This window comes from Mixophyes fleayi, chromosome 3 (assembly GCF_038048845.1).
Source record: "Mixophyes fleayi isolate aMixFle1 chromosome 3, aMixFle1.hap1, whole genome shotgun sequence".
Lineage (NCBI taxonomy): Eukaryota > Metazoa > Chordata > Amphibia > Anura > Limnodynastidae > Mixophyes > Mixophyes fleayi.
The window spans coordinates 102,541,961-102,686,139 of NC_134404.1; the positions used below are offsets into that span (position 1 = coordinate 102,541,961).

Consider the following 144,179-nt stretch of genomic DNA (forward strand, 5'->3'; position numbering starts at 1 on the left):
TTTGTGGTTAGTACTTCTGTCTCACAGCATTGGGGTCATGAGTTCAAAGCCAAATTATGGCCTTATATTTGTCGAAATTATATGTTCTCCCCATGTTTGTGTGTTTGTGTGGGTTTCCTATGCATGCTCCGTTTTCCTCCCACACTCCAAAAATAAAAGCATGCTAGTAGGTTAACTGGCTGCTATTAAATTGACCTTAGTCTCATGCGGTCCGTTTCTGTGTGTGTGTGTGTGTGTGTGTGTATGTTAGGGAATTTTGACTGTAAGCTCCTATGGGGCAGGGGCTGATGTGAGTGAATTCTCTGTACAGCGCTGCAGATTAAGTGGCACTTTATAAATAACTCATAATGATGATGATATGATGCGCTTTAAATTTATCTTCATTCAGTAGAATATCTGAAAAAAGCAACTCATGGTATTTTAAAATCTCTAGGGATTTGATCAAAGGACTTACTTTGATTCACGTTTAAAATTTCCCCCCACCAATTTAGGAGAATTCCACAAGTTTTTCATTATGCCACAATAGAGTTTTGAGGCCTACACCCATTCCTTGAAATAGGCAGGTGTGTTGTATTCCAAATTTGGAGAGTTTGTGTAAATAAGAGGTACAGTGCTTTTCTTTATTGTACCCCCACCACCCCCACCCCTGGTAAAGACTCTAATGGTCCTCTCTGGTCTGGACCATTCAAGCAGAATATGTAAGACATTATCCTAGAGTCCACCCATCCTTTCCTAAAAGTGTACCATCTGTGAAGCATATTATAATATAAAATAGTTATTTAATTTAATTAAGGTTGGGGAGAGCCAGACCTCCATATACTCTGGATCTCCTCAAAGTAATGCTGAAACAACAATGCGGTTTGAGCTCTCTTGTCTGCCATAACCATGTCTTTTTTTTACCATTTCATGGTGGATTGTCATGAAGTTTAGCAAACCACAGCTTGAATAAATGGAACCTTTTGCTTCATGTGTTTTGATGTGTGGTTTTGTCTTTTTTAGTTGCAAGGTTTACACACCGCACGTCAACTCACAGTTTAGTAAATCTCTTCCTCTGTGTCATTCTAATTTCATGAAGTTTCACAAGTAGCTCACCCTGCAGGTAGACTGAAAAATAAATATTTAAAAAATGATTGTGTCCCCTCTTTTAAGGGGTTGCGTAATAAATTTCGAGTAGCCAAACACTGACACCAATTAGGCCTACATGACAACACAATGGAGGGCTTACCAATACTCGGCCTCTGCACTGACGTCATTTCGGGCGTACGGCCTCTTGATGCGCCACATTTCCCTCAAGTTTCTTTTCCAAGCTGTCGGGGGAACAGAGTATCGGTAAGCCCTCCATCGTTGTTTAACAATATCGGTAAGCCCTCCATCGGTGTTGTCATGTAGGCCTAATTGGTGTTGGCGTTTATGTAATCGTTTAAGTGACTACCACTGCTTTTAAGATAGGTAGTCAGCCAAGTTTTTTCAACATTTGACTCTGTCCTGTAGGGGGCTGCCTGTAAAAATAATTGGGCTTTATCACCTTGAGATTACTGGCCAAATGCTATCTAGCCCCTCCTTGTATCCCTGTTCCTTGGGTACCTGGGTCCAAATGTCAAAATATAGTGGGAACACTGGGAACCAACAACGATGAGTGATATTTACACAGCATATTATCTATGGAAAATGTTTGATGAACCTTTCTACTAGTGACTTTCTCTAAATCATCGAATGAACTTTTGAATTTTGCTATAACAAACTGTTTATGGCACTTTGGATGTGCCTAATGAATTATTACAACACATTTGCTCAGTTCTATTTTGAACTTTTTTGGGCATTTAGCCATCTCTGTTGCTAGAAAACTTGTATTGTTGTATGTCTATACACATACCAAGTTACTGTGCTCCGGACCATAAATATATTTTTCATGCAATTCTTTAACAAAAGTTGTTGTATTTTGACATTTACACTACACACTATTACTGCACCAGGGAAGCCATACTTTTCTATGCTGACAGACCTTACTTTGAGTTTTTTTATCTTTCTCTATCCAATCCTCTGGGCATGGGATTATCACATATTTTCCCTCACTAGCAGCATCTTCACTTTAAACTTCCATGAGTGGTAATCAGATTGGCAATGTGAACTTCAGTGATTTACTACTAGCAGCCATTTTTGTTTTACTTCTGACTTTTACTGCTTTTCTTGGTCCATATCCTGTTAGGAGTTTACAATTCATTATATTCTTCAGTTGTGTTAGAGTTAAAGAAGCTTGTGCTATTTATTGTTATTATTCCTATTATTATTTGTATTATTATTATTATTCATATTATTAACTAAACACTATATTAATAACATAAAAAATGCATATAGTATAGTAGATACATTTTGCAATAAGAATATAAATAAACATTATTTTAGAGCACAGTGCACACATGATCATCAATACTTGTCTTTGAAGCTTCATGTATGTGGCTTAAAGTCTTTGTCCAGCCACTTTAAAAAGGTGGGGATAGTCATTCAGGACTTGCATCATTAAAGGAAAGTGACAAAATGTGGTTCACACAGATCCATTAGCGCAAATGTGTACATTTTTTTCCAATATGCAAAGCTTTTGCAAATGAACATGACAGTTTCTGGCAGCAGGTACACATTTTTGCTTGTCCTGATGCTACGAGCTGGGCAGGTTGAGATATTCCTTGTTCAGTGATTATTATTTTTAACCTTTATTTATAGGGCATTACATGCGATCATCTGCACCATACAGAGGGAAAACAACAAGACAATACATGGTATAACAGTACAATACAGTAAACAAATAACACTACAACTCTCAACACAGCTACTGATAGCCAGGTTGGGCAATGGGGTGCAAGGAGTATATTCAACATAAGCTGGAACCTGTGTCCATTAGTGTGGGCACAACTAACAGGTTTAAAGTCACTGAAAAAGGTGCAAAGACAATGGAGGAGTGGAATCAAAGAGCAAATAGCCAAAGGAGGAGGTGTGCAGTGTAGCTGCTGAGCAAAAGTTATAGGCAATGAAAACTGAAGGGAAGAGTGCCCTGCCCACACTATCTTACAATCTAATGGGAATGTGGCAGACAAATGGTTGACAAATGGGGGAGGGCCAGTGTAAGGGGACCTGAGAGCAAGAAGCAAGAGTGGAATAGATGTAGGATGAAAATGGGTGAGGTATTCTACATGGTGAAATGATTAAGTGGAACACTGGTAAGCTTTTAAGAACAGGTGGGTTTTCAATGACCGTTTGAAGCTATACAGGCTAGGGGATAATCTGATAGAACAAGGAAGATCTTTGCAGTGGTGCAGCACGAGAGATGTGACTGTGAGATGTGGTGGCCAGAGGGGTGGAAAGGCGATGGCCATTGGATATCCGGAGAGGGCGGGAGGGAGTATGTATGCATATGAGGTTGGAGGTGTAGGGAGCAGTGGAGTTGGAGAGGGCCTTGTATGTGAGTGTGAGGAGTTTAAAGAATATTCTGATGGGGAAGAGGAGCTAGTATAACACTTGTCAGAGAAGGCAGATGTTGAGTGGTGAGAAGAAGATAAGTCTGGCTGCAGCTTTAAGTAATCGAAGAGGGGCAAGATGGAAGCAGGGTAGGCCAGTAGGAAGGATGCTGCAATAGTTGAGATGAGAAATGATCAGTGAGTGGATAAGAGTTTTGGGGACATCCTGAGAGATGAACGGTCTGATATGAGCAATGTTTTGCGAAGCTGGATGCTCCAGGATTGGGCAAGAGATTTGAGGGGAAAAGGGAGGAGTCAAGAATGACACTCAGTTGGGAAACAGATGAGATAGTGGTGTTGTCAACAGTGATAGAGAGTTTGGGAGGAAGGAGACTCTTGATGGAGGGAAGACAATGAGTTCAGTTTTGGCCATTAATTTAGAGAGAGTGTGAAGACATCCAGGAGGAGATAGTGAAGAGGCAACTGGCACCCAAGAGGAGGGAAAGTTAGCGATCAAGAGATGAGAGGTAGTGTTGAGTATTGTTTGTATAGAGAGAGATGATACTGGAGGCCGAAGGAACTGATGAGTTCACCAAGGGAGGATGTGTACAGAGAGAGGAAAAGAGGGGCAAGGACAGAACCCTCTGGGACTCCTAGTGTAGGGATGGATTTAGAGAGGACGAATCAGAGGTAGAAACAGAGAAGGAGCATTTGGCAAGGTATGAGGTGAACCACGAAAGAACTGTGTCAGAAAGGCCAATGGTATGCAGGGTGTGCAGAAGGAAAGGGTAATCAGCGGTGTCAAAGACCATAGAGTAAGCAGGGGAGTAAGCAGGGAGAAAGGGGCCCTGAAGTTGACCCAGAAAAGATCATTTGATGACCTTGGTCAAGACAATTTCTTTAGAATGAAAGGGACGGTAGCCAGATTGGAGAGGATTAAGGAGGGAGAGGTGAGACAGTTGTAGACAAGCTGCTCAAGTATTTTGGAGGCAAAGGGGAGAAGAAAAATGGGGCCATAGTTAGAGAGTAAGGCGGGGTCAAGATTGGCTTTTTTAAGAATGAGAAGAAGAGACAAGAGCATTTCTAAAGGATGACGGGCAGATGCCAGTGGAGAGGGATAAAATTAAGAGGTGAGCAAGGTGGGAGCAGGCAGTGGAGGAGAGTGGCAAAGGAGATGAGAGGGAATGGGATCCAGGAGACAGGTAGAGGGGGCAGAGGATGATATAAGAGAATGGACATCGTCACCTGTAGTGGGGCGGAAAGAGCACAAGAGGTGGTGGCTGGAGGGAGAGAAAGATGGAGTGGTAGGGTTGGCAGAAGAGTGATGGGAAAGGAGGTTTCATGTCTGATAGCCTCAATTTTGAAAGTGAAAACAGAGGCAAAATCTGTGGCAGTAAGAGATAAAGGGAGTGGATGAGGGGGGGGCAAAGGAGTGTGTTGCAATTTGCAAAAGGGACAGGGACTGGATGACTGTGAAGAAATGAGAGACTTGAAGAAGGATTGTTTATTGAGGGAGAGGGAGGAATTGTAGGATGAGAGGCTAAACAGGAAATGAAAGAAGTCTGCCAAGGAAGGAGATTTCCTCCAGTGGTGTTTGGCATTTCATGTGCACTTTTGAAGGAACCTGGTAAATTTGAAGTGCCAAGGTTGGGGTTTAGAATGTAGAATAGGACAGAAGAGATGGGAGCAACAGAGTCAAAAACGGTGGTGAGGGTGTGGTTGCAGAGCAAGGCCTGGTTGGATGATGACAAGGTGCGTGAACCCAAATACTAAAAACAAGATTTTATTTTGAAGAACAAGTATATAAACAAGAATAAAGTGTAAAAGAAGGTGCTTTTATGGATTGACAAGCCATGATTGTTTCCTGTTTAGCATGGGGCTGCAGAGCATTTTCTATGAGCAAAAGCATTTATTTGTCCACATTCTGCGTGAAAGTGGGAAGGACGAGTCAACTTATACTTTCAACTTTTTAATTTACAACACAATTTACGCTTACAATGTAAGCATAAATTGCATCCCATAGTTTACTCAGTAATCCAAGCCTCACCTACCTTAACATATGTGCAACTAGGAATAGAACACAAAAATGTACATTTTCATTAGATGGCGGGAAGTTGAGCATGAGAGAATATCTGGTGCGCAGGGGAGCATGTTAGCGTGGATCAGGTGTATGACATTGGTATGTGATCTGCAGAGTGTCTGCTGACAATTTGTTTATGTCTATTCTTTGCTTTGATGTTGCAGCTTTTTTTTTGTGTGCATGATCAGAGCAAAAATATGCAATTTACAATACACAAATGGGAGTACATGCAACTCTGCATCGGGCCCTGTCTCTCTGTCTCTCATAAGACATGATAGTTATGTATTGATATGTTCTACTTCTTATATAACTTGGTTAATTGCTTATTTTATTTATTATTGCCAAAAAGCAAACAAGACTGATCTCAAATAATCTTGGAATTATTGATGCCTTCCCAAGCAATGGATAATGATAGCAGAATGCAGTCATAGAGATAGGAGGGTTGAAGGTCACATTGTGCGGCTTCATTTTGTTTGGCTTGATAAACATGAATACAAAGTACATGTGGAAATGTTATTTTCTTACATTTTATAAAGTTTTAAAGGAAAAAATAGGTATAATTATGAAACAAATATAACTCAACTGTTAGATCTGCTTTCTTATGTCAAATAATGACATTGGAGCCATTAAGGAAATAATTGCGCAGGGCGAACATCACAAAAAAAGATATTTTCAATGTTATGTATCTACTTTTGCACCTGTTTTATGGTGATGCAGGTGAATTTGTGTAGCAATATGATGTCTTTTGCAGAAGTGTCTCTTTTGCCATGGGTGATGGGGAGATGTGGGCAGGGAGGAGTATTCAAAATAATTGCAATTATGTACTTGATTAACCCCTTTTTTGCTGGGGCTTTTTCAGAAAATAGTTAGCTTGCTTAAACATCCTGATACGGCAAATAAAATATACCCAAAATGGCTAAAAACACTACCAAGAAATACTTTGTGGCTTTTGCTTTGGCATCAATTTACCTTTCCGAAACAGAATTCTATAAACAGGTTTTTATAATAAAATCTGCTTTATAACATGATAATGCATTTATTTTGTTTGTTTGCAGTTGGGTCTTGAGTAAAATGCAAAAAATGTGCAGGAATTATATGAGTAGCCCAGCAAGACAAAACATTTTGAAAACCTAGAAAACCTACCATACCAAATGAGGGTACTTCAGAGTTTAATGAAGCCAGGATGGGGGGAACTAGGCATATTAGCCCCCCCATGATCTCTGGATTTCTTAACGTTTTCTAAATTGTAGGTGATATTGTCTCGTGTTCTCAGGGGCGGATTGGGAACTTAAAGTGGCCCTGGAAAAAAGTCTGAAAGTAGCCTCATGTAGGCGGGGCCAAATAAATGGTAGGCGGGGCCCAGTATGTGTGTGCACCCAGTGTGTCTTTTCCTGTGTGTGTGCCCAGTGTGTGTACCTGAATACATTTGTTCTGTTCTTGTCACTTTCAGCTCCTGTGGCTGCTGGTGTATTTGGCTGAGTTGCTGCTTGTCTGGATCCTGGAATGTTGGAGGCCCTATTTGGAAAAAAATGGGTACATGAAATTTCGAAAACTCCAACCATTCCCGGCATTAAATCAATAGCATATACATTTACTAAATAGCCATCCTCTCCCCAAACTCAGCACCAAATTAAATTATTAGACCCCAAGCTACCCCATCTTAATTAATAGGCCCCACCAATAAATTAAATTGCCCCACCATCACCCCACAAATAAAATATTACCCATTAGATAGATAGCCCCCACCTAAACACCAACATTAATTTAATAGCCTACCTCAAACAATCATTATATTAAGAACCCCCCCCTCACAGCAGGGACAGGCTGGGCTGAAGGGCAGGGGTGTATCTGCCCCCCAGGCCAGTCCCTTAGTGGGCTATCTGGAGCTGGGTCACTGGGCCACCTGTATTTTTTTTCTTTTAAAATAGGCTGCTAAGTCGAGTCTTGCCCCCGGGCTAAACTTTGCCAGCCCTCCCCTGACTCACAATCTTTTTTAAGAACCTCCTCCCTTCCATCCCTCGCACTTAATATTAACAACCCCCCTCCCTTCCATCCCCCGCACTTAGTATTAAGAACACTCCCTCCCTACCATCCCTCGCACTTAATAGTAAGAAACCCCCCCTTCCATCCCTTGCACTTAATATTAGGTCCCCCACACAATATATATATATATATATATATATATATTTTAAAAGCCCCCCATCACACTCACACACTATATTAACATACCCCTCCTTCCCTCATACAGTATCTACATATTAAAAGCCCCCCAATCACACATTGTATTAACATACCGCCACCCTCTCCACACTTACACTTACCTTGTAACATCCGCTGTCAGAGATGCAGACAGCCTCTCCTCCCCTCCTCCCGCTCTGCATGTGTGGTTGCTTCCTCCTATCGGTGCTTTAGATAGGAGTCACATGGGATGCACATCACGTGACAGGTACCATCCCATGTGACTCCTGTCAATAGCTCTGATAGGAGGAAGCAGTCAGATTCAGGTATCCGCACCAGGGCCACATTAATGAAGGTGGATGGTCCTGAAGGAGGGGCCAGCCACCCACTACCACACTGACCCCCTCCGCTAGCACCCGTTCCGGGGGCGAGGACTCACAATTTATTTTTTTTAAAACAATAAATATATTCGTCGGTCTCCTGAGACCAGCTGCCTACCGGAAAAAATCCTGGTATGTTGTATGGTCAATCCAACCCTGGTTTTTCTTATATGATCACCAAACAATAACTACTAAGCTGTCATATTATTTGAAAGAAGTGACTCCCCTCTTTCAAATGAGAGTGACCCTGAGTTTATTGAAGGGAAAAGGGTATCCCTGTTTATTTATTGGGGTAAAGCTGGCCTTCCTAGCAGTGCTCTCCTATCCCCATGTCTGGCCTACTTAATTTTCTGTAGTGCAAAGTGTTATTGCCTGGTGGTCACACATGATCACCAGACAATAATCTCTAAGTGGCCACAATGTTTAAAAGTGGGTACTTCCCTTTTTCAAACGAGAATGCCCTTGAGCCTGTAGGTGCCAAGGTGTGGGAGTTAAGACATTTGCAGTGTCGTCAAGGCATTGTTTTGTCTTTAAAGCCATTGCCGCTTTAAATTTTCACTGCAAACTCGCCGATTTTGCAGAAATTGGCACGTAATACATTTACCCCCATGAGTAGTACTCATTCTTAGTGCTCTAAAGGTACATGTGGAGGAAGAGTCATACTCAACCTTAGCACTGATGGGGTTCAGGACCAGAGTATTAAAGCCAGGTTCAAATTTGTGGATACGTCATAAGCTACTTATTCACATACAATAACTAGGTTATACTATATATCCATGATCGTGCACTACTAGTAGAACGTATTTACATTTTTTTAAAGAAATTACACTTGAAATAAAAGTTGACTCTTTCTCTTTTTACATTTTAGCTGTATGATAGCTAAATTATAGTCAATAAAATAGTACAGTAAGAGACAAAAGGAAATATGAAAGTTAATGAGATGGGATGTCCAAATTTGCTAGCAGGTGTCATTTTATGTTGGCTTTTTCCTTTATGAAAACCATGCACACTTGACAGAAAGGAAAAGATGATGAATCATCATGAATATACATATACTCTGGGGGTGAATATAAGCACAGCAGAGCATTAAAATAGTCATCTTCACTGTGCAGGTTTTTTTTGCATAAATGACTCCCATTACTGGAAAGTTCTACATCTCTATCCTGACTAAAGGCAGCTTCCAGATTAGATTGACAGTGATACCTATGATGTGACGTCACTATGCTCATTTCTTATATTTTTCACAAAACTACTTAATGTGGGACTTTTGCCAGGTGCAGAGCAGTCTAAAGCCAGTGAATATTTACCCTTAAACTGGTCTAATATCAGCAATATTATGACAGTCTCATTCTGCTTTTAAGCCACTGTCTCTTCTGCCACTAAACTTCTTTTACTTACTTCCTCCTTTGGTCTCTCCCAATGGACCCCATCTCCATGGACACTTCCTTGACCTTGTCTTCACCCGCTACTGCTTCATCTCTAGTTTCTCCAATTTAGCCTTCCCACTCCCACCGCAACCTCATTTCCTTAAGCCTCACGTTACCTCATGCCCTCCCTCCCTGAACCCAAATCCACAGGTACACAATAAAACCCTGGTACACTTAACCCAATCCACTTCTCATTACACTACAAACCATTGGTCCCAAACTTTTTCAGTTCACGGCACCCTTAGAGTCTCATAATATTTTCAAGGCACCCCTCCAAAATAATTACCGAGCAGACCCTTTTTATAAGTAGTTGGGTCAAAATAACGTAATAAGTATTTAGGTCATGACAGAAATACTTAGTACATTGTTTGCTAAAATAATACACACAAATCCCAGGGAAAATAATATATATATATATATATATATATATATATATATATATATATATATATTTTCCATTATATTTCTGTCAAAGAATAATTTACAGCTAATATTCTAATATGGGCAGCACGGTGGCTAAGTGGTTAGCACTTCTGCCTTACAGCGCTGGGTTCATGAGTTCAATTCCCGATCGTGGCCTTATCTGTGTGGAGTTTGTATATTCTCCCTGTGTTTGCGTGGGTTTCCTCCGGGTGCTCCGGTTTCCTCCCACACTCCAAAAACATACTAGTAGGTTAATTGGCTGCTATCAAAATTGACCCTAATCTCTCTGTCTGTCTGTGTGTATATGTTAGGGAATTTAGACTGTAAGCTCCAATGGGGGCAGGGACTAATGTGAATGAGTTCTCTGTACAGCGCTGCGGAATCAATGGCGCTATAAAAATAAATGGTGATGATGATGATGATGATGAAATAAGATCAAACAAAATAAAACAACAACATGTACAGAAATCATCACACTGTGCTCCTTCATCCTCACACTGTGTGCCCCTTCATCCACACACTATATGCCCCCTTCACCCACACACTCTGTGTCCCCTTCATTCACACTCTCTGTGCCCCTTCATCCACACACTCTTGCCCTCCTTCATCCACACTCTGTGCCCTCATTCATCCACACACTCTGCGCCCTCTTTTATCCACACTCTGTGCCCTCCTTCATCCACACTCTGTGCCCTCCTTCATCCACACACTCTGTGTCCTCTTGCATCCATACTCTGTGCCTTCCTTCATCCAAACACTCTGTGCCCTCTTTCATCCAAACACTCTGTGCCCTCTTTCATCCAAACACTCTGTGCCCTCTTTCATGCACACCATGTGCCCTCCTGCATCCACACTCTGTGCCCTCCTTCATCCACACTCTGTGCCCTCCTTCATCCACACACTCTGTGCCCTCCTTCATCCACATTGTGCCCTCCTTCATCCACACACTGTGCCCTCCTTCATCCACACACTCTGTGCCCCTTCACCCACACAATCTGCACTTTCTTTCATCCACACTCTGTGCCCTCCTGCATCCACACTCTGTGCCCTCTTTCATCCACACACTCTGTGCTCTCCTGCATCCACACACTCTGTGCCCTCCTGCATCCACACTCTGTGCCTTCCTTCATCCAAACACTCTGTGACCTCTTTCATCCACACTCTGTGCCCTCCGGCATCCACACTCTCTGTGCCCCTTCATCCACACACTTTGCGCCCTCCTTCACCACACTCTGTGCCCTCCTTCATCCACACTCTGTGCCCCTTCATCCACACACTCTGCGCCTTCTTTCATCCACACTCTATGCCCTCCAGGCAAATTCAGAAGTGTTAAATAGGTAACAGACACAGATCAGTGCTCCATTGCTAACAGTCATTGCTGAAATCCAAATATACAAGTCCTTGCAGACTTTTTTCTGAATTTGCAGGCAATTTCAGAAGTGTTATATAGGTAACAGACAAAGAGCAGTGCTCCATTGCTAAGAGTAATTTTTGAAATACAAATAGGAGAGCTAGCAGGCTTGTCTTCTGAATTTGCAGGCAAATTCTACTGCGTTATATAGGTAACAGACAAAGAGAAGTGCTCCATTGCTAAGAGTCATTGCTGGAATAGAAATAAGAGGGCTGACAGTCTTGGTCTAAATCTGCAGTTACATTTTACTGTACAATAGCTCACTCAGAAACAGGAGAGGTGGCAGGGTTCAGTGCTGAAACAGAAATTGTAATAATAGGACTGTCAGTGTTCTTCAAAGTCTCCAGTGACATTGTATTGTGCCATAGCTCATACAGAAACAAGAGGGGTGACATTGTTGTTGTCACTCTCCAGTCTCAGTCATGATGATACTTTATCCATCTACTTCATGTGCTGAAGCTTATGTTCGAGTGCATAGTGGTTTTAAGTCAGGGAAACAAAAATGTAAATAAAAAGCTTGTACCTTTTTAAAGAAAAAAAAACCTCTCTAAAAATGGCAGAAAGTTTAGTGTACAAAAACATAAAATTGCCAAGATACCATTCTACCCAAAATATTATCAAGCATACCAGCATCAGGTAGCTCCCTTCTCTTAGCTAGATTTCAGCACCTGCAATCTACACTGTCATCATATTTACCCTCATCATTGTGTACATCTTCCTCAAACAATACAAATTCATCCCCGCTGGAATCCACCATCACAGAAGTCTGTGTACTTTGATGTAAATGCCGATAATGGCCTTCCTCATGGAATTTGTAGTTCATTTTATGGCAGAGCTGTCACGATTTTTGGGCAATTCTTTTACAGCAGAGCAAAGGTCAAAATGTTGTGCTGACTCATTTGCATTTCCACTGAGAAAGCTAAGTTTTTTCTAAGAAGCAGTTGCCAGAGAAACTGAAGGAGAAGACGTCATTACAAGATGTTGATAGCTCTTGGATCCTGGCGAAGCAAATTAAGTCCTAGATCTACAATTGCAATATAGTTAGCAGATTTGCTTAGTTTTATTTCATCCTTCAATTTATCTAGCTGCTTCTCAAAAAGTATAATCAAGGCAATCACTTGACTCAAGCTAATCGTGTCTGCACTCTCTTCACAGGTGACTACTTTGCTGGACTAAAGTACATTCCCCTCAAATTCTAGTCATCTTGCAGCTGCTGCATTCTCCTACATGCTGTTGCAGAATCCCAAAAATGACCCTAAATTTTTCGGGACACAAACAGCATCTCCTCCATGTCATTGTCATTTTTTAAAAGTTCTGTAACACCAAGATGATTGTGTTTGTAAAACAAGAAATGTGATGGAATTCCCCCCCCCCCTGCTGTAATGCTCTAACAATATTGGTGTGGTTATCAGAAATCACATATCCTCAGGAGAGTCCCAGCAGAATTAGCCATGTTGCAATGACATCCCTTACTTTTTGTAACAGATTGTCAGCTGTATGAAGCCGCTGATACACAGAGTAGCCTACTTCTGAAAAATATGACGTACTTGGGAATATGCTGCTGCTGTTCCTGCTGGTGAAGGCGAATCACCAATCCAGTGGGCTGTCACAGTCATATAATCTTTAGTTTGCCCAGTTCAGCTTGTCCACATATCTGTGGTTAAGTGCACAGTGGGTAGAATGGCATTTTGTAGCCCAATAATTAAATTTTTATGAACTTTCTTATAAAGGTGAGGAATAGCTTTTATAGTGAAATGGTGTCGTGATGGAATTTGGTAATAGGGACAGAAGAAATACAAAAATATGCAAAGCCATTGTGCTATTTTGAATAGGGACAGAAGACCTCAAGTAACTGTCTAAAACCAGCTGCATTAATAGTGGACATTGGACGCATATCTAATACTAGCATAGTCCCCATGGCGTCTGTGATCCACTTTGTGACTGAGTGACAGCTTTCTTACTTTCTTACTCTAGCAAAGGATTGTTTAACAGTCAATTTTTGTAAACTACTAGTAGTATTTTTCTGGGTTGAAGATCCACCCCCAGCAGCAGCAGCAACGGGACTAACGCTCAATAATTCTTCAGAGGAATCATGGATAGTGGATGAGCCATCTAGCCTTAGCATCTTGGATGCAGGACTAACTCCCATCACTTGTGAGAATATTGATAATGAATGTGTTGGGGGTGTAGATTGCAGGTGCTGAGATCTAGATGAGAGAAGGGAGGTAGATGATGCTGGACTGCTTGTTGCTATTTTTTTAACCTAAATTTCTGATTTTCCCAACAGCTTTCCATGAACTCGCTTCAAATGCCGTAACATGGATGAGGATCCTAGATGGTTAAGGTCCCTACCTCTACTGAGTGTGGCTTTAAAAATGCTACAATTGGCTAGAAAACTGTTGTCAGGATTTGTGTCAAAATAATTCCACACATAAGAGGTGGATTTTTGGTCTTATGCCCAGGCATGACAATGGCCTTTTTCTTATCACTGGCAAAACTGCTGCAATCTTTGTTTGAAAGTGTATGAAAATAATATTGTGACCTGTGAGGTGGTCAAAATTGACTGCAAATGTCTTGAAATTAGTGTTAGTGAGGTTAATAATAATGTAGGATCAAAAAAAGAGCAAAATTAGCATAGTTTAACAATTTTTCTAATAAAATCCAAATCCAAAACCAAAATCAAAACACGCAAGGGCGGTTTTGGCAAAACCAAAACCCGAAGGTAATCCAGATCCAAAACCAAAACCAAAACACGGGGGTCAGTGAGCATCTCTAAATACAAATCACTTGTTTTGTTTTGTGTGTTGGATGCAATTGAAATGTCCCATTCTAAAATGTAAAATATAGTTAGCCAGAAAACAAAGTTAATATCATGTGGATAGTACTTAGAGATGACTGCAGTGTAAATCAACTCTGAACCCTATAACCCACATAATCATCATCTCACAAATATAGAACAGTTTAATATTTCGGAGGCAGTGGGAAATGACAAGGTGAAGTGTCATCACACCAAGGACAAGGTTGTTTTGAATATATACTGAATTACCATATTAGTTCAGCTGCTGGACCCAGAGAGTACAAATACCATTGATGTTCCCAACTCTGCTCTTCCTTTGATGATCTTTTTGGCCTTCTTATTTGCAGCAGCTACGGCCACAAATTCTGCGTCCATTGGAAACAAGTGTAATGGCTCTGTGTCTAGCAGTGAGCATGATGCCAAAGAAAAATACTAGACACACGGCTACTCCTATCCATCCAATGACCATTGTAGTGCCCTTCCAGTACAAAAGCAATGGTCTTTTCCAAAACCAAAGAAAGGAAGATAGTTCAGTTGAGATAAATAGTAAAGGACAGTCATGTTTGCCAGCAGCTGACTCTCTTGACATTTCTATAGTGACTGGTTCATTTTTCATGTCTCCACTTTTTACTGTCTCTCCTCATTTCAACCATATCACATCACTGTTTGCTGCACAGAAATACAATTCGCTGCTTTAATATTGGTGGCTGATAATACTCCTCCCTTACTGTAGCCCAGGGCCGGATTAAGGGAATGGAAGCCCCGAGCTAAGGGTTTTGTGAGCCCCGCCATATATATAATACAGCATAATATAAGAGCTCTGCTCCGTTCCTCCTGTACCCCCCCCCCCCCCCTTCCTGATTCATCCTTTTTTCACTGCAGGCTGCAACAGACGTTCTTTGGTCACTCCCTGTAGTGCTTTTGTGGTTCGCAGTAATCTCCTTACTGAGATCTCGTGAAAGTGAGACTATGAGTCATAGTCTCACTCTCACGAGATCTCCTCAGTAAGGAGCCAACTGCACACAGTGGAAGCACTACAGTTGCAGCAAGCAGCTAACAGCATAACATTTGCTGTTAGTTGCCTGCCATTCGCCATAACCTGACAGTCAGAGCCGGCGGGCCCCCCAGATGCCCCATGGCCCCTGGGCTCTAGTCCAGAAAGCCCCCGAGTTAATCTGGCCCTGCTGTAACCACAAACACTTTCCCCTATACTAGCTACAATTGTATTCCACTACCTTATGCATCCATTGTTCCCCATGCCTCTTTTATTGTAAGCTAATTTGGGCAGGGCAATCTTTACCTTCTATTTCAAGTCATTGTTTGTTATTTATTTGTATCAAAAGCACCTTAATGTACAGTGCTCCATAATATACTGGTGCAGCATAAATAAAGAATAATAACAATGTATGTTATATGCATATTTAATATTTTAACACAGAAATGTGCAATGAAATGATTTGACTGGAGGCAAATATTGATGTACAAGGTCTTTGAATGGCAATGCTAAAATGCTTTACACGTCAAAGTGAAAATGTCAAATACCGGCAGTTTTTAGACCTAATTTAGAAAAAAATGCTTATATTGCTCATTAAGTTGCAAAGAAAGATTTAAAACTGGAACTTGAAGATCAATGAAAGCTTTCAAACTGGGAACTAGAAGCTTTAATTGCAACGGAAAAAAATCCCCTGCAGAAAACAAATCATTTGAGCAACCACTGCAATATTTTGTAGTCATGTGTTATGTCGTTAAGAGAGTCATCCTGATGTATAATTCTCATCCATGTAAAGGGTCTGGAGTGCTTGTGATAATAGATTTCATATCTCTTTGCAACTTAGTACATGAGAAAGTGTAACAATGTGTTCACTTTTGTTGTAGTAAATAGACTATTGTGTGGGTAACCATAAAATCACCTACTATGCCAAAATCTCTAGTGTGTACATTTGACAGATTAAGCTCAGTATTGCCGTACCTAATTTATGAAAATATTGCAGTAATGTGATAAATTCTATGTCTTTTATTTATTTATCTATTTTATTGGATGTTTAATAAATGCACTCATTCTAGCATGACCTTGTTAACATTGAATTGCCGTTCAAGTTTTATGTCTTGATCTCTTTATATGTCTAACATCTTAGAATATATGTTGGTTCAATGTATATCCCAAACAGGAATTTAAGTGGTGTAAGGATGACATGTATTTGGATGCTTTGGAATACAGGGAGATATCAATAGATCATTTAAACTGTTTAAAATAGAACTACACGTTCTATAAAAAGGATTCCAACGCGTTTTAGAAATGTATGCACAAGACATCATCTGACAAATGTGAGACATTGCACCAGATGAAATGATATTATATTTTCATATGCTTTTCAATGTTAAATATTCCAGCAATAGCAATGCAACTCTTTTAATCAACAAAACATGTAACTAATATATGCAGTAAATATATCAAATGTATAATATACTTATATAATAAACTGATGCTTTTTCTCAAAGCATCCACCTAAAGGCATTTCAAAAGAAAACAGTGTAAATCTATTATAACGTTTCTTACCATATAGTGCACATGTTATGGAAATAAACATGAAGAAACCCAAAAGGAAAAATGAAGTGTGTTGAATTTTCTTCTGTTCAGATTGCAGAAAGAATTGTGATATTGGGCCAATAGTTTACTTAATTAATACAGGAATATTTCAAGCAACAAAAATAGTAATCTCAAAAGATATTTCCAGACCATAAAGTTATTTGGACAGTGGGAGTGACAGTGTTACTATAGGTGTTTGTGGCAATTGACTGGATGGTTCTCAGTAATAATTTTATTTATGTTTTTTAATTATATTTCATAGATTTTTATTTGTTTTTTTATGTAATGGTCAAAGCACATTGCACTGTAATGAATAGTGCTTTTAGTTTCCAAGGAAACAAAGCTATACACTCTCAACTACATAAAAGAATAATATGTACATGTTATATTGAGCCTATGAAATAACAAAGTTTTAAAATGTTAAGATACACCCCCTACTGTTATTACAGTGATACTACAAGTCATTAAGGAGATTTATGATCATATAAAATCTTAAAGCTGCCGACATGATGTAATGAGTGAATTGTCGAATGCTTATTGCCTACTATAGGGGAATATTTTTTTCTATAGGGCGGAAGACACAAAAGTGTTACTAAGGAATACTTAAGTTATAATGTAATAACTGCCTCGTTTTGTATGATGAGATCACTAATCTCAAATTAGACTATAATAATGAGATACTAGATTCATGACAATATAAGTGATTTAGTTACAATTAAAAACAAATCCAGTTAAAGAGTGCAAATTTGCACCTTTTTTTTTTTAGAAAAAATGCAGATCAAAGAAAGCTTTCAAATTGGGAACAAGAAGCTTTAAGTCTGCTTTTGCATGTAACCCACAAATACTGAGCAGCTTTATTTTTCCACTAAAATTTAGAGTTGAACTAGGACACGTCCCCTCACAGCTCTAAATCTGTCCACACAGCTGGATTTGCTCCTAACTCAAAATAAGGCCCTACATGTGTTACATGTATCATAAAACTACGAAAGCATTAATTGTCCTTCTACTCACATGCTAAACTTATTTTGCAAAGAATTCTTTTCTTGTTAAAATAATATCATAATATTGCCCTCCTTTGAGATAAAGGGAACAATTAACAGCTTAAATACTGTAATCCAAATAATTAATCAGAAAAAACAGAGACACTTTCTTTAATCAAGTTAATATTTTATGAAGTGCTTGTGAGCATTATACTGTTGTGAGGAGTGGGGTCTGCTTGGCCATTTTTCGGACATAATGTAGAATTTAAAATTAAACTTTAAAAACATGAAACAATAGAACGTGGCACTTGCAACTCATTTTTTAAGAATCACTCATGTATCGCTATATTGATTACTCCTATAGCTGATAATTAGGTAGATGCTTCTTTTCTCAAATCATTCACAATACAGATTCTGAGATAACATTAAAGGTCATTTATGAACTGTGGATTCACAATACTTGTTTACGCGCTCATGTGCATCTATTTATCCACCAAGTACATTTCAAGGTAAGTCTCCATTTTCCTGTTTTTGAAAACACTGCATCAAAGCTTAATTTTCTGGGTTAGAAGATAAACCTAAAAAGCTGCTGGATGGGAACAGTAAATCAAAGTCCAGAGTACTTTCACTTTTAGTCCAGCATTCTTTCATTTCATCATTCAATTATTCAGGGGCGGACGCAGGGGGAGTTTCTGGTTCTCATGAAACCCCTCCGCAGACGAACTGGAGCTAAACACTGCAGCAGTGTACTGTACAGAAGCCGCGGCACTTTCTAAGAAGCGTCCGCGGCGATGCTGTATTGTACTACGATCGCCCCCCCCCCTACCTGGATCCGCCACTGGTAAAATTACTTGAACATGCAAATGTGCAATCCTCACCCTTTTATCTCATTTAAATAATCTTTTGAGACAAAAATTAAATCTAATTTCTGCAGTATCTCTTGATCACCCATCGGCTGGAACAAACTTCTGTGCTCCAACAAACACAACGATCTTGGCCCACAGAACCATGCACTTTTCTGCAAAACTAGGCAGAATTGTGCAAAAGCAAAAAACGGGATATGATAAAAGAGCATTTGTACTTTGGTTTTCCACATTTGCGGTTTGTAAATTAAATTACTTGTGTCAGAAATGTAACAGAGAAATTATTTAGTAATACATGAGTTTTTCTGCTTTCAAGGCACTATGGGGTATATTTACTAAACTGCGGATTTGAAAAAGTGGAGATGTTGCCTATAGCAACCAATTAGATTCTAGTTATCATTTATTTAGTACATTCTACAAAATGACAGCTAGAATCTGATTGGTTGCTATCGGCAACATCTCCACTTTTTTCAAACCCACAGTTTAGTAAATATACCCCTATAAGTCTTAAAAATATGATCTTTAAAAAAACAGCCTAGTTGATATTTACATGCTAATCACAGAAAGGGGCTCAGGAAGCCTTTATACTGCATAATATTAGAACACAATTTCAAATAAGTGTAAATTACAATATGCCCTATAGTACCACTACATTTGTACAGATTAAGATCAAGAACATTCAGACAGTTGCCAATTACCATCATTTCAGACGATGTGTAAAAATCAAGTAGTTCAGAGATGTTAGGAAGAGTCTGTAATTTCCAACTAAACTAGCAACGCTACTTTCATTTGTAAATGCCTCTACCATTATGTTCATAAGAATATAAGCCCCTCTACCCTGCCCCCGCCACTTACCCCCCCCCCCCCCCCCCTCCCCTCTATACAAAACATTTTTTTTTTTGCACCCGCGGGGAGATTCATATACATTAAAATGAAAAGGTGTACAATCCTATAAAGGTAGATGCATAATGTTACAAAAGTGTAACACAATATTTGCATTGCAGGGCTTCATCAGTGCATAACGTATATTGTGCTGTCACAGTCTGCAATCTGAAAGTCAGAAGTTTCTGACATCTGAAATAAGAAAGTGTTTGGCTTAGTATTGAATGGCAATATCAAAATAGCTGTTCTGCACTGAAATGGTTAATACCATTTTTAATTTTTTTTATGTCAATAGACTTTTATAACGCTAAGCTAATTTCCTACATTTCCAGCTTCTGTCTTCTACTCCATTACTATTGAGATAATTAACAACTGTCCCTGTTCAGGTACAGTCTAATAAGACTGTTCAGGTACAGTCTTATGTTTTAAGGAACTTTTGTCCTTAGCACTGTCTTTTATTTTTCATAACTCGCCAACTGTATTATATAAATTTTATTATTATGTGTAAAAAAAAAGTTGATATTTTAATATTTTTTTTTTGTTTCATATGTTAATATGTCGTATAGATCAGCATGTAACCATGCAAGAAATGTCATTCTAATCTTTTTTAGTGAACATATTGTATTATGATGGAGGCAGGAGTACACCAAGTTCTGCCTAGACTGCGCCATGTGTGATGTGCTTATTGTCCCTGGAAATGATTTTAAAATGTTGGCAACTATTCTGTACTCATCACTAAATAAAGATGTACGCATCTAGAAAAATGTTCCATTCAGATTTTATGTTCATCCTGTGGGAAATGTACCGGAGCTGAAAGGCCTTCATACAGTGTAAAAATGTCTGTGTGAACAGATGTTTACTTTAATGCAGAATTTGGCAACCTATGACATACCCTGGCAGCCTTTGAGATTTAAATTTGACAGTTGAATTTCAAAGCCCATAGTTGCTCCCTTCACGTTATAGAAATGCTATGTTCTTATCTGCTCATAAAATCTCAACATTAAACAGTAGAATAAAAATGTTTCCAGGTAGTTTAGGCATAATGGAAAATCGTAGTTTTGCATAGAGCAACCAATCAGAAGTTTGCTTTCATTTTGTACAAATTTTAGACCCCATTTGTTTTCCACTGGCAACACATACATGTACCTCATTGTGCCGTTCAAATTTGTTCACATCTCTTGGTTAATGTATTTTATTTATTTTTTAACCTGTAATCTACAGCATACTTGCCAACCTTTGGCAAGCTAACTCTGGGAGATCCCAGGCAGGGGGGCATGGTTGGAGGGCGGGAGGGGCAGGGCGCGGTAATTTGCGTCATTTTTTGGGGCCAAAATGATGCGATTCCCCACGAATCGCATCTTTTTGAGGAGCCTGTTGCCATATGCGGGATATTTGCCTGCTCTCCCGAGAGTCCGGGAGACCTACGCGAATTTCAGGAGTCTCCTTGACATTCATGGGAGAGTTGGCAAGTATGATCTACAGTTGTTGTTAGAATTGTAGTTTTGGCCATCATTTTTCTCTGCTAAAAGAAAATACAGGGTCTGAGTCATTAAGGCACATATCTGGCTGTTTAGAACATATCTACGCAAAATCTGCCTTCACACGCGCAGAACTGTAGCAAATGCCTGTCAACGAAGCCAAGTCCGCAGCACGTGTGGATGCAAAGGACGCCTATAACAGTCTATGATTTCAGGGAGCGAACGGGGGGCGTGCCATGCTCCAGCACATGCAGCCACGTCCAAATCAAGTGCTGGCCATATCACGGTTAGTTGTTTTTTTGCCGTAACTTTTACACCAGCTATAGAGCTAGTTTAAATCCTGTGTTCTAGTGATGTCAATATCGTATGCATGCTATAACATGAGTCTGCAATCAGAAGCAAGTGTAAAAATGTCTATTATGTACAGTAAGCATAGGACAGCCCAATAAATGTTTTTCCAAGGCAAAAAAATACAATGAAAAAATTTTTCTTTCCATTTATAATCATAAATTACTATATTATTGACAGGTAACATTAATTACTTAATATATATTTTTGCTGTGAGTTCTTTTGAGAGTTTATATTCCACAAAGGTATTGTATGTGTACTGCAGTGTCTGGTCTAGTAAAACTACACCCGTAGCCAACACCACAAGTATCTTTAGATTTGTTCCTTGTTGACTTCGGGAATACGTTGATCGCATTTACGTGTGGTTTATAACAAATGCACAATGCGCTCAGTTTGCATGTCTTAGTGACTCAATCCCACAAAGTTTAACTTTTTGACCCAAGGCGGATCCAATGTTGCAAATTTAGTCACCTGAGATGCTCCCTTTTACTTGGCAGGCTTGCTCAATGTTGTCATCTGTGGCACCAAGAGGGGGATTTGGAGCAGTTTCAAAGTACCAGGAGATAGCCTGTTATGGGAGGAGCCACCAAACTGCGGTGGCTATGGAAGGGGCCCTAAAAAATTGCTGTACAAGGGCACAACATTTCTCTTGGTGGCCCTGGTTGTTATAGCCCTTCCCCTTTAGTAAGGCTTTGATAAACCAATCAAGGCATGTCACAGCAGGACAGAGAATCTCTTGCTCAACCATTAAATCCATCAGGAGAGTCAGTCATGTATGCATCATTTCTTAAGAGTAAAATTAGACAACCACTTGCAAGCGCTCATCAATTTGCAAGAGTTTAACATACATTAGTTTAGGCCTCATTCCTATAAACACATTTCAATCTACAACCTATCTAAATTGTTTTCCAAGACAAGTCCACTGTGTAAATTAAACCGTGTAAATCAAATTGTTAAAATAAACAATCTGGACTATCCAAAGTATATTGATGTCCTACTCTTAAAATAAATATTGCCAACACAACTTCCATACACAATAATGCAAAATATTCTCTAAAAAAATTGCCATGAGAAAACACTAAATTTACAATTCAAGACAGCACTATTGCACCATAAAAACCTACATTTTCTGAAACTAAAGACTAAAGATATAGTGAAAATATGGCATCTATCTTTAGTAGTCATATTTTGACTATAAAACTTTTTGTAATTTAGTCTTTGCCAAAAGTAAGAGCCAACTTTATGCCTGGGTGTTTATTATGTTTGTTCCCAATTGTAAAGCGCTATGGAATATGTTGGCGCTATATATATAGATGATGATGATGATGATGAAGATGATGATGGGTGATGCACTGATTATTCATTTCTAGCCAAGAAACAGACATCGCCCATTTCTGTGACATGAATAGTTTTGAAAATGTTGGAAGGATGTATGAACTTTATTTCATATATTAGTGCATTTGACACAACAATATTTCCACATCAGGAATCTTAAATCATTTCTCTGTGCTGTAGAGCAACCTTCACCTTCTACTATCTAACTACTATCTAACTCTTAGGGGTAAATGTATCAATAACTACTGTTTTTCAGCATTTTGCTGGTATTATTTAAAACAGCAATTTTATTAAAGGCAAATATAATTGCTATGTAAAATACGGTGGCAAATCTGTGAAAATCTCTGGTTTTAGACAAACGCCGATTGATACATTTATCCCTGTCTCTGGGTTCCTGTGTGCTTTCATTAACTTGTCCATATCATGTCACTGTCCCAGTTACATACAACCATGTCCACACTAAGACAATCACAATAGCAAACAGGTAAACACCTCCCACAAGTGGACCACACTCATTAAAATAATTTGGGTCACAGTGATCCTTGTTATGATTGTGTTGACTAAATGTTGTTTTATCAGTGTTCACTTCAACACTGGAGATATACCAGATGAGGAAGAGATGAAGACTGAATACAATAAGTTATCAGACCCTAGACAAATACACATTAAAAAAGATAAAAATCAGACTGTGATACAAACAACATACCAAGTTTTAGAATTCTGACATAAGCTAGGTACACACTACAGAAATTTCCAACAACTTTTTATGCCGAGCGATTTTACATGCGACCGATGGTCCGATCGCTCGGTCCATGGACTGCATACACACTAGCCTTGTTAATGACAATAAAGGGAAGAGCGGACGTCCCTTTAGCGACTTTTTACAGTCATGTTGTCGTGGGCAATGACTGTAATTTCGTACTCACTGTTGTGGATCAGTCAGAAACTTATACACACTACACAATGGAAACGAGATTGGAACGAAAATATTTAACAGTACGACCAACCAAATGAAACGACAATCGTCCATTTGGGCAGACTTTTGACCATCGTGTCACAACACACACTGACCCGACTTTTGAATGAGCAGTCGTATGTCGGCTGATTGAGCAGATTATTGGATGAAAACCGTGTAGTGTGTACCCAGCTTAAGCAGTTGCTGGTCTCTTTTATAAGATCAATTAGTATACCAGTTTACAAACCTCCTTTATACATTTATTTCCAGCTAAGTAATAATAAATAAATTATTATTTTACTCTATAAACTCTATCATTTGTTTAGTTGTTCAGTTTTGTCATAGTTTTCTTTTTAAACTGCTATCTGACTCTCCAAGTAAACCAGCATAACTGTATTTATTAGTGTCATTTGCTGCTCTTATCATATACATGAGCATAGGAGAAAATATCTATATATTGGGCTGATACTTGGGGCTTAAAAAACCCTATGCCCCTGAACTGGAGATATCAAGGCATAGTTGATACAGAATCTGCAACACTCTATCCAGATGCAGTAATAGAGAACTGTTAAAAGTATTAGCAAAACTTTAAATAGTTATTTACAACAATAGACATATTTCGGTCATTAACAGTGTGCAATATTGCAAAGGTATTGAATAAATCGATAATCATTTCCTTTAATACTTGTGCACAATGAGCATATGAGCATTTATTATGCATAGGAATTCCTGTTTTTCTGTGTAAAGAGTGAACGCAGCATTTACAAGAATTTACAAGAATTTCTGTATTCTTTATTTTGTTCAATATATATATATACATACATATATATATATATATATATATATATATATATATATATATATATTCATAAGGTTCACTGCTTATAATTTTCTAAAAATGCAAAGTAATCAGAAAACCAGTCACATAACTTCTTACATATTCTTACATATATTACACACCCCAAGATATAAGTTAACTAATGTATAGCAGCATCCTATTATCCAAAAACATAACCACAGTCATATAGCACTCAACCCTTTATTGTTATTGTGCTATACATATAAGTTTAATAAATAGAATGTAGATCTTTCATTTGTAGTTTGCAAAAAACCTACATGAAAATAATGTTAAAAAAGACAAAACATACATATAAATCTACCCTGTTTTTACATTACACAGCATTTTGATATGGCTTCTCTAAACACTAAGGGCTAAATTTACTAAACTGTGGTTTTGAAAAGTGGAGATGTTGCCTATAGCAACCTAACAGATTCTAACTATCATTTATTTAGTTCATTCTACACAATGACAGCTAGAATCTGATTGGTTGCTATAGGCAACATCTCCACTTTTTCAAACCCGCTAAGGGCCTGATTTTAGGTTTGGAGCAGAGCAAAGAAAGGGAGCAACTTTGTACCTAGACAAACCATACTGCAATGCAAGGGGTACAGATTGACTTATTTTTTTGCATGCAAGGAAAATACTGGCTGTTTTTTCAAGTAGCACACAAATACTTAATAGCTTTATTTTTACACTGAAATTAAAGTTGATCTATGACATGCTGTATCCCAACTATAAATCTGTCCCTACACTTTAAATTTAAGTCCCTCTGTAATGCAACATGGTTTTGCCAAGGTACAAATTAGCTCCTTTTCTTTGCTTTGCCCCTAACTCAAAATCAGGCGCTAATAATGCTCTATATATTCCCATTGCCATATACTGTAGCTCACTCTAAGAACCAAACAACTGTTTAGACATAGTTTATTTCTGCATAGCATAAACTATACTACAGTAAAACGAATCAGTCTCTGGAGAGTCCAAACACGTGATGTAGAGCACAGTTTCGCAACAAAAATCAGCCAAAGGCTAGACCAGTTATCCATGTTATCCGTGTACATTATAAAATCAAGCAGGCAAGCCAGAACATAATAAGCAAATCAGCAAAATACTATGATAAAATAAAATCAAAACATTAAACATAAAATATGTTGTAAAAGATTGGCATATCATGGGTATATGGGTTTATATAATAAGTATATCATCAATCAGTTAATTAAATCAAAACAAAAAGCAAATTCATTTTCAATATTATTGTCCATTTAAAGGTACCGTAGAAGCACAACATTAAATGTAATTGAACTATACTATTTATTTTGCTACAAAAATATAGCTTTATTTTTATCTGTACATTTTAATCTGACTTTTTGAAGGAACGTATTACAGTTTCCAGATGACATTTCTGCATCATTTGACAATGTAGAACATGCCAATTCTGAAGGACTGTCAAATTTATTAGTAAAAGAGCGACACCTGCAGACTTTAAGAAGGTACTACACTATGTACAAAAATATAAAAATATATATATTTAAATCTGCACATTTATTTTTAACTTTTCACTAATGGACATACTCTTAAAAACAAAATGTAATTTGCTATGAATGATGACTGTCTTAATTTATTTTTTTATTATGAACTTTTCTTAATTACAAATATACAACTACTACAGTACAAAGTGGCATTTGAATCATCAACACAAAAAAGCCCATTAAGTTTGCCTTTTGAATTATTGTGTTCCATTCATGTTTCCTGTTGCTAAAAACATTTTATAAAAAAAAAGGTAAACAATAAACAAATTAAAATATCCACTGACCTCCTTCTGCAAAAATCCAAAATAGAATATTAGCAAAGTCTCACTTTGCTATAATGTACGCAAGAGCATAATTTATTCGTAAAAAAGCTAGAAAATAATATTAATGCTCCTATGCCCCCTGTATTATTATATGAAAAATATAGACTAGCTTGATGCAGTCCAATGTAAACCTATAGAAACCTTGTCTGTTTAAATAGTCCAAACTTCTATTCATTCAAAATAAAGTGGTTTGGTTTGTGTTACATTTTGCAGACTACTTAAGAACGTGTGCAAATAACCCAGACAGCAACTAGAATCCTTAACCAATCAGATTCATAAGCAGTTACCATAGATCCGCATAGTGAGGGCTACTCCATGTACTCCATTCAATTCAATAATACAATGCTAGTGGATTTCATTAAAGCATATGTACTTATCAAGACAAAACCATTGAGATAATTTCTTATATCATCTTACTACATCCAAGACACATTGTAAATCATATATTTTCTTTCTATCATGAATTTGTTATGATTAGAAATATTTAATAAAAAACACAGCATTATATCTGCTAAAAGATTGATAAGCAGTCTATACTTCATAGAAAAACCTGAAATAAGTGTACATATTACTAATAGTATATAATTAATATATATGTACTGTGGAAGCCTCTGGATTTTGCTTCATGCTATCTTACAAATTCGCCATGTGCACGGCAGCTAAGTTATTTCATGTAGTTGTTGGCTGCTCTAACGCTGTTTCAAATGATTCAATAGAACACTGAGGAAAGTGTAAGAACCTTGAGACTTTTGCTTCCTGGTAGTCCCCAGGATTGGTCTCATCACAGGACAGTCTTTCAGGTTGTATTGAGATTTTAAATTGAACAAAATGTAAAAAATATACAATAAACAAAAATAAACATATTGATCACTTGTCCTACAATAAACAGTATCTAGCTAAATTGTAAAGCTCATAATATTTGATGATCATGCAGTAGTAACATAAAAATGAGGGATACTTTGCTGTTAATTATATATGTATATGTATTATTATAAATATTGAGTCAATCATATTACTCAGCACTGTATGGAGGATATGCAAGCATTCATAACAAGCCTTGCCCCACTGGAGCTTACATCCTAAATCCCTAACACACACTCATTTTGCCTCATGCAAATTTATCAGATTGATATTGCACTGTGGGAGGAAACCAGAGCACCCAGAGTAAACCCATGGAAACATGGGAACAACACACAAGCTCCACACAGATAGGGCCCTGGTCAGAATTGATGCAGCAGTTCTAACGACTGTGCTGTTGAATTTCAGACATTTTCACTCCAGTTTAATTTACAGTCCCAAACCCAATTCCTTTTCCAAATTCCCAGGGAGTGCACATGAGTCCTTTGTTATGAGACAATCAGTCATATGCCAGAAATTAGCACAGAGGCCAGGTGAAGACACGTGGCCATTAGGTAAGTGTTTATTTTCAGAAAATGTCTTACAGCATATCAGTATTACTAACCATAAAACACTATAGTTGCCACAATCCTCCATAGCTTATTTGCTGTGTCTAGTGTTTGTTTCTTACATATTTGGGAGACAGAGCATAACCTTTCAGACCTCGGCTCCTCACTCCTATATTACATCCAGCCACAGACAAAGAGGTTGCATATAATTTCGCACATGCCTCGACCAAGTTGGTCATAGGACATACTTTTGGGCTCCATTGCCTTGACTGGTTTCAGCCCAAACATTGGCACCTATGACACTCCATATATCCAACATGATGACATCACTCGCTTTGTTCATAATAAATTCAAGATAAGAACAAATACCGATCAAACAAAACACATTAAGCAGTGCTAGACAATTGATCAATATTCAAGAAACATTGTCCTGTCCTGGACAAAATAATCCCTGCTATAATCTTTCCATGTACTCACAACCAGAACTAGGAATCTAATATTGTGTACAGATAAACACATATACACATGTGTACTACTTGTCTCACAGAATAGCAGATATAATAGCTACAGACAGAAGGTATTAAAACACGGTACACATGCACAGACATTTCTGAAAATTAGTGAAAAGTAAAGTAAAATAAATTGATGTAGATGTCTTCTGTAGTTCATTGCTCTTGTGTGCAAAATTTATATCTCCTGTCCCTGGTTTTGGTTTTACAGAATATGAACATCTATCCTCCACATGCTCTGTTCTTTTGTCTTTAAATGAGCCTTACTTTATATTATAGGCTTGTGTGTTAACATCCTACAAGACACTTTACTATTGTATAAATGGTAATATATTTAAATATCTTTAAGAAAACAATACAATCAATGCAAAAAATAAGAAATTGAATTGCTTTCACGATGAATTGCATAATGACCAATAGCATAGCTTAGATAAAATAAACCTTTACATAAAATAAACACAATAATACTGAAAATATACACCAAATATACACAAATAGATCCATGCTGCCTCTTGGGCTGAGTGAACAGTGGCAGGATCAGTGTCCAATTCGACCATATACATAGGTGGCTAAACTGGACAAGATTCATTCGTTTGGTGCAGGGCCAAGTAGCTGAACTCTTCTGGCATCACTGGGGCCCAATTGTGTGTTTGAAAGACGATTGTGCGCACAAGCCGTCTGCTGTCATCCATTGACAGCATTTAGAGACCATACATGATAGATAATGAAACATCCACTTTGTTAATTCATTGTGCAAGATAAAGCAAGTGTTAAAATATGGCCTGTTAGCAGAAACCAAAATAACCCAAAATTCAAGTTTTCTCAAGAGTAGTAAGTGACGGTGTCTTGTGATTTCATTGTTCATACACATGGTGAGAAAAAGGTGGTGGAGCTGCTTACACGTTTTTAAATGAAAAATTAGAAATGTTTGTATTTACTTTGAGTATTCTGTATTTGCGTTAGTATTTAATTACATTTTATATTGAAAATTTTTGTTTTGCATTTTTTTAATAACAATGTCCAGACACTATTCTCTCTCATGTATAGAACATTACATTATTTTATTGTATGCCAATAATATAATGTGGCTTAAACATTTACAACTAACAATGTCTAACTCTATCTCGGCTCTATCTCAATGCTTTACGCTATCGTGGGGTGTTAATATACACACTTGTTATGCCTGGAGCAAATGCTACTGTTTTTGAGCTGAACGCAACCTGAGATGCAACAGACTCACCATATCCATGTGAATGTACTTTTTCGCGTCTTTCCCTATGTACACACGCATCATATCTAAACGAGCCCCAGTGCTCACTATACCATGTATAAATATAATGGCAACCACCTGGCGACAAGTACTCTTTAAGATCAGGATATATTCAAGCATAATTAGCTTTATGAAAAGGAACCAATCCAAAATGTTTTTGTCTGAACTCACATTTGATACTGAATTTTTTTAGGGATGAACCAATATTTATGAGAATGGAGTTAAGTATAATGATTCCAGCAGAGTTTTTTTAGAAACTAAATTTACCATAGCTGGTACACACTGCTTTTCTACTATAGCTACAAGTGGGCCATCAGGTTTTATCCACTTATTATATTCATGCTGACTAGATCATTTCCCTATTGTTTACAATTGCGACCTCTCATGGCAATTATTTGTCAGTTTTCTTGTCTATAATCCTTATGGTAATTAGTAATTAACCATTATATTCTACAGTGTTGTAACTATTTACTATGTAAAATATTTTGTAATCATTTTTTTCAAATGTGAAACACAATTAATACCAAACAACTTAAACTACACATCTATTCTAAAATACATTTGAAATAAAAAGCTTAACATTCTATAAAGACCACCAACCATAATAATGTGCTCCAAAACTCATACTGGTAGGTTAATTGGCTGATAACAAATTGACCCTAATGAGTGAGTGTGTGTGTGTGTGTGTGTGTGTGTGTGTGTTAGGGAATGTAGACTGTAAGCCCCAATGGTGCAGGAACTGATGTGAATGAGTCATTTGTACAGCACTGCGGAATTAGTGGCGCTATATAAATAAATGGTGATGATGATGATGATGATTTTCAGCTATGTAAACAGATATTTTTACAAAATAATACATGTAATATTTATGTTAAAATATTCAGTGATCCAAGTGGAAATATAGAATTGGCAGTATGGAAAATGTAAGTGAATGGATTTTTATAGGCTTGCAATGATGGCAGTAGGAGAAGTGGCAGTGTGGCATACCCAAATATCCCAGCCCACTCCGACCACGGAAAATATCTATATTATATATTTAATAAGCAATGTGATGGTTTGTGACTAGGTAGAAGATAGTTTGATAGATAGATAGATAGATAGAAGATAGATGTACAGCTCTTCAATGGGAAAATATCAACTAATTATTAAGGTGACTTCAATAAATAACAATGTTCTGTTATTTGGTGAACCCATCTGTTAGTGTCTGCAAGCCTTTCAAAAAAACAATATTTACTACAGATTTTCTACATCGTATGATGCTCTTTATATTCAATAATATTTCAATGGGGTACCTGAGCAATATAGGAAAAAATAGAATATGATTTCTCAAATTCACTCCCACTTAATGAATCAAAATAGATGCTGACTTGCTGAATTGTTCAACCATATAAACTGTTTCTAGTCTAAAAAACGTTTGTAGGTTGAAAAGGTTGCCAATAAATCGATTGCTGTATTAAAGGAAAGAAATGTCTTTTAACCAGGAAAAACTGAACTTTGCATTACTGTAGTTTCCTCATTCTTTGAAGATGGATGGAAAGAATTCTAGACACATACAAATGCTTATTGTGTTATGATAAGCCAAACGTAGCAACAGAAGTAAGTACAACAGTTTACAAATATATAATTGACTAACATGAACCCGTCAAATGTTTAAAATGTTTATTTGTTTTTGTTTTGTTTATTTATTGTTTTTATTTCCTGGATTTTCCATTAACCTTTTGTTGTGTAAATATTATTTACACTCTATGCCAGTAACAAAGACTCATTGCAGATAAGGATTCATTAAAACATGTATGACAAGTTCATTAAGAGGCATTTGACCAAATATTTATGATACGCAGTAAAGTTGCTCAGTTCAGTGTTGAACACAGTGGGGACTAATTAAAACAATATTTATAATTGTCAAAAATACCAAAGTTCTTTCTCTGAAATGCAATTTACAAATGCAGTGTTAACTCTTGCTCAGAGAAAAATCTGGAATATATAAATAATATAATACAAGTACCAGCCAACTTTTACCATTGACTTTGATAGACAAGCGATGAAACAAAACATGTAAGGCAAGAGGATAAGAATGAAAGAAGCATGCAGTTAAATCTGTTTCTTAACACAAATCAAGGTATAGCAACTGCATAGTGCATTGAAATCCCACTAATATAAATGGGATAAATGTAAACATTTACCACCATATATGCAAATGCAAGGAAAAAGCATATGGAAAAAAGTTCCTGAATATATACTATAATAAAAGCTCAAATTTACTATTATAATTTTCTGTTTAAGGTAGCAATGATTTTTTTTGTGTACATAAAGGACATACAGTAGTGATTTATGCACATTTTTAGCAGTTACAATTGCAACAGTAGCGATACATAAATTGTAAGCAGCAAGTTATTGAACTATTGAAAGACTATTCGCCTTTGTGTTTATTATTAGGTAGGACTTGTTGGTAGAAGAAAGGTCATCTGTGAGTTGTTCATGGTGATGGGTACCAAACATCTGAACACATAAGGTTAAATGAGTCCTGGGAAATGTAATAACATTCAAATCAATGCTAGTTCCTTTTTAGCTAGTGTATTGGGAAATAACTGCTTTGACATATCAATATACATGTCAGCATTTGTGCAATAAGATGCCAGAATTCAGTACTAATATTGTCATTTACCATGATCGGTACTAGTAATATTAGTTAATAATATAAGGCTTGTGCATTCATTATTTGTCAGTAGAAAATGTGATCTCTTCATAGTTGAGATAAACTAGACAGTGTTTCCTTTGTCTGCTACTGCAACACTGTCAGAGCAATCCCAAAATGTTACACATTAACTCAGCAACAGAAAAGAACGGACCACCCCCCTCCCAGCACACACACCAAAGCCACAAATGTAGCTTTAAATCTGTTGCACAAAGAAACAGCTTCCTACATAAGAAAATAAAACAAAATTTTAAGCCAAAAAGTATCTCCTTTAATATAAAATTTCCATTCTCAAAGAATAAATTTATTTCCACTGAATAAATAGAATTCCGCACCATCCAGGGGTGGAAAATGTCCCTTTATAAGAGTAAAGACTTTCTTGCTTTCTTGCTTTTTTTTTGTGATATTTTTTTGTTTCAGTTTTTCTTGTTTTTGTTGCATTTGTTTTTTGTTTTTTTTTATAAAATATATAAACATAACATTTGCATTATACTTTGATATGGATTATGAGCACTCTGTTTAAAATGTTTACAGCACCAGCAACACTAGGGATTGCACGCAAAAGTGTTATTGTAAAAGAAATACGATGATGTGATGCATGCATGGAGTTAATGGATTCCTATCATTATAAGGAGTGTTTGGCCTTGCATTTTGATTTTATTTTCAAAATACGTGCATGCTGCCTATTCATAGTAGTGTTGAATGCAGTCATAACCACTATACAGTAAATACTGGATTTTTTTTATAACATAAGAAATGAATATGATGCCAAGTAAATAAATCCAGCTGTTGGACGGATTGTAGATCAAATTGAATCGTTCTAAGTAAATGAAATGAGCATTTTTAATTAAGGGGGAGGTGTTCTAAATAAAATATACTACAGCACAGATATGCAATCTTCTGCACTTCAGCTGTCAATAAACTAATCATCCCGTGGTGCTCAGTAGTGGAGTCGAGGGAAAATGTTGTTCAAAGCAGTTTAGAGTAAAAGGTTGACCAGCCTTAAATTCCAGCGTTCTAACAGTTACACCACACTGCCATATAATGATCTGCTACGATACACTTGTCTTTTGTTTATCAAATAAAATCAATCGTCAGCTAGAGGCTTTCATTTTGCCCTGTGCAAGCTAGTGATGAATCTACCGTACCATAACCCTCGTCAGCGATATATTTGACAAAAAATGGGATGCTACTTTGCAAACTATCAGGACCAGGGATTGTGATCAAAGCATAAAAAAAACCTCAAAACAATGATGAACGCAATGTCGAATACACATAAATAGGTACAATACATATAAATACAAATCTATATGGATATCTGTAAATATCTGTATGTATATATGCAGCAAATTCAACATTACAACAATATATATATAGCAGAGTGTATAGTAAATCATTAGGGCAGATGAGTGGGTAGCAATGCCAAAGCATGACAAACTATTTTTCTCCACATTCTCATTTTCCCCATATTTATGTAAGGCATTAGTGACATCTGACGGTTTTACATTCAATGTACAGTAATGATTTGATTAGGGATTTAAATTAGACAGGAAATGAAACAAAGGAAAACAAATCCAGGAATGGCTGCAGTACACGAAAAATACACAGCTCTAAAGCCAAGAACCAGGTGCCTGTGCCTAATATACAATATTTAGACTTAAGCTCCCCCTGCTGTTCAGTAACATGAATACATCCTCATTTAAACCATCAGCTATGAGCTTGAACAACAAACCAGTTTAAAATTAGATTTTCTTTGGGTTCTCTCAGGGTTTGATGACCCCTTTTTATATACTTTTTGAATATATTTATATAGATTACTCTATTTTAGGAAATATAATTTGCAATAAAAATATCTGCCGTAAAGAACACAACCAATGCATGTTTTATTTAGTTATGCTGTGCAATTTATTCATCTAGAATAGGACGGAATGCACTGTAGTGATCCCTAGATATTTGACTAAAGGGAATATAGTGAGACTCTCATTTTTCAAGCTAGACAAATAAATTAAATGGCTCTACCTTGGTAAATAATAATTTACTTCCAATTCTTGTAGAATTAAATCTGTTATCTAGAGGATTATTACATGATATATTCTTTTGCTATTGAGGAATCTGCACAAGAAGTGTTACTGATTCCTAGAATTGTAAAACTATATCAAAGCCTGTGTCTTCACCTTGTGTCTTTTACCTTTATATGTTCCGCTAATTTCAATGAAATAGCGATCAATGTTAGTCAGCATGGTAACTCGTTTTTAGCAGATGGACATAGATTAGGCTGTGCATAGCTAAATTTGACCATCGAGTCTTTTTTTTAATCTGTATATATTTGTATATGTATGTATTGTTTAAAATTATTTTATTAGGAAAGCTATACCAGACGCATAATCACTATACACTGATTAAACATTACCTTTACAATTAATATTCACTGAAATTACAGAATAAATATATGCACATTTTGCAAAATCTTTGTGTATGGGGTAGGCTGAGGAGTAAGAGGGGGGAGAAGACATTAAAAGTGCTTCCTACAAAGCTGTTAGTGATACGTACCCAGTAGCATTACTAAATAACTTGCAGTGAGATGCAGAAACATATCCTGGTATCATCATGAATTCACAAAGATGTTGATCCCTAGCTGTCTTGTGTACATTGCTTTTCTGCATTGCAAAATGAAATAAATCAAATATACATTAAACCATGATGCTTTGCAGTGAATCCAGGTTTTTGGATGTTGAATTGTTGGTTAAAAAAAAAGAATGAGCATTAGTGTTTTGGGTGAGAACATTCGAGCATTAACCCCCCTGCAGTTTTTTTTAGGCATGCAGCAAACTGCATCAATATACAGGAACTGTGCCATGGGCGTTTCTTTGTATTAGGAAGCCACAATGCCATCCTATCCCCCTCCCCCCAAAACCCTCAAGTGAAAAGGTTTAAGTTACTGCCAAAAAGGACACGTGGAATTATTTATCAGGATCAGTACAAATATCCTCATACCTTACATGGCACAGTCAAGTTTCTTAGATTCCTATATAAAAAATAATGATTGATAACATTGCTGGCAAAAGTCTGCGAAGGCACTTCAATTAATTATGATTAGAGTATGGCCCTTCCTCCAAAACAATTTGGGGAGCACAACGGTATCATCTTGAATCATGCGTTTTTTGGGCGCTATGAAATTATGCTATATTAGAATCTATAAGTATTTTTTTCCAGGACTTCGAGGTAATCCGGCTTGGTTTGGAGTTTGGCCCTCAATTCGAGGTATTCACTTTGGGTTTGGTCTGAAAACCCCTTCCCAGCTGAGAAAAGTAGGGTTTCTTTTAATCTGGCATCCTGTTGTAAATCAGGGTATTGCATGCCAGGTGGGTGTACATGTAGTTCCTTTAATTTGGGCACTGTGCCGTAAATGCAGTCCACAAACCCCACTGTGGGAGCTGACCGTTCTCGGTCAATTATACCAGGAAAGATTACTCCATTTTCATGAAAATTTGGTACTTCCCCACTCTGATTAACTGTAACTATAGTATTAAGCTGGGAGTTTGACACTGCCATGGTCCACTCTTTCTCTTTTTCTATTAAGGTCCTATAATTAGTGTTATTTTCCTTTGTTTCTGAAAATTCCTCCCCCATTTCTTCCTCTCTAGGTTTATAGATGGGATTGTTGCACATCTGTGTTACTGGATGTGGGATATAATCGTACACATGGCCAGGAGCCTTCTCTGGGGAGTTGTTGGGTCTGTCCTCAAAGATTCTACACTGCATCTGAATGCCAGTCAAATCTACCTCTTGTCTTTTTCTGAAAGGCAGTTTCTTGCGCCTTCTCAGCACGAAAGCAAACAGGCCCGCAGCCACAAAAACAGCCGAGAAGAACAGGATAAGGAGGCTGAGGATGAGGACAGACAGTGGAATGGCACCCCCTGGTGTGGTAAACTCAAACGCTGAAGAGATTGTGGGCACCATGTTTCCAGGCAGAGTAGATGACGCAGTAGCATGTAGCAGCTCTGGACACAAAATTTCCATTTCAATTGACTTTAGATCTTTGTTTGTCAGATTTTCAGGGCTCCTGCACAACACCTCCCCAACCACAATGACAGAGCTGATGGTGTCTATCCACTGTTTCAGAGGGACAATGTCACAGGAACAATCCCATGGGTTCTGTTTGAGATCAATCTGCACAATGGCATTAAGGTGCTCAAGAACTCCTGCTACAGGAAGGTAAAGAAAATGATTGTTTCTAAGATTGAGCCTGGCCAGTGAAGTGCCTGCAAAAGCATCAGTTGGGACAGTTCTTAGCAGATTGTCATTGAGAAATAGCAACTTCAGATTTGGCATTAGACTGAAAGCAGCAGGTTGGATTTCCCTTATCATGTTATACTCAAAATATAAATAATTTAAACTCTGTAAACCTCTGAACATGCCAGGTGTCAGCCTTTCAATGTCATTCCCGTTCAAATACAAGCTTTTTAAATTTGGAAGATTGATGAAAGCTCCTTCTTGCACGTAAGATATCCGATTGTTTCCAAGGTGCAATAAATCCAAAGAAGAGAAATTCCAAAAATCAGACCTGTAGATTTTCTGTATTAAGTTACCACTCAAATAAAGTTTCTTAGCATTGAGAGGTCTAGGCAGGAGTTCTGATATATTATGGATTCCTTTCTCTTTACAGTTTACAGTTAATCCCAAATCATTGATGTGCAAACTGCATGAACATCCAGTGGGGCAGATAATTGGAATGGGTGGTCTTGTCTGGTACCCAGCTATTGGAGGTTGGTTTGGGCCTGGATAAAGTCCTCTGGGTGTTGGTGGGGGTTTAGGAGCTCTAGGTTGCTTGGTGGTAGTTGGTTGCTTATTTGATGTCTTGTACTCCACAGAAGAAGCAGTGACATGAAAAGAGGACAACATAGAGGATGGCTTAGTAGGCCATGTATTTTCTCTGCTCGAATGCAACTGGGGTATACCCAGACTTGCTTCAACCTCACTTTCAGAAAGCAAGGGACAAAGTTTACCACGTTTTATATCCCTTAGATCCTTGCCATGAAAGTGAAAAGGACTTTCACATGTAATATCCCCAACCAGAACAGTATAAGGTATACGTTCTAGCCAACTTTTCAACTGCACAATCTCACAAGTACAGTTCCAAGGATTCTCTGCTAGCTGAATCTCCATAATACTTCTCCCTATATGATCCAACATACCTCTGTAAGAAAGAATCTTTAATCGGTTTCCACGTAAATCCAAGTGTGTTAAAGACACAGACTTGAATAAATTTGTTGGAAGCAAGGGGATATGGTTATCATTGAGAATTAATACTCTCAGTTTATTTAAATTTCTAAAGGACCCGCTCTCAATCCTCTTAATTACATTATAGTCTGCTTGCAAATATTCCAAGCTTTCCAGCCCCATAAAAGTGTCATTTCTAAAAATGTCAAGTTTGTTTTCGTGCAAATAAAGCCTCTTCAGAACTTTCATACCATTAAAGGCTCCTGCCTGGATGTCCTGCAATGCATTATTCCCGAGATTAATAGACACAGCATTGTTCAAGTGAAGAAAACTGTTGGTGTACAATTTTCTCATTGAATTTCTCTGAAGATACAGTTTAAAGGGTCGAGACCAGGATTCTGAAATCTGGCTAATATTTGTAAATCCTTTATTGTCACAATAAATGTGGAAAAGGCTTTCCTTCACTTCACAGTAACAAGGATCAAAGCAAGGCTCGTCTATTTCCTCTGAATCCTCAATCAAGGGAATTGGTGTAGTCCATGCTAGAGCAATTGTGCTTAAAAGAATTATCCACAACATCCGTACATTTAGACGAGTTTCTGCTGGAGACGGTTCCATTTTTGATTAATAAAAAAAGCTGCAAGACAAAGAAATAAAATATAGATTTGATATTAGTGAGCAATAAGAAACATGTATACAGGCTGTATGCAAAGTAGTGTCAGATTCTCTATTTTTGGCTGGTCATTAGCAATAGAGAGTAGTTTTCATAATGTTCATAATGTTCTCTATTAATATGTAAATTATGCAATGCTATTTGGTTATGTTAGGTATGTTTTGCGAGCTTTTACTGATGAACATATAAGTCACTGACAGCAATTATAATAACAACACAAATCAGCATACTCTATTATATCTATATCTCTCTCTCTCTCACTCTCTCTCTCTCTTTCCCTCTCTATATATAGATATATAGATATGCATACATACTTGCTACTAATGGAGTATATAAGAAAGAGACCAAAACATATATTTCATCCCAAAGAGTTTATCTTGGAAAATGACAAAATCTTCATTGATATTTACAGTAAAATGTCAGTGCGGACACTGCAAGTGACTGATTTGCAAATTCCAGGGACAGCGTGCAATTAATACTGTGGCTATAGTATACCTTAAAAACCCATAAATAGATAAAAGAATGTAGAGATAATTAATCTGCCCACACCACATGCCCATATGATCTTCCTATCTAAGAGGAAGCTGACAGTAAAATGCAGCTTAGTCTGGGATGATCCACGATTTAAATGTTCTGTCTGCCTTGCACTGGCACCTAGGCTTCAGTACCACAGACCAACTGGCGAACGTATCTCATAGGTGTCCACAGTCAAAAATACCTATACATTTACGGAGTATACAAATGAGAAAAGACTCTGCTGAAACTACATGATACCAAGCCAGATATAGACATCTCAGTTCCTCCAGTCTTTATATTCCTCCTGTGTGTGATAAAATATACACACACACACACACACACACATATATACACATAAAGACATTGCTGCATATAACTCCTGTAAAATCTCTGGATATCACTAAGGCGTCTACACCTTACTGCATTTCCTGTGTGCTTATAGCATAGAGATTGCAATGATTATAATGAAACTTAAAATGAAATTATCTACTGTAGCTAATACAATAACTAAATATACAGTTTCCTGGAAGATTAGATGCAAGCAGGATAGCTTCTGGATAAGGGATTGCATGCCAGTAAATAGATTGCTTGGAATAAAGATAGGAGGGAGAACGGATGAGGTTATATTGCAGCAGCAGCATCAGCAGCAGTAGTCTCATTTGCAGCAAATATATATATATATATATATATATATATATATATATATATATATATATATATATATATATATATATATATATACATATATTAAACTTGCATCTAACCTAAGGTCACTGACAAATCTGTTTCCTTAAAAGTACATAGAGATTGGATGACATTATTTACTTACCAGTTTGCTGGAGAATTTTTAGCACATCCGGGGAAAAAAGGCTGAGTTTAAGGATTGCTGGCTCTCCCTCTCTGTCTTTCTCTTCCTATCTGCTCCTACTGAGTCTGAGGCAAAAAGAAAAAAAAATGAGCTAGAGACGTGCTGGGAATGTGCAATGTGCAGTGTGCTGTGAGCTGCTCTGTGTTTTCAATGGGTTGCTTCAACATGCAGATCTGCCTCTCAGTATGCTCAATGGAGCCAGCGAGGAATCTGCAGCCTCTCTGTCCAGCGTTGCCTGCTGAGGTCTTTCTCACTCGCCCTCTCTTTTCGTCTCCCCCCTCTCTATCTTTTTCTTTTCCTCACCCCTCTATCCTCCTCCTCCTCCCCCAGTCGTAGGCAACAGATCATTGGAAATTTGACACAAATCCAACAATCTTCACACCACTGCTTCAATTGTCTACCTCCTATTTATTCTCTTTCAACCTCTTCTATGGCTTTACCCATTTGTTGCCTTCTCTTTTTCTCTCCAATTGCCCCCCTCCCTTGCTGACAGCAGATAATTGGGAGAGTCGATCATAGTCAAGCATCTTCACACCGTTTCTCCCTCTCTGTCTCCCTGTCTTCACCTGTCTCTCTTCGATGCCTCACTTTCTCCCTGTGACTGTCCCTTCTATTGTGAGTAGAAAGCTTCACATCACATCTAACATTCTAATTTCCCAGATTACCACAACTCATTGTTTTTCCCTTAACTGTATTATTTTCATGTGAACCTATCCTTCTGTTTGTGTCTAGATCTATCTTTTTTTGTATCCCCTAGCATCATGGAAACAAGCTGGAAGAAGGAAAACAGATCAAAGCAGAGGGGGAGCGTTTGGGTTTATGACGTGAGCATGCATTGGGAAGCCCAGGCATTTTTTTGTGGGTGTGTGGGGTATCCCGGGTAATCATCCCTCTTTCATAATGCATATATTCAGTTTTCAGCAAAACTGAACTAGAGTCATACATCAAGATGCTTTTGAAACCTAAAAGAATTGCTCCTGCTGTCAGGTCAAACTACAGCAAACTGCATCGCTAAACACAAACTGAAATCTAAACTTCAACGCTAATATTCCCTACTCCCACGCAATGACAAAAATACACTCATTTTGGATAGCTAGTGTTTTGTAACCAGTTGCCTTCTGTTATTCTTACGGAGATGGCAATAAGTATATAAATATTTCTGCTTCTGAGAGCAGCGATAGATGTACCGTATGAGAATGCAGACCATGCGATCATCTTAACTGTTACTCCTGCCTCTAGCATTTATTGACTTAAAATATCCAGTTTTTGCATGGAGTCAGGCTTAAGTTTCAATGTATTCATTGTCTGTGATAGAAAAGGAAGATTCCTTTTTGTGAATAGACTTAAAACCCATCGGAGAAAAAAACAATGTTACTTTTCTTTCCAAACCCTGGCATCGATTGTGCTATGAGTGTGTCAGAAGATACGATGTGATTGAACCGAGAGAAGAAAGATGGTGTCAGCTGCGTCCAAAACAGAGAAGCAGGTAATTCTTTTGGGGACAGAGGGACCCTAGAATGTTTCTGCGTGAATATTACCTGTACAAGTAACGTGTGATTGCATTTGTTGTAAAAAAAAAAAAAAAAAAAAAAGTAATCTGCCTGTTTTTAATTGACTGTCTATATTTGTAAACGTGAAAATTTATATTTATATATATTTATATAGAAAATTATGGGATGCAATATGATAAACACTTCTTCTAGTCTTGGATATAATTTTTAAGACTTGTATATTGTTATACACTTGAATTTACATCTACAGTGTATGCTGGACCTACTAATAATAGGATCATAGGTCATTTAAAATATTAATAAAGCAGATGTCGTATGGAATACTTTTATCATGATATTATAAATAAAAGTAGACAATCTACATTTATAAAGATGATACACTGTGTGCTTTGTATATATGTGTGTGAGTATTATGAGTGCTTGTATGTATATGCGTAAGGGTGCGTAGGAGTGATTTGAATAGGCTCATAGTTGTCTCTAGACAATATTTATAATGTAATATAGCTGGGAACAAACCATACTGGGTGCAGTTTTGTTTCTAAAACATGCAGAAGTACATACAATTATTCCTTCTGTTACAAGAAATGCACAAGAATGTGACAAAATACTGTGAATGTGAATCCACTACACTGTGAAATCATTCATTGTCATTCTACAGTTTCAGTGAACTCATGCACATATATATATATATATATATATATATATAGTTTTGTTAAAATTCTGCAAATAATGCATATTGTGTAAAGTTAGAAACCAGTAATATGTGAAAACAACTAAATGTTTAGAATACTCAAAATGTATTTATTTCTACTAAACATTTATCTTAGAATACAATAAAGGTTACATTCCAATTATTATCTGTTTCCTTCGCTTAAATAGCTACGCAATGCTTTAAGTGCTGTCATGCTGTGCAGCCTCTGGGTTCTAACTATTTGCATTGAATTTGATGATTGGATGCATTATTGTCAAACATAGTGATAGTAACCTCACAATTACAGTACATGCCCAAGGACACTTAGATTGAGCATTCCTTCCTCTCCAAGGCTGCAGCTTTGCTGTACCAAGTTCCCAGTAGTGACTTCCTCTGGGCTTCTACTTTAACAGTAGGTGCTGATTTGTGCTTCTTTTTGATAGGATGCCAAAGTTGAAAAGCTCTATGCAGAGGCTAGCAGTAAAATGTGATTTGTTCATGATCCAATGTTCTGCAGGCTCTTTGCATCCTTTAAAGCCATATGGCAGGGACCCTATGCAAGGGCAGCTACTTGTCTGTTCTGTTCCAGCACCATGCAGTCTGTAAAATTACAGAAGGCAAATGACCTCTATGTGATTATATGCTAAAGCCTGCCATGTCCATTCGGGTTGTGCAGTTAAATCACAAAGCTAAAAATTACTATCATCAAGCATGGAGAAGGATTTGTCAGGTAACAATTGTACGCTGCTTGCTGCAGGAATGTGAGGGAGGGTGAAGCGGGGTTCAGTGGAGGTATGTTTGAAAGAGAAAGGGATTACCATTGAAAGTGGCAGTACAAGGCAAAGCAATTGTTTGTGTCTCACACTTTTTAAAGAGTCCTCTCTGGGAAACCATGAGAAAAAAATGTTTGGATTATCACTCTGTGACATCAGTCCAAATGGGTTTACTTCAGGCACCTGTATATCATTAGTCCCTCCTGTCAAATGGAGGTGATATAACATGATTCAAGGACACCCTGGTAACATTGCTTGAAAGAGATGGGAATTCTTATATGCCTATACAAATATACATGCAAAAGAAAAGATTATTAGCTAAGGCATTTGAGTGCCATTCTTACTCCGAAACTTACAGAATGTTACATCTCAAACGTATTCATGTTTGATACAATTTTTGAAGCACTCAAAACCATCTGTAAAAGAAACCCAATTTATTCTTGTAATGAACACAGGTACTGCAGGAGCTCACAATGAAAGGCTTTCTTAACTAATGAATTTGTACCAAGAACACTGTAACCTGCTGCAATATCTACTGTGCTACTTCTCATAATAGATCCTAAGAAATACATTCCATCCTTTTTTCTATAAATTGGCAATCAAGAAATGCAAACATCCTGGTTTGATTTTCATGCTTTCCAACGTCACAATTCAAAGCTGCTTTGTTTCTGCAGTCTGCAAAAATGCCCTGTGCAGTATAGGTGATTGTGGTAGAAAATGTAGTGAAATCTATTTTTTATGATATTACATTACTTAAGGCTTTATGTACAGTGTGTATTGTGATTGAACATATTGGACATGTAAATATAAGACCATGTCCATAGAAACTGCTCATAATGAAGGCATATTTGCAGCAAGACACCCTTTCATTTATTAAAGTGGGATTTATATTGTCGGAAAACACATCATAAACCAATGGCTTTGTAAATAAGCATCATTGAGATCTTGTTCAGAAACAGCTGGTATAACAAAGATTACCCATTTCTATATTATGTAGTGCTTCAATTGCTGCAATGCTGAAAGTTGTCTGTTGTCTGTTCTTAGTATAGTTTAAGCATAGCCATAAATACATAGACTTCATGAGCAAATATGCCATAAATATGTGTTGTGCAACCCAAGTGCTTATGCTTGTATATTCAGCACTGTATCCTACATTTTTTTACCGGGAGATGTGGGAGGCTAACAAATGCAAAGCAGAAAAAAGTAATTAATGAATGCATGGATAAATAGTCATAGTAAATAAATAAACATAAATCAATTTATGCACTGTCCCTAAACAAATCTGCCCTAGGTTTACCTGAATTTACCTAATTTACCTGAAATGTAAATACTATACAGACCTGAGTATAAACATTTTATTTGGCAATGCAATAAACATCTATATGCGATAAGTTCATATTACAATACAGTGATTTAACATTTTGTTCACTAACCACTTCACAACAAACAAAAAGTGGATCTCATCTACACCATATACTTTAAAAGTGCTGAGGATAAGTCTCACTTGTCCTTTGCACTGCAGGGGATAAATGTATCAAGCTGACATTTTTCCTGCGGTTTTGAAAAACCAATCAGATTCTAGCTATCATTTAGTTAGTACATTATACAAAATGATAGCTAGAATCTGATTGGTTGCTATAGGCAACATCTCCACTTTTCAAACTCGCTGGAAAACTCTCAGCTTGATACATTTACCTGCAGGAGTTGAAATAATATAAATAGTTACCTAAAAAGTAGTTGCAGGCATTAAATGCATTAAATGCTAGTTGGGGGCTGGGGGAAGAGGTGAGGCTTGATGAAAGAGAGAAGTCTCCTCTTTCAAAAGATGTTCCCCTTTGGTAGTCACATGTGATTACCAGACAATAATATCCTACAAAGCAGAAAACATTAAGGATGTGATAGTGGTGGTGGTATGGTGGTATGCCAACCCTGGCTCCAAGAAACTATGGGCACCACTCATTTGAAAAAGGATAGTCCCATCTTTCAAATAACGTGTCCTATTAGTAATTATTGCCTGGTGATCACTAGTTAATAACACCCTTCACTACAGAAAATGTTAATAAGTCCATGGTTGGGAGGGGTTCTAATTCTCAGAGCTCTCCTATCCTGGCTTTAATAAACACAGGGGTACTCTCATTGGATGTGTAGGCTGTCTAATTTTTAATATGACTTGCTTGATCATGCAAAATACAAAAAAAAAAAAAAAAATACATTATCATATATAAGTGCAGATTTTATTATTAAAACCTATGTGTGGAGTTCTGCTTTTTGGAAAACTAGTTTGATGCTAAAACAAGAATTACAAAGAATTTATTGGTCTTGTTTAGAAAAAAATAACCACATTTTTTTTAAGTTAAAGTTAAAAAAAAACCACCTTTTTTTTGCCCATTTTGAGATTGTACCATTTGCACTGTCAGTATGTATAAGCAAAAAAATGTTATTTTCTGAAAATTCAAAGTCTTTTAAAAGACAAACAAAGGTTGTGTACATTGCAGGGCTACAGCGTAACCAAATTGCTCATATTGATGTTAGAATGCAATGAGCCCAAAGAGTACAAAATAGCCTAACAAAAGGGTGAGAAAAGCCTCAGTGGTGAAGTGGTTAATTGAAGTTCTAGTGTAGGAGCGGATTGTAAAATATAGCCTGGGGAACTTTGCCTGTGCTACTCATACAGCCTTGGGATGTGAAATGCCAAGGACCCATAGGACGCAGCGAGCTTCACACCAATGGTGCACTTAAATGGCAGAGATATTCAGCTGGTTAACACTATTAACCAGCCAAATACACTGGTGGCTGCAGCTTTGGAATGCTGCAGCCATGGGAAAAGCTACTTCAATATGCACCGATTTTGTTATCCCAGATTTCACTGAAAAAAATTGTAGACTTTATTTTATTGTTTTTTCATGAAGATCTGGCACATATATTTATAACATTCATTCACCCCTTTCTGCACAGCACTGACATAAAGCATAACTTATGCTGAAACTGAGTAGATTTGTTTAAACCAAACTTCCTAATTTGATAAATCAGGGAGGTGAATTAGATGTTTGTAGTAATCTTAGCTCTAAAAAACAAAAACTTCAAATTTCATGTCCTGTTGATTTTGCAGATAGAATTCCATATATTACATGCTAAACCTCAAGAAAACCGCCTTCTCAAATCTCTGTCAATAATCCCTGCGGTGTCAGCTATCTAATGTTGCATTTGTGTAAAAATAGGCACGTGACATTAAAAAACAGCATTTCCACTGCATCTTTGTGCTTTCATAAATAACCTTTAATATCTTTAATATTTGAATGGATAGTTCCATGCAAAACATCAAATTCAGTTTTGGTTGGAATATGCCACTTGTCGGATTTAATGTGGCCATGGTAATGAGTACCACCGGTCCTGGGACCATGCACGGATGGACCAACAGATATCATGGCCGCCAGAACCTAGGTTTTGGGAATCGAGGTTTACTTAAGAATGTTCCACCCTAAACTTTATTATTTAAGCTTTGTGTGGAATTATCCTTTACTGAAAATTGTGTGCAAACTGCAGATTAAGGGTTTTAGCGTTATAATAGGACATATTTGGAAATAACTCTTTGTGGTCTGTACGCTGTATGTGTAGTTTTAGTCTGAACCATATGTATACTGAATTTAATTCATGAAATAATAAGTCTGATATTATTTAGGTTTTTCCTAGATATGTCAATATAAGTTCAGTTTTTATCCTTAAGTACAAGAAACCAAAAACAAATCAGTCATTATATCTGTCTGCTGCTCTGCTTGCTCTCGGTATATGTGCTCTTTATGCCCTTATGTAACATGGGAACATGCACTGTCACACATATTCCTTTAGTCACCTTAGCTGAAACATTCATATCAAGACATGTAATCCGTTACGTCTTTAAGTTAAGTCAGACCTAGAATCTGTAACTTGCATATTAAAGGTCTTAATTTGGTCTCCTTGTGTATATATATTACGTAATTGGATTTTTCTGTCTACCCATCTCTTTATGCTATAATCTCATTAAAGTTCCTGCAGCCTGTCTTGAACATTTGCTTGGTCCTAAGCATTCCCCTGCCTTATGATTTTTTTTTCTTTTGTCTGCACAATTCTGATTGGCAGTGTTTGACTATACCTTGCAGTGCTTTATTATGCAATAAGCTGACTAGGCTGCAGTTTAGGGAGCAAGGCTTTTGGGGGGGAGGGGAGTGTGTCCAATTTTTGGGGGTGCTTTTTTGTGATAACGAGAGGTATGACATTAATTTTCAAATATTAGAAAATAGTTATTCTCCAAAATAAAAGGAAAACATGAAAGGAAAATATAGTGAGGTTTAATCTTTACATGTTCCCATGGCAAAGACAAAAGACAAAGAGTAATTTTTGGGCGGGTGTTTAAGGCTAAGCGAGTAGGAGTGACAAGGCCCCCTCCCCTTCTCATCTCCCCTCCCCCTTCACACCTTCACTCACAGTAGCACTCGTTTATGCCTCAGATCTGCTATACAGTTTTAATTTTAAAGGTGACGTGGGCAGAACGGTGGCCAAGTGGTTAGCACTTCTGCCTCACAGCGCTGGGGTCATGAGTTCAATTCCCGACCATGGCTTTATCTGTGTGGAGTTTGTATGTTCTCCCCGTGTTTGTGTGGGTTTCCTCCGGGTGCTCCGGTTTCCTCCCACACTCCCACACTCCAAAAACTTACTAGTAGGTTAATTGGCTGTTATCAAAATTGACCCTAGTGTCTCTCTCTATATCTGTGTGTGTGTGTATGTTAGGGAATTTAGACTGTAAGCTCCAATGGGGCAGGGACTGATGTGAATGTACAGCGCTGCGGAATCAGTGGCGCTATATAAATAAATGGTGATGATGATGATGACAACTATGTCCGTGACCCTTTTTAAAAGGCAAGTGGAAATGAGTTTCAAAAACCCAGGAGCATAAACATTGCTGGGGGATGAAGGAAGACGGATTTTAAATTAAGAACAAGTGTTTTAGTGTACAAGCGTATTAGCCTGCGGCGGCCTGAACCCTTAATCAGACCCTGATACCTTGTGCATTCCTCCTCTTTCTAATGTCAGGCACCATTACGGTGCATGTCTACCTGAAGAAAAGCACCCAGCAGCCCCACCTATTATTATTATTAATTTTTATTTATAGGGCGCCACAAAGTATCCGTAGCGCCGTACAAGGACAAACAATGGCACAGTACAAGGTGAAACAGCACAGTACAAGTAACAGTAAGCACTATAACTCTGGGGGCTCAGGCACAGCATGAAAGAGAGGAAGGGAGGGGAAAAGTGAGTACACGGCAGGTAACTATGGCCCAAGAGGGTGGGCACGGATGACAGATTGAGAGTCACTGAGGGGAGCGGAGAGAAGCGAGAGGAGTCAGAGGGCAGAGGGACTGAGAGGAGGTGAGCTGAGTAGCTGGAGAGCGCAGTTAAAAGTGATGGAAACAGAAGGTAGGAGAGCCCTGCTCAAAGGAGCGAACAATCTAAAGGGAGGGGAAGACAGACAGACACATGAATGAGACGGAGAGACGGGAGGAAGGGGCAGAAGGGAAGAAGGGATGAGAAAGAGAGGTAGCCGACCGGTGGGAGTTTAGGCATGAGACTGGAAGGCTATCTTGGTGCGGTGTACCTCAGGTTAGTTTACCAGGTACTCTTGGCAATGGAACTTTTTATCAGCCACGGTAAAGTGTCTCATTGGAGTGTATTAATTGCATCTGGCATATAAATGGTCAGGAAATGTTGATTATTTCCCTGTCTGAGGAGAAAGTGACTTTTCTCACACAAATAAAATACAAATATTTTTATAACAGAGAAATAAGAAAGGTTTATATGGAGTCAAGTTATAATGACAATTAGCAGCTGGCATAAGACAGACATATTTGTCAAGGAAGGTGAAGGAAGCCATATCAAGCCTATTCACAACTAGATCAGAATACCAAATCTACTGTTGGTTGGCATTAATTGATATACCAAAGCAAAATGTTCAGGAAAAATGTATTTATTTGGTATCAGTTGTGTTCCCATGTGCTCGAATCCCTCAACTATTTTTATATTGTCAGACAGTCTGCACTGCTGTTGTAGCTTAAAGGTGGTGGGTTGGATAATATCAGAGCTCTCCATAGGAGGAGTCTTCTTGTTATAAGGAGAGACAAATACCTCCTTTAAGCTGGAACATATAAGGTTTGCAGATATCTCAATAGTATGTTACTGCAGCACAAAAGTGTTTTTCTATTGAAACAATTGTTGCTTTTCTCTTCTATCCACCAAGTGACACTATTGTTATTTTTACCCATAGATAATTTAGAGGTGAAAATCAACAAGGCAGCTATCAATAATAGTTATACATGTAGATAAGATATGTGTTTAAGATGTAATATTATATCAAAGTACTCCCCCAACAGCACACTTTGCTTGTCTCAAGACTTATTGCTTACCTGCTCTCCTCCTCTGCCATGTCTGCAGAACCTTTATAGAGCATTCTCTATGGAATTATTGTTCTTATTACATATTTACACAGTGCTGTAATTTGAGGGGATAATGACACAAACACATCACATACAATGACATAAAAGAGAAGGTAAAGATGACCCTGCCCAAATGAGTTTATAATCTAAGAGGTGTGGGGAACACTAGATACATAGCAGAAAAACAATTGTAGTTACTGATGGGAAAGTGCTTGCGGCTATTCTTAGACAACAGTCTTACCAGCTTCTGATAATAAGGCAGTCTTTTGCAACTGGTATTTCTGTGCAGCCTCCAAGGATGTGGCATGGAGGATGCAGTCTCTATTGGTCCCGGAGATGAGGGAGGCCAGGAGGCTAGAGCAGCATAGCCAAACCCCTCCCCAAATTTTGCAATGTTCTGTTCTGCCCTGCACTTTGTCCTTTATATATATTTTTTCTTATATTGTAATGTCTTTTTACCACTTAAAAATTGTACAGTGCTGTGTAAATTGTTGGTGCTTTGACATACTATATAATAATAATAACAATATTATTATTTTTACTATTATTATTATTATTATTATTATTATTAATAATAATAATAATAATAATAATAATAATAATAATAATAATAATAATAATATTAACAGTACAGCTACATCTACTGAATATTCATTTCAAAAGAGAACACAGTACAATGAAAAAAATGTTTCATTTGTATAACATTTATCAATCCAATATTATAATATTGATATATATTATTGATAATGTATTATAGTTATTTTTATTTATGACTTAATTAATAATTATTATTTTATTGGTTTTTTTTTTATTTATTCTGTAACGCAAAACATGCAACTTAAATACCTGATATGCTTCACTTATATCCAAGCTTTAAGAATCATGGAAACATATCACAATGCTATTACACATCATCATTTAATTATATAGCACCACTAATTCCATAGTGCTGTATAGAGAACTCACTCACATCAGTCCCTGCCGCAATGGAGCTTACAGTATAAATTTCCTAACATACACACAGACAGAGAGACTAGGGTCAATTTGATAGCAGCCAATTAGCCTACTAGTATGTTTTTAAAATGTTGGAAGAAACCAGAGTGCCCAGAGGAAACCCACACAGACATATGGAGAACATACAAACTCTACACAGATAAGGCCATGGTTGGGAAACAAACTCAAGACCCCAGAGTTCAGAGTGGCAGAAGTGCTAACCACTAAGCCACAGTGCTGCCCACAGATAACAGTAACAATAGCAATACTCAACTAATTATTGAAAATGAAATGAAGAAGATCTGGGAAAATGCAGCAAAATGGTCGTTGGGTTTCTGTCACTGTAACGCTCAGAATGTATGGTTATTTTTTATAAATAAATCTTTACATTTTTTTCATTTTCTGTTTTTCAACACCTCTGCTGTTTTTTGTCCCTGTTTTGACATATGGATGTTTTCATTATCACTATAAACCTTGCACAGTGGAATTTTGTTAATGCTATAGTGGATGAACGGCTCTGGGACTGATCTAAGTATTCAGTGCTATCTCCATTTTTGTTGTATCAGAGAAGCACTTTCTTCTCTATGTATAGCAACATACAGTACTGTAGGTTTATAAAAAAATACAATTTGTGTGTCTACAAAGGGAAGTAGCAATGCTGCGTTCAACCCTGATGAAGAATTTAAGAATACATTTTCCACTGTTACCTGACGTTGATAACATTTTGTTACTCCAGACGGATATAAATACATTAGAGACTGTGCAAAGAAGGGCAACTAAGAAGGTGTATGGCCTACAGCACTAATCTTACCCAGAAAGACTAACGGGTAAATGTATCAAGCTGAGAGTTTTCCGGGAGGTTTGAAAAGTGGAGATGTTGCCTATAGCAACCAATCAGATTCTAGCTATCATTTTGTAGAATGTAGTAAAGAAATGACAGCTAGAATCTGTTTGGCTTTTGAAACCCACCGGAAAACTCTCAGTTTGATACATTTACCCCTAAAAGATCTTAATGTGCATAGTTTAGGGCAGAGAAGAGAAAGTGGGGATATGAAAGAAACTTTCAAATATATCAAGGGTTTTAACAAGGTACAGGAATGAAACATTCTTCAAAGGAAGAGAAGTATTAGAACACGAGGAGGACATGCACTGACACTGGAAGGAAGTAGGGTCAGAGGAAAGTTGAGGGAAAATTACATCACAGAAAGGATCTGCTATATAAAAGCCTAGTGGCGTGTGTCTGTGTGTGAAAAAAAAAACCAAGCTGCAGCGCCACCTGCTGGGCGAAGTTATACACTGACCTACTAAATTCTTAGTGTGTGTGGGGGAAAAAAACTCAGAAAGGGCTGAAATTTGGTATACTAAGATGTTTTTAATTTGTTAATTTAATTTGTTAATTGTTAAAAGTGTTTATAAAGATTTTAAAAAAATATATATATATTTCTTGAAGGAGAAGTGACAGTTGAGAGTGGTTGGTGCTGGCCGGGAGTGACAGTGGGGAGTGGTTGGTGCTTGCCGGGGGTGACAGTGGGGAGTGGTTGGTGGTTGCCGGGGGTGACAGAGCGAGAGGAGTGTGATATTCAGGACCACTGAGAGAGATCCCTGTGTCTGGATAGACATCTGGATAGATGTGGCGATAAAGATGAAGGATGAGGTGATGGAGAAGAATGATGAGGTGGTGACATGTGGACAAAACCACGTTAAAAAAGGGCGCTTGTGTCGGGAAGTAATGCTCTTCCCCTGAGGAGGCCTGGCCTAGCCCCAAATGCATGACAAGAACCTTTTTAACACCTTAAGTAGCTTGATTTGACAAGAATGCATGAGTATCATGCACGGGTTAACTTGTAGTGGATAAGTGGCATAGCCTCCCATCAGAGGTGGTAGAGGCTAATACAGTAGAGTCATTTAAACATGTCTGCAATAGACATAAGGATATCCTTAAATAGAAATAAGAATTGAATAGGGTTGGAGCTTATCATAGGTTAAAAAATGGGCAGACTTCTTTGTCTGTATGCTTATTATACGATACGGATGTGTAATATTATTTGTTATACAGCAATAATGTTCCCTTTCTTTTTCTTTTTTCTGTATCCTAACATCTCGTTGTGTTGCTGAAAATAAATATTTAAAAAAAAATGGGCAGACTAGATAGAAGTGGTTCTTCTCTACCGTCAAATTCTTTGTTTCTATGTTTCTATGTACATTCAAGGGCATTATTGTGTTTAATTTCTTTACAGTTTCTTTAAGTCAGGTATAAAAAGTTATTTTCTGTATTATTCAACAAAACACTTTTGCTACTTGTGCATTTGAAGGCCATAACATAGATAAACAATTGGTGGAACAGTCTAGATAAAGGGTGATGTCTTAATAAATACTGTATTATATTATTAACATGAAAAATGTCATAGTACTTAACATATCTAAGGAATTAATTTCATGCACTGTGTACTGTTATGGCTCAAATTTAATTTTGGGCTTCTGGCTTGGCACATCTATTATTACTGATTTTTACATCTACTATGAACTGATCATACCAGATCATAATTTTGTCCAATAGTAAAGTCCTAATAAAGCTGAGCTGCTGATTTATTTTCAATGAACACCAACATCCCTGTCACAAAGCCTCTATACCAGTGGATCCCAAACCTTTTCAGTTCAAGGCACCGTTAGGGTTTCCATAATTTTTTCAAGGGGCCCCTAAGCCAAAATGATTACTAAATAGTTTCCTGTCTTGCTTACCACTGGCCCTGGCCGAGGCACCTCCGTGAGATCGCTTTCGGCACTGCCGGGGGGGCCTAGGCGCTAGGCGCACAGTTTGGGAACAACTGCTCTATACTATATTTTCGGGTATGTCTGTAAACTGCTGTCACTGTGTGTGTGATCCTAAGGTGCATAGGCGGGTAATGCACATCCACACTATTCTCTGCCCTACCTAGCTCGGTAGCGTGAGTGTAAATGACCCAACGGTCCCTGCACATGCAGGTTTTCAGCAATGTCTCTTTAAGGTGTTGGGACAAAGATGTGGTAAGTTAGGGTGCAGTGACAACAGATTCCTCAATCTGGACACCAGTCTATCTCTATAAAATAAACTTTTTATTTGCACTCCTCTTCAGTCCAGCAAGATACTTGACTTGCAAATAACACTAAAATAAACATCTCCTTTCTTACCACAGCACTGTTAAACACCCCCCCCCACCCTCTGCTGTGCTCTCTCTGCCCCCTCCCCCCCAACCCCCGGACTCACACACTCACTGGAAATTTACACAGAATTTGGTACCATCTCCATCCAGTACACTCTCAGCATTGCTTAATAGATCGGCCACTATCACTAGTTTCCTCTTGCTCTTTACTAACCCCTAGGGCTATAACACCTTTACTGGTGTCCTCTCTGCTGCTCTTGGTCACATTAAATACTGTACACGTTGGCAGCAATTCCCCTACCATAGGGTATCTTACATGCTCCCTTCTCTAGACATAGAGGATCTGATTTATCAAGGCACACATATTGAGCGCAACATGCATTGTTTGAAAACACATAAATAGCTTCTGCGCGCTCCAAAATTCATCAATGCACGGATCTCAAGATATGTGCGCTATTGAATTTAGGTGTAGGTGTGCTGTGCTTTACTAAACAAGAGACTGCATGATATGTCCAAAGCCTATGTGGATTACAAACTAGCCCTGTACAGGAGCAAGAGATGTAGCAAAAAACAAGTAACTTTGCTATGCCTAGAGCTTGTTTTGGACTTGGCTGCGTGAACTCTAGTTTGGTGCGCCCTTACTGTAAATCGACTACGGTCTAACGCCTCTTCCCTGATGCATTCTTTCCCTGAAATCATAGGCTGTACTAAGTGTCCTTTGCGTTTGAAGATGGAGCGCACAGGGCTGCATTTGCGGACATATTTCCTCGTTCTGTGTGATTTTGCGTACGATTTACTCATAATTGGCAAAGACCTGCCTTGATGAATCAGGCCTGGAGAATCTAAATGGCAGAGCCTTAATGTTGCCACTATAAATTGGCTCCACAGTACTTTGGCAGCGAATCCCCTCCTTTATTGTGGTACCCATTTTTGTTCTCTCAGCGGCTCTTCTTTATTGTTGTTGGGATTCCCTACACTTCTTGTGGCTCTCTGAACTTGTGGACTCCTTCCCCTCTTTATATGGAGCTATGCTCTGAGGTAATTTCTCCCTCAAATCTGTTCCATTTCACTCATATTCTCTCAATTAAGATGTATTTTAGCCCCTCATGGCAACAGGCCAGAGTCCCTCTCCCCATTTTGCTGGACGATCATTCCTTCTGTCGTTGGTCCCTGGCTATCACTGTCTCCAGGGTTGCCAACTCTGAAATAAAAAACAAGCAACCGTTTAGTGAAAAACAAGCTCAAAACAAGCCCAAACCAATCCTAAAAAGCCCAAAAAAGAAGCCCAACTTACAAGGGACCGTCCTTTTCTAGAACACTAATTTCTACACTCAATCTCCATTTAGTAAACCTTTATAAACACAAGAAGACACATTTCTACACTGATATGGCAAAACAAGAAGCAAATGCATTAAATTACCCTTTTGAAATGGGGGAAACTGACATGGCTGCAGATTCAATAATCATACCCAAAATACACACAGATTCTTATTAACCATAAGTACACCACAGCATCGCCCACGTGAACTGAGTATAATGTATGCAAGGACACTGGTATGTCTGTACCACACAGCCCCATGATATAACAGTATAAAAATAGGGCTCTGAAAGCAGTCTTTTGACATGAGCAGCTACTGAATATAGTAGTGTTAGCTGCTATAAGTGCAGCGATTGTACAGACACAGCACTTATTTCAGCAGGTTGTTGCAGATCCGTCTTCCTATGATTTATTCCATGTCCTCCTCTGACTCCGCCCACCAACAAACAAAAAAGCCACTTTATTGGAGGAATATCGCTGCACCTACCCATAAAACAAAACATGTGATTGCCCCAACCAATCACTAAATGTAAACAGACCAAAGAAGAAAAAAAAAATATGCAGTCTGAGGAGACCATGTGTGGGCAGTGTGTCCAAGCCCAAAAAGAAGCAACAAGCGGCAGCCTAAAAAAACGCGCAACTCGGGGAAAAAAAGAAGCCCAATTCCGCTTGTTATAAGTGGAATTGGCAACTATGACTGTCTCACCACACACTTATCCTCAGCTCATACCAGCCGTATGTTGCTAAGCAACCATTCCTGGTGTGTCACCACTGGGTCCTAGTGCTGGGGTCACATATTCAGTCACTGGGAGGTGTGAATAACAACGCCAGAGAGGGTGTTACATGTAAGTAAATCTCTCTAGAAATAAAAGTCTGTATGTTTGATTGTTTGTGAATATCTTGCACAGCTCTCAAGTTAAAGCTGATAAATCTGACATAGTTATTTAGTATACAAAAAGTAACCTATTAGACCACAGAGTGACAATGCGACAAATCGACAGAGCGACAAATAATGAATTAATAATTTTTTGGTTGTAAACCATTGTTTGACTGCTGGAAGCAAATCTCGCCATAACACGACATAATGAGAGCACAATAAAGCAACAAATCTTATTTCTAAATAGCAATTTTGGTCTATTTGCCAAATCATTTGCTAATATATAAAAACTACTACACATTACAAATCGGACCCATGCAGTATAGGGTTTTTTCTGTATTAAGTACTTAGGGATTGTAAATCTATGGGTTGGGACACAAGCATAAGTCACCATTATGTAGGATAAATAAACTATATCTGGTGGAATGTCTTGTGTCCAATGACACATAAAATACATACATAAAATGTGGGATATATGATTTTACCTTCTCATCACTAGATGGTTTGTCCTCTTCATTGCCAGACCAATTTTCACATTTTGGTAAAGTGCCCATTTTATAGGAAATCCATACAAATAAATTTTAGGTTATTTTTTTCATAACCGATGGTGTAATCTTTCAGTTTATTCAACCAAATTAACAAGAACAAAGTAAATGTGTTTTTTTTTATTTTAGCAAAATCCACATGGGGACCCATAGTTTCCATTCCAAATTTATGGAAGTATTATTTTTAATGTCTTTCTTCACCCTCATGTTATGCTGATTCATTACATTCAGAAATTTTTGGAGTGTCACACATAACGACTGACATGGAATTATTGAGCTTGTGGAGGTGTTAGGCAAGAAGGTCAGGTAAGTCCTTTTATTTATTTTTTTAAATAAATGTAAGTGTGATTATGTAATTATGTGCTATTACTTTTGAATTATTTGTTGGTTTTTTTTTGCATTTCCCCTTTTTATTGCTTATTACCAGAGAAAACTTTTAATTGAGAGAATCACCCTCCCCTGCACACATATCCTATTATATCTAGTGTCTAAATGTATATATATATATATATATATATATATATATATATATATATATATATATATATATATATATGTCTATATATATATATATATATATATATATATATATCTATATCTATCTATCTATCTATCTATCTATCTATCTATCTATCCATCTATATATATGTATATATGCATACTCCTTTATCTGGTGCATCACTTGAAGTTGTATCAGGAAATTTCCCAATTATCTGTGCTGTTCAATCAATTCCAACACACCCATGCACACAGTTTAAAGTGAGGTTGTAGTTTTCCAAAACTAACGGTAATACAGCCAGCGTAAACACCTAATTGAAATTTACAGTTGCTAACAAATCATTGAGAAAGGCAACTATAAAACGTCAATAACCTCTCTGCATAATAATATTAATTATGTATTATTTAAAGGGCGGCTAAACCACAAAGCTTACATTTTCAGATAAGTAGAAAGCAGGCACATTGCTCATTTCACTTTAGCTCTATTAAGTAAATTATTATTTTCCCACTCAATTACAGACAGCTGCAACTCCTTCCATATCTTTAGCACATTGTCCTGATGGAATCTAATGCAGATCAAAAAGCTATATTTATTTCATTTTCTATGACATCACTTACCTTGCCTCCTTGGAACACATATATTCCCATTATGCATTTCAGCAAAAGCAAGACTCCATACCTACAAATACCTTATCCACCGCTACATACATATTCAAGCCTCATCTCAAAATACTGTCCATTACAACCTCTTAGATCTGCCTCTGATCTCCACCTTGATTTCTCTCTGATAACTACCCCTCACTTCTCCCCAGCAAGACTTCTCCCATGCCATTACCCACCTGTGGAATTCCCTACCACACATGAGCAGACACTCCCCCCCCCTTTTTAATAGAGCCAACTCTACTACCACCTATATTACTCGCACTAATACACCCTCACTACTGTCCTAATCTCCACTCTGAGACACACTTTCTTCCTCTTGTCTCAGCTTTGTCCTTCTATCGCTAGATTTTAAGCTCTCATTACCAGGGTTGTCTGCATTTAGTCTGTCTATCTTATATGTGCCTGTTATATGCATTCTATATTTCCCTCACTGCAGAGCACTGTGACAACCTATAAATCAATGATAATAATAATAATAATAATAATAATAATAATAATAATAATAATAATAATATTTTTTTTTACCTGTGTACAGTAAAGTTAATAATATAAGAAAAAAATATAAATATACAAATGTTGTGACATTATGGGGGGTATTCAATTGTTAGCGAGATCCCCGGAAAACGAGCGCTCTAAAAATATTAGCGTTAATACGGTAATTACTCACTGAATTTCGTCTCACAGCTGAGAGCTGCGAGATGAAATTCAGCGAGTAAACTACCGTATTAACGGTATTTACGCGCATATTACCGTATTAACGCTAATATATTTTGAGCGCTCGTTTTTCCGGGGATCTCGCTAACAATTGAATACCCCCCTATTAAGTCTAAGGATAGCACCAATATAAACCAAAATATAACAGTAGCACTTTTCTGTCCTATACCTTCTATCGCGACCAGTACTCATCTGAGCCTGCGTGACATGTGTGTGACAAATGGTTAATAAAAAAAAACTGCCTGTCTAAATTGATTAAATCCTTCCCTATCTATGCCACACACTTATAGTTTTGCCTTACCAATTGTGATGCCAGCAAGGTTTTTTGTGAAGAGCTGACATTCTTGTTCAGGAAGCCTTTGGTTCTGCCTTAATACGAATCAATCACCATTTACTTTAATCAGAGTTACCATAACCCACAATGTTTTCCCCTGTTTCACCTATCTAGCGTTTTGACCAAACTGTTACGTGAATTTGTAACAACACATGAACTTATTAAGTGTAATTTAATATGGAACATAAATCCACAATGTATAAGATAAAACATTTAATCAAATGACATATAAAGGTATATTGCAATGGTTTCTTGTGAAATAAAAGGATAAACACAGAATTGATAAACTCACATATGATCAAGTTTCTGTTGCTGGGAGAAGCAGAAAATGGGACACTCATCAATATCAAATTGACTCCGCAAAAGTGAACAATTTTTTAGAGTTACACTAAGTTTTAAAACTGCTGTAGGGTCCACAGCCCCCCTTCCTGTGATGTCAGAACTAAAAAGTCTGTGTAAATACAAATTAGGGATTTATGACGCTGTTGAAAACAACATTCCAGTCAGATTTTATTTATCTTGTCCTAACTTCTCACCAGAATGGCTTACTAATATGATTTTACCTCCACACAACAGGTCATAAGTTTCGCTGCCCCATCTGATATAAAGGCCAGAATTATTGTGTTATAAGAATAAGAACAAATATAAACCAACACTACTCAGAATGTGTTCTTAAATCCTTCATTACAAAATGGAGTAACAGTTCAAGAAAAATTGAGACAAAAAAAACCCAACATTGGACTATTTTATTAAAAAAGACTTAGCAGTGCAACTTTACCAGAAAAACACCATAGTATAGTCTAATAGTCTATAGATGTCAACACTGTAACATGTTGAATTACTCAATACCTGTGACGATAAGCCACATCTCCACAAGGAGGGGAACTCGGAGAGGTCATTTGATGTTCCATCCATGACAAGGTGCGCTAAAATGGCCATGGTTGTTAATTTTGACTGGCCAGTGTAATACACTAGAAAAGCGTCCAGTTGAGATATCATAACATATGGTTCTAAAGCTTACACATATCACAAACAAGACCACAATAATCAGAGTTAATCTAAGAAAGTAGTTTACAGTAATTTATGGAAAAGTTCTGCACTTAATTTGTTATCAGTGCAGGCAGTATGCAGGTGTGGGATGCAGGGAGGTGGCTTCAAAAATGGTTGTTCTAACTGCCCTAAAATAATACTTTGGCTATGCAATGCATAGAGACCCAATATTGATCCGAGAATATTTATGTCTATTGTGACTAGATCCTGCCTTGTGACTGAAAAAGAATGCAAGCGGGAATGTGTTCGCTATTAAAGCACATGCATAAGGATGCATGGGAGTAATGTATGTTAATTTTGTTCTTTACTAACCAACTATTTCAACAATACAATAATGCATTAGGTGGTGGAGGGGGGTTAGACCTTACGTGGTGCTAAATCCTAATTTAGGATATATTTACCTCTAATGCCTAGGACAATATCAAATATGGCTCCATGCCTGTGCATACCTATGTGCATGTGAATAGGGGCAAGTTCCGCCTTTAATTTAAATATAATAATACAATCCAGGAAACTAATAAAACATGTGATTCAGCATTCTTTATTTACTGTTAAATAATGTACTTGCAATTTATCATAGGTGCTTCCAACATAACAATGCAGTGATTTTATTTTCCTAAAATAACAATTCTGAAGGATATTTTCCACTCAACTAAGATTCACTTTCAGAAAAAAAATGCACTTGCATAAATATTCCCCAGGAGATTTAGAGATGCGTGTTTCCAATGTCAACAAAATTTCAAACAGATGCAGCTTTTCTTCTCTTTATATCGTCTATTCAAATCATTGCCAGGATGTTTGATCCAATGCCTATGAGAATTGCATGCATATCTATCATTCCCAGGAGTCTTTTGGGAGAATTGTATTACTTTTTAGTTTTAAAGGTGAAGTCACAGAGGTGTACAGCCTCTGATGCTTCATTTATGCACCAAAACAATTTATCCTCTTCATTAGTAGAACAATGATTTTTAGGCCCATCTGTTACCGGATGCTGATACAAAATAAAAAAGAAAGTTATAGATGATAAAAAAGCAAACAGTGTTTTAATCTTCATCAGTGCCTGAGTAATGTGCACCAAGTCACTTAAGAGGTCAGTGTCAACAGCTGTCTGTCTGGCTGCCTACCTAACAATGTGACAAAATATTACAGGGCTTAATGTCTGACTGCTCAGTTTAACTCTTATAGTAATGATGTTACTATCATAATTGACTCACTTAAAATCTTTGTTTTCTAACTATAAATAAAACTGGGACATTATTTCAATTAGTCTTTATTAAATGTTTGCTAATTTTCTTGATTTTAGTGGAAAACTGTTTTGTTTTACTCTCAATGTCAATGATTGACACTTAAAAAAGGTTAACTTGACACTAACTTCATGAACTATACCAGTGATGGGTAACGCGATACACTTCAAGGGCAGCATCTGTGGCCTCTAAAATTGCACATTACCGTCAATCTCAGTATTAAATTTATACAAAAAATGTAATCAAAGAAAGAGACACTACTTGTTCCTGGAATAGATTCCACATGTACTTCAAAACACCCTTTTCCCAAATGCCAATGAAATCCCTCTCCCCCATGACAGCACCCTCAGACTCAATGACAATGCCCATTCATTTAAAACACCCTCATATGCTCAATAGAACCCAGTTAACCCCACATGTCTATCATATCTACCACTTGCCCTAAAACACCACTTAACCCCTCACACATACCCCAAATTCCCCATGCCTCTCAGATGCCACATAAATTGTTCCTCAAATCCTTTACTCACCCCTCACTGAGAATACCAGTAACATACTACAAATATGATGACAAATAAAACCCTGCCTAAAATTCCTTACATTGCTTTCATCACACAGCTTGAGCTCACGGAGGACAAAGGGAGACCACATGGTGCTGCATGATGTCCCTTTGTTGTGTGGAGATGGGCAATTTATCAGAAGAAGTCATGTGATATGGAAAGTGGCTGCTCTGGGTACATAATAAATATGTGCCATGACACTGACTATCAACAAAATAATGGAAGGTCCAGAGGTATAATCTTTGATTCTTCCTTTGCCATTCCACAAAATGGCATTTCACACTATGTTTATAAAGTTTTATTTCACAGAATATTAATTCTATAAATAGAGCTGGGATGATGATATTCAATTCAGTCTGTTGTGTGGTGTGGTTGAGGTAGTATTGGGAACACTTAAAGCCAAATTCTTCTGGTGAAATGTGGAAAATGAAGAATGAGCAAATATTTTGAGGAACAGATTTGAACATTTTGTACATCTCTACATATGAGGCACTTTTGTGTATGTGTGTAGCTTTTTATTACATTGTTTGGAGTGCACCAACTGGAAAGCACAAAATGGATAACATTAAATGTATAGGATGAGGTCAAAACACTGAGCAGGAACAAAATGCAAGCCCATTTGGAAAAAAATGTGCCATTAACCCAGTTGCCTCAGCAAAATGAATTCTCATTTCTTCACTGCTCTGCAAAACTAGGCGCAAATGACCACCTATTTACACTTTGGTACTTACACCCTAACCGTCCAACCCGTCCACATCAGCGTGAGCATACTTTTGCGCCTCTGCTAACACTGTCATTTTGTTCTGCCAGGCCCAATAATGGAAATCTAAGCACATTTGTATAAATTGAGCTGCATGGATGGAACAAAGCAGATTTTGGATTGAGCCCTGGATGTTTTGCTCATTGTAAATGGTCTCCACTGACAGTCGCAAACATGTTTTCTGTACTTTGTATTTGTAACATCATAGAAATGCAGAGGCAATTCATTGCAAAATTAACTGGTGTATTTGTTAACACTACAAGTGGGAAATTTTTGTCTCATCGGAAAGGTAGTCAATGCTTGTGCATTAAGCAGGAACACAGAAAAGCATTGGGACAGGAACAAAACAAATATGTCCAAATTAAAGTGCAATAGTGGTGGTCATCTACTAAGCACCGGGGGTGTGCACTGTAAAGCACCTTGGCTTTGTAGAAGAGCGCATTAATTGTCTACCCAGAGCACATCAAGATATGTGCCGACTGTCTCAGAGCATGCCTAGCAAGGAAAAATCTAGAGAAGATGTGTACTTTGTAAAGTGTAAATACCACAACAAAATTCAACCACCTATCACTTTAGTACCAACCCTTTCAATAAAATAATCTTTACTGTTTTCTAGTTGAAATCCTGCTTGGTTACACCTCTCAACCACAGCGTAATGTAGAGATACAAAATTGGACATTAAAAGTATAGGATCAGACGTGAAGACTCCCAGCTATGAACTGGTTCAAATCTGAAGTCTTTTTGATAATGAACCCTTTAACTTATAAATAAAATATTGCTTTGTAAAAGGAAATCTTGCTTCAGCATTGCTCCGCAAAGCTAGGCACATCAGTGCAGCTAATGCATACTTTAGTTGGAGTGATACAAAAAACAGAAAGAGAATAACATCTAGCGCCTCTTTTTCAATATCAAAGGACTTTAACATATCCTATCAATATATCCATGATAATAATATCTAGAAGGATATGTACAAAAAGTATATGAAGAAAGTCAGACTGAACAAATTCACTAATACCAATCTTTGATGCGGATATTGTGAAAATACCAAAGTTCCTCCACACAAGTTTTTCGGCTTTAGTTTCCTTTGTGTATGAGATAGTACTTTGGTTCAAATGAGCAACACAATCATGGATTTTCAAAGTGTTTCCTCTTCATATGGAACATGTGTAGTGAACTCCGAATAATAATTATGTGGAGATAAAGAGATAGAATACCATAGCATAATACTGCTTGATACAGACAACCGCTTATAATTAAAATTCACATTTATTGTTGAACACATATAAAATGGAAAACTCTGTATGAGTGTAGTTGAAAGGTAAAGAGCGTTCAAACATTAAGCTGACACACCCGGGCTGTTGCCATCCTAATGGGCTTCTCCTCGAGTATTGCTCCACAGGTTAACCTGCTGCACACCCAGGTGTGCTGCTATCTGCTACTCTACTATCTGGTATGAGTACATGTGCGGCCTATCACACAAGAATTAGATATCACATGGGATGTGCACCATGTGACAGGTGCTGTCCCATGTGAACAGAGAAGCGCAGCTAGAAGCTGCTGACAGGTAAGTGCGGGCGCAGCAGTGGGGGGTGGCCTGTTGAAAATGTGTGTGAGCAGCAGGGGGAGGGGGTTGTTGGCAATGTGAGTGCGTGTGAGCATCAGGGGGTGTTGGCAATGTGGATGTGTGTGAGCAGTGGGGGGTGTGTTAGCAATGTGAGTGTGTATGAGCAGCAGGGGGGGGCTGTGCTGGCAAATTGAGTGTGTGTGAGCAGCGGGGGGTATTGGCAATGTGAGTGTGTGTGAGCAGTGGGGGGTGTTGGCAATGTGAGTGTGTGTGAGCAGTGGGGGGTGTTGACAATGTGAGTGTGTGTGAGCAGTGGGGGGTGGGCGGGCATTTGCTATGTGTGTGTGTGAGGGTAGCATGTGTGTGTGCGAGGGCAACAGGGGGGCTGATGGCAATGTTGTGTGTGTGAGGGCAATGTTGTGTGTGTGAGGGCAATGTTGTGTGTGTGAGGGCAGCAGGGGGGCTGATGGAAATGTGTGTGTGAGGGCACCAGTGGGGGGCTGATGGCAATGTTGTGTGTGTGTGTGAGGGCAACGGGGGGGTTGATGGCAATGTTGTGTGTGTGAGGGCAATGTTATGTGTGTGAGGGCAGCAGGGGGGGGGCTGATGGAAATGTTGTGTGTGTGAGGGCACCAGTGGGGGGCTGATGGCAATGTTGTGTGTGTGTGAGGGCAGCAGGGGGTGGCTGACTGCTATGCTGTGTGTCGGCAAAAAGGGCTTGTGGCAATGTAATTTGTGTGATGGCAAGGGGGGCTTGTGGCAATGTAATGTGTGTGATGGCAAAGGGGTCTTGTGGCAATGTTATATGGGTGTGAGGTAGGTGTTGGCTAAATAATGGGTGTGATTTTGTTTCTGGGGTGATGTTGGAGCAATTTAATTTAATAGCGGGCCTATTAATTTAAGATGGGGTGGTTTGGGGGCTATTAATTGAATGTGAGGTGAGTTTGGGAAGAATGAGGTCTATTTATTAAATGTGAATATGAATTATTTAGTGGCATTGGTAGTTGCTGGAAATAGGTATATTTATTAAACGTAAATACTATTTATTGCTTGGGCGGTGGGTGTTCACTACTATAATTTAGGTGGGAGGTAGGCTTTTAATTTAATGGTGGACTGTGGGTTGGTGCTAATTATTTAATGGTGGGTGCTAGTAATTTATTTGTGGTGTTATGGTGATGCTATTTAATTTAATAGTGGGGCCTATTAATTTAAGGTGAGGTGATGGGACCTTTAATGGTGGGGTAGTTTATTAATTGAATGTGGGGCAGAGTTTGGGAAAGAGGGCTATTTATTAAATGTGAATATGAATTATTTAATGCCGGCATGGTCGTGGGAAATGGCTATATTTATTAAACATAAATGCTATTAATGTATTGCTGGGGCTGTTTGGCAGGAGGGATATCGGTTTATTTATTAAATGTGAATACTAGTATTTTAATGTTGGGGCTGGAGGAAAGCCTATTTATTAAATGTGGGCGTTATTGATTTAACACCGGACGTTGAAGTTTTCTAAATTTCATGCATTCATTTTTTTTCCAAATAGGGCTCCCAGCATTCCAGGATCCGGACAAGCAGCAACTGATCAAGTAACACCAGCAGCCACAGGTGGGGAAAGCACCAAGAACAGGTAGGAGAGAGCAGGACATTCTTCCAATTGTATTTTTCTATATTGACAGTTCCTCTGCACCATGTTATTAAATAAACACAAATATGTATATTGCGATCGCATTTTCTGCTACTGGGTTGCTACTGCTAAATTTAGTTGCACATTTTGTCCTACTTTCTATGCTTTAGTGTACCCATCACTTGTACACAGGGAAGGCAGCCATTATGTGGGTGAAGCATTAACTATACCTCCCAACTGTCTCAATTTCAGCAGGACAGTCCCGATTTTGAGCTCTGACCCATGGGTACGAATTTTGGGGGTATGTAATGGGCAGTCTAGCACTTTACAGCCCTCTGGTGGCATAGTCAACTTTGTACTAATCCCGCTTCCTTTTGTGTTTGCCATTCCTACAGTTTATTTGGTCCCGCCCACGTGAAGCCACTTCCAGAATTTTTTCCAGTGCCACTTTATGGTCCCAATCCACCCCTCACTGCAGCGGATGATTTGCTCTTCGTAAATAAACTCCTAACAACTTCCCATGGTAGGGAACATAATGAAATCCAGCAAACTGTGGCCAGAACGCCATCCCAGTGATTGAAAATCTATTAACAGCAAAAAAAAAATTCTGATTGGAATTATGAATGCATTAAATTGATAAGGAGGATAAAAAGTTACCCAGTCCTATAACTTCTATACAGAAAATAGTAGAAGTACACCTGAATTCCTGTAGTGCTTCCAACTGCCTATGATGCACTGGAACAATGACAGAATAAGCTTGACCAGTGAGTGACCTGTGAATTATCTACATTTGCAAGTGAGTTGTTCATATGTATTGTCTGAATGTGCGTTTAGTGTTAACAGTGATGTTGTAATTGAAAAGTGATGTCCCTTAAAAATGTGGAAATAAAAAATGGATAACCTCTACATTTAACCTTCCTGCAAGATTCACAAGAACAATAAGTGCATGCTGGAATACTCATAATTATTTGATAACTTCTACATAACACTTTGGAGTTTGCATTTTGATTAAAATACACAGAGAGACTCCCATCCTGAGTGTTTTTATATGTGCAGCAAGTCGTGATATTTTATAATGCACAGCACTAAAATATTCCTAAGTTCAATTTAATATACAACAAGCCTATCACTTTCTAAGAGCTCTGGGCCCAAGACCACCACCCAAACAAATCTATTATACATTAGTCCACTACTGAGATAGATTATCCATAATCCTGGAGTGTGTGCAGAGCTAACAGTATGTAGTAGCTCAGGTAGCAGCCATTAGGTCAGTGCCTTCGGCTTCTGGCACAAAATAACAATCTGCTGCCAGCAATCTCGAACTTTTGAATATAAAAGTGTATTTAATTGTCAGCAAACAAGAATCTGAAAATAATTAACACATATCCCCCATTCATCACACTACATCATAGCTTCGCCCCACTCTATTCAGTGGTCAACTGTCCGCTTATCTCTCTCTCTCTGCAGATTCTTTCTCCCTGCAGATACAATCACCTGCAGGTCATCTCTGAGCCATCTCCTCAGTACCCTGCTGAGCCTCTTCTCAGACCTCTCTCTGAGCCATCTCCTGTCAGACTTTCTGCCTCCTGCAGGATACACTCTGGCCTCACTCTGAGCCCACTGTCTGCCTCAGTTTCCCACTGATCCTCTCTCTGGCAGATCCCAGTCCTCCGGAGGAGACCCCTTATCTGTCTATAACTAATCCTTGCTTCTTCCCTGCCACCTTTAGGTCTAAATTTCGCTGCCCATAGGCATATCTATATTTAAAGATGAAAACATATTCTGTTTTAAATAATCACAAGCTTCAATGTCCTTTTTACTAAATACGCCACACATACCACACATGTTCCTTAGTGATTTAGTGGCGTGAAGTCATCATACCAATTTTGTTTTTCCTTCAGTACTTGCAGCAAAACAGCTGGCAGCCACAAATTCTGTGATAATTTCCATGAGCAATCAGCTGCCATAGAGGATTTTCATAAAGAAATATCCATGCAGGTAATGTGAAATAAAATACATCATGTCAGAAAATCCATTATTATTTTTTTCCATAAAAGAAACAATTGCTCGTGTAGAAATGATTGATCCAGGTCTGGAAACATTGTGTAACTGCAGTGTGCAATCATTTGGTTACTTCAATTTGTTGACTAGGCTGCTGTTTTTCAATCCTAATTTTGGTTGCTAATAAATCACAATAGGTTTATTATAATGGGCTTTTGTGCTTTAATGCATTCCATTTTCAGCCATCCACAAAGAAGATATTTTCATGTGCAGTTTTGTTTTGAAATTAGAATCAAAAACAAAATTCCACATCTAATCTACTAAAATATTATTTGTAAATTGCTTTAACAGTTGTTTATGTGAAAAAAAGAATTCATTTTATTTTTTAATTTTAATTATTTTAAAAAATATTCACTTACACTCTCTCTCTCTCAATAGCACTCCATGCAGCCTTTAGCTTAGTGCCATTGTTTAAATCAGGCCTGTCCAACCTGCGGCCCTCCAGGTGTTGTGAAACTACAAGTCCCAGCATGCCCTTCCAGATATCAACTGGTTGTCTACTGGCAAAGCATGCTGGGGCTTGTAGTTTCAAAACACCTGGAGGGCCGCAGGTTGGACAGGCCTGGTTTAAATCATTGATGATTTTATGTGATTCTCTGCTCTCTTTCTCAATTAAAAAACCCAAAACTCACTCCCACCAAAGTAATGCAGTGTGTATGTTGGGTTTGGCTCCTACGATGGCAGGGAAGAAAGTCTTCATTCTCAGCAATGTTTATTTTCTATACAAAGACAAAAAAACACAACATATAATTATACTGTAAAACATGATTTAATGCAGGACATACTATGCTGATCTGTTTTTTGCATGTGTCTGTAGGTGTTACATTGAAATATTCCTGGTAATGTGAGTTAAGCATTTTTTGTACTGTGGGTGGCACTGTTCTGCTGCTTTTGTGTGTAACGTCTCCTCACTCCACTCCTTAGTGGGGTGTTGTTGTGTTCACATTGCTTCCACTTTTATTAGCGCAGTGTCTCCACTCAAGTTTTCTAAACTTCACGCTGTGGGGATGTAAGTAACTGGTTTTACCAGGGGACTAAATGGGAGACCCCCTTGACTCCCCACAGACCTCTGAAGGACAACACAACACAGCATGTATATAAACACCATTCAATATCACTTTACAGCCCTCTGGTGGCATAGAAGGGTTAGAAAAAATTATTTAAATTATTTAAATTACCAGGTGGCACAGTTGGAACATAAAAAAGCAATAGACAGTTTACTCTTCAATCCACGATTAGAATGTCCTTGTCTATGTTACTATAAGACATGTCTCACTAAACAGAATATACCAAAAGTCCTATTACTCTGACAGAAAACAGACCACACCCACACTAATCCTAGTTGCTGTCAGTGGCGGATCCAGGGGGGGGGGCGATCAGAGCATCCGGGGAGCACACTGTCCCTGCCTGTCACTGCTGAACGGACCTGCACATAGTGTGCAGCCGCCGGCAGCCTCAGATGTCAAAAAGGGGGCGGGGCCTAAATCGCCCCCCTACATCGTCCCGGGTACAAATATTCTCTAGATCCGCCCCTGGTTGCTGTCAGCACTGACCACTGCTTATATAGAACCAAATTAGACAAAGAGCAATGAGAAAATAGAACAGAATCAAATTGACAATATTGAAAAAGACTTGGATTAAACTAACAAATTTAGCACCACCGAATCTCCGCTTTTAGGATCATGTTGTTAAAAACTGTATATTAAGTAATTGAGATCAGCAAAGTTGCTGTAAATTTTTTCACAAATCAAATTTCATACAGGTGCAATGTTCCAGTCATACAAGATTTGAGTTATACTTTTGCCTTGCGATTTTGCATGAGAACTGAGGGATGAATTAAGCTTGAAGGATTTTAAAATCTAAGGCTGGATCATTAAACTGTAATTAGTTATCTGGGGTTAATAGTTTAACTACAGGGAGTACGCCCATCTGATGTCGTAGGGGAGGACAAGACATAGCTCACAATTTAGATGTGCAGAAAGTTAAGCAGTCTCTTGACTTCTGGACGTTACCCACCCAACCTCCCTGGTTGGATGACATTAGGGCCTGCTGTGGATGCAGGCTGTTTCTATAGTGATAAATCCGGTTCTGGTATGTCTGGTGCTGTTGGTGGTTATCAAGGCACATTATGGTAGCGGGCACCATTAACCCGATTCTCTTTGATGGAGTCGGCTCTAGTCTTGGTCCAAGTACCACCCAGGCTGGTCGGCTTGTGGTTGCATTCCGTTAGCTCAGAAGGGTTGCAGGTTCTGTAGTGCCTGGGGCAAATGCCTCATATAAGGGAGATATGTGCGCCTGGGGTGTGTTTTGGTTGTCTCCTGTCTGCGGGTGTCCAATGGTTAATGTTGGGGCATCCTGGTTTGCCTGGAGGATGTTGAACTGACTGCTCATTATTCCACCACCGTACCTTCAAAATAAGCTCCTTTAATTTCACCACACTACGGTGTTCTGTCATTAATTCAAGAATGGTTTAAATAAGGTTAAGAGGTTAAAGGAAGTACAGATATCAGCCGTTAAGAATTTTAATGTATTTGTAAATCAGCATTTTGTTAAATTTATTAATAGACAATAAACAATTCATTATACTGTGTGGTGTGTTGTGTTTGGGGTAAGACTGGGAATACCAAAGGTCAAATTCTGCAGACAAAATAATGCAGAATGTTTGCTTCCACACACAGGGGTGGATTGGTCATTGCCCTTACCGGGAATTTTCCCGGGAGGCCAGTGACACCTGAGGCCGCTGTAGGCCACCTGATTCTTATTTTTATAAGTTAATTTTTTTACTCCTCCCAGCGGTGCCGGCCTCGTTCTATCCGGTCCAGTCTCCCCCCCAAGCCAGGGGTTCCAACGAGGGGGGAGGATAGAAAGAGGTCGGCGCCGCCGGGAGGAGTAAAAAAATTAATTTATAAAAATAAGAATCAGGGAGCTCCCCTCCTCCCATACTTGGCCTCCTCCAGTCCCGTTAAAGCAGAATGCCACATGGGACGGCACCACGTGACAGGTGCCGTCCCATGTGGGCGCGCGATGCAGACAGAAAACTTCAATAGAGCATGACTTCAACAATGTAAGTGTAAGTGGGGGGGGGGCTGTTATACTATTATTCTGCTATGTGGGGGCTTTTATACTATTATTCTGATATGTGGGGGCTGTTATAATATTATTTTATGTGGGGGCTGTTATAATATTATTTTGTGTGGTGGCTGTTATAATATAATTTTGTTATGTGGGGGCTGTTACACTATTCTTTTGTTGTGTGGGGGCTGTTACACTATTATTTTGTTGTGTGGGGGCTGTTATACTATTATTTTGTTATGTGGGGGCTGTTACACTATTATTTTGCTGTGTGGGGGCTGTTATACTATTTTTTTGCTGTGTGGGGGCTGTTACACTATTATTTTGCTATGTGGGGGCTGTTACACTATTATTTTGTTGTGTGGGGGCTGTTATACTATTATTTTGCTATGTGGGGGCTGTTACACTATTATTTTGTTGTGTGGGGGCTGTTACACTATTATTTTGCTATGTGGGGGCTGTTACACTATTATTTTACTATGTGGGGGCTGTTACACTATTATTTTGTTATGTGGGGGCTGTTACACTATTATTTTGCTGTGTGGGGGCTGTTATACTATTTTTTTGCTGTGTGGGGGCTGTTACACTATTATTTTGCTATGTGGGGGCTGTTACACTATTATTTTGCTGTGTGGGGGCTGTTATACTATTTTTTTGCTGTGTGGGGGCTGTTACACTATTATTTTGCTATGTGGGGGCTGTTACACTATTATTTTGTTATGTGGGGGCTGTTACACTATTATTTTGCTGTGTGGGGGCTGTTATACTATTTTTTTGCTGTATGGGGGCTTTTACACTATTTTTTTGCTATGCGGGGTATGTTATACTATGGGGGGCTTCTCTACTATTATACTATGTGACAGAAAGGGGGGGCTGCTATTTTACTATAATGTGTGAGGGAAGTGAGTGGGGGGTGTCTTAATATAATGTGGGTGTGAGGTAGGCAATTAATTTAATGGTGGAGTGTAGGATGGGGCTAATTATTTAATGAGTGTTATTTTATTTGTGGGGTGATGGTGGGGCAATTTAATTTAATAGTGGGATTATTAATTTAGGATGGGGTGATGGGACCTTTATCCTTGGGTGGCATGGGGGCTATAAATTGAATGTGGGGATTTTTGGGGGTGAATGTAAATATGAATATGAATTATTTAATGGCAGTGATGGTTGCAGGAAATAGGTATATTTAACATAAATGCTATGAATTTATTGCTGGGGTGGTCTCTACAGTAATTTGGGTGGGAGGTAGGCTATTAATTTAAAGGTGGACTGTGGGTCAGAGCTAATTATTTAATGGTTAGTGCTATTAATTTATTTGTTGGTTGATGGTGGAGCTGTTTAATTTAATAGTGGGCTCTATTAATTTAAGGTGAGGTGACAAGACCTTTAATTTAATGCTGGGGTGGTTTTGGGCTATTAATTGAATGTGGGGCTGAGTTTGGGGAGGAGAGCTATTTATTGAATGTGGATTGTTGTGGGAAATGGTTATATTTGTTAAACGTTAATGCTATTAATTTATTGCTAGGGCTGTTTGGAGGGAGGGAGATAAGTTTATTTTTTTAAATGGGAATACTATTATTTTAATGCCAGTGCTGTTTGGAGTTTTCTAAATGTCATGTACCCATTTTGTTTTCCAAATAGGGCCTCCAACATTCCAGGATCCAGACAAGCAGCAACTGAGCTAAAGACACAGCAGCCACAGGTGGTGAAAGTGACAAGAACAGGAGAGTCTGTCAACTGTCCGGAATCTGGTGACTGTCTCGCTTAGTCAGGTTTGGTCCGACAACAGGACAGTTGGGAGGTATGTCCTGCTTCACACTGTACTGCTAGTGAAGGCAGAGCTACATGCACCTAACAGTAGTGCACAGTATTGCCTGTGTATTCATCTAAAATGACAGCCCCCCTGTCTTAAGTGGCCCAGGCCCCACTGAGCTTTAATCCAGCTCTGGTGATACTTTAGTGTTTCCTGTATTGATCCCATTGCCTGCCTTCTACCTTGCACTGGTCCCATTCTCAGATCACTTTGTTGAACATATGACCAGCCCCCATTACACTGACAATATTATTAATCCTGCTCCTTTGCACTTACTGTTTTACCAGCAAACCCTTGGAATAGCTCTTACCTTCACTTATGCCATTGTCTTCCAATCCTCCCTGCACTGTTATTTTAAACCACCCCCAATCACTGGGCACATTAGGGCTCATACACAATTGTTGCAAAATAAGTGTTTTGTTGCATTATGGCAAGAATTTCAGCTTTGTGACGATCGCACCTGGAAAGCCATTTATTATAAGGATAATTTGAAATGCATGTTTTGGAACACACAGTACACACACACACACACACACACACACACACACACACACACACACACACACACACAGTACACACACAGTACACACACACAGATACACATGCTTAGAGAGAGATTGGACTGGTAGTTTGCATCTCAGGACATCAGGGAAAGATGCAACAGTGAGGTCCTCATATGCTGCTCTGGCAGACTGATCAAATGCTTTTGTGCCGACAAGTTTCATAATAGTTAAACTTATTAACTAAAGTCAGATATGTTTCTATGAAGGGAATATTGGAAGGATGTGTTAATAAGCAACTAAGCAAGTTGGAGACAGATGTATAAATCAGTCGCATATCATGCAAAAGGATTCATGTATTTTTATAGCACAGGACTGGCAGCTTTTTCCCTGCATTCCTTTAGAGATGACTCCCTGTGTGTTAAGTCATCACATCTAGGTTTTCTTAAATGTTACTACAGCCAAATATTAGTACTTCTAAAACCCGCCTACTTTTGTGTTGGCCCCACCTACATTTGATTTGGCCCCGCCCACACGAGTCCACTTCAATTATTTTTTCCAGGGCCAATTTAAGTTCCCAATCTGCCCCTGTCCACACACATCCACAAACGGGAATATCCCACTAAACAGTTTCAAATAATGTGCTCATTTTTAGCAAGTATACCTCTAAGTTCTGATTTTAGCAAACACACATCTAAATCATGAATTTAGCAAGTGTGATTTTTACAGATTACTATAACTTTCTGAAAATTATTATATTTTTCTGAAGTTCTGATTTTCCTGCCATTTATGATTTGGATTCAATGAGATCTTGTTGACTTAGTTATAAATTATATTAAAATGTGTGTTTTATTATGAAATGCTTCCACATATTAATATTTTGCATTAAGCAATGTTTTGGGTTAATGGCATATATGTACAATTTTTACACAACATTGTGTTTTGCGTAGTATGAAGATAAAGATTCTAGATGACTGACGTACATGCTCTTTGCAAAGTGAAAAATGTGTGCCACTTATTTCTGAGCAACAATAACTGGCACTTATGTCTTTATTGTGATGTACTGATGAAATGTACTCATTATTCTGAGCTTCCTTACTTCAATTAGTGAACAACAGACACTCTTGCTGTCCCTGTTTATGCATGAATAATTAAAATGTGATGTAGTTGGAGCCATTAAGGTACTGTCAAGATAACAGAGAGCTGCAGGATGAAGAATTCCAATATTAATATAAATTAAATAAAAACTGTTAAATGTCAGGACAAGACAAATAGACTAAACTGCTTCTTTGTCCATACTGTTTCCATTATGTGCAATTGATGGCATGCACTAGGAGCACTGGTGAAAGTGGAAGACATGAGAAAGATATGAAAGAAAATATAAAGTGAAAGGTATAAAGTATACAAATTTCCATTGACTTGAACCTTTATTTTGGTCTGAACAATTGTACCAATGACTTTCCAGGTGTGTAGTTGTGTGTAGTTTCAAACCAAATTTTTTCCCATGTTTAAAGACTTAAGCATTTGTTTTGCCATATCAGCTTATAATAAATCTACCAGTAAGTTATCTAACAAGCTTATTTTGAATGAATTATTTTGATTGGAGTAAACCTCACAATTTTTCTTTTCAATTGCAACTCCTATTATTACTATTGTATTTAATGCCCCTTTGGAGTTGTTATTCACACTCCCCAGTGACTAACTATGCGGCCCCAGCACTAGTAAAGGTTGCTTAGCAACATAAAGCTGGTATTAGCTGAACAGAAGTGTGTGGGGAGAGTCTGACAGCAGAGGACCTGGTACGGAAGGGAAGGATGAGGTCTCAGGTTCCCCCTTGCAATCTGGGGTCCATAGCCTACCACCACAAGGGCCAAAGTACATTATGACAGAGAGAATATGGGGGAGATTCAATTAGCAGCGATGTTACGCAGAACATCATGGCTGCACATATTTAGCGTTACTATAGTAAATTCTCTGCTGATTTTTCCTCACCCATCTATGGGGTGCAACGAAAAATCAGCGGAGATTTCTTGCAAAAATCCTGAACCACGATGTTCTGAGGAACTTTGCGGCTAATTGAATTTCCTCCTATGAGTGTGGACAGTTTTGAGGGAGAATTGACCTCAGAATGTGGCTGAGGAGCTTAGGGGGAATATACCACATTACATCAGAATATAACAGTAAGACTGAGAGGCACAGCATATGTCTGAGTGAGCCCGACATCCTGCAGGGAGCAGAGTGTCAGCAAAAATGTAAAGTGTCACCCCCAGAGAGGAGGGGTGAGCAGGACTGAGAGAACACTAGCAAGTAAGTGTCAGAACCCAAACAAGTGAGTGATATTACCCCACAGAGGAGGGGAGAGAAGGGCTAAGAAAACTATAGCCAGGTTAGTGCCAGATCTGAGTGATGTCACCCCTACAAAGGAGGGTGAGTGAAACACAGCTGAAAGACAAAGGTGCATGTGGAGGCACCACATTTTCTGTGGTTGTCCTATTAACATATTCATGTTGTCTGTATAAGATCCATACAGTAGGAGAAAGGGAGCTGTATATATATTTGATTTAGAACTGCAACTTTTAAAGAATGTGCTGGACTCAAGTAGAAGTGTAAATAAAGATTTTATATTTTGCAATATAGAGATCCCAACTTACTGCAACAACTATTGCACTGCACCACCATGTAATAACATCTGTGTTAACATAAAGCAGACATTGCTGTAAAACCAGCATTGACAGGGACCCCGTGGTCACTTATGCCAACACCCAGGAGCTAATCAGGGCAGAGAAAAAAAGCACAAATGGGGATGGGGAGATGTATTACACACCTATGTACCCCTAGACCACACACAGTGACAGGGCAGACACCCAGGAGATTCTCCTAACACAAGGAGAACATACTCAACACATATAGGGCACTAGTTGGAATAGTACTATGGGACACAGCAATGCTTTCCACTGTGCCACCATATGGCTTTTCTTTTTGTACAATTGATTCATGAAAATGTCTTAATCCGCTTATCGGTTGACATTTTTTCCTTTTTATAATTTTACCTACAAGAGTTAACGTACCACTATAAATAACGACACAGAGACTTGTTTTAGCGAAATGCAAGGTCAGGAATTTATTGAAAGATAAATTTATTGAAAAGAAGTGGCAAATATAAGCAGACCAACCAGCCCAGGTCACAGCCGTAAGATGTAAACTCTGACCAAATTATTGGGACACTTCTAGGCGTTAGATGCCAATCTACCCCATTTGGCTCATTAGCTGAGGCCCGACTGCCTAAGTGGAGCCCCATAACCCCAAAGGGTTATCCTCACTAATTGGCCAATTCCTTTAGGGGAGAGTGCCTAACACGCAGGGCTGGATTAACCGAGGTCTAACTGGGCTATAGCCCAGGGGTCTCGGGCATCCAGGGGGCCCTTCAAAGTCCTCAGCAGCATTATTGATCGGTCCGGGGCTGGGGGCGCCCCCAGCCCGATCAATGCTGCTGAGCACTGTCACTGTAGTCCTCCGTCCCCGGCGCTCAGTAATCTGCTTACTGAGGAGATCTCGCTAGTGAACTCTCGCGAGATCTCCTCAGTAAGAAGCTTACAGCGTGCCGGGGACGGAGGACTACAGTGACAGGTAAGCGCTTGGGGGGGGGCTGTCACGGGCTACGGGGGGGGCGGCGGGTGGCTCACATTGGGGGCCTCACGGGGGAATGGAGGTGCCCTTAGCCAAGGGGCCTCCATTCCCTTAATCTGGCCCTGCTAACACGCCACTCGAATGTGTCCTAATGGCCGCTGATTGGGCTGCTTTCGGCCACAGCTAGGTTCCAAACCCCCGTAACCTAAGCCCGCCACCAAAACTGACCTCTCAAAGCCAAACAAGAGGCTAAAAATATGCTCCACCAAACAAGATATCCCCATCTCCGACCAATGCACCCTATCGGATCTATAGAACTACAGGAAACAAGCCTTAATTTCCGGATCACTGATAAATTTCGCCCTCTACTTCCATGAAATATCTTCACTTTTGCGCGGCCTCTACAATATGAGACGGATTATCAGCTTCCCTTCAGTTAATTCTCGGGATGATGCCTGACCAAATAAGATGAACTGCTGGCCCATGTAATTGACATAAAGTGACATATACCTAAAACAACAACTATCAGAACACACATAGAAAAGAATAGAAGGCACAAACCTAGCCTAGCAAGGTGACCTATACGAAGGTAAAAACGGAAACTCTGGGGTGCCACCAGCCAATCAGGCCCCCGGAGAAATGGCAAATCCCTCCGTGCCTCCTTTCAACAAGACAAGTGACGCTTGCCATGGGTCAGCCTTGCGATTAGCAGCAAAGTAAGCCTAAAGCGCTATAGATTGCCGAACATACCTATAAAAACACTTCGATTTCCACCTACCCAAAGTCATAAGATGCTGCTCAGACACACATACCTCTACCACTACTGTAGCCAGACCTATTCTGAGTGAATGAGCCCCATAGCCTGCCCTATTCAGCTCAAGCTAAGCCACACAATTCTTAAAAAACGCAGATAAAAAATAACCAGATACAACATTGTTAAAATGCATCGGGCAAACTGCAAGGTCCCGATTGCAATGCAAGCTGATACATTGTCCTTTACCAACCAAGTCAGTCTTAAACCTGTGAATCTCACGAGTTTTGTGCTGTGCAGCAGACAGGAAGCAGGAAGTCTTCACTTCTTGGCTGCTGATCTGAGGAGCGGAGGATCAACGCTGGCCAGCACAACTACAGGTAAGTGAAGGGGGGACTGCCATGCATATCTATAGGGAGGTAGAGGGGGGCTGCCATGCAAATCTATATGGAGGGAGAGGGGGGGACTGCCATGCCTATCTATAGCGAGGAACAGGGGGGGACTGCCATGCATATCTATAGGAAGGGGGGGGACTGACATGCATATCTATAGGGAGGGAGAGGGGGACCTGCCATGCATATCTATAGGGAGGGAGGGGGGTCTGACATACAAATCTATAGGGAGGGAGAGGGGGGACTGCCATACAAATCTAAAGGTTGGGAGAGGGGGCGCTGTCATACAAATCTATAAGGTGGGAGATGGGCTGTCATAGAAATCTATAGGGTGGGAGAGGGGGGCTGTCATAGAAATCTATAGGGTGGGAGAGGGGGGCTGTCATACAAACCTATAGGGTGGGAGGGGGGGGGGCTGCCATGCAAATCTATAGGGAGGGAGAGAGGTTGATATGTGTGAAGGAGGGCAGAGGAGGGGGGCTGATATATGTGACTGGGGGGGGTTTGATGTGAATAGGGGAATAGCTACAGAGTGGAGGTACTGAAAATGGCTGCAGGGAGGATGGATGCAGGGTGGGAGGTAAGGAAAATGGCTGCAGGTGGAGTTAAAGAAAATGGTTGCAGGGGGGGATAAGGAAAATGGCTGCAGGGGGTATTTAAAAAATAGAGCAGCTTTGGGGGGCATAATCTCATGATTTCGGTTACATGGATGCTCTCTGTGGTCTCAGCAATCACTAGAATACTAAATATTAGTGAGATAGGGCTGGCAGAGATTTGTATTTGATTGACCACAGATATTCAGATATTGCTTATATATGCCTGTACAATGGTGTACTTAGCTGGCCATAATGGAGTGTTTTGTTTTAACTAAAGAGCCTAATCATTCAGGGTTTGTTAACATTTTGCATTATAATACATTTTTGCATTTTCAAAACAGGACACCAACTTTCCAGAAGCCAGCAAGATAACAAAGCTGCAAAGAGAGAAGAGAAAGAACAAGTAGGAGACAATGGCACAACCTGTCTAAATTTGAATGCTGGAGAATACACCTGAACATCCATATTCAGGAGTGTTCCTATACACCTATATATTCGGGGGGGGGGGGGTCGCTGCGGTGGTATTAGCCTAGGGCGGCCAGAACCCTTAATCAGGCCCTGCCCACAGGTGAAAGCATCCAGCCTCGTAATGGGGAGAGGGAAATGGGGGGCACACATTTTACCCCATGACACCTCCTCGTTCATATTCTCCTCCACAATTAGCGGTATAGCTGATTTCAATTTCTGGGTGAGCCTGTTTTTTTTTTATTTATTTTTTTTATTCCTCTTATTGCATTCTCTGCTGGGATGTCTTCCACCGCACACGGCACAGGCATGTTTCAACCTACATTCTGCACCTTTGTCACAGTCACACTCGTTGCAAGCAAAAACATCGAAAGGACGGCCCATATCTAATCAGGCGTCTGCCTGGTCACAACCATCTGATGCACTCTCGTTTTAGGCTGCATCTTTACCAATCCTCACGTGCGGATCTGACCATACACTCTGCGCCAAAGGTCCCACAGGACGACTGTTTTAGAAGAGTGCACCCAATCACCAAATGTTATACTGCCTAGGGAGCTGTTCTTGCAACCCTAGCCCAGCGGTGGGCAACGATGACCCCGGAGTGGGCATGGAAGTGACTTCTACATTAGAAGTGTGCCAGGACCTGTGTCTCAATGCCATATGCCCATCTGAACCTGCAGAGAAGGAACCAGAAAGAGAGTTCCCTGGACCAGGAGCAGCAGTTCCCACACAAATCAAATGGCCGTGCCGAAGTATGAAACAATTAGGTTCAGCAACCGCCACTGGACCTGCTTGCTGAACCTTGTTAACTAAATTTGAAGCAACCGAGCAGAAAGTCACTCGAGAACCTGTCAGGGAGGAAGCCTGACCCAGCCCTAGACCCAGACCCCGTGGGGGGGTGTGAATGCCAGAAAAGAGGGATGGTGGGAGGAGGGGGGCTACCAACAGTTAAACAAAAACTAGGGAAAAGGGGGATAGAGACGAGGGAAAAACAGGGGAAGGGAGGAGAAGGGATGAAAGCAAGGGTGGAGGGATATTTTTCTCTCTCCATGCAACATCAGCATTTATGTTGCTTCGGGTCAATTCCTGCCCTCTGTTATCCTTATATTTCTTCCACTGGCATACATTAGTAGACAATTTTAACCATACATATTTCAATTATTAGAATTAGTATGTTTTTCTGCACAATGCATACATGCTTTACCTTCTGACATATGGCTCAGGAACAAAGACGGACATTTAGGGTTTCAGAGACCATTTTTATGAAATCAAATTTTCTGGCTCTATACTATCTTTAAAGAGACTTGAGGTGCCAGACCTTCAGAAAATCCCCATAAGTTACCTAACCTGGAAAACTGGAGCAACCAAAGTTTTACTGGAAGGTTGAACAAAGTTTTGAAAACTGCATTTTTTTCATCAACTATACACAATGTACAATGTACTATGTACTTTACCGTTTGTACATGACCCCATACTTACATTTCCCCCTTAAGAGCAGTGGTAACAGCGTCGGCGAGGTCAATAATGTCATCCAGTGCAGCTGGCGTCTTCTGTGTTCAGGATTGCTTGAAGTCGTGAAGTGGATCCTCATTGTGGAACCAGGCAGCTGGACTACAGACGTCATGGTAAGTGGTGTCGGTGTTTACAGCATTGACATGCTGACTATCACCGGATGAGATAGTCCCACTGAACAAGGAGGGTAACTAATGTATTGATTGTGCTAACTTTTTTCTCCCAGCTAATGGCTAACTTTTCTCTTTTTACCATTAATGTGAGGAGTGTGAAGGATAAGATTAGACGTCAGTCTGTGTTTACCTTTCTAGACAGCCAGAAATGTGATGTTTACATGTTGCAGGAATGTTCTTTGCCTTTCTCTAGCTCCTATAGGCACCTGGGTAGGCAGTGGTCTCATGGGCCCTCCTATTGGTCTGGGGGGAGTGACTGTAAGTCTGCGGGGGTCGCCATACTTACTAGGGGAAGCCTCTTCATACTCGATTCTTTTCAGGAGTTTGTCTGCGGCAGATTGCTTATCGTAGAAGGCTCTCAGGCTAATATGTGTGTTTGCATCCCCTGGTAAGAATAAGCATTTGGAACTTTTCCAGACCCTGCAGGCCCAGCTCACGACTACCAGGGCGGTAGTGATGGCTGGGGATTTTAACAGTCCTATGGAGGAAGGCGGACGTAGTTCTAACGGCACTGCTAAACTTAAAGTTTCTTATAGGTTGCTGCAGGAGATGGTAGCCGAAGCATCCTTGCGGGATGCAGTGGGATCCATGGGGACTGGCTCTGTAAATACTTGGAGTCTCCCCGATGGCTCAGTGCTTTCCCGGATTGACTTTGTGTTTACCTCAAGAGCAGTGAGGCCATTGTTCCCTGTTTCTTCTTGGACCACAGGCTGCCTAATAGACATAATAACATTGCATGGATGGCTATCCAGAGGGGTCTGCCTCTCAGGACATTCATGCACTCCCCGAACATGTGCAGATATTTTCACTGCCTCTTTTGTATCACCAGAAGGGAAAAAGCTCAGCATGTCTTTTGGGACTGCCCAACTGCACAGGCACTGTTGGATGCCTTGGAACATAAACTTAAGGACAGTGTGCCCAGGACTTGCCTTTCATATCATTCGGTATTTTATGGATTATTTCCTGGGACCCACACCATTGGGGCAAGCCAGGAGGCCTGGAGCCTTATGAACTGTTTTAAGGGCGCTATGTGGCTTGCCAGAAATCGCCTCATCTTGAAGTGGGAGAAGATGACTATCCAGGACTGTCGCAGACTGATCCACAGCCTGCTAAGAGACTATAACACCCTTGACAGTCCCAAGGAAGAAGACGACGATTGATTGTAATTGATTTTTGTCTCCCTCTTCCCCTTCTCCCCCTATGTATATTTTTGATCACTAAAATGTTGGTTTGTGCCTCCCCTCCCTTCCCCTGTTTGCAACCATCCCCCCATCACTGTTTGAAGTTTTATTGAAATGTCTTGCCTTAATTTATGCCCCCTTCCCTTTTGTGACTGTCCTCAATAAAGCTTCGGGCTCGTGACTTCCCCACTCTACCCCTCTCACCTACCATCCCCTCACATTCACTGTTTTTTTGAAGCATCATTTTGTTTAAGTATGTATGGTTAGTGCAGTACTCGATGTATAGTGTAGGATGTTATATCTTGTACTTTATGCCTTGTATTCTACTAAAATGTATTCATGATTATGTTTTATGGTGTACTGTGTACACTTGAATGTAATGTATCATATGTGTTTTTTGTACTTTATGCAAAATAAAGCTACTTTTTCAATAAAAAAATACAATTGCACACAACTTCTCGGCCTTTTGGCTAAGATCAAGTGAGTACCTGTCCAAGTAAGGGCCTCTTCCCACCCTGAAAGAGCCATGGAAAAGCTTGGTCTGGCCAGAAGGCCGGTAGCTCGAAGGCCTGAGAACTAGTGCCCCTGGAGTAGTGACTCATTGGTGGCTGAAATCACTTGGGGCCTGGTTACCTTCACTTGACACGATGGCACAGAGCTCGAACCTCACTTTCGGCTACACACTCTTCCTTGCCCTGGCCTTCTGGCTAGGCAGGAATAATTTGTAACATCTCGGCCAGGTGACTCGGGTCGTTTTGCACTGCACTATTTAATTTTTCTCACTGAACTTATTGTCATGTTACTTTTCATGTATTGGAGGAGGTGCGGTAGCCCTTATGCGTCCAATCCCCTAAGATCTAGGGGATGTGGTGTGGTCCTAGTGGCTCCCACTTCCCTGAACCCTCTGAGGTTTACACTTTCGGGGGAGGTAGAAGATTTGTTGCTATGGGGAAAGCTACGGTGGAATCCTTGGCAAAAGGGACCACCCTAGCCTTGCGGCGAGGGGGATCTGAAGACCCTTGTTCCCCTAAGGGGCCTTTTGGCTCTAGGGGTTGGGGATAAACGGACCCTTTCTCTTTTGAGGAGGGTCTGAAACCGTACCCTTGAGCACTTTTTAATTTTTTCACTTATTTCTTCGAGCACTTGGAAAGAATGCACGTTTTTCAGGCATTCAATAAGAAATACATTTGCACACAACATAACATACTAGGGAAACAAATTCCAACATGTATATAAATTTCTGGTGTCTAGGGATACCCTGTGCATGCTTTACTCACCTTGTGCACACCTCCTAGGCCTTGGAGCTATTATACGCATTTTAGCTTCCAGGGTACAGTTGAATTTTTATTTTTGTATTGTCTGTACAGAGGTACTGCAGTAATTGAACTTCAGTAAATACCCCGTATGGAAAACTATAGCATATGTGGTTTTCTAGAATTTTGCTGGAAATTGAGCAAACATTTTACAAATTGAACTGAATTGTTTCAATGCTTCAATTCAGATTTTGGGTGTGGTTACACATCTTTTGGGAACTGAAAACTCAGTAAAATCGTGACTGTTGGTAGATATTCAACATAGGCAAATGGAGAAAAATTCAACACGTCAGATGCTGGTACACTCCCATGTATTTGGATAGCACCTATGTATAGTATATTGGTTTACTCTTGCCTAGGGCTTCAACTCAAAAATACACAAGTGATTTTAGTATGAGTATAAACACCTTAAAACAATAAGTACTAATATCATCATTTTAATTCATTAATATAATGTGCTTTATAAGTAGTAATGTACCCACTACTGTAATTATTACAGATACAGAGAGTTATTAGACAACTCAAATTTATGTGACCTGTTAAAAATCTCAGTTTACAGCCTTGTACTTTTATATGGATGCAGAATTGCTTGGTGACTTCTAAAATCACTATAATTTACAGTAGGGAGTTAATTATCTAATACATTACCTTTTTCTAGTCCTCAGGAAATAAATCTGTTTTTCATGATTCTTTATAAAGAACATATAAATAGGATGCAAACTTTTTTGCCAGGTTTACATGTATGCTGCCTATAATTTTCCTCTTTTCTGTATGCTTTTTTATTGTTTTTCATTTTAAAGAGGTTTAAAGATATTTTTTAGAGGTCTTAAAAGGATATGCAGCAGATCAGAAGGGAATACATTCTATAGTTAAGTGTTGTCTATTGTGTAAATTTTTTACATTGAACATTTAAATGTGATATGCAAATGTCTTTTCTATAAATTATTTGTGAATATGTTGTATGGGAACGTTGTATTATTGTTTTAAATATTTTAATTTTGTATGTGATAAAAAAAAGCCCAGAGGTTGTAGCACAGAAACACAGGAATGAAGTCCTGTTTAGTATTGAATACATGCTTAACAAAAAATACTGCTGAGAGGGCAATAGTTTGATGTTAACAGCTTGCCTCCATGGTAATCAGTTCAAGCAAGCTCCACAGATAGAGGAAATAAAACAGTTGTGTTTGTTTACTATAGCTTGGCTTATGAAAATTCCTTTTTATTCTAATCCTAAACATATATAGTAATTATTTTAATTATTAAATCTACCTCATGTATTATGTTGCATTGACCATGTATATCATTATCATGCTGATCTTAATAATCATACATTTTCCAGGCATTGTACTATTCAGGTGGTTATTTGCTACAGTTAAAAGCAATAGTAAACAACACATAGAGCATTAAAACTTGCCACCACCTGTTTGTTAAGCGGAGACAGCTGATTATTTAAAGAAAACTACTGTCAGTATTTACTAACCATGGTACTGTAATATTAAATACCAGCAGTGTTATGGAATGTCATATCCAGGCTCTGGTTACACTTACAATAAGGAAACATCAATATTTAGCTAGGTGGTACATGTCAAAATAACATCCACATGAATTTCAGGACCCAAGGTTTCCCGGAAGAACATTGCTCAGAGCATCACACTGCCTCTGCCAGCTTGCCTTCTTCCCTTAGTGTATCCTGGTGCCATCTCTTCCTCTGGTAAACAATGCACTGTCACAGTTCTGTAGGTTTGGATCCTATATCTGCCCAAATTAGCACTACTTCCAGCAAGGTGCGGAATCTAACAGGTAGAAGGTTTTCGCCAGGAACCGTCGCAAGATGGTTTGGCCTTTTCTGCGTCTGCACAGCAGGTCGCGGCCCTTACTGGGAGTATCAGGCTAGACCGGTAGGGGAATTCAGAGAGGTGAATCCGTTTATACGCAGCAGGTTTACCACTGGAATGATAGGATGTACCCAGAAGACGAAATAGTCTGTGTCAGCATGTTACCACTAGAATGGTGGAGTGAACAGAGTCTGCGGATAGCAGGTTACTACTGGAATGGAGGTGTAGTACGCAAAGGAGTAAAAGTCTGCGGACAGCAGGTAACCACTGGATTGGTGGAGTTGTACTTGATGAGGAATTAGCTCTGCGGACAGCAGGTTACCACTGGAATGGTGGCGTTGTACACAATGAAGTGTCAACTGTGTGGACAGCAGGTTATCACTGGAGTGGTGGTGTTGTACACGATGAAGTGTCAGATCTGCGGACAGCAGTTCACCACTCGAGTGGTGGCGTTGTACTCGATGAGGAATTAGCTCTGCGGACAGCAGGTTACCACTGGAATGGTGGCATTGAACACCAGGAAGTATCAGCTCTGCGGACAGAAGATTACTACTGGAATGGTGGCGTTGTGCACAATGAAGTGTCCGCTCTGCCGACAGCAGGTTACCACTGGAGTGGTGGAGTTGTACACGATGAAGTGCTAGCTCTGCAGACAGCAGGTTACTACTGGAGTGGTGGCATTGTACATAATGGAGTGTCAGCTCTGCAGACAGCAGGTTGCTGCAGGATACAATCCACAGGGAGATAAATAATACAGCAGGAGAAATGGAGCCATGTCTAGCACCTAGCAGGTAGCTTGAAGAACAGGCACTGAGCAGCTGGGGGAAGTGCCTTTTAAATCTGGAGCCAAATTGAGCAGCCCACGAGCCCCAGCACAGATCCTAAGTTTGACCCCACTCACATCTGCCACAGTTAAGACTAGTAACACCTACCACTCAAACTCTCACCCACATGTGTGTTCTTTCATGCTGCCTGCCTTTATGGGGGCTCTCCGAAATCTGCATTTGTCTTGTTTGTGTCCTTTGTGCAATAGCTTTTATGTGTCACTCCATGCCTGTTCTTTTTTTTGTCTACTGTCCCTTATTTTCCCTGTTTTGCATGTGCCTCTCTCTTTTTCCTCCTATTCGTCTACCACCCATTCTATTATTTGTTCTCCTTTTGCAGACTTTTGTTTCACCCTCTTTTTTGTCATAGTTTGACCACTCTTGTCCATAACCCTTTGTCTCACCTCATATTTAGACAAGCTCTTTTAGAATTTCACGACCATACCTAGAATTTGTTAGAGCGTACTGAAACATGTTTCATACATTCAACATTTGCGAATCAGGTGAGGGGGCATGGCCATGTCATGATGGGGCATGGCCACATCTCGCTGGGGCATGTTAACACATGGAGGCATGCCTAGTGCTTTTGAAGTGCTGGGATACCCCATACTCTACTCCACTCCCCTCCCCTCCCCTCCAAACGCTTTCATTGCCATGCGTGCCAGTGTGCCATGCAGAGCAGCAGTGAACAGATTATACCTTCCAAATTTCCCACTGAGAACAGAGCTGTCCTGATCGGTTTGGCGGGACTGAGTCCTCAAATCTGGACTGTCCTGCCTAAATGGGGATGGTAGGGAGGTATGATGTTTTGCTATAACAGCTGGCCCACAACATTTTACATACCTGGCCAACATGTGCATCACCAGGTGCTGTGAAACTACAAGTCCCAGCATACACTGCCAGCTATCATCTGGCTATTTACTGGCAAAGCATGCTGGGGCTTGTAGTTTAACAACACCTGGAGAGTCACAAGTTGGCCAAGCCTACACTAGAGGTTCCATCCTTTTTTAACCCCTCAAGAATCTAAATAACCAACAGAAGCTTTCAAATTTGGACCACATCATTATCCCATGATCATTATCAATGATGCTGCAGAGAAACTGCATAGACTGTTTATCAGTTTTATATATATATATATATATATATATATATATATATATATGCATCTAATTAACAAGCCATGCAGAGCTCAGCCTTCCTAATCTTGAAGAGAGCTCTGTATGGTGATGTCACTGCATGTTGTTCATTAATTAAAAAGGCCATACTACTTTATTCAAATATTTGGGAGCCAGTTGCAAAAAGGGTTCCAGTCTAGCTCTTCGCAACCTTATTTGTGCACCACAATATCACATATCTTTTATGACTAAAAGATTTATCTCCACCTCAGTCATTGCAATATCTGAGATGGCTATATGGACATTATAGATTAGCAGATCTATTGTAGTTTGATTCTCTGGATCATTCTCAGTACTAGGAAGACACTTATAATATTAGTTTAAATTTTAAAATTAATTTTCAGTATGACTTTCATAAAGTGATTAATGGGCCATGAAACACTGAAATGTATGGGATCTCAACATTGCTGAATTTATTTTGTTCATGTGCAGTGCACAGGAAGGGTCCACATGTTGGCTTCCAATTTCTAAAGCTTGTTTACAGCTCAGCCACACAATAAATATATGTATAATTAAACAAACACAATTAAATCAAGTAGGTTAAAAACTAAAATTTACCTCTCTCAAATGCCCAGGCTATCACATGCCGCAAATTACATACTACAGTTAATACATTTATGGTGGTAATTTATTGTAAATAATATAAAATGAATAACATTGTGAACCACATCTATTTTGTAAATATATTCTTATTGCTTCCTATTACTGTTACAAATCCATCTTGGATTTTAAAATCCAAAATAAGGGCTGGCAGTTGGACAGACATATAAAAGATCTACTAGACCTAAATATTATGTATGAGATAAAAAAAACAGGGTAGACAAATGGATCAAGCAAGCACTAATGGGGTGTTTTGACTTTGGGAAACAAACCTGAGATGTATAACTAGCATGTACTTTATATTGTTTGAAGTTATATAATACTACTGTATAAAACCCTCTTTAAGCTATTCTGTAAGGATTTCCAATCTCTAAGTCAAGCAGCTATTGTACAGCATTTTACTAGTCAATATAAAGAATAATGCCTGTAATAATGCAAGTGTTTGCAGCAATTATGTGTTGTGGTCTGAAACTACCTCTTTGATCCTCTTACCACCAAGGCTTTGCTCAATCCTCATCTTCACAAGACACAATGGGTAGATTCACGAGCAGGTGTTCCTGCACATTTAGGTTTTCTAACGAAAAAGCTAAGCATGAAGCCATCACAAGCAATGCCGTATTACACAATCACAGTCGACAAACAAATAATTTCCAGACCAATTATAAATCAGTGCTATTACATATTGGCTCTCCTTCAATATTTCAGATTCAAATTGAAAGAAGTTGAAGATCATCTTAAACCTGAGTTTTTTCATGAGCACTGAAGTGAATATTTAAATGCTCCAGTCCTGTCACTACATTACTGGCATGGGTTCAATTAATCCCAAATCGCTCAGGGTGTCACTCAGGCACTTCAATGCAAGAGAATGCTATATGTATATGACAAAAATAATGTTTTTACTTTTGCATTTATTTCAACGGGATTTTTTCTTCCAAATCAGATAAACCCCCTTATGAGATCTAATAAAAAAAAGCAGATTCATTTTAAATTATGTAGTAATATGAAAAATAAACATTTAGCTTTATTATACCACACTGACCGCACAGAAAAAAGTGTCGGAGTCTGCTACAGCGAAGAGGATGGTGACCAGAAGAAGACTTCTGCAAGGTAAGTGGTGTTTGTCTATATGGGAAAGAGGAGGATGCGATATATTGAGGCTGTGGAAGGGCGGGGGGGGGGGATTGTAGAGCTACAAAAACTGAAGAAGTTGAGTAGTCCTGGGCAAGGGTTGTTGCAGGTGGCTTTTGACGATCACTTAGTGAATTAGATGGTAAGGTCCGTGGTCTAATAATTGCTTAAGCTGGCCATGGGCTAACACATCTTTGACACAGAGAGGTGGGTAAGGGGGTATTTGCTGTGGAGACCCCACACACTCCTCCTTCTAATCCAAGGGATTCCAAACTTCTAAAGCTTCCTCGCCAAATACAAACAGATAATTGCCTGTTACTGGCTGGTTATCTTCTTTCCTCTCTCTCCTGATTCTTTCTCATCCTCTGTCTCATAGTTCTCAGTCCTGGATCTTGGTCCCAGCTTGTGATTGGTTCTCAGACAATTATTTCATCACCCCTTCACTAAATGGCAGCATGACAGTTTTATAATGAGCTAATTAGCCTCTCATTGCAAGCCAAACCCATTCTGAAGAAGTCCCTGCCAGGTCATTTAAATATTAATATCCTTCATGTCTCTCTCCGGCACAGAGCAAAAGTAATAGACCATGAGTGGTCGTCTTGTCACCAGAGGAAAAGTTGTCAACAGGGACACAAAACCCCTTTTATTCAGATGACTTGTATTGACATTGTTACCCCCCCTGTCATTGAGTGCCATCATCATCATCAACATTTATTTATATAGTGCCAACAAGTTCCGTAGCACTTTACAATTGGGAGCAAACATTAATAAAACAATCCTGGGTAATATATACAGACAGAGAGGTAAGAGGGCTCTGCTCACAAGCTTACAATCTATGGGACAATGGGAGTTTGAAACACAAGGGCACATGATACATTATGTTGCACATTGGACCAGCTAGAATGCAAAGGTAAAAAATATTGAGTGGGCTGCATGATCAGCCACACAGTAATGTTGGTCAGATGGCAGTGGTCTTGTGTTAGCTGTGTAGAGGGTGGCAATAGGTAACCTAGGGAGATTAAGATGCTTGTTAAGGAATATCATAAGCTTGTCTGAAGAGGTGGGTTTTCAGAGAAAGCTTGAAGGTTTGAAAACTAGAGGAAAGTCTTACTGTGCGAGGGAGGGAATTCCATAAAGTGGGTGCAGACCTAAAAAAATCCTGTAACCGGGAATGGGAAGATGTGATGAGAGTGGAAGAGAGACGCATATCTTGTGCAGAACGGAGGTGTCAAGTTGGGAGATATTTTGAGACAAGTGAGGAGATGTATGTTGGTGCAATTTTGTTGACGGCCTTGTATGTTAGTAGAAGTATTTTATATTGGATTTGTTAAAAAAAAAGGCAACCAATGTAGAGACTGACAGAGTGGCTCAGCAGAGGAAGAATGGTTTGCAAGAAAAATCAATCTAGCCGCTGCATGCAAAATAGATTGTAGGGGTTCAAGTCTGATTTTGGGAAGACCAGTAAGGAGGGGATTGCAATAGTCGATGCGGGAGGTGATGAGTGCATGAATTAAGGTTTTTGCAGTGTCTTGTGTGAGATATGTGCCTATTCTGGAAATGTTCATTAGATGTATGCAACATGATTTAGATATAGACTCGATGTGGGGATTAAACAATAGTTGTGAGTCAAGGATTACACCTAGGCAGTGAGCTTGCGGGGTGGGATTTATGGTCATGTTATCAACAGAAATAGAAATGTCAGGCTGGAAACTTCTGTTTTTGGGTGGCAATATTATTAATTCAGTTTTTGAAAGATTGAGTTTGAGATGGCGAGAAGACATACAAGATGAAATGGCAGAAAGACATTCAGTAACGCGAGACAACACAGATGGTGAGAGATCAGGAAAGGATAGAGAGATTTGTGTATCATCCGCATAGAGATGATACTGAAATCCAAAGGAGCTTATTAGTAGAGATGTTCACTGACCCCCGTGTTTTGGTTTTGGTTTTATATCTGGATTAACTTCGTGTTTTGGTTTTGGCAAAACTGCCCTCGCGTGTTTTGGTTTTGGATCCCTACTTTTTTTATATAATACCTTTTTTTTTGCTAAAATCACATAATTTGGCTCTTTTTTTGTTCGTACATTATTATTAGCCTCAATAACATTAATCCAGCTATTTCCAGTTTATTTTTGTCAAGTGACAAGAACACTGCTACCCCTCCTGTTTCTGCATGAGCAATGGCACTGAGCAATGGCACTGGAGACTGGAGAGTGACAAGGACACTGCTACCCCTGTTTCTGTGTGAGCAATGGTGCTGGATCTCCTGGGGAAGGAGGTACTAATGGAATACAAAACCCACGAGATCCGACAACACAGCGATGACATTTTGCCTCAATTCAGATCCGAGGATACGTGAAAGTACTGAGCCGGCTCTCGAGCCTACTCAGATCCTCTCAAGTTCGTGTGGGCTTGATTTTCAGAAAACCGATCCCGAACATCTCTACTTATTAGTTTTCCAATAGCAGTGGTGTAGATAGGGAAAAGTAGAGGACCTAGGACTGAGCCTTGTGGTACTCCAGCTGATAAAGGAGTGGAGCAGAAGTGGATCCAGAGAAAGTAACACTGAAAGAGCGATTATATAAGTAGGATGAGAACCAGAATAGGACAGTGCCTTCAAGACCTAAGGATTGTAGCATTTGTATGAGAAAAGAGTGGTCGACAGTGTCAAATGCAGCAGAGAGATCCAGGAGAATTAGAAGAGAGTAATGGCCTTCAGTTTTTGCTGTGATCAAATCATTGACAACCTTGGTCAGAACAGTCTCTGTGGAGTGTTGAGAGCGAAAGCCTGACTGAAGAGAATCCAGTAGATTGTTTGCTGTAAGAAAGTGTGTGAGGCGAGTGTAGGCTATTCTCTCGAGAAGCTTGGAGTAATCACTGCATGCTTGAATAGCGATGGAAAAATACCAGTAGAGAGAGAGAGATTACAAATTTTAGTTAGAGGTGGAATGAGCACAGAAGACAGGAACCAAATTGTGAGGGTATGGGATCAAGAGGACAGGAGATAGAGTAGGAAGATGAGAAGAGAGTAGAAACTTCCTCTTCATTTTTGGGATCAAATGAAAAGAGAGTGTCAGAGGGTGCTACAAAGAAATTGAGTTGATTGCTTGTCGAGGGAGATGATACCATTTCAAGTCTGATCTTATCTATTTTGTTCTTGAAATAGGAAGCAAGATCCTAGGCACTAATGGTAGTCAGAAGGTTTTGGGGTGGGAGGATTGAGAATAGATTTAAATGTGTTAAAAAGGCGTTTGGAGTTAGAAGCCTGAGCATAGATAAGAGATTGGAAGTATGTTTGTTTTGCAGTGTCCAGAGCATTTCAATAGGAGTAGTAGAAAGCAGTATATGTGATGAAATGATTAGAGGTACAAGATTTACGCAAATGACGTTCTTCTTTACGAGAAATTTAGCATTCAGAGTTATACAGTCTGATTCTCTCCAGATGTTGGGGAACTACAAGTCCCAGCATAGGGGAGCTTGCAGTCATAAAACAGCTCAAGAGACAAAGGTTGCGTGACTGTAAGATAAACACGTGCGCACATGTTCATAATATGTCAGGCTGCAGATTAATACATAATAATACTTAAATCAACAATAATAGCATATTACATACTGACGGCTAGGTAATCTGACATCATTTTAGACAAAGTACTAATTTCAGAGTGACAACTAGACGTTGTTCTCGGGATGTTGTTTATAGTAAAGTATATTCCTGATCTTTTTAGTTATTTTATGTGTGTGGGTTATAGATTTAAATAAATATTTTGTTATATCTTATATTGAACACTTTATATTACTGTTATTCAAACATTTACGTAAGAACTTTCTTTTTTTACCGTATTTATTTTCAGATGGAAGATCATGACTGGGAGGGGAGATCATGACTGAGAAATGAGAAAATATAAAGACATAGTAGGTTTATTAAAATGAATATTTGACAAGTGACTTATGCTGAGTTCGATATTACTGGGGACCTCACAGTACCCATAGCCCAGGGACCTACAATGTCTTAATCCGGCCCTGGTTGTGTATGTCATACATTGTTGCCAGAAGTAAAGCATATATATCAAATAGGCAAGTCTAATTGGTGCCTAATATTAACATTATATCAGTTAAGAAGGAAGATAACTAGCTTCAACAAAAGAAATATAGCATAATTGACAAAATGTGTCAAAGGTAAGCATACCCCCCAGTTTCCTGGACAGTTCAAAAAGAGGAATGTTTTGTTGAAAAGAGATATCACATCACAGGGCAGGGTATGGTATATGTGTATAGGGTTAAGTTCTGAGCTGATCAGGGATGTATCCAAATTTGTAACAGTTTTCTAATCTGGGATATTGGGAGTATGGGTAATGCAGCTGGTGGCTTAGAGAATTATTTAGCCTTATGCGGAAGAGTATATAGAGTTACTATTACACTATTTGCACAGGGCAATATTGGTGAAGGGAAAAATAATTTTTAGAGTTTACTCCCTCAAATTGGAAGACATTTAAATTAGTTATTTTATTAATGATGGATGGAATGTAGCCATTTCTATTGAGATACCAAACTTTGGGATTTGTTTCAGCATTGATCATTACTTTTCAGACTATTATTTGGGAAAGTGTTATAATATAGTTATAGTGGATGTTAATGGGGATTATAAATTCCTGGCACCCCCTGATACAAGAGATTCTGTCTGAGATATCGTGCCAGCAAATACACTAAATATTTCTTCCATTTTTATTATTGCTTAGCTATCATCAGCAAAATGTTAAGTGTGACACAAAACCAAATTCTGGTTTACCCACAGTTTATCAAATCTATAAACCTAGATTCAAAAGCAGAGCAGGATTTTCACCGCAGTTATAGTATGCATGTGTGCACGGAAGGGAGTGGGTGCCTAGATAATTGCAAGAAATAATTATAAATATTGTTAGGGTTATTTCTGAGGTTACATCAACTGTATAAAAATAATCATGTTAAAAACATTAATGGAAAATCTCTTATATAGAAAATGAACATTTTTCTCTGGAGGAAAATATTTGAGACATAAATTTTTATGCTGATATATTTACATTATTATGTCCTGTACAGCAGTACTCCAAAAAATCCCTAGAGTGGAGGATAAAGAAAGATAATGATGCTCACCAAGCTTTTATAATAGTCTTTTGTTGTGTCACTAACGATAAAGTGTGGCTGTAGCTTCCATCAGAACTAGTTAAATACATAAGCAGTATTATTTTGTACTAAATACATTTGTTAAAGTGTTCTTTAGCTGGCCCTGCATATAGGAGAATTGGCACTAAAGGAGCAAATTGCTATCTGATGAACAATTAGGGGGGTATTCAATTGTTAGCGTTAACGGGGAAAAACGAGCGCTCAAAAAATCTTAGCGTTAATACGGTAGTTACTCGCGAAAGTAGGAGCGGTGAGCTGAAATTCCGCGAGTAAACTACTATATTAACGCTTTTCATGCGCAATATTACCATATAAACGGTAATATTTTTTGAGCGCTCGTTTTTTTCATTAACGCTAACAATTGAATACCCCCCCTTAGGGTCTTATTTAAACTGAATAGAAATCAGTCACTTTACTGGATGAAACTTTTCCTGGCCAAACAAAGGGGACCGTGGACGATTCTTTTTTGCATTTATTTGTATTTTTTTAAATAAATTTTGTATTTAGTTAATTAAAAAATAAACTCTTTCTCCTCTAGTTTGAAAAGTTCCCCTTAAAAAAGATTACATAAAAAGGTGCATTGTATTGTAACTTTATATTTATATTATGACAAAAAATAGCTTAAATTTGATATTCATTTTTTTCGTTGATTTTTTTCTTGTTATTGCTATGCATACATAATACAGAACTTATATATGCTGCATTTCTTGTTTAGCTAAATAATTTAGACCAAGATTTTCAGAGTCACAGAGTCCAAACTTTACACCCTTCATCCTTGATGAAGGGATGGATATCAACAACAGGAAAAAATGTAGATTGTGAAGAAGTTAGATCGATGAAGACTGCATTATGACTTACCAACAACATCACAAGAGAATTGCATAAAGAATTAGCAAATCTGATAGCACTCACAAGGATTCTACTGACACAGCATAAAAGAGAAATGATTTGTAGGTGATACAAATTCCATTTCAAGTTCTATTTCCAGGTGCATTTCCTTCTGTCGGGATCAAATATTGAAGACTGGGCATATATAGTATGCAGAATAAGAATGCTAAGTGCAGTACACGGCTCTCTTATTTTCTCTTGTAACTCATTCTCATCAGAAATAACACAGATTTCCTGGAGCTTAAGATAAGGGGAAGGTTAACGTTCACAAATATATGCAGTTGTATGAAAAAGTTTAAGCATTCCTGGTCAATTATGTTTTACTGAATCTCTAAATAAACAGAAGTTATCACAACCAATGCAAGGTACATCCTAAAACATTCCATTGTTTGAACATGTTAATGTACTATTACTATTCAACTGCTGAATTCAACTGATTGAAAAATAAAACATTGTATATGGCATATGCAAAAGTCTGAGCAACCGTCTAGACAGTACTTCGTAACACCCTATTTGGGAGAAATAACAGCTTTCAAGTATCTTATTGCGTACTTAGGGGGGTATTCAATTGTTAGCGTTAACGGAAAAAAACGAGCACTCAAAAAATATTACCGTTTATACGGTAATATTGCACGCGAAAAGCATTAATACGGTAGTTTACTCGCGGAATTTCAGCTCGAGCTGAAATTCCGTGAGTAATTACCGTATTAGCGCTAAGATTTTTTGAGCGCTCGTTTGAGAGTGTTAACGCTAACAATTGAATACCCCCCTAAGAGTCTTTCAGCTCTTGCTTTAGGAATTTTTTCCCACTCTGCTTCCTGAAAAAGCAAAACTTTTCTAGCTCAGAAATAGTCTTAGGTCTTCTTGCATGCAATACATGTTTGAGATCTTCCCATCTATTTTCAATAATACTTAAGTCTTGAAACTGTGAAGGTCTGGTTTTATATTACAGGAGGCAACTCGCCACTTTTTGATCTTGTCTCTCCAGGCACTGTCCATTTGATTCATATATTTGACCAACACTGGTCATAGAGTCAAATTTTTTCTTCTCTTTGTAGTCCCACCTGCAGGAGGGAACATTTAGGAGTTACATCCATCCGATATGGAGTCTATAATGTGTTTTTTTTTTCTTCACCAAAGTAGGTTCCGGTCATTGTCTCAATGGAAATGAATATATTTTGAGTGAAAGTGACAGTATTGAATCAAGAATGTGTAATCATACATAGGTTGTGTGCAGATGTTACAGTCAGTTCAAGTTAGAGGTCCATTAGTCTCCATTATATCTCTAGTAGTTTTTCTGGTGGCAGCAGTGGTTGTATCCAAAAAGAGACTGCTAGAATGAAGATCCAGAGTGAAAGACCGATTAACTCCATATAGTAGCCTTATATCAGATGCTGCCTGCAGTAACATAAATAAGGAATGTTCATAGTTTGGCACCTGGTGTAGAGAACCCTAGACTTTATTTATTTATTTTTTCTGTCTGTGAAAATGAGTATGACTTTTAATGCTTATGAAAGTGAAATGATGATGCTGAACGTGTGTAGTACGAATTTACGATGCTGTAAGCACCGACAGTGTTTACAGCTACATAATTATTACGAAACTGAACAGGGCAACATGTAAGAAATACCTACTTACCTGTAAATAGACACAGGCCACTTCTGATGTGAGGACAGTGCGACATTTGGAAATTATGTAACTTGCAATCGCGACTTGGACATTTATGTTTTTAAAGTGGCAATACACGGACGGAATTGCTGATGGTTATGTTCATTGTATTCCGAACCCACAACCTTCCCCTAACCCTAACCCGCAGCCTAACCTTAACCCTAATCTGCAGCCTAACCCTAACTGTAATCTGCTGCCTAACCCTAACCCCTAACGTAAAGGTAGTACTTACATGGGTCCCTGCGTTGCCTCTTTAAAAACCGAAATGTCAAAGTCCCGATTGGAAGTTACGTCATTTTGAAGTGTTGGGCTGTCCTCACATCGGAAGTGGGCTGTGTCTTTTTATAGGTAAGTAGGTATTTTTTTACATGTTCAGTTTTTAAATAATTATGCAGCTGTAATCACTGTTGGTGTTTACGGCATCATGAATCCGATTACCACCGTGCTGAACATGGGATCATGATTCTATCCTTTAAATCTGCTACTAGTATAGTATTGTTAGACAAGCTCAGGTAACACAAGCATCCACAGATGTGGTATTTGCATGTGCAGCATTACTGTAGCTTATGTATAAAGGCTAGAAGCCTCTTGCACAGATATAACAATTAGTCATTATTGTCAACTAGATCATGCCACCTTTATAAACAATGCCTTGGGAGTACCTGAGATAGATAATTTTCTGTGGTGTGGTGTATGTTGCTACAGGCAATTAAGAAAAAAGAGCATGTTCTAAAATTCTTTAGTTCTTTAATTCTGATATAGCGGGCCGAGCTGAGTTAAAACATGTTTCATGGAGTAGTGTTGTTTTATATAGATGTACATTTGACAATCTTTTCATCCTTACAAAACTAATCTATGCTTCCACTAATTCTCTGTATGTGGCTTTTTATTTGACTCTACAATCCAGACCACAATAAAGTTTAAATACAAACAAAACAAATCAGCTTTTTTGGGTTCTCTTGACTTTTGGTCCTAATGTCGATGTTGCTTCAGGACAGACCTGATGTGGAAGGTAACAGTAGGGATTAAGGAGAGTGCAGTTTGACAGCAGATAGTGCTCCACCACCAGCTGGACCAATATTTTCACCTCTGATTATTGAAATTTGTATGCCTCCGCTTCGATGCTGAAACAGAGGAGCCAGAGGCCAGACTTGGTTCTGCTCGCTCATGGTCCGCCATGTTAACTAAAGAGGAGCAAACAGACAGTCAATAGTAACAATACTTAAATGTCCTGTAAAGTGGCTCACCCAGGGCCTTATACTCACCAATGATTTTCACTAGAAACTTCTGATGTAATAAATCCAAATGCTAATTTCATAAGATGCCATTAGAACTTACAAAATGGCGGAGCTGAATGATTGCCTCACCAGCTCTAATATAGAGCATGCAGGTGTGTTTTCCTGTGATTGCCAATGTATGACTGGAAAGGCGTTGTCATGCCCCTATTTGCCTGGAAATTATATTTGTGGATAATTGGCAGGTGAGTCAGCCATAGGATGTTAAAAAGACCCTTAAGTGATGTGCCTATGCCCATATGTTCACTGAGAACCAATCAGTGCACTTCATGTTGAAAAGTCTAATTCACTTGCAAACATGAGAGCAGCAACCTTCTCCCACAGCTCAGTACATGTCAAATGATCAAATAAAATGATGCTTACAGGGCTGTGCAAGGTACCTGTGGCTTCTGTTAGGCCGCAGACGCACAATTGTACATCTGCTTATCTTAAAAATAAAACTACTGTTATATTTTACCAATTCATAAATATATTTGGCTAATTATAACCTTCATTGGACAACTTACAGGGCTTTCTCTGTAACATTGATGTTTCTGATTCAGTATGTGATTAATCTACACCTCCCAGGTCAAGTCCATATGAAAGTGGTAAAGAAGTGTATTTATTTTGCAAATGATGGTCCATGTGTGTTGTATTATTTTTCATATTGCAACTGACAGTTTATCTGAATGTCTCTATGTATGTGGGAGACAGTGATAAGCTTTGAAAATAAACTAATGTGTCATATTTTTTCTAACAGGACACCTTAGCATCCACCACTACCTACACCTCTGGTCCAGGGAGGAGCAGCTAGAGGAGGCTGTTGATGAGTCTATGTCTGAGGAGGAGGAGTCTGTGCGCATGAAGACTCCTGCTCATGAGAAAAGGCCGGCCATATTCTCCATCCCCTGATGGTTCGGAGGAGCAGTTGAATGCTGAAAAATTTAAGTATCTTGATGTTATAATGTAGTAAAAAAAATATATTTTTAGCATCATTAAAGTGCAGTCCTCTAAAAGCCTTGATTTCACACATGTGATTCACCCTAGACCTAGGCAAGGTTTGCCACTCCACAGGTCATGAGCCTAATAAGTTTTTGTTACCAAGCAAGGCGCCATCCACATAGGTCTCTATGCCATCTGGTTAGTCTGCACTATATAGTCGTCTGCACCATCTACACCATCTAGGCCTCTGAACCTTCTAGGATTCTGTTCCCACTAAGCCTCTTCACCATCTATAATTTTGCACCATTGTAGACCCCAACAATGAACCCTTGACCACCAAGGCCTGGTTCTTCCTATTACGTATAGTGCCCCATGCTTAAGATGACAACAACCGGGCCTGTTACCCCCTCAAGACCTATGTGTGAACACCATCCCTTCTTGACTGTAAGCTTGCAAAAGCAGGGTTTTTACTATCCTCTGTCTCATGTCTATTTCTGGCCTCCTCCATTTGTAAGTAAATCTGCACCCTATGCTCATTATGCATAACTTCAGTCTGCCCAAGATAGCTGCCTCACCCTACAACCTCTGCCTCATGCATTTCATAAGTAATTTCTACCTTATTTTCTTTATGCTTAGCTTGCATGCATCCAAGTTGGTTGCCTCATCTTTACATACTCCTGTACCTCTCTAGCCTTATACTGTATATTTAGTCTGTATCACATGCTTCTTATTCTGCATTTGTAAAGTGAAATGTAACAGATATTATCTAAAAAAGCAACTTGCTAAAGTTTTATTCTAGAAATAAGGATGGGACATAGTTGATATTTGTGCATTTATTTTCATTTAGATTTATGATGTGGGTTCCTGCCCTACAGAGCCTCAGGCACTTGAAGATAAAGTAGTTTGCTTACTGTTTGAAGAAGCTGACTGTGTCACAGCCGAAACTGTTACCAGCTGAGCTTCCACATCGCCTATATGTTATCAAACTGCCTGTACTCATTGTAGATTTTGAAACATGAATACAATTGATACATGAATACAAAAATGAGCTTGCTATGTCACCCTTTATTGGAAAGATTATTAAATACATACATTTATACTACTTTCTAAACTAATGTGACCCATAAATAATCATTGCAAATGGTATATAGGATATGGTATATTAATTCATGCGAACAAAAATAATGAATTCACCATATACTATTCTAAAAAAACAATATTGTAAAACTATTAATCTAGAATTATTTCATAGAGTAAATAAATAGCTCTTGTTCCACCTTAATTAGCTATTTCTTTTTCGGTTATGGATTATTACTTACTAATTCTAACATTTGGTTAATTTAATTTGATTCTTTTTACAGTTCGAAATGAATTAGACACATAGCGAAGTTTGTGAGATCATTCAGTTAGCTATAGCTCGTATGTACTGTACATCTACACACACATACATTAAATATAATTAAAGTAAGAGGTATAGCAACTACTACTAATAATATATGAAAATATGCATTCATTGAAAAAAACAACTTGGTTAAAAAAATATGTAACGTACACATAGTGGAAAAAATTAACTTAAAACTCTGCTAGCAGCTCATATATGTTAAAATGCCACACAGGCTCAAGCCAGGGAAAGGTATGCTACTCCTTATTTTCTAACCTTGCTATCAATTTTTACTTAAGTATATGGCAACCAGCATCAAAATAATGATACATTTTAATTACTGGCAGAAAGCATTTATATATGCATCAAAGGTATGTATACATTTAACAGAAAAGGCTTTTTCAGCTTCTTATTTCTGAGATGAGAAAAACCCCTGCAGTGTGTTTCATGGGATGAGTCATATTTTTGAGGCAATAGTTTTATTTTTCTAATGATGATTTAAATAAAACAAGGTTTTAAAAGAACTTTTAAGGATTTTAAAGTTGATTTAAATATACATTTGTGTATTTTGGTTTTTTTTTAAATATTTATAACATACTCAGAATGTAAACACAAAAATTGTATATTCGAATCTCAATCTATTATAGTCTAATAACTACATTTTACAATATGAATTGAATGAGCATGTGCACCTGTTACTTCAGCATTTATTCTATCATTTCCAAAAATGAAAACTAACAAAACTATTTTAGTCTTTTAACCTTATGCATGATATATGTATTCTGATCCTCTGTCTCAGTGGGTGAATAGTATACCAAACAGGGCCACCATCAGGAGGGTACGGGGAGTACTGCAGTATGAGGCTCCAACAACCCTAGGTCCAAACAGATTTATTATGGGAAGGGGTCTCCACAGTGAATTCAGGGATATAGTAGGCCCCATTTCTAGGCAGCAGCTGCTCCTGAGATGTGAAGGGTGGGGTGGGGAGAGGTATCTGCAGTGAATTAAAGGATCCAACAGATGTTGGGGCCACACAGCTGCAGCCATTTGTGCTCCAGTCTCAGTTTCCCCAGGTGCATATCATTCTGGGGAAGACAAATGATGGGTAAAGGATCATTTAAAAATGGGGGCGGGGTGAGATAAGGAAGGAGAGGGGCACTGTCTGTTACATTTGTCCTGGCACCTGACATAGAAAAAAGAAAGAGGGACAATTACTCAAAAATTAAAAAAAGGAAAGAGAAAATAATTTGTTAGCTTCCTAGAGTGCACCACTGAAGTGTAACTTCTTTTCTTTTTATTTTTGGTGATAATAAGATTTGGTTACAGTGAGAGCGCCTCCAATAAATTGATTGGATTATATTCCTTAATAAAGTATAACCTGAGAAGAATATTGGGAATTTGATAAAACATAAATTAACATTATTCAATTTTCTAGTGCAGTAATTTTTTTTTTCTGTGTATATGAAATTGTTCTCAAATAGGAAGTTTATTAGATTCAAAAATTAAGAGCCTTCTTAGAACAAATTTTGAAAAAAGAAAGTGATTTTAGGTTATACAGGGGCGGAACACAGAATTGTGGGTTCCATAGTGAAATTGAGGGGAGAGCCTGGGGATGTAACTTCAGCTTCTCAGACCCCTGTTCAGCTAACAGAAGAGCGTCTTTTGAGTATGCAAAGGTCTGGTAAAAGCGTAGCAAAGCACCGTCTCAGAAAAGAAGGGCAGCAACCTCTGCTAAGCATGGTTCAGCGCATGCACAGTAAAGCCCCAGCAGGTTAAGCGCATCAGCAGTGAACTCCCGAATGTTCATTCTTTTCTTAAATATTTTTGCTCCACTAAATTTATAAGATACTTTATATAATACGTTTGTTCCACTAAGTAAAAAGCTTTTTTTGCAAGGTTTTGATCAGATATACAGTCTCAGATTTATTGTCATCCTACAGTAGACAATGATGCAAACACAGTTTGATTAGTGTGTCATTATAAGTCTGTAGGCTAATTACTGACAAAAGATATTTGTATCTAAAAACTAAAAGAGATATATCTTTTTGATTTCATATACTGTTTCATGTTAAGGTTTATTTGTGTATGTGTTTGTTGTTTTAGATGTGGATCCATTTTGACAATTTAATTCACAATTACCGTTGTTTGATTTGACATACTGTTTTACAATGTGGGTTGATTAGATGTGTGTGTGTCTGATATTTTAAACATTGATCATTTCTAATAAGATTTCTAATAATCATGTGTTTATTAGTTTTCATTATCAATCAGTGTTTTCTTATGCTATACAGGTGATACCATGCCTCATGTTTGAGGGTTCTGGTAGAGAATCCTTCCAGTTAATCACTTTGTTAAAAATCTACAGAGGAAAGAAAAGCTGCAGTACCATTTATGACCACTAGCATGCAGAGCTCACCACTTGAACCATAATTATTATATTATGTGCATGCTATGCATATATCAAAAATGTGACATAGGATTAAAAACGGGATGAAACAGGGTTGTCAGAGATAGCCTCTATTGGGTCCTTTCTCTCGAGCCCTGGCACCTGTCTTAAGTGGGTATCGATCGATAGAGAGACAGACAAAGTTCAGTTGTAAGGCTGAAACTCAATCTGGTTCTGACCAGCCCCCAGTCAGAGTAGTTTTATTTATACACAGAAGATGGCATAAAAAGATGTATGGTTACACAACAAAACAGCAGTTTGACATTTAGGATCAGCAGATGTTCTTGTTTCAGTCGCGCAAGCCAGTGGCAGAAATAGCTGCGGTTTCAATGGTGTGGGGTTTTCACAGGAAACTGTCAGTTGTGTAGAGTTCTCAGAATATGTGAAGCAAGCAGAAAAACAAAAAGGTTTAGGTATCGGTTACGTGGTAACAATCTGCAGAGCCCTGCAGATTGTTGCTCAGACATTAATTATACAAAATGTATTATTCTTCAGAAATTGATTAAATGGATATCTCTCACATAAACCCCTCTTTTTATCATTTTTATAATTATCCTGCCTATCCTTTTGGTGTGCACAAAGTATTCCTGCACCTGACCTACTTCATTCAATTCAATGGAACCCCTAGCAGGCCCTTAGAGGATGGTAAATGTACATTCAGCCAGGTCTATAGTTTATGTACACCTGGGTTCTTGAAAATAATAAAACATAAGGGAGAACCTTTTTAAGTATGTAACTTATTCAGAGTCTAGTGAGAGCGAGTTGGACCTGGGTTTCTGGATCGGACTTTAGATGTTTCTTAAGTGACCTTTTTATCTTGATATCTTTTTTGCATCTTTTCAAACAGCATTGGAAAAAACATAAGCTTAGTTTAAAAGCAACATATAGTATCAATATTGAAATGCATATCTTGGCTATCCATATTGAAACATACATTTATAGTTATTGCAAAACACAGAATGAACACACCCTTCATGATTGATCCTGAGCCACCGTGGCCTTTTTACAGTGGCTGGCGTGGATCCAAGGATCTTTCCCCTCTAGTTTCACTGAAGTGGGTGTGGTCAGCAGGACTTGGTATGGTCCTTCAAATCGTGGTTCCAGAGCCCTCCTGACGTGTCTCTTCACAACAACGTAGTCTCCCGGTACTAAGACATGTGTTCCAACACAATCCTCTGGATCTGGGATAGAAGAGAAAACTCGAGAATGTGTATTAGTGAGGGACTTCTGCAATTCTTTCACATAATTAGTCAGTTCACCTTGGTGTTTTACCATAGATTGAGGAAAATAACACCCTGTTTTTGGCGGCCCCCCAAATAATATCTCATAGGGGCTTAGAGAATAGGTCAATGACCACTAGGACGTATTCATATATCCCACATTTAGGTAACTGTAAATAGTCTATTTGTATACGTTGGAATGGGTAGAGAGGTTTTGGGGTTACTCTGAGGGGTACGGTCACTGTGTGACCAGGATTGTTTGTGTTACAGATGGCACAGGCCTTTACCAGATTACTGGCAGCAGTGCTGAAGCCTGGTGCAATCCAGTGTTTAAACACAGAGTTAATTATCCCATCTTTTGAGACATGTGTGGGGCCATGTTCTAGTGTGGCCAGTGTGGGAAAAAGGGCTCTGGGAAGACAGTGTTTGTCTGCTGATCCCCATAATCCCTTTTCAGGTTCTGCTCCTCTCTTTTTCCACTCCTCTTTTTCTGACTCTGTAGCCTGTTTTTGTAAAATTTTAAGCATCTCTAGGTCTACAGGGAATGTGGGAGTGGCAGTGGTCAGTAGATAATGTTTGACCAATGGTAAATCTGCTGCTGCCTTAGCAGCTTGGTCTGCCAGTCTGTTTCCTTTTACCTCTAAGGTTTGTTCCCTTGTGTGCGCTTTTATTTTTATGACTGCCACTTCTTCAGGCAGTTCTAAAGCTGTGAACAATCTCAAAATGATGTCTGCATTTTTTATTGGTTTCCCATTGGAGGCCATAAAATGTCTGTTTTTCCAGATGCTTTGATAATCATGTGCTACCCCAAAAGCATACCTGGAGTCTGTGTAAATATTAGCTGTTTTCCCTTCTGCATATTGGCATGCACTGATTAGTGCTTCTAGTTCAGCCTGCTGTGCTGAAAAGCTGGGTGGAAGGGGTTGCTGAATCAATATTTCAGTTTCAGTTGTGACTGCATACCCCGTTTTAGGGGAACCCTCCTCGTAGTACCTGGACCCGTCTACGAATAGTAGTAGGTCAGGATTTGCTAGTGGTGTTTCTTTTACATTGCCTGGAGGTGTGGTTTCCAAGTCCATTAGGGCTAAGCAGTCATGATCATTAAAACTGTGAAAATTTTTAAGTTGCATTTCCTGCCCTGTCACAGATTGTGCACTCTCTGCGCTGTCACTGTGTGCGCTGTTTGCGCTTACATCAGTGCTTACGCAGATGCCACTGTCATTAGTGCCCGGGCGGATGTCACCGTCTTTCTTACTGCTACTCCCCTCTTTTATATCCATGCAACTTGGGAGCAATGTTGCTGGATTTAAAACTGTACATCTTTTTAGTGTGACATTCGAGGGTGTGAGAAGTGCCACTTCATATTTGGTTAGTCTGGCTGCAGAAATGTGTTTTGTTCTGGCTTGATTAAGTATTTCCATTACTGAGTGTGGAACCTGAATGGTGAGTGGGTGGTCCAACACTATGTCTGCAACTTTTTGTAGCAGTAACGCAGCCGCAGCTACTGCTTTTATACACGTGGGAGCTGCTGTTATAACAGGGTCTAGCTTTTGAGAGTAGTATGCTAGTGGTCTCTGTTTACCCCCATGTTCTTGTGTCAGTACCCCGTGTGCATGTCCATTTTGTTCGTGGCAAAACATATTGAACGGTAGTTCATAGTTAGGGAGGCCAAGAGCCGGGGCACTTGCAATCAATTCCTTTATTATTTCAAAGGCTATTAGTTGTTCACTTGTTAGAGTGATTGGGCCTGTGGCGTTACCCTTGGTTACAGTGTAAAGAGGGTCTAAGAGTTCTGAAGCATTCATTAACCACTCCCGGCAGTAGCCAGCAAGTCCTAAAAAGGCACGTAACTGTCTCACTGTGGTGGGGGGCGGGAACTTTTGTATGGCAGTTACTCTAGAGCTTAACAGATGTTTAGCGCCTGCTGATATACAGTGACCCAAAAATTGTACTTGAGGTAAAGCACACTGCAATTTTTCTTTTGAGACTTTACATTTTTCTTGTGCTAGAAATTTTAGCAAACTTTTTGTTTCCTTTAAGCAAATTGTTTCAGTGTCTGCACAGAGCAGCAAATCATCTACATACTGTATTAGACGTGTATTTTCATGTTCTGGTGCCCATGCAGTTAGGACTGTATGCAGGGCTTCAGAGAAGGCCGATGGGGAAATGGCCGCTCCCTGGGGCAATCTAGTCCAACAATATTGTGCATCATCTACTGTAAACGCAGTGCATTTCTGACTATCTGGGTGTAGTGGTACAGAGAAAAATGCATTTGCTAAATCAATTACAGAAAACCTGGTAGATGATGCTGGAATGTCATTGAGTAATACATGGGGATTTGGGACAATCTCTTTTCATGTGTCCTGTCTGTTTGCAAAAGAAACATGCTCCGAGGGTTGTGCCACTAGGGTCTCTTGCCCCTCTTTTATCACTGGTAGTTTGGATAATATAAATAGGGGTTTTTTTCTTTTTCTGCTCTTCCCTATCTTCCATTACCCGTAATATATCAAGTAGGACTTCCATGTCCATACTACCTGCCTCTGGTCTGTTTCTGAATAGAGATTCTCTCATTTCTTGTTTAAGACCCATGAGAAAGGTATTTTTAGTAATTGTACTTCACGGAGTTCAGCAGTGCCGAATCCTCCGTCCGTGTGATTGATTAGGCACCGATCATACCACTTACGGCAGTCTTCCCCGTTATCTTGCTTTAAGGGAGTGCCTACCGGGACTTTACGTTGTTCTGCAGCTGCCCATACATTCATTTTGGCTAAAAAGGTAGTTGCAGATTCAGATATTATCTACGGGACATTCTACATTATCTGAGTTTTTAAGGACTGCAGTTCCACTCGGGCCGATTATAATATTGGCTAATTCTTCCAAGTCTGACCATGTACAAGTGTAAATTCTATTCATTCTTCTAAAGTAGGCAAGACACTGGGTGGGATGTTTTCTGGGATCGGGACTCTTGTCACAAATATCCCTTGACTCACTCGGGGTCCATGGTCTATGTTGGACAGTTCTGCGTATTACTGCAGGGGGGTCTGCATTATCTAATGTGGTGGAAGTTCCCAAGGGGAACATATCCATGGTTAACTGTGGGGGATCACACTTCTCATCAGTGGATTCCTGGGGACGGCCACAGAATGGACAGACTTCTGAATATGGGGGGACACATCTAAAACATTTTTTACAAGTGGTTCCGTAAGGGAGATCACTTTTGACTTTATTGTTGAAAGGTTTAGTATTAGGATTATATGGCGGTGGTCCGGTGACCAGAGGAAACGCCCATTGTCCATAGAAATCGGGCTGTTTCGTGGGTCTTTGTCTTAAATTCAAGCCTGATTGGTTATTAGAGAGGGGTCTTAAATCAGGGTACATGATGGGTCCTGATGGGGAGGGTGGATATGGGGGTAGAAATGTATTATTATTATTATTTGGAACACCAGGGACCCCCACCACTGGTGTTTCTTCTTCTGTATCACTTAAATTTGTCAGTTGTAACATATTACTGGTAATATCATCATCCTCTAACTGTTCTGCCAATTTGCACCACATCTGACACCTTTTAAAATATCCTTTTTCCTTTAAAACTTTCTCATTGTCTTTCACAAACTGTTTCCAGAATGCAACTTTTAATGTGCCCTCTTCAGACAGTCCTACTACTTTAAATAATTTCCTCATTCCCTTAGTGAGGTCTTTACCTCCACGTTTAGACACGTACTGTATTGGACTCAGACCGTCATATATTTCGGGTCTTTGTTGTCCCTTTATGGACCCTTTATTTCCCATTAGGAATTACCTTATGGTCCCTTTATGGACCCTTTATTTCCCATTAGGAATTACCTTATGGTCCCTTTATTTGAATGAGGATTTTTATAACAAATTTGCAGGACTTCTGCCTTTTTTAATATTTCTCACAACTTTCAATAAAATCCAACAGAAAAAGACAATTATAAACAATACTGTAACAATTTCTAAAGTGATTTCACTCACTTCTCCTATTTCAGATGTGGTCACATTAGACATTTATCATATAGATGTAATGCAGTAATTTTGTTAAACAAAAAATTCAACCTTTTAATCTACCTTGATACCCTTAATAGTATCTGTTGCCAGAGCTCAGAGATCCCCGTCAATCAGACTGAGGTACCCTCGAACTAAGACACTACCTCCTTATACAGAGACAGCACTGTAAAAGAGTAAAAATAAAGCTTTTTACTCACCAGCTGGATTTTGTTGATGTCTGTCTGTGTACAAAGAAGAGGTCCCAAAGGCGTCGAGAGGTCTGATGTATTGGAGATCCCGGCAAACGAGCCCCCACTGAAACTGTCAGAGATAGCCTCTATTGGGTCCTTTCTCTCGAGCCCTGGCACCTGTCTTAAGTGGGTATCGATCGATAGAGAGACAGACAAAGTTCAGTTGTAAGGCTGAAACTCAATCTGGTTCTGACCAGCCCCCAGTCAGAGTAGCTTTATTTATACACAGAAGATGGCATAAAAAGATGTATGGTTACACAACAAAACAGCAGTTTGACATTTAGGATCAGCAGATGTTCTTGTTTCAGTCGCGCAAACCTGAGGCGGAAATGGCTGCGGTTTCAAAGGTGTGGGGTTTTCACAGGAAACTGCTAGATGTGCAGACTTCTTGAGAACATGTGAAACAAAGCAGAAGAACAAGAAGTCAAGTATCGGTTACATGGTAATGGTCTGCAGAGCCCTGCAGACTATTGCTCAAACATTAATTATACAAAATGTATTATTCTTCAGAAATTGATTAAATGGATATCTCTCACAGGGTCTACCATAATCATGTTTACCACTGTCATAATTTTCATTCTACTACATGCTTTATGCTTGAAATTTCCAAACCCCAAATCCTTCATCTTTAATATAACACCAAAGATATGATCTCTCTTTGGTAAAAAAAAAGTACTATAATAATACTTATAACCAAAAAAGCACACAGTTACCATGGCAAATAGACCAGTTGCCTTGAAATTTCTTGGTGCTCCCATGGTAATCTGGTAATTTACCCACATATTATAGTGTTATCCTAAATATCTCACCATGACTGAAAACTCTAATCCCTACATTCTTTATTTATAGAATTTCCATGCACACCTGACAGAATTTGTTGATTTAGTTTATTATATATATCATTGGCCCTTTGTTACTAAGGAGATATAAGTCAATATGCCAATTTCCTCAAAAATTATAGACATAACTCACCTAATGTCTACAACAAAAACACTAAAACTCCGAAAATGCTACAAAGCACTGCGCCTAATTTTGTTCTGTAAGTGCATACCATACGCCAAAGATAGGTGGGTTGCATGTAGATATCTATATATGTATATATATATATATATATATATATATATATATATATATATATATATATAAACAATGACTAATCACGGCCTAGTACAAATATAAGCTATAGAGCTATGAGTGTAGCAGATACTAAGGGGTCTTTTCAGTTGCTGGGGTCGGGCAGAATAGTGGCTTCTGCACATTCTACCCGACCCCAGCTGTTAGGACTGTGTCCTGTACATTTTATGGCAGACAGTCCTGCTGTTCCACAAGAGGTGCTGCTGTTTTGCACTTTGCGGACTTTTTACCTGATTACCTTCACCTGCCTCCCTGGCTTTTTATTCCTTTCCCTTGCACTATTCATTGCTGGTCCTTGTTTGTTCCTATGAACAGACTATTGCTCTGATCTCCAACTTTATCCAGCGTTTTGTTCCAGTGTCCTACTAGTTTGTTCTTTGTTATACATCTCTTCAGATTCCTGATCATGGCTGCTTCTTGTTTTACCATACTGTTACATCATTCCAGCTTTTTATCTTCATATAAGCCTGCCAAGTTGTTACCCTGTATGCTTGCTACAACATATTATTTCAAGTTTGATTTTAACTGTACCTCTGTGGCTTTGGCTTCTTTCATATCTGTTATCATTTTTATTCCAAATCCTGGACTGATTGCTGTGTAATTCTGTTTTTACTCTCCAGCCAATAAGGACTCCGCTAACCTGCCGTCACGTATGTTAAACATAATAAATTTCATTCACCTCATTTTGACTCTTTTTCCAATTGTCCAGTAAAACATACAATGATTTTTTACCTCAGCATCTCATCTACTACAGTGGCATTAACCTCATGGGAGTTGTGTTGTGTATAATTTGTCCCATCCAAACATAGGGTTGACTTGCTAGGTTTTGAGTATGATTTGTTCATTTGTGGAAGTGGTTTTAAATATCAATTGAAATGAATTGGAAATTACAATTTATATGCCCTATAATTAAAAATGCAATCCATGTGACCAGCATACAATGCAGCCCCATGAGAAGCATGAAATGCATAACCAGTTAATCATTTTGACCATTCATTTATCATCTCATGCTTGGAATTTTAGCCTGGGGGCAAGCACACAGCACCGGCCCATAAGTAGTGGCCCATCCTGAATGGGTGGTTTTTGGTACAATATATTTTGAGCAATATAATCAATATAATACTATTAAGTGATGCTTAACCCTGCTGTATTTTATTATTATAAATGATAAATCTTAAATAATTAAAATAAATAATGCAACAAAAAACAATCCTCACTTTATTTTGTAAACCTCACTTCATAATACATTTTATTGTATATTTCCCCCTCCCCCCCCCACAGGACCTTTTTACTTACCTGGTTGATTACAATGGGGTATATATTTATATCATATTATGACAATAGATTAATATTGTTATATTACAATACTGAACACAGGGTTTAAATTATAAAAAAAATTGTGTTTTTGCCAGCAAAAGGGCTTGAGCAGAGTACTGTGTATCAATCTGACACCCTGGCCAAGGGCTGGATTAAAACTCCAGGGGGCCTGGGTCAATTAAGACAGGTGTCCCACTATGATGTCAGATGGTTATAATTTTAAACAAAATTATATAACTACAAAGGCAATACTGTGTACACTACTGTTAGGTGCACGTAGTTCTGCCTTGAAAAGAAGTGCAGTGTGAAGCGGGATATACCTCCCTTCTGTCCTTGCAGTCAGACTAAATCCTGACTAATCGAGACAGTCACTCAAATTGGGACTGCCCCATCAGCTTCAGGACAGTTGTCAGACTGTCCTGCTCTCTACTAATTGCTATTGTCACTTTCACTACCTGTGGGAACTGGCGTCTTTAGATCAGTTGCTGCTTGCCTGGTGTTATGGAAGTTTTTAGGAATAATTCAAAGACAAAGTCTCTTCAGAATTTGCTCAGTTTATTCTTGTATGCACAATACAGACCATTCAATTCAAGCTGAATAATGGTGATTACATATTGACTTTGCAAGCCTTTTATGCCCTAAAACCTCAAAATAATATGTAGATAATCATCATATAAGACCAATAATATCACTCCATATGACAGGACTACTCAACATCACCCAACATCTCCCCAGATGCAGGCATAAATCCAAGTAGATCTTGCCACATCTTATCTGGTGTAGACTTGCTCACCCTAACTTCCCTGTTTCCCTTCATGTACAATGGAGGGCACATTTTATTTTAGACAAGTTGCAATATATAAAATATTATAGACATGAGCAACACTGGCCAAGAAACAGAAAAACAACTTAATTTGTCAATATATATAAACTGTAGCTTTGTTAACTCTGATGCATCCTACTACTGTTTTATAACCAGCTTTAATTCAACTTCCATTTGTGTGAATTGATTATCCATATTATTCTGGAATGTTGAAGGCCCTATTTAGAAAAAAATGGGTATACAAAATTTAGAAAACTGCAGCCAGCCCCGGCGCTACATCAATAACACCCACATTTTATAATTAGGCCTTCCTCCAGCCCCAACATTAAAATAATAGTTGTCACATTTGATAAATAGATCTGTTTCTTTCCAACCAGTCCTGACATTAATTTAATAGTATTTCCATATAATAAAATAAACTATTCTCATCTCTATAAATAACAACCATCACCAGCGCTAAAAAATTCATATTCCCATTTAATAAATAGCCTTCCTCCCCAAACTCAACCCTATATTTAATTAACTAAACCACCCCATTATTAAATTAAAGGATTACTTCACCTTAAATTAATAGGCCTCACTATTAAATAAAATAGCCCCATCATCACCCCACAGATAAATTAATAGCACTCACCATTAACTAATTAGCTCTGACCCACAGTCCACCATTAATTTAATAGCCTACCTCCCACTCAAATTGCAATAGAGATCCCCCTTCCCAAGCAATAAAATAATAGCATTTACTTTTGATAAATTAAATATATCTATTTCCTGTAGCCATCACTACCATTAAATAATTCATGTTCACATTTAATAAATAGATCTCATTTTCCCCAAACAGCCCCACGTTCAATTAAGAGCATTGAATTAAATGTCCCATCACACATCTTAAATTGTTAGGCCCATTATTAAATTAAATAGCCTCGCGTATAAATTAAATTGTCCCACCATCAGCCCACAAATAATTAGCCACCTCCTACACTGTACAGATCACTCCTCACCTTTCTCACATATTCTAACTCTAATAAGTTCCTTTGGCTTTCAGTATCGTCTCTATGCGGATGATACCCAAATCTATCTATCCTCTCCTTGTAGGACATCTGTGTTGTCCCGTGTAACTGACTGTCTTTCTGCCATTTCATCTTGGATGTCCTCTCGCAACTCAAACTTAATCTTTCTAAAACAGAGTTAATAATATTCCCACCCGCCAACAAGAGCATACCTGACATTTCTATCTCTGTTGATAACATGACCATAAATCCCACCCCACAAGCTTGCTGCCTAGGTGTAATCCTTGACTCACACCTATCCTTTGTTCCCCACATTGACTCTATATCTAAATCCTGCTACATGCATCTAAAGAACATTTCCAGAATTCGCACATATCTCACACAAGACACTGCAAAAACCTTAATTCATGCACTCATCATCTCCCGCATTGACTATTGCAATTCCCTCCTTACTGGTCTTCCCAAAAACAGACTTAAACCTCTACAATCTATTTTGTATGCTGCGGCAAGACTGATTTTCCGTGCAAATCGTTCTTCCTCTGTTGAATCACTCTGTATGTCTCTACACTGGCTGCCTGTTTTGTACCGAATCCAATATAAAATACTTTTACTAACCTACAAGGCCATCAACAAAGCTGCACCAACATACATCTCCTCTCTTGTCTCAAAATATCTCCCAACTCGGCAACTCCGTTCTGCACAAGATCTGTGTCTCTCATCCACCCTCATTAAATCCTCCCGTTAATGGTTACAGGACTTTTTTCGGGCTGCACCAACTCTATGGAATTCTCTCCCTCGCACAGTAAGACTCTCCTCTGGTCTACAAACTTTCAAGCATTCTCTGAAAACCTACCTCTTCAGACAAGCTTATAATATTCCTCTGCCACCCTCTTAGCCTCGCTACCTTTAGCCTGTTACACAGTTTCACGCGGGACGGCTGCCCCCTGACCAGCATTGTTGTGTGACGGGTTCCTTTAGCTTATGAGTCACTTTTACCTTTGCAGTCTGGCTGGGCCAAAATGCAAAATGTAGACTTAACCTCATGTGTCAATCTCCCATTGTCCCATAGATTGTAAGCTTGCGAGCAGGGCCTTCTCACCTCATTGTCTGTTTTACCCAGTTTGTTTATTAGTTTATAATGTTTGTCCCCAATTGTAACGCGCTACGGAATATGTTGGCGCTATATAAATAAATGATGATAAAGAAAATGGAAGTTGCTCAAATCAATTTATAGGCTATATCAGGTGCATGAAAGGGTGGGGTTATCCTAAAAGGAACAAACACAGACAAATACCCCCAGCACACTGCTATAGCCAGCAACAGATCTGCTATTTCTACTGTAGATAAAAATGCAAAAGTCTTAGTTGCACACATTTGCAAATGTATGTTGAAGCCACCCACCACTCCACGGTGCTTTTGCTAATAGGGTGGTCCTACTCTAAACAATGAGAGTCCCATATATTTGGGCCATACATATGTGTTTTTAAATTGAGAGCTAACTTACCAAAGAGGCACCCCAGAAGCCTCCAAATAGCAATCCAATGCCAGCACTCCCCCTCAGCTACTGACATCAACATGCCTCTCAGACAAATAAAGATAATGGAAGTTGCTCAAATCAATTTATAGGCTATATCAGGTGCATGAAAGGGTGGGGTTATCCTAAAAGGAACAAACACAGATAAATACCCCCAGCACACTGCTATAGCCAGCAACAGATCTGCTATTTCTACTGTAGATAAAAATGCAAAAGTCTTAGTTGCACACATTTGCAAATGTATGTTGAAGCCACCCACCACTCCACGGGGCTTTTGCTAATAGCAAAATCACCGTGGAGTGGTGGGTGGCTTCAACATACATTTGCAAATGTGTGCAACTAAGACTTTTGCATTTTTATCTACAGTAGAAATAGCAGATCTGTTGCTGGCTATAGCAGTGTGCTGGGGGTATTTGTCTAAATAAATGACGATGATGATGATGATGATGATATTATATTAAGATCCCTCTTCCTTCCCTCACACATTATATTAACATACCCCCCCTTCCCTCAAACTTACCTTGTTCCATCAACGCTCTTGATGCTCTACACACATGGGACGGCACATGTCATGTGGTGTGCGTTCCATGTGACACCATGTATCTCACACCAATAGGACGCAGCCACACAAAGAGGGAAGGAGGAGGCCACAATAGGGAAAGGGATAGAGGGTGCACAGAGGGTGCACCTGTCTAACATATCAGTTTTCTGCATGGAACAAGCTGTCAGTCTGCCCACTCACTAACATGGGTGTGTTACTTTTAAAGAACGTCAGCACTCAATCTGTGCTAACTTTAGTTTAGAAGAAAGTATAAGGAAAAACAAGCATTGCAACTATGATGTTGCTTGTTGCTAATGAGCTACTGGTGGGAACAGTTCTAGGAACTTAATATAGTATTGTATGTGTTTATAGGGCAAGGAGAAGGTGGGGTCCAACATATTACACTTCTGTTTTCTTTGACAATTAACATGTCTATTATTAAGTTTGGTCTCTCTCTGCTCATTGTGAAAAGGCCCTTCACATTTGCATTTTTTATTCCCTAGATTGGAAGGAATATACACACATACTATATATTTTGATGAATAAAGTAAATGATCCGAAGGCCCATATTCTGCCTTGAGGGCACAAAGTGTGAGGTCAAGAAAGTCTATTGGTTGTTTTATACCCATGATGCGGCATAATTTAGGCTTGTTTACCTTTATAACGTGCAACATTTTGACTATCCAAATTACTGTATCTCTGAGCACATTTACTGAAGTAATGCTGAAACATGTTAAATATTGAACATTACTAAGTTACGGGTTAACATGCTAACTGAAGTCTGCAGTCATGCAATTTCAGTAATTGAATATGGGAATATTGTACTGTAACTATGCACATAAAAATTTAATGGTGTCAGGAGAGAAAAAAGGCATTGTGTAATGATAATTAAGCATAGTTTAAAGATTGCTGTTTATCTTTGAAGGATATTTATCACTTTTAAAACAAATATATGATTTTACCTTACATCCTGGAATTCCACATTATATCTTAAGGAAGTGTTAATGGAAAGCTTTAGCAATTGCATCCCCTTCACTGCTGTTACTGTCAGTCCATTTTTGTATTAGCAACTAGTGTTTTTGGTAAATATGTAAATCGTTGCACTAAAACAAATGATGGAATTGGTGGTAGTGGGATCAATGGGATGAGTTGCACTTTGTAGTGAAGCCGAGATTTCAACTTTTCTCCCTAAGACCACCTTCTCTGTGTTAATCCCTCTCTCCATGCTCCACTACAATTTCCACCGCAGTCCTTCATGTACCCAGTGGCCACTGTGTTCTTTCTGTAAAAATAATAGATGCTTATGATACTTATAATTTAGCTTATAGTTGAATATACCGTATATCATATTTAATTAATGTTTAAATAATTATTCACTATTTAAAAAATCATGTCATACATGATTGTTGATATACAAAGAACATTTTCTTAATTTTATATCTATGTAGACTTTCCACAAATCCAAGTCTGATTGCAGAGTCCCCGAGAACCGAACCCGCCCGAACTTCAGGTATCCGAGTACCGAGCCGAGCAGGCTCGGTACTCTAACGCCAATTCCAAATCGAAATCGAGGCATAACGTCATTGTGACGTCATCGGATCTCGCAGCTCAGTTCTTGCGATGTTTGAAATCCATAAATAGCCGCCTCCACAGCAATCCATCGCCATTTGACAGAGGGAGAGAGAAAGGTTAGGTCGCAGGCAGCATTAGAGCAGGGAGAGAGCAATTCTTCTAGCAATTCTTCTAGCACTTGTTATAGCACTTGCTATAGCAGGAAGAGAGGAGGATAGAGTAGTCATTTTTGCAAACATTACCAACTGTTTGGGGTGTCATATTCCTTCCTCCAGACACTATTTTCTGCCTGCAGAAATAGAAATATACCAGCAGTATAAAGTTTGGAATTTGCACTACGAATGCTTGGGGTGTGACATATTATTACTCAGTTCCAATAAATCTATTTTCTGGTTCTGAAATTATTAGATACTAGCTGTATATATTTCTGAATTTGCACTACATGTGTTTGGGGTGTCAGATATTCCCCACTTATAAAAAAAGCCATTTTCTGTAGTTTAAAATACTATATACCAGCAGTATATATTTCTGATTTTGCACTACAAGTGTTTTGGGGTCTCCCATATTCCCCTGTGTGAACAAACTATTTTTCTGGTACTGAAAGTGTTATCTAGCAGCACTATATATTTCCGAATTTGCACTGCAAGTGTTTGAGGTCTCATTAAAATAGATTCACAGCAGTCCACATATGAGCATGATCAGCAAGCAGCTGCTGGCACCAGTCCTGATGGTAGTCTTCCCTGTACATCATATGGTAATGCCTATGTAAAAATACATAGTCTTTTTAAGTCAGGGAAAAAAACATACAAAAAAAAAATTTGACTGTGTTGAAGAGAAAAAGAGGTGTAACTGATGAGGTTAACTGCAGAGAAAACTGTTTTGCCAACATGCCATTCTACACACGCATTGGCAATGAAAGAATGAGGCATTCGCCTTTCTCTATTAGTGCGAGATCTAAAAATGTTACTGAGGCTTCTTCTTGTAAGGTCACTCGTGACCAAGCAAGACCAAGTAATTCGTCCAAAAGTCGTGCACAACTACTGTTACATGTAAGAGCCGAGCTGCAAGAAAACAGAAAAGCATTAGAGGAAAATGTATGCTCTGAATCAGAAATGACACCAATCCCTGTGGAGAGTCCACCCACGAGTGGTATGTGTAATCGTGACCATTCTGATAGTGTACCTATAAAGAAGGGCCTTTTCAGCATTTCTGATGATGTGTGCCTGAACAGCCCGAGTGTAGCCGGTGATGCACCAAGTGAAGATGACACTTTGGAATTAGAAGAGGTTGAGGGGGAGATTTGTGTTGCCGACGAGGGCGCTGATGAGGATGCGGTTGATTGTGTAAGTCCTGCACCAGTGGAAGCAGTGTGGCACCAGTGGCAGCAGTTCTGGCACATGAGGTTCTGGCACCAAATTGCACTTTCCAAACACAAGCAGGGATGACGCAGGGGGCAGAGCACAACAGTTTGACATCTGGGCTGGTTTGAAAGATTTTACAAAAAAATGTGTGACCTTGCACATAACTCCAAACAATCCTACTATTAACATGCAAAGGATGGTGGAGGGCCTATCAGGAATTAAACTGTATTTTTCCTAATTTACACTAATAAGGTTTGGGTGTAATATACACCCAAAGAATAGTGCACAATTGCTAAGAGTCATTGATGCAGAGGAAGACAAGCAGGCTTGTCTGTAAAATTTGCAGGCAATTTGCAGCGTTATATAGGTAACACCCAAAGAGAAGAGCTCCATTGCTAATTGTAATTGCTGAAATATAAATTATAGGCCTGCCTGGCTTGGTCTAAATCTGCACTTACATTTTATTGTACCATAGCTCACTCAGAAACAGGAGAGGTGGCAGGGTTCAGTGCTAATCTTCCTCAAACAATACTAATTAACCCCACCATCATAGAAGTCTATGTATTATGATGTAATTGTCGATAATGGCCTTCCGAATGAAATCATTAGTTCATTTTAGGGCAGAGCTTTCATGATTTTTGGGCAATTCTTTTAGAGCAGAGCAAATGTCAAAATGTTGTACTGACTCATCTGCATCACCACTGGGTGTCTTGGGAAAGCTACTTTTTTTTCAACAAGCAGTTGCCAGAGAACCTGAAGGAGATGTCCTTACAAGATATTGATAGATCTTAGATCCTGGCAAAGCCAATTAAGTAGTTAATCTACAATTAAAATATAGTTAGCACATTTACTTTGTTTTATTTCATCCGTTAAATTTCTGTAGCTCCTTCTCAAAATGTATAATTAAGGCAATCACTTGACTCAAGCTAACCGTGTCTGCACTCTCTTCACAGGTGACAACTTTGCTGGACTAAAGTACATTCCCCTCAAATACTAGTCTTCTTGCAGCTGCTGCATTATCCTACATGCTGTTACAGAATCCAGAAAATGATCCTAAATTTTTCGGGACACAAACATCTCCTGCATGTCATTGTCATTTTTTAAAAGTTCTGTAACACCAAGTTGATTGTGTGAGCAAAACAGTAAATGTGATGGAATTCCCCCATGCTGTAATGCTAGAACAATATTGGTGTCGTTATCAGAAATCACATATCCTCAGGAGAGTCCAAGCAGGATTAGCCATGCTGCAATTACATCCCTTAGTTTTTGTAACAGATAGTCAGCTGTATGCCTCTTAGTGAAGCCACTGATACTGAGAGTAGCCTACTTCGGAAAAATGTGACGTACTTGGGTACATGCTGCTGCTGTCCCTGCTGTTGAAGGCGAATGACCAACCCAGTGGGCTGTCACAGTCATATAATCTTTAGTTTGCCCAGTTCTGCTTGTCCACATATCTGTGGTTAAGTGTACAGTGGGTAGAATGGCATTTTGTATCCCAATAATTACATTTTTAGGAACCTTCTGGTAGAGGTGAGTATTAGCTTTTCTAGTAAAATGGTATAGTGGTGAAATTTGGTAAGACGGACACAAGACCTCAATTAAATGTTAAGGATGTCACGCTACTCTGTCTATACCAGCCCAGTTGATTTCACAAGCGGACACTATAAAATGACCCAAAAAAAGATAACACCAGCACATCTTAAGCTAAACCATACAATCCACACCCTCATTATTGGGACACAGGAAAACAGGGTCAAAGTAATAAACTGCCAAATAGCTTTAGATTACTAAAAAAAATCCAGCAAACGCTATCAAACTATAAGAAATGTTGATAATAGAAAATTCCAGGTTTGCTTATGTCGATTGTTCATATACAACATATTCAATATTTTATGTCAACCCATTATGTATTTATTTTTATATACTGTAGTCTAGCTCAGCTTGGCAATATCAACAAATAAGCAGTGTCCCCTTCTGCAAATGAACAAACAACTCATGCTCCATGGGTCACGTAATCTGAGCTCACAATGGCATGACATCCTAATAAATGTATTTTATGGAGAAACAAAATGAAGTATTTTTTTTTTGTTAATGTTTTATAATTAATGACTATATAATTAAAAGGTGACATTAATTGATTTTTTTTTCTGAATTTTCTTTTGTGACTTTATATTCCACATATGTATTGCACGTTTCCTGCAGTATATTGTCCTTCAGAGCAGAGTGGTCCCAGACCTGTATTCATCAACAGACGTATCTTTGCATTCACTTCCTTTTGAAAATGGACTTGTGTATGCTCGATGTACGTGCATTTTTTAAAAAACGCAAATTGGGCCTGATTCATTTAGGAAAGTAAAGCAAAGAAAAGAGTAATTTGGCAAAACCATGTTGCATTGGAGTGTGAGGTAAATTTAAAATGTAGGGAGCAATTTATAATTGAGGTAGGGCATGTCCTAGATCAACTTTAAATGCCAGTGTAAAAATAAAACTATCAAGTATTTGTGTGCTACATGAAAAAACACCCAGTATTTTTAGTGCAAAATAATAGCTAACTTGCACCCCTTGCATTGCAACTTGGTTTTACCAAGGTGCAAATTTACTCCTTTTTCCCCTTGATTTCCTTACTGATTAGGCTCATTACATTCCTTTTACATTTGTAAATGAATCAGGCCCATAGGGTTTAACTGTATCTCACACTGAATCTTAGAATCATTGCATTCTTTGTTACTATATCTCACCATAGGTATGTTCATAATTGTATTGTATTGTAGTCTCCCACAGTAATGATTAATATATCCAAAAAAGAATGAAAATAATGTTGCTGTGCAGCACCATTATAAAAATAAAAAATAAAAAACAAAATAAACTGAAGTTTGCAATCATGGAAACATCCTTACACAAATCATCAAGTTGGGACTGTTTCCTTAGAGACATAGCTTATAGTTTTGCATCACACATGCTCAGTTTTCAATTTCTCAAAAGATTAAATTAGTTTTTAACAAAATGACCGAAAAGTTGATTTATGAAACAGTTTTGAAAATGATAACATCCCAGATAATTTAGAAACATTACAGACCAGATTATCATTGTTGAGTAGGAGTACAATAAGACATCCACAGCAGTTTGAAAAAGATTGCTAAGCTATTCTAGCAGAGTAAGCAGTAATGCTAAAATGCTGCTTTCATTTGATATTTGAATGTTTGCTTGTCACTTTCTTAAGCTACAACATATTTTGAAATATCAACACATTGGCTTCTATCAACAATCAGAATCAGGTTACAAAAATAAAACAAACAATGACATTATGGGCCTAATTCATTAAGGAAAGTAAGGCAAAAAAGGAGTAAATTTTCTCCTGTACAAACCAAGCTACAATGCAAGGAGATCAAATTAGTTTATTTTTTTTCATGTAAGGAAAATGCTGGCTGTTTTTTCATGTAGCACACAAATATTTAGCTTTATAGCTAAGTATTTGTGTGATATAGCTTTATGTTTGCACTGAAATTTAAAATTGATCTAGGACATGCCCTACCCCAACTATAAATCTGTCCCCACATTTTAAATTTACCTCCCCTCCAATGCAATATGGTTTTTGGCAAGGAGCAAAGTTACGCATTTTTCTGCTTTCCTTTCTTTAATGAATCAGGCCCTATGAGTTTATTTTTACAAGAGATAAAAATAATAATATATATGTGACCTAGAGTACACAGGGTCCTTACCATGATTTTATAAAGTTTTAAAACTGTTATTAAATAGTAAAGCTAGCTGGACATTTCTGCCCATTATAAATCTTGAAGTCCACTGATAATCAGTAAATATCACTGGAACATTGTTGTCTAATACTCAGGAGCATTGCTAGGCAGCAAAAAGACCTGGGACCTGGGCCCTCAACAAAGTTCATTAGTGGAAATTCTGTGTGTGACCATAAAGTGCCTAATTATTAAATATGGGGGCTATTGACTTTATGCTGGGGATGATTTATTAATTTAATAATAGAGCTGAATATAAATAGGTCTATTTATTCAATGTGAATGCTATTAATTTAATTTGGCCTGCTTGCAGAGAGGGAAGCCTAATTATTAAACATAGGAGCTATTAATTTAATGCCAGGGCTGGTTGGGGCTTTCTATACTGTGCCAAACAGTTAGGAGGTATGTCCACTCAAAATGCTCTGCTCATGAAGGGAGGCTGCATGAACAGTTGTGCACATAGATTTACCTGTGTATTCATCTAAAATGATAGCTATGCCCCTTTCATGGTGTCCATGCTCACTGTGTCGGCATGATATGAGAAATCCTCTATAGAAATTCTACCTTTTTCCATTGGATCACTAGGGAGGCAAAGTTGCCACTTTATGGGTGGGTCCTGATTTGTTTCCATTACTATAGTACCCACAGCCCATGGGTGCTGGGAAGTGACCCATTGCTTTTCAGTACAGAGTTGGTAGTCTATGGGGGGTAGGGGCGCAGTGTTTAATTGTGGCACCCCCATTTTGTGGTTTTTAATTTTATAGTGTGACCATCCCAGGATGTCTAGCATTAGGAAAATGTTTACATAACTTGGAATGCCATACATTTTTAATAACTAAATGTTTTCTTTTTTCCAGTATTGGCTCTATTTTAATTTCTGTAATGTAATGGGTATATTGTCTGTGATTAACCTGTGCCAGTAGGAACCAGGATGGAGGAGATGGAGGCTCCTTTATAGCCTCCCCATCCCTGGGCTCTATCATATTTTTCCCAGTCATGCTGGACGCTCTATGACGTTATTGTGCATACAACCAATTATGACACTTGCGCCACCCTTTCTAATTATATAAAGTGATAATTTACATTAAGGAACAGTCAGTTAATCATTTAGCCTCTGTAACCAGTGTCTTTACTAACAAGGTAGCTTTGCTTACAACAAGATGGTCCCACAAAAAATGTATTTCCTTGCAGTCCCCCTGAATTAAGTCACTCTTGTGGAAATCAAAGAATATCTACAAGCTCATAAGAATTCTGTTCACAGTGAATCTATTCCATGGCTCCAAAGCCGTAACTAAACATTTTAGTGCTTTGGTCAAGAACGAGCACTGGCGCCTCTCCCCTTCCCACACACTCACGGGAATGCACCACCAAAGGGGGCATTCCTGGCTGGTGTCTTAAACTCAGCAGCTGCTTAGCTAGTTACTATTCACCAGCTATAAAGTCGCGTAATGACTAAACACAAGGCCACCCTAACCTTAACCAGCCAAACATTAAATCATTATCTTTTTTTGTTCAATAAACAGACCTCCTTGCACCCAGAATATAATTAATAGCATTCACATTTAATACATATGCTTATTTTCCCCTCATACAGCCCTGATATTAAAATAAATAGTACCCACATTTAATAGTTAGGCCTCCTTCCCCCTAACCAACATTTCATTAGTATTTACATTTAATAAATAAGCCTCCTTGCTCCCAGACAACATCAAATTAATAGCATTCACATTTAATAAACCTACCAACTTCACCCGCAATCGTCCCCAACATTAAATTAATTAATTTAGCATTTCCATTTAATAAACAGACATATCTCCCCACATAAACCAAGGCATCAAATTATTTACATTCACATTTACTAAACCGACCGATTTCTCCCCTTGCCAGACCCGGATTTATTAGCATTCCAATTTAATACAAAGGCCCCACAATAAAATTAATGACTTCCACATTTCCACCAGATTTAATGGATTATTGCTACTAATAAACACATTATTTGTTATGTTTTTATTGTATTAATGTGTTATATATTTATGTACTCCAAAGCAACCGCCAACCCCCTCTCCGTCCCTGTACTCTCCAGCCCCCCCCCTCTTCTCCACCTGTTTTGTACAACCACGTCTTTTCCAAATCTGTTTTTTACAGCTTCCTCTCCCCCCTCCATTTTTTCATACCCACCTCAGACCTTCATAAACTCCCTAAACCAGTGCAGATACAGACACATTGTCCCTGGTGTCTATTGAAAGAGGAAACATGTATGCAACTCCTTTTGGAATGCTGATCTACCCAGACACTGTTGGATGCCTGGAACACGAACTCAGGAATAGTGTATACAGAAATAGTAAGTTTAAACCACATAGTACTTTGTGGACTATTTCCTGGCACCCATATTTATGGGGCAATACTGGAGGTCTGGCACTTAATGAACTGCATGAAGAATGCTTTATGGCTTTCCTGGAATTGCCTTGTGTTAAAAAAGGAGGATGCCTTTCCAGGGCTGTCGCAGGCTGAGTCACAGCCTGCTAAGAAACTATTCCACCATGGACAGCCCTGAAGGAGAAGAGGACTAAATTCACCTATCTTTATCCCCCTTCTCCCTATATGTGTCTGTATTTAAATAAAGTCTTGAAAATTAGATCCACCTCCCTTACCCTCCTCCCTCTCCACCCATTAAACTTCTTGATCGTTGTTGAATACATGATATAGCATAAGATGTCATAACTTATACCATATGTCTTGTATTGTGCTATTATGTATGACTGATTTATGTGTCATGATGTACTGTGTTTCGGCTGTGCCGCAGTGCAGTACCCTTGATTTTATTGTCTTTAAATTTGTTTTTTTAATCTCTTATGTAAATCATCCACTGGCAGTAAAACTACCACCAATTGAAAGTATGCGTGTGAGTAGGAGAAAAGGGAACAATGATGTTTGTTTGAACTGTATATCTGGACTATGGTCTATACCTCAGATATACCCATATAACATTGAGTATTTTAGGCGGGCCTGGCCTATCCTTGTTCTACTCTTTTACTTCTTGGTGATATTCTATTACAATGGCAAGGAGAGAATTGGTAAAAGTGGTCCAGAGGTCATGTTGACTTCCAGTTATAAAAAGTCAGCAAATATGTCCCAATATTTAAAACTCTGCATAACAGAGCTTAGTACCTTCTCATCCAAGTCTCCCAGCTTCAACCCTAAGCGCAGCAATGTTTCATGCTGCCTGTGGTTTGCAGGCACCACCAGCTATTGCAATGACATTGACCAATACCTCATCTCATTAGCTGGTGACTGCATTGGCCAATGTAAACCTTATAGGAGGTTGCTGAACCAGCTTTATATTGCAATGATGCTACATGAATGCACCATGGTACTGGCAATGTTTTTCTTTAGAAGGCTTATTTGAGGTCCACATACATCAAATTTTTCACAATCTCCTGATTAGAAGGCATTGAATCTGATAATTCCTTTATAACTGTCCATGTGAATTTGGGGCCCTGATCATTATCCAAGCATTTGAGGATCCTGAAGTGGGGTATCAGAACTGTTCTGATCTAAAGTGGCTACATAAAGCCAGATTGCAGGACATAAGAAAATCTACTTTGTCACACCACACAGTAAGATGCGTTTGGATTTTTAGTTTTGAGTTCCTAGTACTTAAAGTTCCTCACACCTGAAGATGTGGTTAGGGAAAGAGCAAGTCCATGATAATGACAGGATCAGCACATATCTTCACCAAGAAAAGAATAAATCATTTGTACAAAAAAAACTAAAATAAGTAACCACCATTAGTGCTGTAGCCTAAGTTGATTACTGCTGAAACAGGGTGCAAAAGCATTTAGTCCCCCCTACAAAAATGGCAACCAGCAACAGGCTATGTAAGGCTGGTTAGTCCCAACAGAGGGAGTTGTCAGAATGTTTAACCAGCTCCAGCCCAGTGGGGATAGACTTCCTAGGGTGTAGCAGAAGGACTCTGCCTGACACCCTTGAAATGGTGGGTGCCAAGGGTAATAGTAGAATGTGATTAAGTACTATTCTGGAGTTACAAGCATGCTCTGACAGCAATTGACTGGCAAACTGCACCAAGAATGAATGAAGATGATAACACATGATCAGCAAATCAGGGTGTCTTCCGTCTGGCAGTAGCTTGGAAAAATCACTCTGATTGTCTGTTTGCATATAGACCCCACAGGGTTTATTTATTTAAGTCATTCTCATCTGATCTCCAAGGATTAAACATATTAGCCTGGTATGTTTTTTGAAACTCGTTTGGACTACTTCAAGAAAGAAGAAACAAAGTAGAAGAAAGAGGGAATTGTGTTTCTTCGGCACTCTTTTATTCTCCTTTATGCTTGATAATCCAATATAAAATATAACTTTTATTGGTAAACTTTAAAAACGGTTATAGCGAAATATTAAAATAAGCAAATTGATGATCTTTGTAAAAATACACATAATGTTAAAAAGGTAGAGAAAACTGCCTTGCTGTCTCACTGTCTTAGTGCCAATAAAATATAATAACCAACTGATTCACTACTTATTTTAATGGCCATTGGCATGCTGGCAGTTGTCATTCTACAAGCCCAAGAAAGTCAAGGGCTGCAAGTTCTTGCTGGAATTTGTAGGTTTGTTCCAGATATGTACTTTTTTAATTTGTCAAATACTTTGGCCAACTTGGATGCCAGAAAGAGCCCCAGTGCTATTTCCCACAAGTCTGGTTTTGCCTGGGTAAGTCTGTTCCATGCTGTGAAGTGTGATCAACCCAGTCTGGCATAGCCTTTCGTTGTTTGCTGTTTTTGAAAGGGTCTTCACGCTGGGAATATGGGTTCCACTGCAAGATCTGTGCAGCTCAAAAGCCAGGCACAGGTTGAAACTAAAAGACAACAACCTGGCCCAGGGAGCTAGATACAGTAAGCAGTATAGTCAAACATGCTAGCTTATGTTAGGGACTGAAAAAGCAATGATCATTGATATCACAAGCCATGGTGACCAAGCTGGTTGGTCAGGGGGGGGAAAGTTCAGCAATAGAGTAACAACTGGCTATGTAGTTCACACAGCAAATGGTTAGAACTATTAGTTGCTTGGGCAAGGAACAATGAAAAAACAGGTACCTTAATAGATGTGATTCACATGCATCTGAAACACAACTCAGGGACTTGACAATAATGATTTTGAAAGATAAGAGGAGTTCCAAACATATGTATTATATTTAGCGTGGCTGGTGAAACTTTTAATTTTAGGTTCCTTGTGGAGAGCAGCACCTGGCCTCTTGGAGCAAACAGTAGGTATGACTTGCAATTCTTGTCAGCAGGATTCTTTTGTAGAAGTAATGCAGGAAATAACCTTTTAGAAATATTGCTCCAGAAGTTATGTTGGGTTGCTAGATTCTTAGATAAGTGACTAGAGTAACAGAGACCACAGAAGTTGAGAGAAAAATGACAGGTTTATGTTAAGTTCTCTGAAAAATGTCTTAAATCACTGGGTAACCTGCCAATTTGGAATCGTGAGCCCACTGAAGTATTCTGGAATGAAGCTCCAATGGAATAAACATTTTAGCTCCCGGAGTAGGGCTTTAAAAATGTATTTATAAATCCAGATGAATCAACAAAGAGGGATATAGGGAAATAATGGGTATTTTGTTTACAGAAAAGAATCTTATAGGAAGACTGTCTTAATAGAGACACTAGTCTAGTTATCAAATATATGGTTAAACTGATTGGAAAGAAATAAGAAAGGTAAATCAGTTGTAAAAGGGTCTAGCAAACTTATCTCAGGTTAAGTGTATTGGCCTTCTTGATAAATTAAACATTTTTGTGAGGTGACAGGGTTGTAATTGAGATAGAATTGCTCTCTAGTAAATGCCTTCTCCAGAGCCATCTTAATAGCTGAGAGTTTTTGGTTGATCGTTTTATATTTTTTTTAGGAGAGCAAAAGTAGGCATTAGGTTTCAGTTTCTTTTGAAAATCTGTGATGTGAAAAGGCAGCTCTGTCACCAGTCTCATAGGCATCAATCTGCAGGAATTAGATTAAAATTGGAAAGAGAAAAAAACGTTTTAATTTGAGGAAAGCCTTCTCAGCATCTACAGTCTTAACCATGGGCTTAGAGAAAGACATAAACTTATAATGAAGTACTCCTATGGTGACCATTAGAGCATTTGTTTCACATGTGATGCAGACTAGAATGAAAGCTAACTAGCTTCAATGGAAAATGGATCCTGTCTGAAGAGAAATATAATGGTGAGTACTAAGTATAAGGTGGCGATAGGATAAGATGCCCAAGAGAAGATAGCCAGAAGCAGCAGATAAAGGGAGCAGAATATTAGAAAACAAAATATTTTCCTACAGGAAGCTCCTCACTGTGGTGTAGGTCTGACAGAGCAGGTAGTCATTAAATGGGTCCACAATATGACAAAAGTTCATGGAATGACTACACTGTGCTTCATCATTAGTAAGCTGCATACCTTCAAGTTGCATAGGTTCCTTCTCAGAGAAAAGTGTGGACATTGGATCTTGGAAATCTTTTAGATGCTGTTTTAACATGTCTCTAATGTATGCTCACTGTTGCGGAGATCCAACTTGTTACAAATTGCAAAAAGCTTCTTCAGTTGAGGAGGTGACAAGTCATCTTTAAAGCTTTCAAAAATCCCTTGCTAAATACTACCTCACATTGCAGTCTCCTTAAAGATGCGCAGGAATTGAGCAGAAGCTGAAGAGATGAGACTTGTACTATCGAAGACCTTGCTAAAGACAGACACAGAGTTGGTATAATGATCAACTGCAGATTACTTTTTTTTTATCCCTCAGAGGGGTTGCCCATGCTAAAGAAATCCTTGGTAAGTAGTGATATCTTGTATGCCACATGGGAATGATGAGACAGGAAAATGGAACGACTTTAGCTGAACTGGATGTTTGAGGAAAACAAGAATGTGCCACTCTGCCAGACTGAAGAAGTACCAGAATACCAGATTTCCTGAAAATAACTGCAGTGGAGTGGATGATTCTAGTAGAAGAGCTTTTGCTGTGGCATCAGGAACATGATGGACCACTGTTTTCAGATGAGAATAAATCACTTACAGGCCACTGGCAATCTGTTTGAACTGGAGATCTTGTTCTGAGCGGCATGCCTCATGAAAATCCAAAAGTTATTAATGAGTGGAGAGAGCATGAATGACCTGAGGGACCAATATCTGGCAAAAACAAAATATCAAGTATCATGCAGGAGTAGAACACTCTAAGCACAGGTACTAATATAAGTTGTCTGTACCTCATGACGTCATACTGTCTGAAGATCCCGGAAACAGATACAGTCAGCAGAATAAACAATTGCAATAACTAAGGTCATTTAGGTAGGATAATCAAAATCATAAACATAAAAGATTCAGGATTGGAAAGAGCAGAATAATTGAGGTCACCAGCCAAGGTCAAGTGATGGAGCAAACAGATTGGTCAGATGGGCAAAAGTTCAGCAGCAGGCAATGGTACTCTCACAGCAAGTGCTCAGAACTAATAATAATTTGCTCAGGCAAAGAATACTGAGAACATATACCTTAAATATTTAGCATGTTTTATAGAGGTTTCAGATGATGTGAAGAACCCCTGTTTTCTAAAGAGTGTTCCAAAAACATGAAGGACATCCCAAGCATATTTTGAATTGGTGTATATCTTTCCACTTTTTAACACTAAGGGCTAGATTTACTAAGCTGCGGGTTTGAAAAAGTGGAGATGTTGCCTATAGCAACCAATCAGATTCTAGCTGTCATTTTGTAGAAAGCACTAAATAAATGAAAGCTAGAATCTGATTGGTTGCTATAGGCAACATCCCCACTTTTTCAAACCCGCAGCTTAGTAAATCTAGCCCTAAATCTGTTTGCAAGTGTAAGATCCTGGATTTTGGTGATCACATATTTCAGCGGCATAAAGAGAATGGATAAGGTTAAATGTTATCTTTGTGCACATTCTGACAACAGCCTCTCCAGAGAACCTCTGATTTGTATAAACATATGAAGATTCATCAAAATATAATGCAGAAGTTGTGGTAAAGCTTTGCCTCTATATATACAGTCATGGGCAAAAGTTTTGACAGTGACACAAATATTGTTTTTCACAAACTTTGCTGCATCAGTGTTTTTAGACCTTTTTGTCAGATGTTGCTATGGTATACCGAAGTAAAATTATTTCATAAGTGTCAAAGGCTTTTATTGACAATCACTTTAATTTTATCCAAAGAGTCAATATTTGCAGTGTTGACACTTCTTTTTTAAGACCTCTGCAATTTGCACTGGCATGCTGTCAATCAACTTCTGGGCCACATACTGACTGATGGCCACCCATTCTTGCCTAAGTAATGCTTGGAATTTGTCAGAATTTGTGGGTTTTTGTTTGTCAACCTGCCACCCTCCTCTTGAGGATTGACCACAAGTTCTCAGTAGGATTAAGGTCTAGGGAGCATCCTGGCCATGGACCCAAAATTCCGATGTTTTGATCCCCGAGCCACTTAGTTATCACTTTTGTCTTATGGCAAGGTGCTCCATCATGTTGGAAAGGGCATTGTTCGTCACCAAACTGTTCTTGGATGGTTGAGAACATTTTCTCTTGGAGGATGCTTTGGCACCATTCTTTATTTATGGCTGTGTTCTTAGTCAAAATTGTAAGTAACTAACTCATACTTGGAGTTGCAGAAAATGCAACTTTCAATGACCTCCAAGCTAACAAGTCATCTCTATCCCAATTGTTGCAATATATTCTATACAAAGAAAATGTAAATAGCCTATAATTAACTTCCTGGCCAACAACCTTCTCTGATTCTCTAAATCTTCTTTACCCACCCTTCTTGGGAACTGTAGTACCACACCCACCACAAACAAAAAATATAACGAAAAGTTTCAGTTGTCATCATTGGTTTCTTAGTGTGCAGATCCGAGTCTTGGCACCAAATATTGTACATCTGGTTCTTTCTTAAGATTAGAGATACCTCTGTGTAATGAAAAATAAATCTCGAAATCTGAAAATTTTTATTGCAACAGAGCAAGAGAAGAAGTAAGTACAAAGCGCAACATATTTCTAGAAACAAGTTCTTCTTAATTTGATGTAGGTACTTTAACCATAAACTTTCATAAACATATAAGGTGACACAGCATTACCTTGTACACAAAGGAAAAAATTCTTCCTGAGCAGATAGAAAACAGTCAGCTAACATCTAGCTTGTATGACTAGCACCATAACTTATAAGATCACTTTGTCTACAAAAGTCCCCCATAAAATGTATTTCCCTTTAATTGTAAATTGCTTATGCCAATCTACACTAACCACGCCATGCTAGTATGCAGAAAACATCCCATGCAAGTATACAGTATCCACCCCATGCCAGTATACAAAAACTAACAGTGTCAGACTGGGACATGAAACATTGCTACATGTCCTGATCTGATGAGGGGGGATATCTATGGAGGGTGCATATCTGATATTTAACTTAGGACATTTGAGAAGAATTATATGGACACTAGTGCCAATGTTCAGATTAGCAACCTGCATGGGTATATGCATCTCAAAGGAGGAGGTCCACTGGCTCTCCTCTTTGTAGGGAGAGCAGAAGACCACAAGCAACAGGGAGTTCTCAGTGGAGAGTTGTTGTGTGAGGGTGGGAAGAGATTATATTCAGGGATATATCTATATTTTATGTTTAAGATAGGCAATCACACACTGGGCAGTCACATGATCCAAACTAATACCTAATACCCTGGCTTATGTCTTGGGCTCATCAGCTATTGTAGCAGTACATATCCCACTATACTATGGCAGTGACTGTAAAGTCCTGCTGGGTCAAGTCAATGGTTTTCATGGCGTAGACATTTTTACCAATTTATATCTCCTGTTTTCACTCTACATCCGCAGTAATTCTATATATAGGTCTCCTGGAGGATCCCATAAAGGGTCCACTCAGATTAAACAGCCACTGCCTTCACCTCATGCCTTATAGTACTGGGGCTTTCGATAGATTTCCGTTATTTACTACAATATTTTGTTCTGTGAGCTGTATGCTTTACAGTCCAAATTTGTGGGGGTGCGCATTCATGTGCAGCAGTATAGGCAGCCTATCAGCTCTGCACTCTCAGTGCAGAGGGTATGCTGTGGGGAGACCACCAGGAATTTCCCAGAGCTCCATTGAAGTAAATAATGAATATCTCATGCTAATATACAGTAGCAGCTATATGCCAATATGCTGTAAGTTGGCAGTGGTGACTTTACACCCTGACGCTTGGGCATTAACCCAAAGTTCCCAGGGCACTGTGGAACAATTTTAATGGTATATTATTTCTCTTGTTGATCACATTGGGGGCTCCTGACCAACTCCTGTATCAAGCTTCCGCATAGAGAGGTAGCTCACACTTTTCAATCTCTACTTTCCCAGTCTTTGTCATGGAGGCTTAATAGAGGATAAGGTCAGGTGCCACTTCAGTGACAGGTGAGAGGAGTTATCACTGGGCAGTATATAACTGCTCTGAGAGATAAAGTGGAGGAGGCATATTTTACATTTTGGGAACTGGTATGCCCAGCATTTTAATACATAACTTTAAAAATAGTTATGTATTATATATACTCAGAAACTATAGTTTGTATACTGCCTTTATATGTGTTTCATTTCTTGTTCAAACACTATACTGCATTTTATTTTCAAAATTATTGACATATAAGGAACCAGATACTATAGCTAGGGTAATTATTCACAAGCAGAAAGGAAAGCTTGGTCACTTTGTAATTAATTAATGATTATAGATTAGTTCAAAGAATTGTAATTGCCATTAGGCAATTTGTAATATGCCTTTAAAAATTTAACAAGGCATTTGCCATGCTGAAATACCCACCATCGGAATTTAAATGATAAAACTAGAAATAAATTGCAAGAGGAAATCTCATTAATGCAGTCTTTGATCTCTTATTAAGAAGAACCTACCTGAAAGTTAAAGTTTTCTGAACAGATGCTTCTGAATGAAATGGCAGATTACACCTTCACAAAAGACAAAGCAAAGGCACTGCAAATGTATTTAACTAGCACACACAGAATTATGCAAGACTACTTATTGCCTGAATATTAATCATAGATAACTACTACCTGTATGATCCCATTTTGATGATTCGGGAGAGAAAAATGTTAGGGTTTTCTCAGAATTGGTAGTTAATTGGCCCCATTTGGAAAATGGCAGTACATAGCAATTAGAAGGGCTATTACTGTTTGTATATTGAATTTTGATGTGAGAGGTCCCGTGTCTTTCAATTCAGCAGACGTCTCTATTGAAGTAAATTTAATTCTCATTAATCTAAATTGCCAAGAGCATAGTTAACTAAGTAGCGTGTAGACTCTCTGTAATAACCCAAATCCTGATTTACTTATGTTATATTGTATCTACAGGATGCTACATAAATATAATTTCATATTTATTTATTGTATCATGTCTCCTAAATATTGCACCATGGTTACCAACATTTTGCCTCGATTCCTTACTTATTAGTGTTAACTTGTAATGCCAAGAGAATAACAGCCAATCTCAGGGATCAGCTGGATCTCCCGGAGGGGAGATGTGAATTGTTGGTAAATATGACTAGAGGGGGGCATTTAAAATTTGTGGGCAGATTTAAACTTAGAGTATGGGGTTCCATGTTATCTCAACCCAAAATTGCAGTGTCAAAATAAAGCTACCCAATTGTGATGTGCTGCAAAAGCAGGCAGTGTTTTCCTTACATGCAAACAAAAAGCAAATTCTGTGCAGGCATCACTCACTTATTTCTGTAGCACCTGGAATTCTCTCTTATTCTAACTAAATCACAGAGAAGAATGAATTGACACTGTCGTCATCACCACTCTTTTTGCAGACTAAGTGGCTGATGCAGAGTGAGTACTATGACAGTTTGCATAATGTATCTTGCTTGAAATCATTCTGCTCATGCCCCGAAAAGTGGCTGCACTCATATGCGCCTTTGCAGATTTGTGTGATTCTGACACTTATGCCTGCATGTGACATGAGAGGCAGAATGGAGGAAGGGGCGTTCTAACATAGGCCGACTACAGAAAGGTTGTGTTGACATAGTTTCGAACAGATGCAGAATGTGAAAACAGTGCATATAAGCCTGTCCAAGCTAAATCCATGGAATGACATAGAAAAGTGGAATTGAAGATTGCATTATTGGAGTTTCTCACATCTGCGAATTGGCCTATTTCACCACAAAATTTAATTTGTTTAAAAGTTCTCCACAATTTTGCTCATTTAATATTCAGTTAAATAATAAACACCTTTAGATATAGTTTATTGTAAAATAGTGGCTTCACTTCCTTCTTTAATATTTTTTACAAAAAAAGAACCATCTCGTTTTTATTTTAAGTGCACTTAAAAGATTGTATAGAACTCAGATTAGGCTAACAGAACTTATATGATCATACAAACGCAGATGCCGATATTATAATAGGGATGTCGGTATACGTTTATATGTATCTGGATTATACAGTGCTCACATGGCGATGAACTAGTAGAGCCCAGTTTACTTTATGCCCAGTTTCTTCCAGTTATGTCCACTTATATCAGTAATGACTAGTCCAGCTAAAGGATCTGTTTAAGCCATAGGTAAAGTGATGACTTGGCAGCGTTTGAATCTTCTACCTGAATAATAACAAGGATTAGAGATGAGAAGTGACATCAAAGTCATGCCAATGTCAATTGTGAAGTCATTTATTTTTTCCATCCATGCATTGCCAGGTCAACCTGCCCAGTATAGGAGTAAGAGGAGCTCTTATACTGACCAAAAAATACTTAATTCTAAGGCGCTGTAGCACTAATAATAAAATATATAAGTGGATCAGTATCCGCCAACCTGCAGCTGAAAAGAACCTGTGGGTTCTAACTAAGTAACAACCAAAAAATACAAGAAAATCAGCATTGGATGACCGGAACGAATACACTTAAGACTGAATCCACAATATTGAAATAAAAAACAATATTTATTTAACAATAAAATTAAAACAGTGCACTGTTGATATATACCACTTGTACAATAAAATATATATATGTGTTGATAACATATGGTATTTCAGATTAATAAATGCATAGCATTCATAGCATTAAGCAACCAATCTGATGGTAACTAAAAAAATACTGCAACATGCAATAATAATAGAGAAACAGCACAGGATCCAATTTCTGTCTCTTCATAGATATAATTAATAAAAATTCGGGGTGAACAACTAGTTTTCAAAAATATGATATAAAACATTAAAACTAATAAGCTTTGTGCATTAGTCCGCAATAGATCTCCTATATACCATAATGGCATACATGCCAACTCTCCCGGAAAGTCCGGGAGACTCCCGAAATTCGGGTCAGTCTCCCAGGCTCCCGGGCAAGCTGGCATTTCTCCCGCATACCAATCTCACTGAGAATCACGCCATTTTGGAGGGTGGGAGGGGGCGGGACGAGGCCAATTGCATCATTTTGCCCCCCCCCCCCGCGACGCAAATTACGGTTTTGCGGGGGGGGGGGCCAAAATGACGCCCCCTCCCATCCTCCAGTCACGCCCCTTCTCACTCCTTCTCTGGAAGTTGGTAAGTATGCATAATGGACAGGATTTCCCAACGGTAATAATTATTTCTCCTGTCACCGTATATCGGAGAAATTGCCAAATAATATGGACTGTTAACCCAAGAATAGACTGGTTGTACCACTTGTAGCAAATCACAAATTCATCCTATAGTAGAGTAAATCGTGATACTTTCCTGGTCTGTGTAGGTAATCCAGATGGTGAATAATTAATGCAGAGTCCCGCTTGGTAGGCAGTCTCCAATCCACCTCTTTTGCAGAACTTATAGCATGTACTTTGAAATGTGGCTTACTCTTGAACTCTTGAAGCCCAAACGATGATCCCGCTAGTTAATATAAATCTCCAATTGAATAGGAGATGTAAAACTATGTTGCTCCGTAATCACTTGCAATCAGAAAACATATAGCTGGTCTTTTAGATCCGCTCCGATCATGTGATAATAAGACCCAACTGAGGAAAGTATTAAGTCTGAGTCATCTCAGTCCAATCCCGCACAAAAGATGATATGTGAACAGTGCTTGTTCCTTTCTGACGCGTTTCTTCACCCACCGGTGATTTCATCAGAGGCTTGTTATAATCGGATTTGGCAACTATGGAGGGCATCCAATTTACTAACAGCAGACCTGCACTTCTATATAGTACTGGAAGCATGAGAAGGAATCTGAATCGTGGGAAAAGGAGGAGAGTATTTATTTATTGTAGTTTAGTTATATAGCACTAATCAAGTTCTTAGTCCTATTAAATAAAACTTGTCTTGATCATATTATCACAAACCTACCACATTCATGACTAGAGATGCTTAAAATGACTGTGGTTCAAATTTGATCTGGTATAATGAATTGTTTCTAAAATTAGAAAATTCATCAGAATTTGTTGAATTTTAGAACAGGTTAAAAAAAATCGAGAAAGTAGAACGATCCAAACATGTTTCAGTCAGTTTAACTCTGTTTGATAGTGTTCTAGTTGGTTCATATGAATAATTTTGAATTTTTTTATGGCAAATGGCGAACCTCCAACTTGAACAGGGAATAGCAAACATAGTAGTGTTTGCAGTTCAATTTTGAAAAAGACCATACTTAAAAACACTAATTTTAGGGCAAACCTTAAATGCGATCTTCGAATGTGCACTACATACGGAGAGCATAAATTATGAATGCAAGTTGCAAATTTTTTATTGGGGTCCATAACTGATTGTATCATAAACATGTTCAGGGTTGTTGAACTAGTGAAATTTGATCTGGTGTGAAATTTGGAGGCATCGCTATTCATGACACAATTGCCGATCCATCCAGGCCATGCCTGATCCATCCAAAGCAAACTCCTTCACAGAGATCACACCCGTAAATCTGAAAGCCACAACCATTATGAATGTAAAAATCAGGAACATACTGAAAATTTTGGTCTGCTTGCAGGTATGGCATCATTCTATGAGCAACTCTTGCAGGGTGTTGGAGTGTTACAATAGCTCTTGTAGGGGTTACACAAAACAAGAAAAAACACAGGTTTGATGACACATACAATGAGAGTGTCAACTGTAAAGTTGGCCCTAGCAATAAAGGAGCAAACCTTCCTATTGTCTAGTATTACATTTTTTTCTTTTGTTGTGTTTGTTTTAATTGCTACCTGAAATATTAGGCTAATCACAATGAGGCAAACTGCAGTGCATTACTTGGATCTCTTATATTTACTTAGATCTTAGCGCTTCCAAATAAAAATAAACAAACACCAGGGCCATGTTTTGTGTAGCGGAAATTGCACCATATTTTGCAATTAAAAATTTTTAAAAATATATTTTCTACAGCAGAATATTACAGGGAATGCCTGAGAATGGTAATCATATTGCAATGACATCTTGTGTTTTTTTAATCAGCTCTGATTGAGTTAAAATGTATGGATTATCTGATGCAGTAATTTCACAGTGGTAATGTTTGATTGACACGTTTTTATATTGCGGCATTCACAAAATGTGATGACTAATCATAGAACAGCCTGATATTTATAGTACTCTCTTGACAGGGATTGAGACTATTACATAAAATAGTCTGGATACCAATATGTTCACTTTGGTTTTTAATTTATTAATTATTAGAACATTCCACTTTCTTTTACTGTGCATTGGCACGGAATATGTATACTGAATATCAAAGCTAATATTAATAAAAAAAAATGTTAAAAAAATGCAACTGCTAATTATTCTGATATTATTAATATCTTAGAACAATTAACAGCTCTTAAAAATCACATTAACCTCTTCTCTACCAGAAGTGTGTACAATCAGTCAGACTTGCCTGCATGATCTGTTTTATTAGGGAGACATTTAATTTGTCTGGATGGGGTTTCCCCAGTTACATTTTAACTGAATTAACCTAGACTTAATTAAATTATGTGAAATATGTGCTTTATATCTACTTATTATCAGAGCCTGGGTTAATTCATTCAAGTAAGTAGTAAGTAAAGTAAGTTAGAAATTCTTAGCCAGACAAGTGCGTCCCTCCTAAAATGATAGTTGTTGTCATGTCTGATACAGTAGTAATTTTTAACTAATGATTAGAGTGGCACAAACCCACACATTTTTAACTCTCTATTTTGTGTTATTGCTTTAACACAGCCACAGGAATCCTTTTGCTTGCCATCTGTTGTGGAACATGTCATACTGAGACTTGCAGTTTCTGACTAGTTGTGGAGCTAGAGGTTACCTTAGCCTACTCATCCCCCAATAACATGTCTAATAGGGAGCACTCTGCATAATTTCCCACATCCCTCAGCACCAAAGGGGGGCCATCAGTACTAAGCAACTACTCTTCCTTGTCCCTACCAAGCATTAGAAGAAATATGGTGCCCAGAAGAGGGTTGGGAGCCCCCATAAGAAGAATTGCCTGTTTGACACTGCTTACAGTGGGTATAGGCAGAACCACCAGTGTTAGTTTGAGGGAAAATACTCTGCCCAACACCAACCATAACTAGGAAACCATCTTCCTGCCCCAGATTTCTTGAACACTCCATCCCCCACTGTGGGGACCATATTGGTTTATGTCTCCTATTTTGCCCCAATCCTTGCCAACTAAAGATGAGACACGTATGGTTCCCAGAATTAACCTCAGCCATTAAAGTCAGTTTTAACTTAAAATAGTTTTAGTTGTGTAATAAAAATAAACATATTGTCTAAATGTATGTATATTAGTGAACATTTTAATATATTCTTAATTTTACATGGTATTGTGTTTAAACATATCCATATCTGTGAGCTTTTATGTTCATTGTTTTTATTTGAATTGTTGACAACTACAAGGTAGAGGTTATTCCAGCCATTCTCAAGGGATATGTGCTCATTTACTGATTAATGACAGCGTGCATTATGTTCATGACATGATGCAAATGTTTCATGGAACAATTTCACCTCTAATCATTATTACTAACATTGTGTTATCTATCTACTTGCACACCTCCAAATCTAATCCCAAAAAAATAAATAAAAATATTGGTACAAAACTGATCACATGCCAATTCAGCAACAGCAATTTCCCAAATCCAGAAAACCAGATCCTTTTTGACTGCAAAAAAATCAGAATTGTCCATGAAAAATTGAATGTTTGTGTTTTATTCAAGTAATGATAATTAAATATAAAATATTCAAATTTATGGCAAACAAAAGTGGAAGCAAACAAAGTGGATAATTGCATACACAACATATACAGACAGAAATACAGCTTTATATTGTGTGAATATGTTATATCCAGCAGCTGTGCACATTAAAGTAGAATGCTTTACTTCAAATGAAGATTTGCATGTATGCCTAACTTGCATAAAATTAAACATTTGATAAGTTAGAAGCACAAAGAAAATTATTATTATTATTATTATTATTAATAATAATAATAATAATAATAACAATGTATTTATATAGTCACACCATATTATACAGCACTTTACAAATAATATAGTATTTAATCATTCCCATCAAACCCTACCCCACTGGAGCTTACAGTCTAAATTCACAATCACACAGACACACACACACTAGGGTCAACAGAAATAGACAACCAAGGGATTTACACTTGTACAGGTTAATGGAGAAAATTGATAGAGGCAGAAGCCTGTTTGAAATTCTAATTTATCTCTGTAATTTAATTGTTTCTGCCCTAGACCATTTGTAAACATGTAACTGCACTTTTTGTAATGTGAATGGTTCGATGTGACATGACTTGATGAATTAACAGTTCAGCTCTAAATGCAACTAATGTTAAATTGGTCAAGATGATATGGTTAAGACTGGTAAGAAGTACAATAATAATCTCAATTGGTTATGTCTGGCAGAATGACTCTAAATAATAGAACTAATATTATTATCCAGTACATGACCTAATTATAGTATTATGGCAACTACACCATTTTTCGTTCTGCTGATTATTAATGTCATATTGCTACTTTCATGTTCATATTTACTATTTAATTCACTAAACCACATTTTAATGTATTAGAGAAGTAGCTGAGCTAGCACAACACTAAATTAGTACTAACAGTAAAGTTAAGAAGAAGATGGTAAAATAGATTATTGGTAATTTTAACACTCGACATTTTGGTGACTTATTCAAATAAAAATTAAAATATTTATTTATTTTGAAAGGGTGATAAGACAGGTGAAGGGTAAGGGCCTTTATTAAGTAACTTGAATATCTTTGTATACTGGCTTTTAATAGCTTGCTGCATGGAGACATGATTTAAATAGTTATTTGTTACAATTAAAATTGTGACTTGGAACCTTGAAAACACAACCTTTCTGCCATTTAATTTATAAAGTGTGATTCGACCTTCATTAGCAATATCTGTAACCGTGGAAAACACTGCTGACTGTACAAATGTTGCCAGGAAAGGTGAGTTATTTACAACCTGTCAAATGGCAGCAACTGTAGTTTTTTTACTTTGTATCTGATGATATCAGGCAATAGTCCCATTTCAGAGTTATTTTACTAAGTTGTAATCCTCAGCATTATTATTTTATTTAGGGAATGTTTGAGTGGGGTTGCCCTTTAATTTCTTTCTGTGGATATATCAGGGATTATTTTTATATGGAATTAAATTATGAGGCAGGTGTAAACTGTAAAGGGTGAGCAGGCTGTTCCTGTGATGGAGGAGGAGAAAAAGAGAAGGAGCAAATAATTAAACTTTATTTTACGGTGTGTATCCAATCAGACAGCACTGAACAGTGGCCTCTGCTTTTTATCCATAGTCACCACCAAGAAATCTGGCCAAATTGTCCTGAAACAAAACTGTTCAGTGGAAAGAATTGCTTGATATCCAGGGTCGGACTGCCCGGCCGGTGGACTGGACTATCCACCGGTAGGCCCAGACCCTGAATCGCTCCCCTCTTCGTTGGTGGGGGGAGCTAGAAACTTTGATAGTAAAAAACAAAACAAAAAAAAAAACAACTCACGTGACCACAGCGCCGGCTCCGTTCGCACTGAATGCCGGGCGTGACGTCATCACGCCCGACATTCAGTGAGGAGCGCCGGCAAGACAGAGGAGAAGAAAAGGAAGAAGCAGATAGAAAAGGTAAAGTGATAGGGGAGCATGGAACAGAAATAGGAGTATGGAACAGAGAAGGGGGAACATGGGACAGAGAAGGGGGAGCATGGAACAGAAATAGAAGTATGGAAGAGAGAAGGGGGAACATGGAACAGAGAAGGGGGAGCATGGAACAGAAATAGGAGTATAGAACAGAGAAGGGGGAACATGGAACAGAGAAGGGGGAGCATGGAACAGAGAAGGGGGAGCATGGAACAGAGAAGGGGGAGCATGAAACAGAAATAGGATCATGGAATAGAGAAGGGGGAGCATGGAACAGAGAAGGGGGAGCATGGAACAGAAATAGGAGCATGGAACAGAGAAGGGGGAGCATGGAACAGAAATAGGAGCATGGAACAGAGAAGGGGATCATGGAACAGAGAAGGGGGAGCATGTAACAGAGAAGGGGGAGCATGGAACAGAGAAGGGGGAACATGGAACAGAGAAGGGGGAGCATAGAACAGAGAAGGGGGAGCATGGAACAGAAATAGGAGCATGGAACAGAGAAGGGGGAGCATGGAACAGAAATAGGAGCATAGAACAGAGAAGGGGGAGCATGGAACAGAGAAGGGGGAGCATGGAACAGAGAAGGGGGAGCATGGAACAGAAATAGGAGCATGGAACAGAGAAGGGGGAGCATGGAACAGAAATAGGAGCATGGAACAGAGAAGGGGGAGCATGGAACAGAGAAGGGGGAGCATGGAACAGAGAAGGGGGAGCATGGAACAGAGAAGGGGAACATGGAACAGAGAAGGGGGAGCATAGAACAGAGAAGGGGGAGCATGGAACAGAAATAGGAGCATGGAACAGAGAAGTGGGAGCATGGAACAGAAATAGGAGCATAGAACAGAGAAGGGGGAGCATGGAACAGAGAAGGGGGAGCATGGAACAGAGAAGGGGGAGCATGGCAGAGTGAAGGGGGAGCATGGCAGAGTGAAGGGGGAGCACAGACAGTATGGCAGTGTGTGAAGGGGAGCCAGGAGAAGGGGGGAGCAAAAGCAGCATGGAGGGTGCAGTGTGATTATAAGGAGGCACATCATGGTGATGAAGGGGCGCAGTAATGTGTGTGTGATGGCACAACGGGCTTGTGGCAATGTAATGTGTGTGTGGTTGGTGGTGGCTAAATAATGGGTGCTATTTTCTTTGTAGGGTGAAGATGGGGCAATTTAATATTATAGTGGGGACTATTAATTTAAGCTGGGGTGGTTTGGGCGCTATTAATTGAATGTGGGGCTGAGTTTGAGGAGCATGAGGTATATTTATTAAATGTGAATATGAATTATTTAATGGCAGTGACGGTTGCAGGAAATAGGTATATTTATTATACGTAAATGTGATTAATTTATTGCAGGGGCTGTCTGTTGGGAGGGAAATAGGTTTATTAAATGGGAATACTATTACTTTTATGTTGGGGCTGGAGGAAGTCCTAAGTATTAAATGTGGGTCCTATTGATTTAACGTCGGGGCTGGTTGGAATTTTCTAAATGTACCCATTATTTTTTCCAAATAGGACCCCTCAACATTCCAGGATCCAGACAAGCCGCAGCTAAAGAAACCAGCAGCCACAGGTGGTGACAAGAACAGGTAGGACAGTCTGTCAAATGTTCTGAGTCTAGTGCAGGCTTGGCTAACCTGTGGCACTCCAGGTTTTGTGAAACTACAAGTCCCAGCATACCCTTCCAGCAATAGGCTGCTATATATTGGTAAAGCATTCTGAGGCTTGTAGTTTCACAACACCTGGAGTGCCACAGGTTAGTCAAGCCTGGTCTAGTGGGATAATCCCGATTTTTGGTGACTGTTCTGCCCAATCTAAGGTGCAGATCAAGACTGTACTCTTTATACACACTGCATTCTTTATATACTACACTATAGTGCTAGCTGTCCTTTGTGGGCTGACCACTCCCCCTCTAGTGTCTGGTCTCGCCTCTTTGATGGTTGGCCACACCCCCTCTGGTGGGCCCCTAGCATTGCTGTCCCCTGGTGGGCCCTTCATGCCCCAGTCCGACACTGTTGATATCTCAGTACGTTTGGCCCTAAACCAAGCAACATGCCTGATAATAATTCAGTTGGAATTCTATTGCTTTACACTCTTGCTGATCATCAGGATCAACCCATTTTTGATCTTCTTACAGGTCTGAGCTGTAACAGAACCAATTTAAGCTGCTTTTGCAGGTACATGTCATTTACAGTTCACCATCCCTTTTCATTACCCCTGCAGGTGTTGTATGCAATACAATTAAAGTTGAAGCTTCTGTTATAACCATGTAGATTAGTTAATGCACATGGTATTTCTAACATTAGCAAATTTATAACATTGGCATATTAGTCTATATTATACAAAAGTAAAGGTATGCTTTACCTGGCTATTTATCACCATATATATAACAAGTAACAGTGTATGTTGATAAGTAATTTGTTTAACATGATATATAAGACCAGTACATATCGGACAAAAAAATTATGCAAAAATTTGAACAAAACAAAATGTTCTTAAGGTATGCAATTATATATGTCATTCAGAGTATATTAAAAGATTCCCACTGTGAGATTCAACTATTGTTTATGCTTCAAGAATACCTAGAGAAGTGTTCCTTTCTGAAATGGTAAATAATTATTAGAAACAATAATTAGCGGACACTAAGCAACATTAACTCCATTTGTAACCAGACTACATGTTACAATTTTACTACTTGTATTTTTTTAACTGACGAGCAGTTTACAATTACTTTGTGTAGCCTACTAAATTTCACATTGTTTTATGCAGGACAGATATTTATTGATTCATCTCCATCAAGACCCAAGACTTACAGTGATGTTTATTTCTCTGTGATGGATAAATGAGGCATTCCGGTCTTAGATAAAGTGACACTCAGGCTACGATAAGGATGCCCACCCATTGGGTATGTGTGTTACCATACAAAGCAATGGTAATAAGTGATAAATATATCATACATTAATGTCAAGAGACGAATATGTATAGTATAGTGTATTACAAACAACATTTCTGTGAAATAGTTCAACTATAGTTTTAAAAATCTGAATTGTGGCAACTGCTATAAGGGTGTATAAGAGTGATTAACGAAAGTGCATGTACGCCCCATGTGAGAGGTGCAAATCTCAAACTGCTCCTCCGCTGAAGACCAATAAAATTTGAACTTGAGCTCTTTGCATCTCTTAGTTGTTAGGCACTGTGGGCCTGATAAAGAGGGAGTACTATGCCAGTTTGCCGAACATAAATTGTGAGACTTCACTGTGTGCATGCTCACAAAGCACCAACATGCATAGACGTGAACTCAGTATTTGAAACATCTTACACTTGCTCTATTTTACTTTTGAGAAAAGGGTAGGTGGAGGGTAAACTTGTGCAAATGCAGCCTGAGTACAGTAAGAGTGTGTTTACACAGATACTGTTCTTGCCCTCTGCTCTTTTCTATCTATACCTCCTCATTTGGTGAACTCATACACTCCTTTAGTCTCCACTACCAACTCTATGCTGACAACATCCAAATCTAGCATTCCTCCCCTGATCTCTGACACTCTTTCCTATCCTGTGTGTACAACTGCTTCTATGACATATCCATCTGGATAAACTATGGAGAGTTTTGTTTTTCTGGGAATAGTTTTCTCAGTAACTTCTAATTTAAAGTCCCTACATTTCACTCTGAATAATCCATCCATAATAGCATTGTGTTACAAAAATGCATGCTAACAAAACCTTTAAACACACCTTGGGACTTTTTATTTCTGACTAATATAAGTAAAGGCCATACAATATTCTTGGTACAAAATATTTGTTTACCACAACATTACCCAGAAAAGGTGTAAATTACTGTAAATAATATCTGTATAGTGTTTTGATTTCCTCACTTCAATGTTCATTAGAAACATATGTGTATTATGGAGTAATACAATCTTTACTGTAAATTATGGAAATCACCTAGGATTCTGTCTACTGTATAAAAGCACTTGGAGTATGGCCTTGTGCTTTTTATGGTTACAGAACAGCTTGGTGATTTCTAATAACTTTATAATTTACTGTATGAATACATTGACCCTCATATATTTGTGCACAATGGTTTTCTACTTCTATACTATGTTTATAATCCTATACTGAATTGTATTTACAACAGGAAATATAGACCAAGGGTCTGATTCATCAAGGAAAGTAAAGCAAAGAAAATGAGTAACTTTGAACCTTGGCAAATCCATGTTGCATTGGAGTGGAAGGAAAATTTAAAATGTGAGGGCAAATTTATAATTGGGATAGAGCATGTCCTAGATCAACTTTAAATTTCAGTGTACAAATAAGCTATCAAATGTTTGTGTGCTACATGAAAAAAACAGACAGTATTTATCTTATGTGCAAAATAATAAACTAGTTCACACGTCTTGCATTGTAACATGGTTTTGTCCAAGAGAAGACTTACTGATTTTTTTTGCCTTACTTTCCTTAATGAATCAGGCCCATAAACTTCAACATCATTATCCTATAACTAAATACAATTAAAAAATGGGTCCTTTACATAAGATGCAGTGATAATATTTTTCTTGTGCTGAAAATACCAGGAATATAAATAGCTTTAGAGTGTTTGCAATCTATTTAATATTTCAGTACAAAACTGTATTATTTTAACTAAAGTTGTTTCTATAAAATTAAACATTTCCTACATCTGAACATATTACTGAACTTGTACCCTATAAAGTAGAATGAATAACCATTGGGTGAATCTTTGCACTTGACATATGGAATAGTTGATATAACCCCATAAAAAGCAACCTGTCTGTACACTACAAACAACTGGTGCAATAAAGCTGAGATCTCTTTTCTGACTGCTTGAGACGGGCTGTCAATGAAGGGGGGTCCTGGGGCATCCCTTTCCCTATCAGCCAATCAGAAGTGGACTGCAGAGCATTCCTGGCTTTGATCATTTGTGGTGTGAGGGTGGGTAATTTTTTAAATGAAATATTTCAGGGTTTCATTTTTTCTTCCCCATTT

General features: G+C 38.6%; 1 protein-coding gene and 1 long non-coding RNA gene across 2 annotated transcripts; one reads left to right on the top strand and one right to left on the bottom strand.

Annotated features, from left to right (window-relative positions):
* Positions 1-31,092: 31,092 nt before the first annotated feature.
* On the bottom strand, positions 31,093-39,563 carry SLITRK3 (SLIT and NTRK like family member 3). The gene is made up of 2 exons (XM_075202078.1): positions 39,382-39,563; positions 31,093-38,000 (listed from the first exon to the last, which is right to left on the bottom strand). Exon 2 carries the CDS (start codon positions 37,979-37,981, stop codon positions 35,330-35,332), a length of 2,652 nt encoding a protein of 883 aa, XP_075058179.1. The 5' UTR covers positions 37,982-38,000; positions 39,382-39,563; the 3' UTR covers positions 31,093-35,329.
* Positions 39,564-39,950: 387 nt separating this feature from the next.
* Positions 39,951-97,634, top strand: LOC142143860 (uncharacterized). Its single transcript, XR_012689588.1, has 3 exons — positions 39,951-40,035; positions 40,178-40,906; positions 97,512-97,634. It is a non-coding gene; the product is annotated as an uncharacterized LOC142143860 (long non-coding RNA).
* Positions 97,635-144,179: the final 46,545 nt, after the last annotated feature.

Coding starts and splice junctions, on each gene's coding strand:
- SLITRK3 (XM_075202078.1), bottom strand. CDS start 37,981: ATGGAACCGTCTCCAGCAGAAACTCGTCTAAATGTACGGATGTTGTGG.